The sequence below is a fragment of the Ranitomeya imitator genome, chromosome 2 (assembly GCF_032444005.1).
Source record: "Ranitomeya imitator isolate aRanImi1 chromosome 2, aRanImi1.pri, whole genome shotgun sequence".
In the NCBI taxonomy this organism is placed as follows: Eukaryota; Metazoa; Chordata; class Amphibia; order Anura; family Dendrobatidae; genus Ranitomeya; species Ranitomeya imitator.
In genome coordinates, this window is record NC_091283.1 from 610,938,650 (window position 1) to 611,082,828 (window position 144,179).

The 144,179-nt window shown below is 42.8% G+C and overlaps 1 protein-coding gene across 2 annotated transcripts; it reads left to right on the plus strand.

The window, feature by feature from the left end:
- The first annotated feature begins 44,371 nt into the window (after positions 1 to 44,371).
- Positions 44,372 to 110,175, plus strand: MMD (monocyte to macrophage differentiation associated). Of its 2 annotated transcripts, none has more exons than XM_069752455.1 (7): positions 44,372 to 44,548; positions 75,569 to 75,650; positions 97,103 to 97,263; positions 98,122 to 98,196; positions 99,725 to 99,826; positions 103,074 to 103,143; positions 105,900 to 110,175. In XM_069752455.1, the coding sequence occupies exons 1-7, from the start codon at positions 44,526 to 44,528 to the stop codon at positions 106,101 to 106,103; spliced, it is 717 nt and encodes a 238-aa protein (XP_069608556.1). In that variant the 5' UTR covers positions 44,372 to 44,525; the 3' UTR covers positions 106,104 to 110,175. The 2 variants fall into 2 exon arrangements, with proteins under 2 accessions (XP_069608556.1, XP_069608557.1); XM_069752456.1 differs by lacking the exon at positions 44,372 to 44,548 and adding an exon at positions 57,188 to 57,322 and having other exon boundaries at positions 105,900 to 107,290.
- The last annotated feature ends 34,004 nt before the right edge of the window (positions 110,176 to 144,179 follow it).

Genomic DNA, 144,179 nt, shown 5'->3' on the forward strand with positions numbered 1-144,179 from the left:
TGCTGTATACCAGAGGCTTCCCCTGACTTCCCCTGACGAAGGCACGCCGCCGAAACGCGCGTAGGGGCTGTGGCACCATCTCCTGGACATCAGCAAGAACTATCATCTCCGTGTGAGTATACTGGCATATACTACCCTTATAATTATGGACATTATTGAGTAGGAGCCTTTAGATGTGCCATTTTGGCCGATAGGTTACTCTAAGGATTGCTCTTTAAAATTACTATATGGATGTGTGCCAGGGGTACGAACACATTGTTATGTGGACTATCAGGTACTAGTAATGCTGTTTGTCCAGGAGGGGTGCCGCATATATTTACTTGGCTCATATTTCGAGCACTTTGTTGGCTACCAGACTTTTTTAACTTTTTATGCTTTTCTATGGTCTTCAGTATATATTCTGTTTATATTTATTTCAAATAAAGAATTTGTTCTTAATACGCATTTCCTCTATATGGTTTTCTTTGTATATCTAGCGTAGAACATGTGCAAACTATGTTAATTATCTGGACGCAATACAATACATATTTAGCGTCTGTTTGATTTGGGGGTATGTGTAAGGCTCTTTGTATACCAGAGGCTGCTGTGTACCACAGACTGCTATGTACCAGATACTGCTGTGTACCAGATACTGCTATATACCACAGACTGCTATGTACCAGATACTGCTGTGTACCACAGACTGCTATGTACCAGAGACTGTTGTATACCAGAGGCTGCTGTCTACCACAGACTGCTATGTACCAGATACTGCTATGTACCAGATACTGCTGTGTACCACAGACTGCTATGTACCAGATACTGCTGTGTACCACAGACTGCTATGTACCAGAGACTGTTGTATACCAGAGGCTGCTGTCTACCACAGACTGCTATGTACCAGATACTGCTATGTACCAGATACTGCTGTGTACCACAGACTGCTATGTACCAGATACTGCTGTGTACCAGATACTGCTATATACCACAGACTGCTATGTACCAGATACTGCTGTGTACCACAGACTGCTATGTACCAGAGACTGCTATGTACCAGAGACTGCTGTATACCACAGACTGCTATGTACCAGATACTGCTGTGTACCACAGACTGCTATGTACCAGAGACTGCTGTATACCAGATACTGCTGTGTACCAGATACTGCTGTATACCACAGACTGCTATGTACCAGATACTGCTGTGTACCACAGACTGCTATGTACCAGATACTGCTGTGTACCACAGACTGCTATGTACCAGATACTGCTATGTACCAGATACTGCTGTGTACCAGATACTGCTGTATACCACAGACTGCTATGTACCAGATACTGCTGTGTACCAGATACTGCTGTGTACCAGAGACAAAGACTGCTATGTACCAGAGACTGCTGTATACCACAGACTGCTATGTACCAGAGACTGCTGTGTACCAGAGACAGAGACTGCTATGCACCAGAGACTCTAAGGGTACGTGTCCACGTTCACAATTGCATCAGGATTTGGTCAGGATTTTATGCAGGTAAAATCCTGACCAAATCTGCACCTGAGGTCACTGGCAGGTCACCTGCGCTGTCCTTGTGTTGTTTCAGCAATGTAAGGACATGCTGCATTCTGAAAAGACGCGCCGCATGTGCGTTTTCGCGGGTAAGTCAGATGCGTCTTTTAATGCATAGTGGAGACCGGATTTCATGAAATCCCTTCCACTGCGCTGTAACATCTGGACGCTGCATTTTTGACACTGCGGCTTAACGCAGCGTCAAAAACGCAGCGTTTCCTGAACGTGGAAACATACCCTAACTTGTCAGATGTGTACACTGGCCATAACACACATCCTGCATTTCTACCAGGTGCTGGCTCTCATGTGTAAATGGTTTCTTTCAGCATGGCCGCCTTCTTTCCTAGTAGTCAGCAAAACAGGGTACTTAAAATGGTATGCAATATTCACCCCCTCGCCCGTTGCAAAAATACCCATGTCTATAGAGGCGATGCTGGCAATGAATCTTGTGCTGCCATACAGATCTTGAAAAGTAATCCTGGAGGTCTTCTGTGGTACTGCAGTAGCAGAAATAAAAGGATAATGGAGGTCATAGAGGTTGGCACCTCCCCTCCCCCACATATCACTGATAAATAATGGAGATTCTAATGGAAGTTGGGTGGAAAATATTTTGGCATGGGAGGGGGGGGTGGCTTTTGAAAGTTCTCACTGGAGTTACGCCACTGGGTAATGTCCAACGTAAAAAAGTTGTTAACATATAAAACTCAAGACTCGGGGTCCTGACATGCTGATGGCAAAGGTTCACTTGTAGTAGCCATATGATGAGCTGTTATTTTCAGGAAAAGTCAATGATATATTTTGACTTCCCTTGAACCAGCAGTCCATTGAAATCTGCATTTCACATTGACTTGAATAGATTTGTTTGAATGGGATTCGGCGGCTTATATCTTATATATATAGTGTGACCCCACGCTAAATCAAAACATCAGAAATCCTCAGAGAAGTTGTGTTAGCTGAAGACAGTCTAATAGTAAGTCAATAAGGTCACCTTCGCCTAACTATGTATAACCGAGGAGAGCAAAGCTAGACTGAGCTCTTCCGCCCCCTTGTATCAGAGACCCTGACCCCTAATAATTAAAATTCTGATACATCACTGTTACATTTCAAAAGTTTTCTGAAGTGACCGTTTCCCCTCAACTGATTTCATATAAACTTTAAAGAACACCCGCCAAGTAACTACAGAGTGCATTTATCCATTTTCCCATTAATTTCAAGCTGATACAATAAGGTATAGATTCACATGCAAGCAGCTATATAGGAAGTATACTTGAGATTGCTTAATATTCCATAGTAATAATATTGTATATTTGTATAAGTGTCAGTGCAGCCTCTTTACGTTTTCGTGGTTTAAGAGAAGTAAGATTATTCTTAACTTTTTTTTTTTTTTCGTAACGGAATTTTATTGCAGAAAACCTATTTCGTAAGCACATGCTTTCCTCCTTTCCCGGTAGTTGTGAAATTGCAACTGGCAAGACTCCAGAGAAAGCTGTGCAGGGTGTGTGACTGCTGCTTTCTCCTCCAAAGACATATTATATCCATTACATTAAAAATTAATCAAATTATGATGTTTGTAAAAGACTGAGTATTCAAATTCCACCCAAGCTAGCTGGCTAAAACTAATTGCATGGTATTCTGCATCAATGTATTCTGCTTGAGTGTACCTGTCAAAGGGCATAGTTGACCGCTATTATGGGGTCACATACCTCACAACCTGGAATTTCACTTTTTGGGGGTTTGCATCAGTTCATGTAATGAACATAAGTACAACTGTGAACATTTGTTTTTTTTTTAGGGTTTTTTTGTGAAGCAAACAACAAATAGGACAAAATAACTGAAAACTTCAGTGTGCATAACTATTCATTCCCCTAAATTTAGTCTTTGTAGAGCCTCTTTTTGTAGCAGTAAAAGCTGGACGTCGCTTTGGATAAGTCTCTATGAGCTTTCCACATCTTGCCATTGACCATTCCTCAAGGTAAAACTGCTCCAGCTCCTTCAAATTAGATGGTTTCTTCTGGTGAACAGCAATCTTCATGTCTGACCACAGATTCTCAATTGGAATAAGGCCTGGGCTTTGACAAAGCCACTACAAAACATTTACATGTTTCCCCTTAAACCACTTGAGTGTTGCTTTAGCAGTATGCTTTGGGTTATTGTCTCTTTGGAAGGTGAACATCCGTGGCTGACATTTTCTGTGGGTGGCCCTATCTTGGCAGATTTGTTGTGGTACCTTGTTTTTTTTCATTTGATGATGATTTGATGGTGCTCCGGCGCATCATCAGAGTTTGAGGATTTTTTTTATAACCCAAACCTGACTTGTACTTTTCAACAACTTTGTCATTGACTTGTTTGGAGACTTCATTGGTCTTCATTGTGTTGTTTGGCTATTGGTAACTTTTGCTTTATGGTTTTGCACCTCTGTGGCCTTTCAGTAAAGGTGTGTAAACAGACCATGTAACATTTACATTGCACACAGGTGGAATTCCTTTCACTAAGCATGTGACTTATGAAGGTAATTGCTTGTACCCTAAATTTTTAGGGGCTTCATTGCAAAAGGGATGAATACATAAAGACATGACAAATTTTAGTTGTTCGATGCCATAATTGTAATTTCTGTCTATATTTTTTGCACGTAGACTATTTACCGCTGATGCATCACACACAAATCGGATTACAAAAATAGTTAAATGCAGGTTGTAATGTAGCAAAATAGGCTAAAAGCCAAGGGGGTGAATACTTTTGCTAGCCACTGTAGGTGGATTTTCTAAGTCATAGCTCATGGTCAGCAGTATAAGGAGATGGATTTATTGCCCACGTTCCCACTTGACAAACAAGTGTAATGTTGCATTGTGCAATGTGAATTTGTGACATGCGTGGGTGTTGCACTATGGTAGGAAGAGTTATAGTTAGTAGTTGGGACTAGCCCAGAGTGGGAGTTGTTAAGGAGTAGGAACAAAGACAGTTTCCTGTCAGAACGGGAGCTAGGGCCCAGAGTGCATAGAAAGCAGATCTAAGGTATGATCTGAGCAGTGCAGTATGACATGAGTGTCCCTAACGTGAGAGGAGATCATGACAGAAGATAGCGAGATCCCAGTAGAAAGAAGGGGAGAAGTGACCAAAAAATGGAGTGCTCGACTGGAGATGGGTCCAGAGCAAGGATGCCTCGCAGTACGGTCCAAAGTTTATAACTCCAAGAGGTAACGTGCCAAGACAGGACAGAGTACATGAGATGAAGAGAGTGCTCTGGGTGAGATTCCCATAATGTGAGGGACAAAAGATAAGTACAGTCCGTACTGGCAATATAATTATGTTGAAAGGACAAGGAGAAGCGGAAAAGTGGGTTGAGTAAAGGACTCTTGCTAGCTGGCCTGTGGTACTGAGCTGAGTTGTGGTGAAGTAGTGAGGAACAGTGAAGATAGAGGAAGGAATTAAAACTGTGTGTGGAAAATGCCACGTATTGTGAAGGAAACATTCGTCAGGATGTGTACCCACTATATATTGTATGTACAGTGGGGAAAAAAAGTATTTAGTCAGCCACCAATAGTGCAAGTTCTCCCACTTAAAAAGATGAGAAGCCTGTAATTGACATCATAGGTAGACCACAACTATGAGAGTCAAAATGAGAAAACAAATCCAGAAAATCACCTTGTCTGATTTGGCAAGATTTATTTAGCAAATTATGGTGGAAAATAAGTATTTGGTCATTAACGAAAGTTCATCTCAATATTTTGTTACATATCCTTTGTTGGCAATGACAGAGGTCAAACGTTTTCTGTAAGTCTTCACAAGTTGGCACACACTGTTGGTGGTATGTTGACCCATTCCTCCATGCAGATCTCCTCTAGAGCAGTGATGTTTTGGGCCTGGCGCTGGGCATCACAGACTTTCAACTCCCTCCAAAGGTTTTCTATGGGGTTGAGATCTGGAGACTGGCTAGGCCATTCCAGGACCTTCATAAGCTTCTTACGAAGCCACTCCTTTGTTGCCCTGGTGGTGTGATTGGGATCATTATCATACTGACTAAATACTTTTTTTCCCACTGTAATTCCAGCCAAGTTATTGTTTATTAAAAGGTTTATTTTTGACTGGTGATCTCCCTTATTGAACTAAAAAACTTATTGTCCTGGCCAACCAAAGTCATGAGAAGTAGTAATTGGTTGCTGGAATCCAGACAGGAGTTTCCAGAGATGATGATTAGAAATCTATCTGGAGATGAGTGAAATGAATGATGAGAAAAACTCCTGAGAAACATGTTGTAACTGGGAGCTATGTTTCCTAAATACTTGGCACACATGGGTACCTTAGTCAGCTTTAAAAGGCCTTGGGTTATGACATCCAAGATGCTTACTGATTACTGCAGGAACCCAGCATCAACTTGCACAGAGTAAGTTGGCCATAGGAGAAGGTAACAAAGCCTGGACTGGAGCCGAGACCGGAAAGTAAAACCAGCTTGCCATCATGTCTAAGAACAGCCTAATGATACAAAGGATTCCTAAGATATAGCTTTCTCTATAGTACACAAAGTCATTATTTTTTCAAATGATTAGAAACATTAAATGCAAATTGACATTTACAATTTTCCCATTTTAATCAACAGAACCCATAAATAGATAAAATATATAAAAGAATTTACAACTCTCAACATGCCCTATATGCTTTTGGCTGAGGAATAGTAGAACCTGCTTAGCAGGAAGAAACTCAGAGGACTTGTTAAAAGTTCTATTCTGTCATTTCTAAGAATGTTAACATGCATTTTTTAACAGCTCTAATAAAAAGTTTGCATATCACTTTCTTTGATTTCTGCTCTGTGTTTCTGCTCACCTGACAATATTACATGTTAACTATTCAAGTGAGGCAACATACGATGGCATATACGGCCTGGAACCATAGTGTGTAACGCCATACAGTCATTATGCACATGTTAATGCTCTTTACATAGAGTACAAAAAGCAAGACTAATTGGGGTAAACTGCATATATGTTTAGACTCTTGGAACATTCAGCGCTAGAGATAGGCGGACCACTTGATGTTTACGTCTGGCCGAACAGGTACATAAAGTTTGGGTATGGGTACCAGAACAGTACCCAGACCCGAGTCCAGACCCCATACACTTGAATGGGTGGCCTGAACAACCAGTATTTGCCACACTGTCATGTGCATGACAGATCGGCAAACACCGCTTATGCTCGGCAGTAAATTCATCACCGCCAGTCAGAGATAAACGGTTCCCAAGTTGTCAAATGACAGCGTGAACCTGCAGCTAAGATCGGAGGTATAAATTTTACCTACGGTCATTGGTGCCGGATGATGGGACTACTGCTCCCATCAGCCGACGCCTGCTGCCGCTAATAAAAGTGAGATTTAAAAAAAAAAAAAATGCATGGGTTTCCCTGTATTTTTGATAACTAGCCAGGCAAAATTCACAGTTGGAGGCTGCATCCCTCAGGTGTCAGCTTCAGCATAGCTGGGTGTCAAGAATGGAGGGGTCCCCATGCCATATTTTTTAATTATTTAACTAATTTAAAAAAATGGTTTGGGGTTCCCATCATTTTTGACAACCAGCCAAGCTAAAGCAGTCAGCTGGGGGCTGGTATTCTCAGGCTGGTAAGGGGCCATGGATATTGCTCCCACCAGCCTAAAAATATAGCAGCCCGCAGTCACCCAGAAAAGGCACATCTATTAGATGCATTAAATCTCAGCTGTAGTGGTGGCAAATGAGGTTCATATTTCTGGGGTTGATGTCACCTGTGTATTGTCTGCTGACATCCAGCCAATGGATTACTAATGGAGAAGCGTCTAAAAGACACCTATCCATTACTATTTCTATAGTTATATGGTAAATAAACACACAGCAAGTATAAAGTATTTTATTTGATATAAAACAAAACACACTTTTACTTTTTTATTTAAAAATAACAAACACAGCTATATTCACCTAACGCCTATTCCACCAAAGCCCTCGTCTTCTATAATAAAAAAAAAAAAAAATAAACAATATCCCTCACCTGTTTGTCGTTTTGTCCCATGCCGTAGTCCATGTTTGGGGGATGAATAGTTTTCAATCTGGATGGTTCCAAGATGCGACCATCCAGGCTGAGAATCACTGGTGAATGAGCTGCTGCGAGTGCAGCCTCAGTGGGCCGCGATGACATAATAGAGGTTACCTCAGGTCAGTGAGGCTGCGTTCCCAGCCAGGCTGAACTGCGGTGACCTCGGTGAAATCTCCGCTAGCACCGTTTATCACCACAGTTCACAGGGAGAATTTCACTGCAGTGAATTTGAACATATATACTGTATATATGTTTATGATTTTACATATATATATATATACAGTGGGCCATGTATATGGATATACCTAAATAAAATGTGAATCGTTGGTGATATCAACTTCCTGTTTGTGGCACATTAGTATATGGGAGGGGGAAAACTTTTCAAGATTGGTGGTGACCATGACAGCCATTTTGAAGTTGGCCATTTTGGATCCAACTTTATTTTTTCCAATGGGAAGAGGGTCATGTGACACATCAAACTTATTGAGAATTTCACAAGAAAAACAATGGTGTGCTTGTTCTTAACATAACGTTATTCTTTCATGAGTTATTTGCAAGTTTCTCTTTGTTTACAGCCATTGACATGTCGCAGAGCTTAACACGTGAGGAGCGGATGGAAATTGTGTTGATGTCTGGTGAACGCTGTACCGGGTCATTGCAGCAGGTTTCAATACAAGACACCCTACGCAAGAAAACTGTCACCATTCCCATGTTATTTAGGTGTATCCATATGCATGGCCCACCCTGTATATATATATATATATATATATATATATATATATATATATATATATAGGTAATTTATTCTATAAACTTCTGACAACATGTCTCCGAATTTCCAAGCAATAAGTTTTGTATTTTTTTCTGAAAAGGAGAAATGGTCAAAATTAAAAAACAGTGCTTTGAGACCTCAAATATTGCAACTAAAACAAGTTCATAATCGTTCATAATCATTTAGAAACAACAATACTAATGTTTTAACTCAGGAAGAGTTCAGAAATCAATATTGTGTGAAATAACCATGATTTTTCATCACAGCTTTCTTGCGTCTTGGCATGCTTTCCATCAGTCTTTCGCACTGCTTCTAAAAATGTAAGCAGTTCTTCTTTGTTTGATGGCTTGTGACCATCCATCATCCTCTTGATTACATTCCAGAGGTTTTCAATGGGGTTCAGGTCTGGAGATTATGCTGCCCATGACAGGGTTTTGATGTGGTGGTCTCTTAATTTTTGCCAGAGCTGTGTATCTACTGTATATATTTCCAAATGTTCTGCCTCTTCCTGGATCTGATTTTATAAATACCTTCTTTTTCCTTAAAAAATAATGCTTGAAGCCGATAATCTCTATTGAACCTTGATCAGTGAATCCTCAGCAAATCAGTTTTTAGGAAGTTGCCTCTTCAAGTATATGGTATAATTTCTACCTTAGTCTAATTACATTGTGCAGCCACATAGCACATAATTTATGAGACATAGTCTGTTATGATGAATTTCGGGAAATTACATATACTTTTTTTTCTAAAAACCATGTACTGCATAATCGATCGCTACATGAATTCATACAGAATATTTATGCATAGCTAATGAAGTAACTTATTGGGAAATTTCAACTTAAATCTTATATATTATTTGGGTTCCAATGATTTATAAATTATTGAATCATGAATAAATTGTGTGTATTAATCATGTTTGATATGACGACATGCTTTGCAGGAACACACTTCATTATTTTTGCTACCGCTTTTTCTTTTCACATTGTTTAAATATTTAATAAAGACTTTAGCCCGGATTCAAACTTTGCATTGTTTTAATGCAGTATTAATTGTCGTTTTTGGCGCCACATTTTTCAAAACTGATTCATGAATTTGGGGCAAAGTCCAGTTCAAGTCTTTCTTGAACTTCTTTTGTGACTTTTTGGCGGCACGCTGCACAAAGTGGTGCAAATATTCCACCAAAATACTGGTGTATTAAAAAATAGACCAAGGGGGGTTTGGAGCGGAGTTGACTTTTTAAAAAGTTGCAATTGATTAATTAGACAAAAAAAATTGTGAAATCGCTAAACTCCTACCACGAAGCGGAAACAAAAATGAGCACATATAAAATAGACTTTAAAAAATGCACAAATAGAATCATGAATTGAGTGCAAATTTAAAAAAAGTGGAAAACAGAAAACTAGATGAAAATAGCTACAAAGGCATTATGAAATGGGGCCTGTGACTTTTCCTATTTGTGCTTTTTCTCAAATATTTAGAATTTTATGTTTGTTCTATAATTGTAGATGTACAGTATATAATACTTAAATGTAAAGAAAACCAAATTATGTCAATATATGTTTATTAGGAGCACACATAAAAGTTTTTTAGATATGTTTTTTCTCCCTGGCTAGCGGTAAAACTGGAATATGCAAAGGTATTCAAATCAATGGCAGTCATAAACCATCCGAATGTAAGCTAAAGGGCATCTATTTTGCATTTGTGTACTCTTGGAAAGCGGTATGAGTATTAGTGCTTTCATTTATGTACTATTTATTGACATAAGGATATTTGCCATAGAGGCTAAATGTGGTGTGATGAAAGCTAACAGATTACAAACAAATGCTGCATGCTGGAAAAAAAAAATTGCATGCATAACAACAATAATTTATTTCTGCAATTTATGTGTTAGTAACACGGACAGGAGAAAGATATCATAGACTGGAAACAGTTCCCATAGTAACTGAGACTGGGTTCATGTCGAAGGCTTTAAATATTTGCAGTTACCATAACAACCAGAAATGAAAATAACTATACAGCACCAGAACGTTGTGCTTAAATCTATCAAGAAAAATGTACATTCAAACAGCTAGTCAATACCAAGATGGCTTTCTGTTTTACTAAAGTGGCAGTGTACTCAGCAACACAATATTTTGGTGAATTGCAACATTTTAACATATGCATTTAAAGATGGATTTAAATTATTATCGACACATTTTTTATTTCTGCCCAGCTGCTACACTGATGCCTCAACCCTGTGCCAGTCATTGCACTGGTTGCCCATCCGTTTCAGAGGCTTTACATTTGTCACTGTAGCCACAGTTCTGCACCACTATACATCTCCTCCCTCATCTTAGTCTACCTTCATCCTGCAAATAATCTAAGATTAACATCTTCCACAATCCAAACCTCCCACTCGTGTTCAGAAGATTTTTCTCATGCCACACCAACTTTTATGGAATGCGCTACACCAAGCAATCCACATAATTCCCAGTATTCACTGCTTTAAGTGTGCTCTAAAAGCACATATCTTTAATTGCATTATCACTAGTGATGAGCGAACATGCTCGCCACTACTCCGTACTCGCCCAAGTATCACTATGCTCGGTGTACTTGGCGAGCACCGAGTATTTCCGAGATTATTCGGCAGGAGCTCGGGCGTCATCACGAGTATAAGAGACCTGGCGCCACCCTGCTCGCCTCATTCTGCTCCAGACTTAGGGAGAGCTGCTGCTGAAATAGGATCAGAATCGTCCTTTTAATAGTTAGTGTAGATCTGCAACTGTTCACTCCACAACTCCTGAGAAACCAACGGTCCATTTTAGGGCTAATCCAGGGGTCCAGAGATTGCAGCCCTAGGTAGGCAGGGGAGTCTATGTGCACATATCCACATCAGTGCAAGGCCTGCAGGCACTGTATGTGAGTACGTAGCTCTCACTGCATACCTCTAAAAGCTACATTACTGTCTGCTGCTGCTGATGTAATATATACAGTATCACAGAAAAAATCAATGTAAGTGCCCAAAAAGAAATATAATTCACTGACTAAAGCACTAAATAAACGAATAAATCCAATACACAATAAAACGTAATATTTACTAATAATAAAGATAAAAACGACAACACTCACGACCTAAAAAAGTCTAATGTTTGGCTGAGAAAAGATACAGGGTGCACTCAGTCCCTAATACGTTGGCTGTCTGTGTCTTACCTTGCTGCGGAGGTTGGCACCCTATATATCCTGCGCAATGGCGCCCCCGCTCAACGTAGGCTAGCCCTGACTCACCCTGGACAACCCTCAAGTGTGGAATAAGATAGACAAACAGCAGACCATACAAAACGACAAACAAATAGAATTGACCAATGTGCTATGCAATTAGAGCACATGAAAATAATGTGCAAGTGTGCTATAATAAATCAGCAGTAACGCACACTCAGTACATAATTGCACATATCCCCATATGGCCTATAGCCCTCCTGCGGGATTTCCTCTGTACCTAGATACGCTCTGCCTGCTTGCTGGAGTTGGCACCCTAAAAATCCTGCGCGATTGGCGCCCCCGCTCCCGTCGTCTGGCCCTAATACGTCCTAACACTGCCAGATGGCAAAAACCGAAAAAATACAAAAAGCAGACCGAGCGTACAGTCACAAATAAGAATTAACCATAGCACCTAATCAAAGATGTGTACATAAAAAAGACACAATAAATGTGTAAATCCCCAATCTCATAGATAGAAAAAATAAATATGTTCATCTCAGTATGTTCATCTCGACGCCTTTCTCCAAGGTCCGTTCATCAGGAGACATACTAGAAAAATATCACTTATCTGAATGAAGGGTAAGAAGATAAATCACTTGGAAGAAGTGTGCGATACAGTAGTGGGGAACAATGTCCATCCCAGACCACAGGTTCAAATCAGCCTGATTTGGCACAGACAGCCAACGTATTAGGGACTGAGTGCACCCTGTATCTTTTTTCAGCCAAACATTAGACTTTTTTAGGTCGTGAGTGTTGTAGTTTTTATCTTTATTATTAGTAAATGTTACATTTTATTGTGTATTGGATTTATTCGTTTATTTAGTGATGTAATATATACCTAGCTGCAGTTTTCTGTGGCATTTTTTTTCTTCACCTTATACCTCCTCCTTTTATTCTAAAGCAATCCATAACCCCCTTATTTCAACATTTATTTGCTTGGTCACACTGCATACTACAGCCAGGTTATTGTAATCGAAGAATGTGCAAATCTACAATTTTTTTTGTCCCAGGCACCAGAAGGGGGGGCACCAACAATTATTTTTTGTGTGTCATAGCCAACTTGTTGACAAAATTTAGTTGTGCCCAAAAAAATCAAGGCCACATTTAGATCAGTCTGTTATCTGAGGCTGACGGCTGGTGTATCTGTGGTAGAAAAATTGTAGCTTCGCAGGCATAAGTTTAATAGTTCTGTCTGCTAGCCTTGTTATACTTATTTTTAATTTTTTGCCAAATTTCACATACAAGAGAAAAAAAAATTACACAGTCTGTTATCTGTGGCTGTGGCCTGGTGTATCTGTGGTGGAAAAATCATAGTCTCGCAGGCATACGTAGCATAGTTCTGTCTGCTAGCCTTGTTCTTTTTTTTTTTTAAATTCACCAAAAAACAAAAAAAATGTATACAGTCTGTTATGTCAGGCTGAGGCCTAGTGTATCAGTGGTGGAAAAATCGTAGCTTCGCAGGCATAAGTTGCATAGTTCTGTCTGCTAGCCTTGTTCCACTCTTTTTTTTTTTTTAAATTCTCCAAACCCCCCCAAAAAATTATACAGTCTGTTATGTCAGGCTGCGGCCTGGTGTATCTGGGGTGGAAAAATCGTAGTTTCGTAGGCATACATAGCATAGTCCTTTGTGCTAGCCTTGTTCTACTCTTTTTTTTTTTTTTAATTCTCCAAAAACCAAAAAAAGTATACAGTCTGCTATGTCAGGCTGCGGCTTGGTGCATCTCTGGTGGAAAAATCGTAGTTTCGCAGGCATAGATAGCATAGTTCTTTGTGCTAGTGTGGCACCCCTAGGGGTATTTGCCACAAAAATAGTTACTGACAATAAATACAAATACTAAGATAGCAAAACTGCACTACCACCTCCGGCCAGAAGGGGGAGCTCCAGAGACTTCCCTTGATCCATTCTGGTCTGAGAGAAGAAATGGCAGTTGGGCTAAGGAGCTGATAGTGAGAGGTCATACAGCTGAATTTCTAACAGCCCTATGACGGTTTCCAGGCCCAAATCACTGGCCTGAGGAGAAGAGGGACAGAGAAAAGGGACATTGTGAGAACCGGGTAGCATTAATCACTACCCAGAACAGGCGCAAAGACGGATACCGGATCCGTGGCTGTATTCATTATATATAATACAGCAACCGGAAAAACGTGAGGTGATATCAGCTTCACTAGGGCTGGACGCAGCAACAGACACAGAGTTCAGCGGTACTCCCGGAGGGGGTAAGCCGATAAAAGGACTCGGGTTGCCCGTCGAACCAGGACCCGGAGGGGACAGATTGGGCCGGCAGCCAGTTCACATACAGCAGCAGGGCCACACAGAAATTGCGCACAATAAGAGGCGAAGACCCCGGCAGGGTCAAAGTAACTCAGAGTTCCCATACAGACTCCGGTGACAGGACTGGTTGTAAATCCCTTTATGTTGAAGTAAACTGGTTAAACGTTTCAGTGCCTCAGTCTTTCATTTGGACAATAGCCATCTATCCAGGATCGGGATCGTCACCGCTGGGAGAACCTGCTGCTGATCAAGTAAGTGCCTGTCCCCTCACGATACCCCTTACACTGTGCATTGCCTGAGGCCACAGCACCGGGTCAAGCCACCCGTGACATCCCCCTCAAGAGACAGACCCCATTGGTCCGGTGCTGGGTATCCCGGTCTCTTGGGCGTCACAATAGCATTGTTCCACTCTTTTAAAAAAAAAAAAATTCACTAAAAAACAAAAAAAAATCATAGTCTGTTATGCAAGGCTATGGCCTGGTGTATCTGTGGAGGAAAAATCGTACATTCACAGGCATAAGTTGCATAGTTTTGACTGCTAGCCTGGTTGTACTCATTTTTTTATTTTTTGCCAAATTTCACATACAACAGAAACAAAAATTATACAGTGTGTTATCTGTGACTGCGGCCTGGTGAATCTATGGTGGAAAAATCGTAGCTTTGAAGGCTTACTGATCAGATATAATTTTGCTCCAAATAAATACATTTGTGTAGAGCTTTTAAAATAGTTCAGTAGTCCATTCAAAATGGGGAAGGGGCAAGGGACGGGGAAGTGGACGTGATGCTGATGGTGCATGCAGAGGATGAGGCCGTAGACAAGCTGAAAGTGGGCCACAAAAAAAGACCCACATCTTCTCGCTCGACTTTCCTGTCCCAGTTTCTAGGGGATCGCACACCACTATTGAAGCCAGAGCAGTGTGAAACTGATGTTGGTTAGATAGCGGATAATGCTTCCAATCACTTAGCCACCACCACCATGTCTTCCACACAGTCAAGTCTGAGCAGCCATGAGTGTGGACTGCATATTCCTCACCCAGATCCTCCTTCCTCCCACCATGCCGAGTGACCTGAGACAACTGATCCCACACTTGGACACTCCGAAGAGCTGTTCAGTTTTCCCTTTCAAGATTCCAGACTCTCAACCGGTCAACTTGAAGTGGGGCCAGATGAGATCGCATGTAGTGATGCCCAAAGCTTTGACCAGCCACAGTCACACAAAGGCGATGGTAGGAAAGTGTCACAAGTGGTGGACGATGATGAGACACAATTGCCAGAAAGTCAGGAGGAGGAGCAGTGTGTGGATAAGTAAGACGAGGAGGTGGATGACATAGTGACCTTGCCAACCTGGCAAGAGGGCATGCAGAGCAAGGACAGCAGCACACATGGGGAAGGAGGCATATCACCCCAACAGGCAGGAAGAAGTAGTGTGGTGGCCATAGACAGAAGACATGCATCCGTTCCCCATAACACCAACATGAGGAAGGTTGCCATTCCAACTGTTAGATCTTCCTGAGTCTGGTTATTATTTAAAGACTCTGCCGATAACCCCAAACAGGACATTTGCAGCACCTGCCATGCCCGCATCAGCAGGGGTAGCAAAACTACCAGCCTGACCACCACCAACATGATCAAGCACAGGGCTGCAAAGCACCCAACTTTGTGGGCTGACCCCAGGCTCCAGGAACACTCTGCAGGTGACACTACTGCTTCTTCCACTATTTTGCTTAGTAGCCAATCCCCAGTCCACCGTGCATGTGAAGATGCTTCTAGCTCTGCACCTGTTGTTGCCCACAGTCAAGCAGCACCATCATCAAGCAGTCCATGTCATTGTCCCAGCACAGTTTGGGGATCAAACAGGGGAATGTATGCAGACACAGTATGAGTAGCGATGTGAAAAACCTATGTGGACAGAGTACGGGGAGTGAGGGTGTTGGGATGTGTGCATGCGTAGCATGGGGGGACAGTGTAAGGGCACAGCCAAGAGGGGACAGTATACCAAGGAGGGGGAGTGTGATGAGAGAGAGTACAGTATAAATACTAGGCCCTATAGGGCGAGAGGACAGTGTGAAAATGGGGCCGGCATGGAAAGGGGAGGTCCGTGTAAAGAGCATGTACCATAAGAGGGATAGTGCGGGGGTCATATTTTATGCAGACAATATAGTGAGTGGCAATTTTTAATTCAGGAGCATTATAATGACCCTTGTATCTTTAAGGGCATCATGTGGAGATTGTCTGCAAAAGAACGGAGAAGATGGAAGTCTGCAGAGACGGCTGTGGATGAGAAAACTCATCATGAGGTCTGGACAAGATGAAGAAAAGGAGATCGGCTCGAGAGACGACGTCATCTATAAGGTAACTGGATGTAAATGTTATTTGTGATACTGACTAACTCTGATGTTTTTATTTATGTTAGGAGCATTAAAGGGGATGTCCAGGTTTGTAATGAGTCTGCAGTCGTTCTTCGTGACTGCAGACTTCTGAGTTCTCACAGTGCGCACTGCATGCTGTCAATTCTCTGGTGCTGGTGATTTGCGTACATGCGATCACGTGCCAACTAGACATGTGTGGCCTCGCTCAATGAAAATGAACTCAGCGAGGTCAGGCATGTCTAGTCGGAATGTGGTCAGAAGTATACAAATCCCATGACTGTCCACCAGTCAGGGAGAATCCTAAAAGTGTGCAGTGCATTAGTTGTGAGAATTCAGTAGCTGCGATGTCAGGATTCAGCGCTGCAGGTTCCAGTAGTCGTCACATGGACACCTCACTCATATGCGATTTTCATACTTGTGGTCCTGTGACAACGAGCTTCTCTTCTGCTTCTCTCAGTTTCAGTTCTTCACTGAACATTGAGAGCATTAGGGTGGGGAGCTCGTGGGTACATGACCAAGTGTGCAAATCGCATATGTCTTTGGTGGTGGGGGGGGGCGCCAAAATGAATTCTTGCCCCGGGTGCCAGAAACCCTAGGTACGCCTCTGGCACTGAAATACTAGCATCGCTAAATAACAAGCATTCGGTTTCTTTAGTTAAGTAAATCCGAAAAGCAAACACTTCCTGTAACTTGTTTACCGTATTCCTATGTAAAACCAAGGTTATAATTAGACTGCAACAAAGCAAGCTGCAATTTCCTCCTCTCCAGGATGTTATTTCATGTGTGTACTGTACTTTCCTTCTGGTCTGAAGCCAGTTAGCTACAAAATTAGCTTGCCATGTACAAGTTTGCATTAATTTCTTATCTTAAAGGGTTTGTTCAGTTTTTTCACACAAGTCTGCAGTCACTATATGTGACTTCAGACTTGCGAAACCTCATATTGCGTGCAGCGTGCTCTGTGAAGATTTTACGGTGCCGCAAGTATGCGATACCCATATTTCCGGTCACATTTCTACTAGACATGAGCGGCCTCGTTCAATTCAAGTGAATTGAATGCGACAACATATTTGTGGTCACATGACCGTTCGGTCTCGCTGTAGGCAGTGGACAATTGATTTGAGGATTCACAAGTCACAATTCACAAGTCTGGAGTCCCCTGGAGTGACTGCAGATTATATTGATAAACCTGAGCAACCCCTTTTAGGAGCAATACTCCTAAAATATTGATACTTTACATTATCATTTACATCTAGAAATAATTGCTAAGGCACCCAATGGCCTCTTAATTCATCTGTCATCTTGCAGGTAACCCATCACTCAATTCATGCTGCACAAACCATGGGCAACATGAATCAGAGCTTGACTGGGAAGTGTTTTTATTTCCCTGGAACAATCCTGCATTTCAGAGAATTCATAGAAAATCACACCGGAAGAGTTGAGATGGGCTGCAGCTTGTGCCTGCCTTGCACAATCTAATTCCAGCTGTCTTCAGCACAAGCTAGACATCAGTGGTGGTCTTCTTGGCAACCAGCTATAAACACAAAAAAAAAGTGTTAATATCTCAAGAACGACTGCAAAATTTAACAAGCAACAAATTACAAAAGGTGCTTTGTTTTACAAGCACTATCCTATAATACCTATCTCTGGATATGGGAATAATGTGCATGTCTTTGACACAGACATTAGCACAAACATAGAAGATCTCCCCAGGGTTGACAATCATGCAGACATTTCAGAACAATAGGGCACTTTTACCCACTGTATGTAAAGAATATTTCAAGCTGCACTTATTTTTTTGAGAAGTTTGTACAGATTATTATGACTCTGAGTAATTTTAATGTTCATCATGAACGTAGATATTGTCTGTCTATTGGTATTAACATAGTAATTAATAGTAATGGGTGTAGACATCTATCACTTAAAATTTTGATGCTTTATTACGGCTTTTCAGTGTGTCCATGAAAAATGTCGGTGACTTTTTGGTTAAGCTGTCCAGATGAAAAAATGAAAAAAAATCAAGTTGGCAAACCTGGATCTCTCTGGCAGATATAAAAGACTTGGCATCAACTTTGTTTTATGCAGCAGCTCAGTAAAAAAGGCTTATTTATCAAGGCTTCATTATAGATTCCAAGGGCACAGGGATGTGGACATTGCTTGGTTTGCAAATGTTCTCAAATACTTTTCCATTCTTTTTCAGCTATTGCTTAAAAATGCCTAATGGGGACGTAAAAAGCCTTGGCTCTAATATTATGGTTCTATATACTGATTTATTAACCAGTAAGAGATGGTGGTGTATTTAAGTATACAACAACACGAGAATATAGTTGATCATACACATCAGCTGTCGATAAAACAATTTTTCATCAGACTGCTATCTCTCCTGATGCCTACATTTTCAGCTGTCAAAAGAATACGACTCTCGTGAATGGGCGCACAAGTAGGAGCCCAATCCGTAGCAATATATGTAGGAAGAACTTGGCACTCAAATATAGAATTTCAAGGTGAGAGTTGCAATCCACAGTGAGAACATAACATTTCGGTCTGTGCATAGACCTTCAGATGCACTGTACATAAAACCAATAGAATATAGGAAACTTCATAAACAAATTGATGTGCACAAAAAAATGACATACATACAATCAAAAACTAAAAATATTGATAAGATAATGTTAAAAAATAATAAATAGTAAATAAATGCATACAATCTGAATTCAGTGATAATAGTGAGATATAATTATAAGGATATACATTTTTAATGTTAAAACTATTAAAGTTACCACTGTTTGGAATATCATTATTATTATCCCCCTGAGGGAAAAATAGGCAAACCTAGAGTGAAAATTATACTATAGAAAATAGGGCCAGTGTGACGCTGAACCACTGCTCACGGATAAGCTGTGAGTTGTAATAGTCAAGGAGTCCGAGGTCAAAAGCCAGGAGGGTATGTCAGAAACAGAGGGAAGAGACAAAGGCATAGTCAGTGTTGCGATTCACACCGTGACCATCACCCCTACGTCACGGATCGGGGTGACTTTAGGCCAACAGACGGCTATCACATGTGCAGGGGGGCTTATCTTAGTTATCCCTCGACTGCTACACTGTGATGAAAACACACACAAGGCTATTGACCTCTTAGTTTACAGCAGGGGCTTATTTTAGTTATCCCACTGCTCTTCAATATACCACGAACTGCAGGGATATATGTATATCCCGCTTTACAGTTCCACTTGAAAACTTGCAGCTCTCCGGCGCCCCCTTACCCTCAGATCAGATTAGGTACTACACCTAGGGTAATTAGTCGCCAGAAAGGCTACCTGCTATGTACTGGCTATTGGGCACGCTGCAGCGAGGCGATATAACTACTCCCACTCAGGCAGGAACAATAATTATCAATGCCGCCGTTGCTACAACGACTCCCAAAGGCACAGAACAAGGTATGCTGCCACCAGCTTTGATTAAATGGGTCCGAAGCTAACCCAAAACAGTAGCGTAATTCCCTTCAGAAAACTTAGGGTACGTTTTAGAGCAGGAAGAATGAAAACTAGTAATTTGAATATTTTACTCCGAAAGATTAGGCAGTGTTTTATCAAAATATTACAAGGATGTTACAAAAGAGACAATTGGAAATATGTACAAGTAATTATAAAATAAGAGGGGTTAAATGAGAAATTACCACTTACATATGTTCAGGTCATTTCAGGCAAAACCAGGCTAGTGGGCGGAGTTCCCAAATATCCCAATGCATCAGGGCTGGCAGTAAGAGCTTCTCAGAGACTCACTGCTGGGTGCCTGGCAGAAAACTTATAAACTGCAGCCCTGTGACATCACTAACAGGGCTGGTTTCCCCAGCCCCTCCCCTCTCCTCAGACTTACCAAATTTAACACAAATTTGTTTAATGCTCGTATCTCCACTCCAGAACATGTCAGAATCCCAGCACACCCCTCATTCTTCTTATTTTACAATTGGCTTTCTATTGGTACCAAGTTCGGGCTTGTTGGGACACACAGTTCCGGAGAAATCCGTACTTTTTTACCTGTTGTCATTGGAGGCTTGCGCTTACAGTGGCTGATAGATCCGCCGATGGAGATTCGCAAAATGGACTTATTATTTTCCCAGCCTAAATCATTGGCCCAATATCTCACTATAACAGGACAAAGAACTGCATGTATTGAGAGGGATATCAGAGCAGTTTTAGCTGGTACAATTGTCTATTGCAACTACAGCGGTCATATAAATTCTTTAGGTGGGAGGGAATAAGTAAGCTGCCCAGAATCAGGAATTTGCAGCTAGAAGCAATAAAAACCTCTTCTACACACAGAAGAAACACACAGAGAAGGGGGTTTTTAGCCCGCAGCATGGCTGCTCACAGGCAAAGCAACAAAATCATATTACATTTCATACAATATCGTCGCAGTCAGGTAATGGTCTGAGGTCAAAAAAGCAGGAGGCTGGCAGATCAAAGCAAAAGTATCAGACAAATGGATGGTCAGAATGAGGTCCAAGGTCAGGAAGTGATAGGTCAATAAGTATGGCACTAGGCAAAGGGAAAGCAACCACACAGAGCTGCCGCTACAACTGGCAGCTATCTGGGATTGACACCTCAGTTAAAATAGCTGAGTATTTAAGGGAACAGGGAGCCTCTGGCGAGAGCTCAGCATCTCCCAATCACAGATTGGATTGTCAAGCTGTCATTAAAAACACAGACAACTAAGCACCGACCTCCACCTGACTGGACAACTGAACTGCCCATCATTGCACTGACAGCTCAGCATGCCCCTGCACAAGACTTGAAGATTCAGCTGTCAAAGACTGTGTCCGAAGACACACTGTAGAGTAGAATCGTTACATCCCCCTATACGTTACATTGCTGGTTGATTTCACCAATTTCAGCAGGTTTAACTGACTTTTATTTTATGAGTATGGGGGCCTTAAAGCTGGCCATACACATTAAATGGCTGTTGGACTTGGACAAATTATGCATAATGTTGTGAATTCTGTGGCCAAGCTCCCTTCTGTGGTCGTGAGTGGTACTTCGGCTGGTTCTGTCTATGAGCTTCCTTTGGTGGATGAGAGTGGTACTGCGGCTTCTGAGTTTCCTTCCTCTGGTGTTGTGTTTAAGTTGTTAGGTGCTGCTCTATTTAACTCCACCTAGTGCTTTGATCCTGGCCTCCAGTCAATGTTCTAGTATTGGTCTTGCTTCCTCCTGGATCGTTCCTGTGGCCTGTCTGCTCTGCATAAGCTAAGTTTTGCTTGTGTTGTTTTTTGTTTGCTATTTTTTCTGTCCAGCTTGCTATATTGGTTTTTCTTGCTTGCTGGTAGCTCTGGGACGCAGAGGGAGCACCTCCGTACCGTTAGTCGGTGCGGAGGGTCTTTTTGCCCCCTCTACGTGGTTGTTTGTAGGGTTTTGTGTTGACCGCAAAGCAATCTTTCCTATCCTCGGTCTGTTCAGTAAGTCGGGCCTCACTTTCCTAAATCTATTTCATCTCTGCGTTTGTATTTTCATCTCAACTCACAGTCATTATATGTGGGGGGCTGCCTTTTCCTTTGGGGTATTTCTCTGAGGCAAGGTAGGCTTATTTTTCCATCTTTAGGGCTAGCTAGTTTCTCAGGCTTTGCTCGAGGCGCATAGGACTGGTCAGGAGCGCTCCACGGCTACCTTTAGTGTGGTTGGATAGGATTAGGGATTGCGGTCAGCAGAGTTCCCACGTCTCAGAGCTCGTCCTATGTTTTTTGGTAATTGTCAGGTCACTTTGTGTGCTCTGAACTTCAAGGTCTATTGTGGTTCTGAATTACCTGTTCATAACAGCATAAGTCAATCGTTCAGATGACAACCATCTCAGCTTATTCTCTGATACACAGTAGCATTTATCAGTCAGCAGCTCATCTATGGGAAAAGAATGTGATCTCAGTCCTATGTGGCACTGTCTACCTGCCTGTTGTATGAAGCATTATTTTGGCACCATTAAGATCATTTAGGAAATGGAGAATTGGACTTAAAGGGAACCTGTCAGCCCCAAAATCAAAGGTGAGCTAAGCCCACTGGCATCAGGGGCTGATCTACAGCATTCTGTAATGCTGTAGATAAGCCCCCGATGTAACCTGAAAGAAGAGAAAGAGAAGCTAGATTACACTCCCCTGAGTGAGTGGTCCGATCCGATGGGCGTCGCGGTCCGGTCTGGGGCCTCCCATCTTCTTTGGGCCCCTCTGATCTTTCCCGGCGTCTGCGCACTGCAGTACTTTGCTCTGCCCTCAACAGGGCAGACAAAGTACACCTGCGCCTGAGCTGCAGCGTGAAGACAAGAAGAGGACGTCATCGTTAGAAGATGGGAGGCCCCGGACCGCGACACCAATCGGACCGAACCTTCCCTCTCTGCCGGCAGCACTTTGCAACTTATCGCCAACATGTCCCAAGGTAACGGTACACCATTTTTGTTATACACATTGCATGCATAATTGCGTTGCCTGGACTATGTTACGCATTCCCTGCCTCTTTATTATGTACAGGGTGTGACTATGGGGGTTCACTCATTTCAATATTCTGTGCACATTTAGGAGTGTTACCCTAGTATAATCAGTTAGTACTTGTTGGCATGCTGACAGAGTAGGGTGCTCGGATTTTTTCATGTCATCTTTAGCATTGTTCTTTGCCATCTTTATATGCTATCTTTTAGCTGTTGTCTCTTCCCTTACACCTTTTGTCTATATATTGTGATTATTTATAGCATGTTTTTGTATATTTAACACTTTAATAAACTACTTTTTGCATATTATCCTTATACCTCTATTTTTCCAGCACAGACTTTTGGTCAATGACCATTTCTAGTATGATCTTTTGGATCTAGGTACCACTTCATTTGTCTGGTGCATTCAATGTTGTTTTAGGTTTAGCTGGTAAGCTACCTCCCTGCAGGACCCGCATGCAGCCCCGTGGCCATTTTGGATCTGGGCCTGCAGGGAGGAGGAGGTAAGAGACCCTCGCAGCAACGCGATCACATCGTGTTGCTCTGAGGGTCTCAGGGAAGCACGCAGGAAGCCCCCTCCCTGCGCGATGCTTCCCTATACCGCCGGAACACTGCGATAATGTTTGATCACAGTGTGCCGGGGGTTAATGTGCTGGGGGCGATCCGTGACCCCTCCTGGCACATAGTGCCGGATGTCAGCTGCGATAGTCAGCTGACACCCGGCCGCAATCGGCCAAGCTCCCACCGTGAGCGCGGCTGATCGCTCTGGACATACTATTCCGTCCTTGGGAAGTCGGGCCCACCCCACATGGACGGAATAGTACGTCCAATGGTAGAAAGGGGTTAATAACAGAGTACACTGTCTCATTAAAGGGAACCTGTCACCCCCAAAATGGAAGTTGAGCTAAGCCCACCGGCATCAGGGGTTTATCGACAGCATTCTGGAATGCTGTAGACAAGCCCCCGATGTATCCTGAAAGATGAGAAAAAGAGGTTATATTATACTCACCCAGGGGCGGTCCCGCTGCGGTCTGGTATGAGGGGTGTCGCAGTCCGGTCCAAGGCCTTCCATCTTCTTAAGATGACGTCCTCTTCTTGTCTTCATGCTGCGGCTCCAGCGCAGGTGCACTTTTCTGCCCTGTTGAGGAAAGGTCAGAGATGTCCGGCGCATGCACACTGCAGTACTTTGCTCTGCCCTCAACAGGGCAAAGTACACCTGTGCCGGAGCTACAGCCTGAAGACAAGAAGAGGACGTTATCCTATGAAGATGGGAGGCCCCGGACCGGACCGCAACGCCCATCGGATCGGACCGCCCAGGTGAGTATAATCTAACCTCTTTTTCTCATCTTTCAGGTTACTTCGGGGGCTTATCTACAGCATTCGAGAATCCTGTAGATAAGCCCCTGATGCCGATGGGCTTAACTCACCTTCGATTTCGGGGGTCACAGGTTCCCTTTAAGGATAAGGAACTCCGCATGCACAGCTACTGTAAGCCAGGCTCAATATGCCTACGTGACTCCATCATATGGCTGTATAAACACGGCATCACAAGTAAAGCGCAACAGATCACTGTTAACTCTGAAAACCACCTAGTGGTAGTAGTTGGCGAGAGCACAATTTTGAGAGGGGACACTAGCGCTTTATAAATGAAAGTAGTAAAATGTAGTTTTTACAATACACATGAAATTTAACTCATTTGGATCTGATTGTTGAGTTTTACTTTTAAAGATGTGTATAGTTTTCTTGTAGTCCTATGTAGATACTACATGGCTGTATTGCCAATTGGAATGAAAAACTCCACCAGCTTCACAGTGTATTTCCCTTTGACATCAATTTTTTATATCAAGCTCACTGAACAGGGACAATAGCCTTTGTCCAGTGAATGAATGCAGTATGTTACCCTGATGGATTTCGGCGAATCGCATCCATTCAGTCACTCCTGGCTGCTTCATTGCCTTAGTGTCATATTTCTTTTTCAAGACCTCAAATAAATGCATGTAAGATATAGGACAAATAGATATTTTAAACTGGGGTTCCATACAATTATAATTACAATATATAATAATGACAATATGAAAAATAAATAAGTAAAAATATGTCAGAATTATTTAGTCAAAATACAGAAACATTTTTTCCAAAAATAAATTAATAAACAATATTCTAATTATTTGTAGAAATGTTTTATGAAGTGCTGGAATGTCTACTGTCACATAACCGCAGCCGCATTGGTCCACACCCATCTCTATTTGCAGATTACATGTGTATGTAGATTAACATATTGCTCACGTTCCCCTTTGAAGAAACAAGTATAACGTTAGGTGTTGTAATGTGAATTGTGATGTGCGTTTAAGATTTTAGTAATGTTGATTACGTGAATTGCTTGACAGTAGGGATAGCAAGAGTTAATGTTTGTGAATAGCATAGAGTGCGAGGGTCTAAGATGAAGGGAAAGTGACTGTTTCCTGGCTAGTGATAGGCAGTCCGGCTCTTTTTGGTGATCCGGCTCTCATGGTTCTGCTCACCAGCGTCTGTGACCAGTGGTGGACTTCCTGACACCACAGTTCGTCACAGTGGACGGATCTCGCACTGAGAACAGGCAGCGGCTACTACAGCATATTGAAGCTATGATCATGGTGACAGACCTGGCACCTGCCAGTTAAAGGGACTCTGTCACCTGAATTTGGCGGGACTGGTTTTGGGTCATATGGGCGGAGTTTTCAGGTGTTTGATTCACCCTTTCCTAACCCGCCGGCTGCATGCTGGCTGCAATATTGGATTGAAGTTCATTCTCTGTCCTCCATAGTACACGCCTGCGCAAAGCAATCTTGCCTTGCGCAGGCGTGTACTACGGAGGACAGAGAATGAACTTCAATCCAATATTGCAGCCAGCATGCAGCTAGCGGGTAAGGAAAGGGTGAATCAAACACCCGAAAACTCCGCCCATATGACCCAAAACCAGTCCCGCCAAATTCAGGTGACAGGTTCCCTTTAAGCAGATGTAAATGCTTAATGAATATTCACTGCTTCCCTCTCCCATCTCTTGATGCCGAGAGATGGGCGGGAGAAGCAGTGAATATTCATGTTATCCTCTTATTTCATAGGCCAGTGGACCAAGCATCGAGACCCGGGTCTTAGGTAGACCCGATGACGCGATGCAGCCAGCCAGTCGCATTAATGCTAGTAGCCCACAAAGCGTCTGCATTACTGTGCATGGCAGGCAATCCCTGCATATTGATTGGCTGTCTAACAGATGCGAAACATACAGGGCTAAGTAATGAGTGTGGTGAGAAGCCTAATGCCCGATAGAGTAACGAGCAGTTCCGAGTACGCTTGCTCATCACTAGACTGGTCACCAGTTTTTTTGGCAATAAGTGCACTGCTTACAAGCTGTTTGCTATGCAGCTTGCAGAAGCATCTCTGAAGCTGCTTGGATCACTGGATGCAGTTAGTTTCAGTGTACCTGATCTCCTCTGATGCTGCAAAGGTAAAGCTGCCTCTGCTTGCCACATGGGAGAGTGTACAGTTTGGGCCAGAGGCTCAACCATGCCACTAGCTCGAAAGTCTACAAGAGCACACCACCTCCTGGCAAATAGGAATCTGGAAGGCAAGGCTAAAGTGCTCTCCTGAAGTTTAACCTTGACAACAACCTTTTAAAAGAACACTGGCTACACTACTTAGAAGTGACGGAATGAAAAAGCCATCACTACCTGCGACCAAATTCCTGAGAATGCAGGTCATCAAAAACGCTCCGGTGACTGCAAAAGAACTTCAGGAAGATTTGATTACAGAATACAATTAGATTTCAATTTGCAGCTTGGGCGTCCTTGGACCTTCCAACAGGAAACTTATCCCAAGCATACCTCTCTAAGTCCACCAGGACAGAAGATCTGGAAGATTGTAGAGAAATTCAAATCTTGATGTGATATGAAGAAGGCAGCTGCAGAATATTAGTGATCTTCAGACCATTGCCCTGGAGGAATAGGCTAAGATTCCCCAGGAACACTGCTAAAACCTGGTGTCTGGCTGTGTATTACATTTTCAGCAGGTCATAACAGCCAAACGTTCTCGACTAAGTGCTAAAGATGCTTGTCATGAATAATTTTGAGACTGCAAAAGACAGTAAAAAGTTGCATTTTGTGTAGAATTTGGAGAAACCCTTTGTTATGCTAATTGTGATAATAGACCTAATTTGGGTTTAAATATATATTTTTAATGCAACAGTATCTCTTTAAAAAAGCAGTGCTGGAATCTATTTTTTGAGGTCTTTGCTGTGGACTTGCCTTCTCAGCCCCATTGATGTCAAATAGTATTTCCCATCTATTAAGTCATATTAGAAAGCTGACAATAATTCACTGTACAATTTTGGTCAGCAGGAAAGAGCAGCTCAGATGCCAATCAACATATCATAAACCTCCCTCCAGACTCTCATTACATAATTGTTCCATGGGGACTCTTTGTGAATGTCTGCAATAGTGAGGATGTTAAAGTCAGTGCTGATTCAACCGGTCAGAAACCCTTATAGTGCTTTATCTACTGTAAATGTTAAGTTAATACTGCATGTAAACTGCAGTCTCCCAATAATGCTCAGTATACATAAATCAGCCGAATTCGGGTTCCACTGCTGTTATATATGCAGTAACGGATTAGTAGGACAAATTCTGGTGGACTGGCAGGGGGTAATGATCTCAGTGACATAGAATGCAACCACGATGGGTCTAATGCTAGCAGTTATTTCAGCTGGATATGTACATTCAGGTGAAATGAACTGCGGTGTATAGACCCACCAGGTCCCTACGCTGTAATCCATGCTGCAGGCCAATCAGAGGCCGGCAGATGACATTGGCGTGCAAGTCAATGGTGGCACATGGCAGTTACATCTTGCATGTATGCTGAAGTCGGCTAAAGAGAGATATTATATCAGGAAGGGATCCAGGATAGAGAGATTATAACAGGATAGGGGACATTATACCTGGAAGGGGCTCGGTTGGGGGACATTATCACAGGAAGGGGCCAGGATGACGGACATTATTACTGAAAGGAGCTAAGATGGAGGATATAACTACAGGAGATAGGCACAGGATGGAAGGCATTATTACAGGAAAGGGGCACAGGATCTGGACATTGTTACATGAGAGGGGGAACACGTATGTTTTCACAGGATCTGGAATGCTACAAGGGCCCATAAATCTGATGAGCATGCAGGTGGGGGCCCAGGTCCATGTTTTACACTCTAGTTACGCCACTGTGGACTGGGGTAATTCAATGTACAGAACTACTACTGATTTCAACCCTATCTTAGCATCATGTTCATTAATATTACTCAGCCCGTTTTACCCTCTTCTGTTGTGCAATAGCAGGAAACCATACCTGTTTTTATGTGACTAAAGTGGGGTCAAATAGAAAAATACTGTAATTTAAGAGTTTACTGTGCCTCATGGAGACTTCTTGTACTTCTCAGGTTGCAGTTTGTTTGGTTTTTACATTACATCCGGGCACTAGGTTGCAAAACAATGTGTTGTGTCTGTGGTTGTGTAGGCCATATTTAGCTCTTGTTCTCTCTTAGGGCTGTAATTATTACTGTTCTACAACAATTGACATCCCCCATGGGTAACACATATGTAGCATTACCGCTGCTGGTTTGTTATCAGTAACGGCAAACACACCGCCGCACTTATAACAAACACACAAGTCATGACTACTACTTTCACGCTTTAGAAAAACATAACCCGGGCAGTAAGTTCACCATGAACAAGTGTAGAACTAGGTGATAAGTCATCATAACTGTATTATGTTAGACTCAGTAATACTGATAACATGTTTAGCTAAGGATAAGAACATATTTTGCACAAACGTATTCTGGTTAATTTTCTGATAAATGGACTTTATCTAAATGTGCTTGAGACATAATTTAATATTTGAAGTACAAATTGTGGGACGTTTTTAGAGACTTGTCTATAGGTATAGCACAGGACTTAGGCTGTACATGGGGATAGCACAAGTCTAAAGCAGTCCACAGGGATAGTACAGGACTGAAGCTGTCTATGAGGATAACACAGAACTAAAGCTGTACACAGAGATCATACAGGACTCACGATGTCCATGGGCATAGAGTAGGACTATAGCTGTACACACGGATCACACAGAACGTAAGTTGTCCATGGAGATAGCAAAGGACTCAAGCTCAAGACTAAAGCTGTCTAGAGGGATAGCACAGGAATGAAGCTGTCCACTGTGATAGCACAGAACTCAAGCTCCCCATGGGATTGTGTAGGACTCAAGCTATGAACTTATAGCACAAGACTAAAGCAGTTCACGAGGATAGCACAAGACTCAACCTGCCCATGGGGATAGCACAAGACTGAAGCAGTTCACAGGGATAGAACAGAACTCAAGCTGTCCATGGGGATAGCACAGGACTTATGGTAAGCTGTCCATGAAGATAGCACAGGACTTATGGTAAGCTGTCCATGGGGATAGCACAGGGCTCAAGCTATCCATGGGAATAGCACAGGACTTATGGTAAGCTGTCCATGGGGATAGCACAAGGCTCAAGTTGTCCATGGTGATAGCATAGCGTTCAAGCTGCCCATGGGATAGCACAAGACTGAAGCAGTTCATAGGGATAGCACAGAACTCACGCTTTTCGCGGGGGTAGCACAGGGCTCAAGCTATCCATGGGGATAGCACAGGACTTATGGTTAGCTGTCCATGGGGATAGCACAGGGCTCAAGCTATCCATGGTGATAGCACAGGACTTATGGTAAGCTGTCCATGGGGATAGCACAGGGCCCAAGCTATCCATGGGGATAGCACAGGACTTATGGTAAGCTATCCATGGGGATAGCACAGGGCCCAAGCTATCCATGGGGATAGCACAGGACTTATGGTAAGCCGTCCATGGGGATAGCATAGGGCTCAAGTTGTCCATGGTGATAGCATAGCGTTCAAGCTGCCCATGGGATAGCACAAGACTGAAGCAGTTCACAGGGATAGCACAGAACTCACGCTTTTCACGGGGGGTAACACAGGACTCAAGCTGTCCACAGATATAACACAGGACTTAAGTTATACATGGGAAAAGCACAGGATTGAAGCTGTCCACAGGGGTAGCACAGGCTCAAAATATTAGCCCTATAAGACCCCGAAAACTCCAAAACATTGACAGAATTTTTGTTTTTTTTAACCCTCAGTAAAAAAATGTAAACTAAAGTTCTACATTCTATGTACCATAAAATATAGTTTGAAATATGATACAGGTAATGGAAGCAACCTGTAAAGTTGGATAAATGACAAGCCACAGTAGAAAACGAAATGTGGATATATTGTGAACGCGATTCAGAGTCAGGGAGTGATCAAAACCCTATCCCAATATGTGGGAGGTGTAATATTAATAATATTAGCTAATACCTCCACTGAGAAGTGTAGTATAGTTCTTCTGATTCGCTATGTCGCTTACCTCATAAAGGGCATTGCAGAAGCATAGGTATCCATGGTTATGACCACTCATATAGTGACAGTTTGTTAGTTAGACAGTGCTTAGTGGTCGTAACAATGGATACCTAAGCTACTGCAATGCCCTACACGAGGTAAGTGACATAGCGAATCTGAAGAACTATACTACATTTCTAATTGGAGGTATTTGCTAATTTTATTATTTTTATTATTACACCTTCTGTATATTGGGATAGGATCTTGGAGATGGGAATATACCTGTAAGCTAAGCATCTGCGTCATCTGAAAAAAAATGTCTACTAACTACCAACAGCTATTTACACTGAATTGTCACGTTTCACGCCGATAGCAACCAGTTTGCCACAATAAAATATTCTGGGTAATTTTTTGCTTCATTTTTCCATCACATATGTATAAATATTTTAGCAGTAGCACATGAGCCCTAGGAACTTTTAGTTGGTTAGTCAAGTGGCGGGTGAGCATTACCAGGTCGTCAGGTTTGTATGTATTACGACTGCTGTAAGTATACAGAATGAAGAAATACCAATTAGGTAACGAATAATATATGAAATTTAATAAAAATATACTGTAAAATATGTATAAAAACCAAGGGGAAAGGTGCATTTACATCCAAAAAGGCAGGAAGTGAAGCTCCTTATCTTCGAGTCTGTGAAACAAATCAAGAAAAATATAATGCTTAAAGGAAACCTGTCACCAGTTTTTTTGCCTATCAACTAAAAATATCATCTAATAGACACGGTACCAAGATATATTTCTTTCCTGTATCTAATAGAGTGTGAGCTATACATTCCCCAACTACTTGTGAAACCCTCCGACTCCCCATGAATAAGGACCTTTTATATTGCTCCCGCACTGTATGAAAATATCCTTGGTCCGGTCCGATGGGCATTGGTTCTGGCCCCTCTCCCCACCCCAAATCGGCGTGCTGTACGCATTCCATTCTGTGAATAGAGTGGTTCGCGTACAGGTCCCGCGTGTGCGCCTTCAAATTGCCTTCGGCGCGTGCGCAGTATGCTTTGCCCAACTGCGGGCAAAGCCGAAAAGCATTAGTGCGCATGCTCCGGAAGTACTATGTCCCTGAAGTCTTTCGCTGTATTCCGGGACATAGTTTACCGGTGCATGCATACTAATGCTTTTCGGCTTTGCCCGCAGTTGGGCAAAGCATACTGCGCACGCGCAGAAGGCAATTTGAAGGCACGCGCGCAGGACCTGTATGCGAACTACGCTATTCACAGAACGGAATGCGTACAGCACGCCGATTTGGGGTGGGGAGAGGGGCCAGAGCCAAACGCCCATCGGACCAGACCGAGGATATTTCCATACAGCGTGGGAGCAATATAAAAGGTTCTTATGGGGGATTCATGGGGAGTCGGGGGGTTTCACAAGTAGTTGGGGAATGTGTAGCTCACACTATATTAGATGATATTTTTAGATGATAGGCAAAAAAACTGGTGACAGGTTCCCTTTAAAGGGTACCTGTTGTAAAGATTTTATACCTCAAACTAAAGGCATTTATGTACAGTGTTGAAATCTTATGCAAATGAGTTGCAAGTGGTTCCGGGTGGAACATTGCACTTGCAGCTCTCCTGCCCTCCCTCCTTATTTTCTGCCTGTCCCCTGATGCTTGCCTCCTGTATTTGACAGTTTCGGGGAGGCAAGTCACAAAAAGAAGAGTGACCTATCAGACACAGCATGTAGGTGGTGGCGGAGACTAAGGAGGGAGAGCAGGAGAACTGCAAGTTCAACATCCCACACAGAAGTACTTGTGGCTCATTAGCATACGGTTTCAACACTAGATTTCTCATAGACAAAACAGATTTAGACAATTAAAATATTGTAAGAAAGCAGGATTTAAGGTCCTGGAGGGCAGATGTGTCACCGAGGTGGTTGGCCTTTGTAGTGTAAAATGTGTACCAGTAACACTAGGTTACTGAGGGAGTTTTGAGTTGATTGGATTTTGGATTCAGGATTTAGGAGCAACCAAAAGAGTCTGGATGGAAGGAGGAAAAAAAGACTGTTCCCATAATCCAGTCCAGGGCTTATAAATGCCCAATAACAGCTCCAAATTAGCTCAGCAGAGTGGAGTTGCAGTTGTGCTGGAGCTGAACAAAGGTGTTTGTTTGGTGAACACATTTGATATTAGTTGGGTTAATTCTGCATGGAATACTGAGATTGGTGAGGCTGCTACGTCTACCGTACTTTGTTTCATTGTGCCTGAAGAAAAGACTAGTTATGTTATTCATTTCTACTGAAGGAAGGCTGTTTTCCTTTTAGAGCTGTAAAGTTTATGATGGACAATAAACCTTATGCTGTTTTGATATAACAACCCTGTGTCTGTGGGTATCCAAGCTGCTACCCGAGAGCTGAAACCCTACAGTACAAATTAAATCAGTCTCAAAGTGCCTCTACATACATATTATTAATTTAAGAAATAGAATCCTCATGATAGATTCTCTTTAATATCTAACAAAAATTTACAATAAATGGAGCTGAAATGAAAAGACATTGCTTAGTAACATTATCAATGGATTCATTAGATCCATAGATTTAAAGGCAACCTGCTTACTTCTGAAACTAGGATTATTGTTGTATAGGTCATAGAGCAACAATAAAAATTATATATGTTTTGTAGGAGTGCATTGAAACGCCCACAATGCCCCTCCAGGCTATTTGCATGTAACTTGTTGGTCGATCAGCGACTGCTAATGACTGCATTTCTTTCAGTTCCATTGGACGTCTATCGAGTTTTAAACAACTATAGCCACAATCCATGTAAAAAAGGCTAATATCACATTACACAATATTAGTAACAACCCCTACGATAGAAAAATGCAAGTCCAAGAAACAAAGGAGAATCATGTATAATAAATATATAAAAACTAAAAAAAATGTATATGTATAATATGATAGCACAGGCAAGCACACAAAATAAAAGGAATAAGGGGCACCTACTAAGTATATATCATGATCTGGCTTTTAAAGGTTAACAAAATATGGCTAAAATGGCTCAGTGGTTAACACTGCAGCCTTGCAGCACTGAGGTCCAGGGTGCAAATCCCACCAAGGACAACATCTAAAAGGAGTTTGTATGTTCTCCCCGTGTTTGTGTGGGTTTCCTCCGGGTTCTCCGGTTTCCGCCCACACTCCACAGACATATAGATAGGGAAATTAGATTGTGAGCCCCATTGGGGACAGGGATGATAATGTCTGTAAAGTGCTGTCAATTACTATGTAAGTAAGTAAAATAAATTAATAAATATAATTATGTACATACACAGTTGCACACCCTAGCAAGGTGAGGTGTAAGTAGCTAGGTCTAGTCCAGGTATGCCATTCAAAAAGGGGAGCCAGAAGTACACGTGTGCACATACACCCATATACATGCACACCCAAATCGAAATGTAAAGCAAGGAGCAGAGAACCAGCCACAAAGTCCAAGTATGGCTATTCAGAAGAGGGGGAGAATCAAATATATGAAACAGAAAATATCCAGACAGATTTAAATATTATATATGTACCATATATAGCTGTTTTCCTAACGTTCTGTACCTCCTGACAAATCCGCAGAGGCAGTGAGACACGTGTCAAGGTGTAAGCAGCTGGGCGGCAGTTTCTAGATCATGGCCACATACACACAGCTGTTTTCCTAAAGTTTCTGTACCTCCTGACGAATCCGCAGAGGTGGTGAAACGCGTCTTGAGGTGTAAGCAGCTGGGCGGCAGTCTCTAGATCATGGCCACAGGTACACAGCTGTTTTTCTAACATTCTGTACCTCCTGACGAATCCGCAGAGGCGGTGAAACATGTGTCGAGGTGTAAGCAGCTGGGCGGCAGTCTCTAGATCATGGCCACATACACACAGCTGTTTTCCTAAAGTTTCTGTACCTCCTGACGAATCCGCAGAGGTGGTGAAACGTGTCTTGAGGTGTAAGCAGCTGGGCGGCAGTCTCTAGATCATGGCCACAGGTACACAGCTGTTTTTCTAACATTCTGTACCTCCTGACGAATCCGCAGAGGCGGTGAAACATGTGTCGAGGTATAAGCAGCTGGGCGGCAGTCTCTAGATCATGGCCACAGGTACAAAGCTGTTTTCCTAACGTTCTGTACCTCCTGACGAATCCGCAGAGGAGGTGAAACATGCGTCGAGGTGTAAGCAGCTGGGCGGCAGTCTCTAGATCAGTGTTCCTCAACTCCAGTCCTCAAGAGCCACCAACAGGTCATATTTTTCAGGATTTCCAGGTACAATGCTGTTTTCCTAACGCTATTCATCTAATATGCTGTGCAATACTTGTGCTCAGTGACACATAGAGAGCATAAGTGCTTGTTGTGATGATCACACTATCAATGCACAGAGGGTCACTAATATCTTTCTCATACTCTGCAAGCTAACTTGCTCTACTGCCTTCATGCCTAGTGACTCATGTAAAGCATAACTGTTTATTATCTCACATACCATAGGTGAAATTTTGGGACAGCTGCAGCAACTGATTCTTTATTATATTTATCTACTATATAATTGTCTAAGGGTCACTTCCGTCTTTCTGTCTATCTGTCTTTCTGTCTGTAACGGAAATCCCAAGTCGCTGATTGGTCGCGGCAAAACAGCCACGACCAATCAGCGACGGGCACAGTCCGGCGGCAAAATGGCCGCTCCTTACTCCCCGCAGTCAGTGCTCACACAGGGTTAATGGCAGCATTAACGGACCACGTTATGCCGCGGTGTAACGCACTCTGTTAACACTGCTATTAACCCTGTGTGACCAACTTTTTACTATTGATGCTGCCTATGCAGCATCAATAGTAAAAAGATCTACTGTTAAAAATAATAAAAAAAATAAAAAATAGTTATATACTCACCGCCCGTCGGCCCCTCGGATCCAGAACAGGCCTTTCCCGCTCCTTGCGACGCTCCAGTGACCGCTCCATGCATTGAGATCTCGCGAGATGATGATGTAGCGGTCTTGTGAGACCGCTACGTCATCATCTCGCGAGACCGCAATGCACTTTTGAGACCAAAGCGCGTGAGGAGCATCGGTAAACGCTTCGCCTGGATCCGGGGGCCAACGGAAGGTGAGTATATAACTATTTTTATTTTAATTATTTTTTTTAACAGGGATATGATGCCCACATTGCTATATACTACGTGGCCTGTGCAATATACTACGTGGGCTGTGCAATATACTACATGGGCGGTGCAATATACTGCGTGGACTGTGCAATATACTGCGTGGGCTGTGGAATATACTGCGTGGGCTGTGCAATATACTACGTGGGCTGTGCAATATACTACGTGGGCTGTGCAATATACTACATGGGCTGTGCAATATACTGCGTGGGCTGTGCAATATACTACGTGGGCTGTGCAATATACTACGTGGGCTGTGCAATATACTACGTGGGCTGTGCAATATACTACATGGGCTGTGCAATGTACTACGTGGGCTGTGCAATGTAGTACGTGGGCTGTGCAATGTACTACGTGGGCTGTGCAATATGCTACGTGGGCTGTGCAATATACTACATGGCTGTGCTATATACTACGTGGCCTGTGCTATACACTACGTGACCTGTTATACACTAGGTGGCCTGTGTTATACACTACGTGTCCTGTGTTATACACTATGTGGGCTGTGTTATACACTATGTGGGCTGTGTTATATACTGCATGCGTAGGCTGTTATATACTACGTGAGCTGTGTTATACGCTCCGTGGGCTGTGCTATATATTCCGTGGGCTGTGCTATATACTCCATGGGCTGTGCTATAAACTATGTGGCTGTGCTATATACTCCATGGGCTGTACTATATACTCCGTGGGCTGTGCTATATACTACGTGGCTGTGCTATATACTACATGGCTCTGGTATATACTACGTGGCTGTGCAATATACTACGTGGCTGTGCAATATACTACGTGGCTGTGCTATATACTACATGGCCGGCCGCGAACAATCAGCGACAGGCGCAGGATTTTAACCACGCTTCGCTAATTGGTCGCGGCCGGCCGAATCCTGTGTATTCAAAGTATTATTCTAAAATCTTCATAAATAAACTACATACATATTCTAGAATACCCGATGCGTTAGAATCGGGCTACCATCTAGTATTGAATAAGGCCCTAGATATTTATTGATTTCTGTCTGCCATATAGTTTTTAGTTTTAAGTTATCACTGTCTGTCCCTCCCTTTTTTCAGATTATTGTTATGTATCAATTGCAATTTGTTGATATTATGCTATTTAACTTTAAATAAGACTTATTACTTTATATTGTCTTATTTGACCACAGCTCCCTTTTGCTGTGTTTTGGATACAATTCTATGATTGGAAGGGATCATCATATTATTTCTGAGGATCTTTTGTTAGATTTGTAGTGGTGTATCTTGACGATATTTTGATCTACTCGTCTGATTTTAAGTCTCATCATGTACATGTCAGGCAGGTGTTACAGGTTCTACAAAATAATAAACTGTATGTCAAGTTGGAGAAGTGTATATTCGCCGTGCAAGAGGTTCAGTTCTTGGGATTCCTAGTGTCAACCACAGGTTCCCGCATGGATCCTGATAAGGCTCCAGTGGTTCTGGAATGGGACTTCCCAGAAAAACGCATTACAACGCTTTTGGGGTTCACAAACTATTATTGAAAAAGTATCTGAAACTTCTTGTCTATTGTCAAACCTCTCACTGACATGACTAGGAAAGGTACGGACTTCTCGAGGTGGTCTGACTGCGCTCGGGAGGCATTTTCTTCTTTGAAGAGGTGTTTTTCTACTCTCCTGGCACTCCCCCAACTTGATGCTTCTCAACCATTTACTGTCAAAGTTGATGCTTTTGAGGTGGGATGGGGACTGTACTGTCTGTCTCAGGATTTGTCAACCATGTGCCTCCTCATCCAAAAAGTTGTCATCAGCTAAAAGAAACTATGATGTACGCAATAGGGGACTTTTTCCTATTAAGTTGGCATTTAGGGAGTGGCGTCATTTTCTGGAGGGAGCAGTTCACCCAGTCACAGTCATCATTGATCACAAAAACTTAATGTACTTTGAATCTGCTAAACGTCTTAACCCCAGGCAAGCTAGAAGGTCTTTGTTTTTCAGCAGGTTTAATTTTGCGACCACTTACCGTCCTGGGATTAAGAGCATCAAAGCTTTGTCACTGAGTTTCCCTCGGGGAGGGAGTACTGATGATGCTGTCCCTATTTTACAAGAGAGGGTGGTTGTCTTTGCAGTGTGTTCTGAACTTGAGGGTGAGGTACTGAAGGCTCTGGGGGGACACCCCTACTGGTCCTTCAGCTAAATTGTTTATACCTGTGCATCTGCATCTTAAAATTTTATATGCACATCATATCTTGGCTCTGGGTGGTTAACCATGTAGTAAAGTAACATTGGACCTCCTTTCTCATCATTTTTTGGGGGCCAAGGTTTCGTAAGGATGTAGTTGACTTTGTGTCCTCAGAGCAGCAAAAAAGGAAACCAAAGGAAATGCTAGTGGGAGCAAAGAGTAAAAATTTGTAAAAATACAAGATTACATCAATAAGCGTTAACAATTCAGTGCAGCCACCACCTGCATAGGACCATGTGAGACGCATCACGGACAATCAAAAAAATACCAAGAGGACAAAAGAAAAACAAACCGACCTAAAGTCCAACATAGAAGATTAACACATTATTGAATAATATTAACAAAATTATAAACAATAATGGGAGCCAAAAAGACAATGTATGCAATGACAATTATGACTATAAGGCCGCACATCTGTTTTAAGACTGAATACATATAGATTAAATAAAATGTGATTCATAATCTATGTGCAACTAGTGAAAATGAACGGAAAAATAAAAAATATAAAAAAAAAAGATGTGGAATGTGTGAACAAAGTGTATATTACATAGGTAGTGCAGAAAAATTTTTTGTGCACCATAAAGGACTTTGTTTGTCAATGTGATAAAAACAAGAGAAAATCTCAACAAACCCAAAACAATGTTGCTAGGCAAAGGAGATAGAATGAAGTGCCAATACAGAAGAAAAGCAAATCTATACAAAGGAATGGGGACTCTGTTTCAATAAGTATGGTATATAAATTAATGATCACAATGATCTAAAAAGTGCTTACAGGAGTAGTGCAGTCCCTCTCACACTCTGATGGCGTGCCAACCCAACGGGCGTTTCGGCTTGTTGCCTTCGTCCCAATACCCCGCATACTTGTCCGTCTAGGGCTCTTTTACCATTAACCATTCCTGACAGTCCATGGACTCATTTATCTATGAATTTAATTCTGGAACTTCCTTCATCCTCTGGTAAAAAGATGATCTTAGTTGTGGTGGATAGGTTTAGTAAAATGGTGCACTTTATTGCTTTACCTGCTTTCCCTAATTCCAAGATACTGACTCAGGTATTTGTCGCTGAGATTGTGAATCTTCACGGGGTTCCCTCTGATGTGGTGTCAGATCGGGGGACCCAGTTTGTATCTAAATTTTGGAGGGCGTTTTGTTCCCGCTTAGGGATTCACCTTTCCTTTTCCTCGGCGTTCCATCCTCAAACTAAAGGACAGACTGAATGCCTAAACCAAAGTTTGTAGACATACCTCAGATGTTTCGTGTCAGATAACCAGGACAATTGGTCTTCTTTTTTTACCACAGGCTGAGTTTGCTTTAAACAATCGTCATAGCCAGTTCACTGGTAAGTCCCCATTTTTGTCACATATGGCTTCCATGCACAATTCTGGACCTTCAGTAAAGTTGAGTCATTGGGGGCTCCTGGGGAGGAACAATTTTCTTCTTCACTCTCATCTGTGTGGAAAGGGGTCCAGAATAATTTAATAATAATGGGGAACAAATATAAATGTATGGCTAATAAGAAACGATTTTCAGGTCCGGACCTGCGAGTGAATGAGTTAGTATGGTTGTCCACCAAAAATATTAAAGGGAACCTGTCACCCCAAAAAACGAAGGTGAGCTAAGCCCACCGGCATCAGGGGCATATCTACAGCATTCTGTAATGCTGTAGATAAGTCCCCGATGTATCCTAAAAGATGAGAAAAAGGTTATATTATACTCACCCATGGGCAGTCCCGCTGCGGGCCGGGTCTGATTGACGTCGCGGTCCAGGGCCTCCCATCTTCATACGATGACGTCCTCTTCTTGTCTGCCTGCCACGGCTCCGGTGCAGGCGTACTTTGTCTACCCTGTTGAGGGCAAAGTACTGCAGTGCGCAGGCGCCAGGAAAGGTCAGAGAGGCCCAGCGCCTGGCACTGCAGTACTTTTCTCTGCCCTCAACAGGGCAGACAAAGTACGCCTGCACCGGAGCCGTGGCAGGAAGACAAGAGAACATCATCGTAAGAAGATGGGAGGCCTTGAACCGGACCGCAGCGGGACCGCCCCTGGGTGAGTATAATATAACCTGTTTTTCTCATCTTTCAGGATACATTGGGGGCTTATCTACAGCATTACAGAATGCTGTAGATAAGCCCCTGATGCTGGTGGCCACAGCTCATCTTCGATTTTTGGGGTGGCAGGTTCCCTTTAAACTGAAAGTTTCTTCTTGGAGATTAGTTCCTAGGTTTATTGGTCCTTATAAGGTGGTCGCCGTAATCAACACTGTAGCTTTTTGTCTCAAACTCCCTCCAACACTCAAGGTTCATAATATTTGTCACAGATCTTTGCTCAAAAAATGTGTTGCCTCTGTGGAACCGTTAATTTTACCACCGCCGTCAGTTATTATGGTAATTTAGAATTTCAGGTAGTGAAAATCGTTGATTCCCGTATGGTCTGGAGGAGAGGATGTGGGTGCTGGCATCTGTGGCTAATGCCGGTAGGTTGATAGGGTCCTTTCATTTGGCCTATCCGGATAAACCCGGCCTCGTGGCTTCTGTGGCCCCTCGTAGAAGGGGGGGTTACTGTTACAAGTGGGTCATGTCCCGATCTGGGGTTACAAAATCACTATGTATTGAGAATCACAGATCTTCCATTTAGCATGGGTGTTTGTGTTTCATATTAAATGGATTTTCTTTCCTTTGGCGCTGAAGAGGTTAACGACCCTTCCTATGCTGATTAGAATCTAGCAGCCCAATCTCACAGTTGTTCCTGACCTAGTAATTTCCTCCCACTATAAAATCAGGCCAGACCTTCTCTTCCTCCCCAGTGAAAGTTTTACTTCAAGATCCTTGGAGTCGCTGAGCTTAGATGGAGAGCGTTGTTGCTGACGGAGATTGTTGCACTCTGTTTTGGGGTGTATGCTTTCCCCATTGTCCTATTCCCATTTGGTTTGTCTTATGAGTTAATACACTAGCATTTCTGTCCCAGGCCATCTGGGGAGGGGGAGGGGACAGCTTAGGGGATAACAGGAGAACAGTAATGAACAGGCTGGTGGCCCAAACCTTCTTACCTTTAGAGGTACCCAGGTACGGACTGGGGCTGAAATTCAGCCCTGGCATTTGAAATCACACAGGCCCATGTTGTCTCCGTCCCCAAGCACTAGATGGGATAAATTACTAATATTACCATGGATGGAGGAAATTAAACTTTACTACAGGACCAATATTTCTAATGATACCTGTGGCCTGCTGGGGTAAGTGAGGGAGTCAGCAACTTCGTGCTCCATCACAACTCTTAACAGTAAAGGTACCTTCACACATAACGATATTGTTAACGATATCGTTGCTATTTGTGACGTAGCAACGATATCATTAATGAAATCGTTATGTGTGACAGCGACCAACGATCAGGCCCCTGCTGGGAGATCGTTGGTCGCTGAATAAAGTCCAGAACTTTATTTCGTCGCTGGACTCCTGCTGACATCGCTGGATCGGCGTGTGTGACACCGATCCAGCGATGTCTTCACTGGTAACCAGGGTAAACATCGGGTAACTAAGCGCAGGGCCGCGCTTAGTAACCCGATGTTTACCCTGGTTACCATGCTAAAAGTAAAAAAAAACAAACAGTACATACTTACCTACAGCTGTCTGTCCTCCAGCGCTGCGCTCTGCACTCCTCCTGTACTGGCTGTGAGCCGGAAAGCAGAGCGGTGACGTCACCGCTCTGCTTTCCGGCTCCCAGACAGTACAGGAGGAGAGCAGAGAAGCAGAGCGCAGCGCTGGAGGACAGACAGCTGTAGGTAAGTATGTACTGTTTGGTTTTTTTTACTTTTAGCATGGTAACCAGGGTAAACATCGGGTTACTAAGCGCGGCCCTGCGCTTAGTTACCCGATGTTTACCCTGGTTACCGGCATCGTTGGTCGCTGGAGAGCGGTCTGTGTGACAGCTCTCCAGCGACCAAACAGCGACGCTGCAGCGATTCGGATCGTTGTCGGTATCGCTGCAGCGTCGCTAAATGTGAAGGGGCCTTAAGGGTGTCTTGAGAACACTGATTCTGTTAACAACATTGCAGACAAGGCGGCCCACGACCAGACAGGACCTTCTGGCATTTGCCAGAATTGCCAGATGGCCAGTCCGGTCCTGGAGGTACCTTTGGAAGCAGGGACAGTTAAGGTCTCAGTACAAGGGACAGTACATGGCCCCTTTCCCTTTTTATGTACAGTCACAGCATGACAATAGATAGGTAGATAGATAGATAGATAGATAGATAGATAGATAGATAGATAGATAGATAGATAGATAGATAGATAGATATGGGATAGATAGATAGATAGATATGACCAAGCTAGGCTCAAATAATCGAAAATAAAGAACCAAATATAACTAAATTACAACAAGCCGGTTCCTAAATATCGTTAAAATTTAACTTTTAATTCTAGTCCATTAAAATAAGGTGCAAACATATAGTGCTAACAAAAGTGCAGAGTGCATACATACTGAACATAGAGACACATATAAAAACCTATGAGAATATATAACCGCACCATGAACCACTGTTAGATACCTCAGATATGCATCAGTGTTGTTCAACAGAAACAGGCTAGAGACTATGAATCCGTATATCTCTAGATCTCACGTCTCTATGCCACGACTGTAATCAACCGGCAGGATAGAACCTCAGTAGGCTATATCTCTAGTCACTTAACAGCCTCTAGGTAACTGCTGCTGCAGTAACAACTTATCCATACCAAGCGGTATATATCTCTTATTCTAGCTCAAGAAGGTGCCGTGATCATAGATGTCATACAACTACCCTCTATATAAATAACATTTTCAGGGCTAAGACAAATATCTAGTCACGTGCACAAAGTAAACCATGATACTCATCAATCCTCTGCTGATCAGTCTTCTGTTGGAGATCTGATGCGGTGATGTGTATCAGTAGCCCATCGTGTCGGTCATTCCACTTTCGACCGTGCTATTCTCCCTGGGCCCATTATCTTGTACCGTGTTTCCCAACGCGTTTCATATGGAATAATCATCAGGGGATTGTATCACCAATACAGATGTTGCGTGAGCATAACGCTATGGCGGTCCGTTTCCCGCCCCTTTTTATATGTAGCTACCCAGCTTCTCTTCCTTAAACATTTCCGGACGCTAGGTACCTCACTTCCGGTGTCACCGGATATATTGCACCCTGGAATACACAGGAACGCCAAGTCCGTTCCGGATACCACACCGTCGGCGCACATCGCCGTAGCGTCATATCCGGTGCGTATCTGAGTATTCTGTCCTCTGAAATACAGAGGAACATTCACTCCGTTCCGGATACTCCGACGTCGGCACCCCGTGCCGTTACGTCATATCCGGTGGGCGGACAGGGTAGAGCATGGCATCGGTGCCCAGACAGGTCCTCTCTATGTATTCCACCCACCATATATAGGGTAGAGCATGGGACCGGTGCCCAGACAGGTCCTCTCTGTGTACCTCCCATCATATACAGGGTAGAGCATGGCACTGTTGCCCAGACAGGTCCTCTCGGTATACCACGCACCATATACAGGGCAGAGCATGGCACCGGTGCTCCGACAGGTCCTTTCTGTACACCACCCACCGTATACAGGGCAGAGCATGGCACTGGTGCCCCGACAGTTCTTCTCTATGCCACCCACCGTATACAGGGTAGAGCATGGCACCGGTGTGCACAGGTGTCTTTTTATACTGATAACAAGTTTAAACAGGTGCCATTACTACAGGTAATGAGTGGAGGAAAGAGGAGACTCTTAAAGAAGAAGTTACAGGTCTGTGAGAGCCAGAAATCTTGATTGTTTGTTTCTGACCAAATACTTATTTTCCACCATAATATGCAAAAAAAATGATTAAAAAACAGACAATGTGATTTTCTGGATTTTTTTTTCTCAGTTTGTCTCCCATAGTTGAGGTCTACCTATGATGTAAATTACAGACGCCTCTCATCTTTTTAAGTGGTGGAACTTGCACTATTGCTGACTGACTAAATACTTTTTTGCCCCACTGTAGATATGGGATAGATAGATAGATAGATAATAGATAGATAGATAGATATTAGATAGATAATAGATAGATAGATAGATACATAGATAGATAGATAGATAGATAGATATGGGATAGATAGATAGATAGATAGATAGATAGATAGATAGATAGATAGATAGACGATAGGTAAACTTCTAGCTGAAGCTCTGCCCTCCTGTATGACCCCAGCTGTTGGTGTTGAGCTGCGGTTTCTCTCTATCCTGGTGCTGCTGTCGCTCAGTCAGTAGGATAATGACGCGCATTACCGCCAGCGCCCGTACATTCCGCACCATGTTGATGCGTTTTTCAGCCCCCTGCTGGCTTTCTGTAATAACGCGGAGGATTCTCTATAGGAAACATCAGGTGTTTGTGTTCGCACCAAAGCCGGTATAGACACCAAGCGCGTGGGGGAGAAGAAGCCTCCAACAGGAGAAGCCCCCTGTGTCCGCCCCTGCGCCCTCACATACAGCCAGGTGGAGCGGCCACAGACGGCCCCGCGCATCACCGGCCGCATCACTGGCTGCGATGCTTCGTGGCGTCAGATGTCAGCAATGTCTGGGGCACACGTCCACCCCTGACAGAAGCTTTTATCATAGGCTCTATCATAAATACAATGTAAATGTAAGGAATAAACCACTGAGCGCCCGCACATGGGGGAGCCACCGTCACTGTCCTGTCTTTATTATTTCTCGCTTGTCTCAGAAGCGATGAACCGGTTAAACTGGAAAGGGGCGGGGTGAGGCAGCTGTCAATCACACAGCCGGCGATCATCGGGTGTGTGTGCCAATGATTGGTGTGTGAGATGGGTGACGTCACTGTGAGGGGCGGAGGGCTGTGCGGTGGACTGAGCAGGGGGCGGGGCGAGCGCCCGGCTGACTGGAGAGTGGGGCGCTCGGCGGTGCCAGTGTCCGGGCTCTGCCTGCCGCCTGGCCGATGTGGGCTCCATCTCTCCGGCTACCACTGCCTGTCAGCTGCCCCGGAGTGGCTCAGAAATGGTGGCTAAGGACTTCAAACGGTGAGTGATGGATAGAGGGGCTCAGCGGAGGGGCTTCCCCGGCTGTGGATGGGAGGAGGGGGCTGTATACTCCACTGGTAGCATGCTGCCTCCCCTCCATGGCCGCCCCCAGCCAGCACAGTGTGCAGCACAGCCCTGTTCATTCATTCACAGGCTGCACAGATGAAGCCCACCCTGCCACCATGGCTGTGCCCCCCACTCATTGCCTTATGGGGAGATGTGCTGCTCCTGCCCTGTCCAGGAGGGTGATTCCCAGAGGGGTCCTCTCTATGTATACCACCCACCATATACAGGGTAGAGCATGGCACGGTGCCCAGACAGGTCCTCTCTATGTATACCACCCACCATATACAGGGTAGAGCATGGCACGGTGCCCAGACAGGTCCTCTCTATGTATTCCACCCACCATATACAGGGTAGAGCATGGCACGGTGCCCAGACAGGTCCTCTCTATGTATTCCACCCACCATATACAGGGTAGAGCATGGCACGGTGCCCAGACAGGTCCTCTCTATGTATACCACCCACCATATACAGGGTAGAGCATGGCACGGTGCCCAGACAGGTCCTCTCTATGTATTCCACCCACCATATACAGGGTAGAGCATGGCACGGTGCCCAGACAGGTCCTCTCTATGTATACCACCCACCGTATACAGGGTAGAGCATGGCATCAGAGCCCAGACAGGTCCTCTCTATGTATACCACCCACCATATACAGGGTAGAGCATGGCACCGGTGGCCAGACAGGTCCTCTCTATGTATACCACCCACCGTATACAGGGTAGAGCATGGCATCAGAGCCCAGACAGGTCCTCTCTATGTATACCACCCACCATATACAGGGTAGAGCATGGCACCGGTGGCCAGACAGGTCCTCTCTATGTATACCACCCACCGTATACAGGGTAGAGCATGGCATCAGAGCCCAGACAGGTCCTCTCTATGTATACCACCCACCATATACAGGGTAGACCATGGCACCGGTGCCCAGACAGGTCCTCTCTATGTATACCACCCACCGTATACAGGGTAGAGCATGGCATCGGTGCCCAGACAGGTCCTCTCTATGTATACCACCCACCGTATACAGGGTAGAGCATGGCATCAGAGCCCAAACAGGTCCTCTCTACACCACCCACCATATACAGGGTAGAGCATGGCATCGGTGCCCAGACAGGTCCTCTCTATGTATACCACCCACCGTATACAGGGTAGAGCATGGCACTGGTGCCCAGACAGGTCCTCTCTATGTATACCACCCACCGTATACAGGGTAGAGCATGGCACTGGTGCCCAGACAGGTCCTCTCTATGTATACCACCCACCGTATACAGGGTAGTGCATGGCATCGGTGCCCAGACAGGTCCTCTCTGTATACCACCCACCGTATAGTGGGTAGAGCATGGCATCGGTGCCCAGACAGGTCCTCTCTATGTATAACACCCACCATATACAGGGTAGAGCATGGCATCGGTGCCCAGACAGGTCCTCTCTATGTATACCACCCACCATATACAGGGTAGAGCATGGCACGGTGCCCAGACAGGTCCTCTCTATGTATTCCACCCACCATATACAGGGTAGAGCATGGCACGGTGCCCAGACAGGTCCTCTCTATGTATACCACCCACCATATACAGGGTAGAGCATGGCACGGTGCCCAGACAGGTCCTCTCTATGTATTCCACCCACCATATACAGGGTAGAGCATGGCACGGTGCCCAGACAGGTCCTCTCTATGTATACCACCCACCGTATACAGGGTAGAGCATGGCACCGGTGCCCCGACAGGTCCTCTCTATGTATACCACCCACCGTATACAGGGTAGAGCATGGCATCAGAGCCCAGACAGGTCCTCTCTATGTATACCACCCACCATATACAGGGTAGAGCATGGCACCGGTGGCCAGACAGGTCCTCTCTATGTATACCACCCACCGTATACAGGGTAGAGCATGGCATCAGAGCCCAGACAGGTCCTCTCTATGTATACCACCCACCATATACAGGGTAGACCATGGCACCGGTGCCCAGACAGGTCCTCTCTATGTATACCACCCACCGTATACAGGGTAGAGCATGGCATCGGTGCCCAGACAGGTCCTCTCTATGTATACCACCCACCGTATACAGGGTAGAGCATGGCATCAGAGCCCAAACAGGTCCTCTCTACACCACCCACCATATACAGGGTAGAGCATGGCATCGGTGCCCAGACAGGTCCTCTCTATGTATACCACCCACCGTATACAGGGTGGAGCATGGCACTGGTGCCCAGACAGGTCCTCTCTATGTATACCACCCACCGTATACAGGGTAGTGCATGGCATCGGTGCCCAGACAGGTCCTCTCTGTATACCACCCACCGTATAGTGGGTAGAGCATGGCATCGGTGCCCAGACAGGTCCTCTCTATGTATAACACCCACCATATACAGGGTAGAGCATGGCATCGGTGCCCAGACAGGTCCTCTCTATGTATACCACCCACCATATACAGGGTAGAGCATGGCACGGTGCCCAGACAGGTCCTCTCTATGTATTCCACCCACCATATACAGGGTAGAGCATGGCACGGTGCCCAGACAGGTCCTCTCTATGTATACCACCCACCATATACAGGGTAGAGCATGGCACGGTGCCCAGACAGGTCCTCTCTATGTATTCCACCCACCATATACAGGGTAGAGCATGGCACGGTGCCCAGACAGGTCCTCTCTATGTATACCACCCACCGTATACAGGGTAGAGCATGGCATCAGAGCCCAGACAGGTCCTCTCTATGTATACCACCCACCATATACAGGGTAGAGCATGGCACCGGTGGCCAGACAGGTCCTCTCTATGTATACCACCCACCGTATACAGGGTAGAGCATGGCATCAGAGCCCAGACAGGTCCTCTCTATGTATACCACCCACCATATACAGGGTAGAGCATGGCACCGGTGGCCAGACAGGTCCTCTCTATGTATACCACCCACCGTATACAGGGTAGAGCATGGCATCAGAGCCCAGACAGGTCCTCTCTATGTATACCACCCACCATATACAGGGTAGAGCATGGCACCGGTGCCCAGACAGGTCCTCTCTATGTATACCACCCACCGTATACAGGGTAGAGCATGGCATCGGTGCCCAGACAGGTCCTCTCTATGTATACCACCCACCGTATACAGGGTAGAGCATGGCATCAGAGCCCAAACAGGTCCTCTCTACACCACCCACCATATACAGGGTAGAGCATGGCATCGGTGCCCAGACAGGTCCTCTCTATGTATACCACCCACCGTATACAGGGTGGAGCATGGCACTGGTGCCCAGACAGGTCCTCTCTATGTATACCACCCACCGTATACAGGGTAGTGCATGGCATCGGTGCCCAGACAGGTCCTCTCTGTATACCACCCACCGTATAGAGGGTAGAGCATGGCATCGGTGCCCAGACAGGTCCTCTCTATGTATAACACCCACCATATACAGGGTAGAGCATGGCATCGGTGCCCAGACAGGTCCTCTCTATGTATACCACCCACCGTAAACAGGGTAGAGCATGGCACCGGTGCCCAGACAGGTCCTCTCTATGTATAACACCCACCATATACAGGGTAGAGCATGGCATCGGTGCCCAGACAGGTCCTCTCTATGTATACCACCCACCGTAAACAGGGTAGAGCATGGCACCGGTGCCCAGACAGGTCCTCTCTATGTATAACACCCACCATATACAGGGTAGAGCATGGCATCGGTGCCCAGACAGGTCCTCTCTATGTATTCCACCCACCATATATAGGGTAGAGCATGGGACCGGTGCCCAGACAGGTCCTCTCTGTGTACCTCCCATCATATACAGGGTAGAGCATGGCACTGTTGCCCAGACAGGTCCTCTCGGTATACCACGCACCATATACAGGGCAGAGCATGGCACCGGTGCTCCGACAGGTCCTTTCTGTACACCACCCACCGTATACAGGGCAGAGCATGGCACTGGTGCCCCGACAGTTCTTCTCTATGCCACCCACCGTATACAGGGTAGAGCATGGCACCGGTGCCCAGACAGGTCCTCTCTATGTATACCACCCACCATATACAGGGTAGAGCATGGCACCGGTGCCCAGACAGGTCCTCTCTATGTATACCACCCATCATATACAGGGTAGAGCGTGGCACTGGTGCCCTCTATGTATATCACCCATCTTATACACGGTAGAGGATGACACTAGTTCCCTGACAGGTCCGCTCTGTGTACCACCCATCATATACAGGGTAGAGCATGGCATTGGTGCCGCAAATGGTTCCATTCTTTGCATTACACTCATATAGAGGGTAGAGCATGGCACTGTTGCCCAGACAGGTCCTCTCTGTATACCACGCACCATATACAGGGTAGAGCATGGCACTGTTGCCCAGACAGGTCCTCTCTGTATACCACGCACCATATACAGGGCAGAGCATGGCACCGGTGCCCCGACAGGTCCTTTCTGTATACCACCCACCGTATACAGGGCAGAGCATGGCACCGTGCCCCGACAGGTCCTTTCTGTACACCACCCACCGTATACAGGGCAGAGCATGGCACTGGTGCCCCGACAGTTCTTCTCTATGCCACCCACCGTATACAGGGTAGAGCATGGCACCGGTGCCCAGACAGGTCCTCTCTATGTATACCACCCACCATATACAGGGTAGAGCATGGCACCGGTGCCCAGACAGGTCCTCTCTATGTATACCACCCATCATATACAGGGTAGAGCGTGGCACTGGTGCCCTCTATGTATATCACCCATCTTATACACGGTAGAGGATGGCACTAGTTCCCTGACAGGTCCGCTCTGTGTACCACCCATCATATACAGGGTAGAGCATGGCATTGGTGCCGCAAATGGTTCCATTCTTTGCATTACACTCCTCTTATAGAGGGTAGAACATGGCACTGGTGCTCACACTGGTTCTCTCCTGTATACAGCTTATCATACAGAATAGAGCATGGCACTGGTGTCAAACTGATCCTCTTGCCATGTATACCACCCATTTTATACAGTCTAGTCCGCTCAGCTCCACCCACTTCTGCATGCGGCCTGGTACCTATCTTTACAGTAGGTACGCAGGTCGTGCGGATGCCTCCGCATGCGTCGTTTTGACGATGCGGCGACCCGCGTAAAATGCAGTTGGTTGCAATTTCTTTTTTTCTCTGCAGTGTAAAAACGACTCATGCGGTGGCATCCGCATACATCCGCACGACCTGCCCACCTAATGTTAAAGATAGGTACTCAGGCCACATGCAGTAGTGGGCAGAGATGCGGGCGGGGCATCACAGAGGAAGTCCGCAGCTCAGCAAAACGCTAGTGTGAAACGAGCCTTAAAACATTAGTATTGTTATTTCTAAATGATTATGAACTTGTTTTCTTTGCATTATTTGAGGTCTGCATGCACTGTTCTTTTTTTTTTTTTTATATATATAAAATATTTTTTGCCAGAGCTGTATGTGATCAAAGGACGAGTGTGTTTTCCTGGGCAATGATATATATTGCCTCTGATCATGTCATCGTATGCAGAATAGACCATGACCCTGGGGCCCAGACCACGTTTCCTTATGTACAGTTTAACCGGCAAGTGGTCTTATGGAGGAGAGTGTCAATCCGGCCCAAGGACTTAATGAATCTAAATATCAGACATCCTGATTTGTACTGGTGAGGGGCAAATAACCCATACCTTGACTCTTAAATGGAGTGTCTGGTTTGGGTTTCACCCGAAGTCATGTGGCAAGTCTCCTTGACTTTTAGGATTGCTACTTCTATTAGGTGGCACTAGAGTTCTAGTCCTCTCTGTAGAGGGTATTTGCATATACATTACATACAGTCATGGTCAAAAATTTTGAGACTGGCAATGTTTTGGTTTTCACAAAGTTTGCCACTTGAGTGTTATTTTTTTGATCTTTTAATCAGATGTTTCTCTAATTGGTGCTTTTGGTTTATCACAATTTTTGTGTTTTTGTTTGTCCATCTGCTTTTTGAGGATCAACCTCAGGTTCTCAATGGGATATAGACTTGGGGTTTTTCCTGACTTGAACCGAAAATTGATTTTTTTTTTTTCACTGAAACACTTTTGTCTTTAAAAACTTTACTCCAGTCCTTTGCAGCCAAATCGCTGTCCTTCAAAACTATTTTCTCAAGTGATGCCACCATAGGAACATCTGACAAAAAGATCTAAAAACACTAAAGCAGCAAATTTTGTGAAGACCAAAGTTTGTGTCAAGACTTCAGAGAAAAATGACAGCGCCACAATGGATGGGAAAAAATAGAGACTCACATTCTGCCTTCTGTAGCGACGTTTCGGTCAACAGGGGCGCTGTCATTTTTCTCTTAAGTCTTGGTACGTTGTCTGGGATGGGCTCCCTGGCTCTGGACGTGCGCCCCTGTGTCCGCTGAGACCTTAAGGAAAAAAAAGGGTGCGGTTTTGACTTTTTTCTGTCTTGACTCTCAAAGTTTGTGTCAGTCTCACAACTTTTGTTCACTACTAAACTGTCATTTAAATTCAACAAAGTAATCTGATCTAGCATAGTTCTGTGTCATTCCAGAAAGGATTCGGCTTACAGCATGGCACTATATCTAGACTGGTCTCCTGTCCATGTACAACACTCATCAGTTACAGAATGTATAGCACTCATCATGTATACAGTAGAGCATGGCACTGGTGCCCAGACTAGACCTCTCTCCATGTAGAACACACATCATGTATACAGTAGAACATGGCACTAGTGCCCAGACTAGACCTCTCTCCATGTAGAACACACATCATGTATACAGTAGAACATGGCACTAGTGCCCAGACTAGATTGTGTATACAGTAGAGCATGGCACTAGTGCCCAGACTAGACCTCTCTCCATGTAGAACACACATCATGTATACAGTAGAACATGGCACTAATGCCCAGACTAGACGCCTCTCCATGTGGAACACACATAATGTATCCAGTAGAGCATGGCACTGGTGCCCAGACTTCCCGTTCTCCATGTATACCAGTTATCATCGTATACGGTGTAGGTCATGGCACTAGTGCTCGGACTAGACCCCTCTCCGTGTAGAACACACATCGTGTATACAGTAGAGCATGGCACTATTGCCCAGACTAGATTCCTCTCCGTGTAGAACACACATCATGTATACACTAGAGCATGGCTCTAGTGCCCTGACTAGACCTCTCTCCATGTGGAACACACATCGTGTATACAGTAGAGCATGGCTCTAGTGCCCTGACTAGACCCCTCTCCGTGTAGAACACACATCGTGTATACAGTAGAGCATGGCACTAGTGCCCAAACTAGACCTCTCCATGTGGAACACACATCGTGTATACAGTAGAACATGGCACTAGTGCCCAGACTAGACCTCTCTCCATGTGGAACACACATCGTGTATACAGTAGAACATAGCACTAGTGCCCAGACTAGACCCCTCTCCATGTGGAACACACATCGTGTATACAGTAGAGCATGGCACTAGTGCCCAGACTAGACCTCTCTCCATGTGGAACACACATCGTGTATACAGTAGAGCATGGCACTAGTGCCCTGACTACTCCCTTCTCCATGTGGAACACACATCGTGTATACAGTAGAGCATGGCATTAGTGCCCAGACTAGACCTCTCTCCATGTGGAACACACATCGTGTATACAGTAGAACATGGCACTAATGCCCAGACTAGACCTCTCTCCATGTAGAACACACATAGTGTATACAGTAGAACATGGCACTAGTGCCCAGACTAGACCCCTCTCCATGTGGAACACACATCGTGTATACAGTAGAGCATGGCACTAGTGCCCAGACTAGACCCCTCTCCATGTGGAACACACATCGTGTATACAGTAGAACCTAGCACTAGTGCCCAGACTAGACCTCTCTCCATGTGGAACACACATCGTGTATACAGTAGAGCATGGCACTAGTGCCCAGACTAGACCTCTCTCCATGTGGAACACACATCGTATATACAGTAGAACATGGCACTAGTGCCCAGACTAGACCTCTCTCCATGTAGAACACACATAGTGTATACAGTAGAACATGGCACTAGTGCCCAGACTAGACCTCTCTCCATGTGGAACACACATCGTGTATACAGTAGAGCATGGCACTAGTGCCCTGACTACTCCCTTCTCCATGTGGAACACACATCGTGTATACAGTAGAGCATGGCACTAGTGCCCAGACTAGACCTCTCTCCATGTGGAACACACATCGTGTATACAGTAGAACATGGCACTAGTGCCCAGACTAGACCTCTCTCCATGTAGAACACACATAGTGTATACAGTAGAACATGGCACTAGTGCCCAGACTAGACCTCTCTCCATGTGGAACACACATCGTGTATACAGTAGAGCATGGCACTAGTGCCCTGACTACTCTCTTCTCCATGTGGAACACACATCGTGTATACAGTAGAGCATGGCACTAGTGCCCAGACTAGACCTCTCTCCATGTGGAACACACATCGTGTATACAGTAGAGCATGGCACTAGTGCCCAGACTAGACCCCTCTCCATGTGGAACACACATCGTGTATACAGTAGAACATGGCACTAGTGCCCAGACTAGACCTCTCTCTATGTGGAACACACATCGTGTATACAGTAGAACATGGCACTAGTGCCCCGACTACTCCCCTCTCCATGTGGAACACACATCGTGTATACAGTAGAACATGGCACTAGTGCCCAGACTAGACCCCTCTCCATGTGGAACACACATCGTGTATACAGTAGAACATGGCACTAGTGCCCAGACTAGACCCCTCTCCATGTGGAACACACATCGTGTATACAGTAGAGCATGGCACTAGTGCCCAGACTAGACCCCTCTCCATGTGGAACACACATCGTGTATACAGTAGAACATGGCACTAGTGCCCAGACTAGACCTCTGTCCATGTGGAACACACATCGTGTATACAGTAGAACATGGCACTAGTGCCCTGACTACTCCCCTCTCCATGTGGAACACACATCGTGTATACAGTAGAACATGGCACTAGTGCCCAGACTAGACCCCTCTCCATGTGGAACACCCATCATGTATACAGTAGAGCATGGCACTAGTGCCCAGACTAGACCTCTCTCCGTGTAGAACACACATCGTGTATACAGTAGAGCATGGCACTAGTGCCCAGACTAGACCTCTCTCTGTGTAGAACACACATTGTGTATGCAGTAGAGCATGACACTAGTGCCCAGACTTCCCTTTCTCCGTGTGGAACACACATCGTGTATACAGTAGAGCATGGCACTAGTGCCCAGACTAGACCTCTCTCCGTGTAGAACACACATCGTGTATACACTAGAGCATGACACTAGTGCCCAGACTAGACCTCTCTCTGTGTAGAACACACATTGTGTATACAGTAGAGCATGGCACTAGTGCCCAGACTAGACCTCTCTCTGTGTAGAACACACATTGTGTATACAGTAGAGCATGACACTAGTGCCCAGACTTCCCTTTCTCCGTGTGGAACACACATCGTGTATACAGTAGAGCATGGCACTAGTGCCCAGACTAGACCTCTCTCCGTGTAGAACACACATCGTGTATACACTAGAGCATGGCACTAGTGCCCAGACTAGACCTCTCTCCGTGTAGAACACACATCGTGTATACACTAGAGCATGGCACTAGTGCCCAGACTAGACCTCTCTCTGTGTAGAACACACATCGTGTATACAGTAGAGCATGGCACTAGTGCCCAGACTAGACCTCTCTCCGTGTAGAACACACATCGTGTATACACTAGAGCATGGCACTAGTGCCCAGACTAGACCTCTCTCTGTGTAGAACACACATCGTGTATACACTAGAGCATGACACTAGTGCCCAGACTAGACCTCTCTCTGTGTAGAACACACATTGTGTATACAGTAGAGCATGACACTAGTGCCCAGACTAGACCTCTCTCTGTGTAGAACACACATCGTGTATACACTAGAGCATGACACTAGTGCCCAGACTAGACCTCTCTCTGTGTAGAACACACATTGTGTATACAGTAGAGCATGACACTAGTGCCCAGACTAGACCTCTCTCTGTGTAGAACACACATTGTGTATACAGTAGAGCATGACACTAGTGCCCAGACTAGACCTCTCTCTGTGTAGAACACACATCGTGTATACAGTAGAGCATGGCACTAGTGCCCAGACTAGACCTCTCTCCGTGTAGAACACACATCGTGTATACACTAGAGCATGGCACTAGTGCCCAGACTAGACCTCTCTCTGTGTAGAACACACATTGTGTATACACTAGAGCATGACACTAGTGCCCAGACTAGACCTCTCTCTGTGTAGAACACACATTGTGTATACAGTAGAGCATGGCACTAGTGCCCAGACTTCCCTTTCTCCATGTATACCAGTTATCCTATTATATGGTGTAGGTCATAGCACTGGTGCCCAAACTTCCCGTTCTCCATGTATACCAGTTATCATCTCATACTGTGTAATGGCACTAGTGCCCAGATTGGTCCTCGCATCATTAATATTATTTAGTAACATATACAGAAAAATTGCACTGTTGGCCAAACGGGTCCTTACATCATGTCTACAATTTATCCGTGGCACTGGTGCCCAGACTAGTCTTCTCTCCACGTACAACACCTCATCATATACAGTACAGGTTCATAGCACAGGTGCTCGGCCTGGTCCTCTCTACATGTACAACACATCATCATATACATAGCTCAGGCTGGTCCTCTCACCTTAAACGCCATATAATATGATCATATATATAGAACATGCCGCAGCTCAGTCAATGTGGCATTGGCGCTCCAGGCAGTGACCGAGTCAGCGGTGGAGACACAGTGCTGGACCTGGGAGGGCAAGCAAAGAACAGATTGATAAATTGGCCTTACTCTGAATTATGGCGGGGGACAATAGTTTCCTGTAAATGTGAAAAGCCTTTATAAATCAAGTATTAGTGATTTCTTAGGGTATAGCTCACGCTACCAATGCCTAGCCTGGTTCTATAATAATGTCTCCAACACTACATCCTGTACCGGTCCACAAGTGTTCCCATCATGTCTCCTATGTATTATATCCATAAATGTATCAGTCCGTCATTGTTAGTTTGTTTACTGTATGTGATATCTGTAACTTGTATGTAACCCCTTCTCATGTACAGCACCATGGAATCAATGGTGCTATATAAATAAATAATAATAATAAATGTCCTATCGTTGTGTCCCTATTACATATAGTCTGTGTATACTGTGCGTGTATATATTAATGTACAGATGCACAAATTCGCTTTGTGTATATATATATTCTGTGTATAAATATTAACACTTCGGTTAATGAATACCGTACATGAATTCCCAAACTGCTGTATACGTTAAAAACATAAGGTACTTGGTTAACATTTTTTGATCAAGAAATGAAAAATCCATCCAGCCACTTCAAGGTGTACCTTCATTTTGGATGGTCACCAACTCTAATAACACGGCGCTCCATGCACCCAGTTCTCATGTGAAAAGTGGAAGAGGTGGGATCCAGGTTTTTATCTTTATTAAAACTTTTCCAGGAAAGAAGGCTGGATCAGGGTGCTGAGTCTCGGTGGGGGTCAACCCCTTCCCCCAAAGAATATTACAAAAAAATTAAAAAAGGGCTTCTACACCTTTTAGTATAAAATGAATGTTCAAGTGAGTTAAGTGGCTAGAATGAAGAGCTAATCCTGGATCCCATCTCTTCCCTAGTTCACATGACCTCTGTTGGGGCACACTGAGAGGCGAGTCATTAGGGACCATCCATTATGAAGGTACACCTTGACGTGGTTGGATGGCTTAATTTCTTAATCCAAAAACGTAAACTAAGTACCTTACATTTTTGATGTGTACATCCATTGTGGAGTTCATAATCGCAATGTACTAACACTTAGTGTAGGCATTATTCTAGCCTTGTCTCCTATTTACAGTGATTGCTGTATATATCCATATAGCTACTGTATATATGTGTAAAATTCCTGTACATAAGCTACTGACTCACAGGTTGAGATCTTCTCACACTATATACCCTGTAGGTCATCACTTTGGTGCTTAGCCTGGACCTCTTCTCGTCCGTACATACAGTGACTAATCCCATTAGAGGTAGGGTCTCATAAACTGTATATATAGTATAGCTCATTCCTCTTATAACCAGGCTAGCCATTTTATTAAAGGAACCCATAACATTTCTGTGTATCTATTTACTGATCATATTTAGGCACTTTAACCCATAAACGTTTTCATGACTTTGCAATATTTCATCTTCCTTATTTTTTTTCTATGGATTTTGGATTGTTTCATTAGAGCCTTACGTAGTGCATGTGTTTGATTAGATTTGTTGATTAGAAGACTAGATTGGGAATTCTGACAAGCACCCTGACATAGGGTCAGTAGCTCATTGACTTAGTGCCTAGGAAATCTTGTAGGGTGGCTATAGCAAAAATCCAAGTTGGCATCCCTTGTTTCAGGCTGGTGGGCAGAGCTGAATACCAACATGAGAATAGACGGATTACTTCATTGTGAGGAGGAGGGTAGAGGTGCTGGTGTTCTCATCGATTGGCTTCTCTATTGACAAGGCAGCTCCATCAGTGGCAGGTTGGGTCCAGACCTCCTCATTGGTGCACTAGCCTCTATGGAGAGGAGACTTGGATTGAGATCTTTAAGCCTTTGAATGATTGATTCTTTTGACTTCAGGATTGTCTCTGGCCATTCATCTCATCATGTTCACCGTAGGAAGGTAGCTTCATTTATTTAGCACTTGTGAATATTTTTTGGTCCTGGTTAGAAGGATAGACTCTTATATTTATATTTATTTATATATACTTTATAATATATTTATATATTTTATTATATATTTGTTTAGATGTGTATTTATATTTTTGTGTGTATTTTGTGAGTCTGTCTTGTTTATTTTAACCTCTTTCTGATATGAAACCTGTAGATTGTTCTTTGGTGTAAAGCTTTTCCTTAACTCTCTTAAGAATGGCAAATATTAGTATTGCATAATCTCAATTTTCTTTTTTAATAATTACTGCATTCAACTTTGATTCAAAAGGTGGAAATGATCTTTAAGTATTCTGTAGTGTGATACAATGTTAGTCAGCCTGAAGAGATTAGTTAAAAATGTATCATTGTGTCGAAGATTCAAGAGCACATTGTCTATATTCATTTTTAATAATTTTATTATAGTTTTTTGTCTTTTTTTAGTTAGCACAGATTTACTGTTGAGTATTATAGGTAGATTGCATGAAAGTAGCTTAGGCAGCGATAAAATGCAGCACGTGTGTCACAGTGTCTCGGAAAGTAAACCTGGTGCGTTCTCTTTGACTATCTCGTCTCTACACTTTCTAGTATTGTGCAAAAAGTCTAATCAATGAGGCGCATGGCGGCACTATACGCAGAATTCTGGTGCATTTTGGTCCGGAAATCTGCCCTTGTGTTCGGTCACCTTGATACAGATGCCTGTTATCTGTTAGGTGCCTGTGGAATGAGACTGTCGGTTGGCTAACCAAAGTTCACTTGCTATCTTGTTGCTGTCCATCAGTGACCTCTAGAACATTATTGATAACATATATCTGCCTCCTTGCAGAACCCTCTAATGAAGTTTTCTGTTCCCTGCCTTCTCTTATTATGGTCTACAATGACATTGACAGTAGGCAGATGGTTCATTTTCTAATGTTCAGCATTTTTCATCTGCTCCTTCAGAACATTCTGGCAGTTTTAAACACTGGTTGAGATCCCACCATCCATCTGCTGTAGGATGACTTATTAAGGACCATGCGATGAGTAATAGGTTTCTACACAAATCAAGAGATGTCATTTATGTGCAGATCTGTGGAGAATAAACAAGTGTTTTTTACGTGTATATTCCATAGTCTAGAGCACTGATCTCAAACATGTAACACTCCAACTCTACATGTGATAATGCCATCAATCAAAAAACAAAATCTAGATATTCTTGTACATCCTCAAACCTGGCCAGTTTCACCAAGTTTGAAGAATGACTTTATTGCTTTGCCTCCTGCCTTTTGTTACCCCCATAAATCTTAGATGTACTTCATTAGCTTTTAGGTGATGTCTCTGGTTTCCATTCTAAGGGTACTTTCACACTGGCGTTTTTTTCACTACGTCACAATGCGTCGTTTATGGCAAAAAAAGGCATCCTGCAAAGTTGTTTGCTGGATGCGTTTTTGCCCCATAGATTAACATTAGCGACGCGTTGCGATGCTTTGCCACACGTCGCAACCGTCGTGCGACGGTTGCGCCGTGTTGTGGCGGACCGCCGGGAGCAAAAAACGTTACATGTAACGTTTTTTGCTCCTGACGGACCGCTTTTTCCGACTGCGCATGCGCGGCTGGAACTCCGCCCTCACCTCCCCGCACCTTACAATGGGGCAGCGGATGCGCCGGAGAAATGCATCCTCTTCACCCGTTGTGCTGTGCGTCAAACGCTAGCGTCGGAATCTCTGCCCGACGCATTGCGACGGGGAGATTCCGACGCTAGTGTGAAAGTAGCCTAATAGTTCTTTTTTTTCTATTTCCTAAGAAACCGTATTTTAACAGCTATGTTTCGGTTTAGACCCATAGCATTGTGAGTTGTCTAGTCACACTGAAAGGATTTATTTAATGTCTGATGCACTAGTGGAGTTGGATTTTTTTCCTATATCCCCAACGTGCCTACATTGACCAAGTTGTCTCAGAAAAAACCCTTGTCTATATGCCCTTTTAGGACTTGAACAACCACCTTGGCTTCCCATGTGCCAGACTGGTCAGCTTTTTTGGAAACACTTGCATTACATTGACAGTAGAGGTAAGAAAAATAATTTGCTTGACCCGGGTCAAGTCGTCATTGTTAGTTCGTGGCCTCTCGACCGGAAGTCTCCAAACCTCCTACTAACAGGCATCTCTGGCTATTGTTCTAATTACTAGGTCTGATGCAACATCATCTTCTCGGCAAGACATTACCCCAGGTCTACCAATTTGGAGAGGTGATGGGGATGATGGCAGATAAGAGGAGGATAGCCATAGACTACTAGCTATCTGGCTTGACCAGGATCTTGTCAATCAATTTGCTCAACTCTAATAGACAACCATTCATTTTAATGATTGTCTTGAAATACTCTATCCCTACCTAGGAGCCAGCACTTCTCTGGTGACAACAGCTGATCATCGAGGGCGAGGAAAGCTGGACCCCTATTAATTAGTATTAGGACATAACTGCTTTAAGAACTTTTTAGAGACAGTCTTGGTGGCCCACCAAGTCTTGATGAGGCTAAAAATTCTATTTTCTCAGTATCTTTTAGAATCTCATGGATGCTTAACTTTCAATGATAGTAATAAGGATTCCGTTTTGTTTTATTAATTTTTACCAGTTACACTCCCCCCAAAAAAGATAACCTGATCAAAAACAGGAGCTAACACAGGTGTGAGCAGATCTGCACTGAAAAATGGGTAATATACTTCGAAATACATGGTGAATTCAGATGGGGTGCACGTTCTATACAGAATGTAAATGTTCCACTCCTTATACTTCTATTAATGGTCTTTGAAGGTCTCCCTTGCAGATATTGTGGTAAATGGAGGTGATCGTCTGAGATCGACCTGAGTTTTGTATTCTACACTGTAGTTTATCGAGTTTGATAGAGGAATCTGTTACCGTCACCACTTCTGTATTTCTCACCCACTCCTGGTTTTGGCTTACAAATACTGAGGTAAAATACTGACCAAATACTGAATGTTTGAATGTGACTTTATGGTTTGACCGCAAAGGGTGAGTAGGCTTAGTTTTGGCTGCGTGGCCAGCCACATCATGCGGTGTTGCCTAAATCCTCGGCATATACTCGAGTCAATAAGTTTCCCGGTTTTTGAGGTAAAATTAGGTACCTTGGCTTATACTTGGGTCGGCTTATACTCGAGTATATACGGTATGAAGATGAGGAAAATAACATTTCTTGTAGATATTCTCCACCCCGGGGTGCTCTGTAGAGGGACTAAACCAGTTACTAGATTGTGTGCCTCTACCGAAAAATAAGACATTCTCACATTATCTGAACATCACTCAGCTTGCAGTCCTCCAAGGGCTGTTTTGCTCTAGTAAATGTACATGTTTGGCTTTCTACGGAATATCTGATGAAGTGCCAAGTGATGACTAGCTGGACTAAGCAATCTCCCAATTAGCTTGCCTTGCGTCTGATCCGGGTTGAATACTTGAAGATTAATGAGACTTGTTGGCAGATGCCCGGCGCTGCTGATTAGAGAGCAATAGCTCGCATCTGTACCTGGAATATTCTTAACCCCTTCATGACCCTGCCTATTTTGACCCTAAAGACCTTGCCATTTTTTGCAATTCTGACCAGTGTCCCTTTATGAGGTAATAACTCAGGAACGCTTCAATGGATCCTAGCGGTTCTGAGATTGTTTTTTCGTGACATATTGGGCTTCATGTTACTGGTAAATTTAGGTCAATAAATTCTGTGTTTATTTGTGATAAAAACGGAAATTTGGCGAAAATTTTTAAAATTTCACAATTTTCACATTTTGAATTTTTATTCTGTTAAACCAGAGAGGTATGTGACACAAAATAGTTAATAAATAACATTTCCCACACGTCTACTTTACATCAGCACAATTTTGGAAACAAAATTTTTTTTTGCTAGGAAGTTATAAGGGTTAAAATTTGACCAGCGATTTCTCATTTTTACAACGAAATTTACAAAACCATTTTTTTTAGGGACCACCTCACATTTGAAGTCAGTTTGAGGGGTCTATATGGCTGAAAATACCCAAAAGTGACACCATTCTAAAAACTGCACCCATCAAGGTGCACAAAACCACATTCAAGAAGTTTATTAACCCTTCAGGTGCTTCACAGCAGCAGAAGCAACATGGAAGGAAAAAATGAACATTTAACTTTTTAGTCACAAAAATGATTTTTCAGCAACAATTTTTGTATTTTCCCAATGGTAAAAGGAGAAACTGAACAACGAAAGTTGTTTTCCAATTTGTCCTGAGTACGCTGATACCTCATATGTGGGGGTAAACCACTGTTTGGGCGCAAGGCAGGGCTTGGAAGGGAAGGAGCGCCATTTGACTTTTTGAATGAAAAATTGGCTGCACTCTTTAGCGGACACCATGTCAAGTTTGGAGAGCCCCCGTGTGCCTAAAAATTGGAGCTCCCCCACAAGTGACCCCATTTTGGAAACTAGACGCCCCAAGGAACTTATCTAGATGCATAGTGAGCCCTTTAAACCCCCAGGTGCTTCACAAATTGATCTGTAAAAATGAAAAAGTACTATTTTTTCCCACAAAAAATTCTTTTAGCCTCAATTTTTTCATTTTCACATGGACAACAGGATAAAATGGATCCTAAAATTTGTTGAGCAATTTCTCCCGAGTACGCCGATACCTCATATGTGGGGGTAAACCACTGTTTGGGCACACGGCATGGCTCGGAAGGGAAGGCACGCCTTTTGACTTTTTGAATGGAAAATTAGCTCCAATTGTTAGCGGACACCATGTCGCATTTGGAGAGCCCCTGTGTGCCTATGCAATGGAGCTCCCCCACAAGTGACCCCATTTTGGAAACTAGACCCCCCAAGGAACTTATCTAGATGCATACTGAGCACTTTATACCCCCAGGTGCTTCACAGAAGTTTATAATGCAGGGCCATGAAAATAAAAAATAATTTTTCTTTTCTCAAAAATGATTTTTTAGCCTGGAATTTCCTATTTTGGCAATGGTAATAGGAGAAATTGGACCACAAATGTTGTTGTCCAGTTTGTCCTGAGTACGCAGATACCCCATATGTGGGGGTAAACCACTGTTTGGGCACACGGCAGGGCTCAGAAGGGAAGGCACGCCATTTGGCTTTTTAAATGGAAAATTAGCTCCAATCATTAGCGGACACCATGTCGCGTTTGGAGAGCCCCTGTGTGCCTAAACATTGGAGATCCCCCACAAATGACTGCATTTTGGAAACTAGACCCCCAAAGGAACTAATCTAGATGTGTGGTGAGCACTTTGAACCCTCAAGTGCTTCACAGACGTTTATAACGCAGAGCCATGAAAAAAAAAAAAAATCTTTTCTCAAAAATGATTTTTTAGCCCGCAATTTTTTATTTTCCCATGGGTAACAGGAGAAATTTGACCCCAAAAGTTGTTGTCCAGTTTCTCCTGAGTACGCTGATACCCAATTTGTGGGGGTAAACCACTGTTTAGGCACATGCTGGGGCTCGGAAGTGAAGTAGTGACGTTTTAAAATTCAGACTTTGATGGAATGGTCTGCGGGCGTCACGTTGCGTTTGCAGAGCCCCTGGTGTGCCTAAACAGTAGAAACCCCCCACAAGTGACCCCATTTTGGAAACTAGACCCCCAAAGGAACTTATCTAGATATGTGGTGAGCACTTTCAACCCCCAAGTGCTTTACAGAAGTTTATAATGCAGAGCCGTGAAAATAATAAATACGTTTTCTTTCCTCAAAAATAATTTTTTAGCCCAGAATTTTTTATTTTCCCAAGGGTTACAGGAGAAATTGGACCCCAAAAGTTGTTGTCCAGTTTCTCCTGAGTACGCTGATACCCCATGTGTGGGGGTAAACCACTGTTTGTGCACACGTCGGGGCTCAGAAGGGAAGTAGTGACTTTTGAAATGCAGACTTTGATGGAATGGTCTGCGGACGTCATGTTGCGTTTGCAGAGCCCCTGGTGTGCCTAAACAGTAGAAAGTGACCCCATTTTGGAAACTAGACCCCCCAAGGAACTTATCTAGATATGTGGTGAGCACTTTGAACCCCCAAGTGCTTCACAGACGTTTACAACGCAGAGCCGTGAAAATAAAAAATCATTTTTCTTTCCTCAAAAATGTTTTAGCAAGCAATTTTTTATTTTCTCAAGGGTAACAGGAGAAATTGGACCCCAGTAATTGTTGAGCAGTTTGTCCTGAGTATGCTGGTACCCCATATGTGGGGGTAAACCACTGTTTGGGCACACGTCGGGGCTCGGAAGTGAGGGAGCACCATTTGACTTTTTGAATACAAGATTGGCTGGAATCAATGGTGGCGCCATGTTGCGTTTGGAGACCCCCTGATGTGCCTAAACAGTGGAAACCCCTCAATTATAACTCCAACACACCCCTAAACCTTATCCCAACTGTAGCCGTAACCCTAATCACAACCTTAACCCCAACACACCCGTAACCCCAACACACCCCTAACCCTAACCACAACCCTAATTCCAACCCAACCCTAACCCTAAGGCTATGTGCCCACGTTGCGGATTCGTATGAGATTTTTCAGCACCATTTTTGAAAAATCCGCGGGTAAAAGGCACTGCGTTTTACCTGCGGATTTACCGCGGATTTCCAGTGTTTTTTGTGCGGATTTCACCTGCGGATTCCTTTTGAGGAACAGGTGTAAAACGCTGCGGAATCCGCACAAAGAATTGACATGCTGCGGAAAATACAACGCAGCGTTCCCGCGTGGTATTTTCCGCACCATGGGCACAGCGGATTTGGCTTTCCATATGTTTACATGGTACTGTAAACCTGATGGAACACTGCTGTGAATCCGTTTTGGAAGATGACGGCGGCCAGGAAAGAAGGACGGACCCCGGGAGGCCAGGTAAGTATAAGGGGGGGGGAGATCAGGGCACGGGGGGGCGTCGGAGCACGGGGGGTGGATCGGAGCATGGGGGGGTGGATCGGAACACGGGGGGGTGGATTGGAGCACGGAGTGGGGGATCGCTGTGCGGGCGGGTGGATCGGAGCACGGGGGGGGGGGGATCGCAGTGCGGGGGGGGATCAGAGTACGGGGGGGGGTTGATTGGAGCATGTGGGGTGTGATTGGAGCACGGGGGGAGCGGACAGGAGGACGGGGGAGCGGAGCACAGGACGGAGGGGAGCTGACCACAGATCGGGGGGCTGGGGGGGCGATCGGTGGGGTGGGTGCACATTAGTGTTTCCAGCCATGGCCGATGATATTGCAGCATCGGCCATGGCTGGATTGTAATATTTCACCATTTTTTTAGGTGAAATATTACAAATCGCTCTGATTGGCAGTTTCACTTTCAACAGCCAATCAGAGCGATCGTAGCCACGGGGGGGGGGTGAAGCCACCCCCCCTGGGCTAAACTACCACTCCCCCTGTCCCTGCAGATCGGGTGAAATGGGAGTTAACCCTTTCACCCGATCTGCAGGGACGCGATCTTTCCATGACGCATATGCTGCGTCATGGGTCGGAATGGCACCGACTTTCATGACGCAGCGTATGCGTCAAATGTCGGGAAGGGGTTAAGGAGGGATTAGTAAAATGGAATACTTCTGCATGAGACACCTGAGACAACCTCCCCCTCCAAACACAAATACCCCAGTGCAGCTGGATCAACCCCTTTATTAATTTGGACCATTAATTATTACGTTTCTCTATGTGATATCTAGAGAAGAATAAGCAATCTTTTCCTTTGTGCGTTATCCTGCTTTCTGCTAATCATTGCAGGAGCTGTGTGTTATGGCATCTGTCAGACTTAGGCTACTTTCACACTTCCGTCTTCTGACGGCCGTCACAATGCGTCGTTTTGGAGAAAAAACGCATCCTGCAAAGTTGCCTGCAAGATGCGTTTTTTTCTCCATAGACTTGCATTAGCGACGCATTGCGACGTATGACCACACGTCACGTCCGTCGTGTGACCGATACGTCGAGTTTTGGCAGACCGTCGGCACAAAAAAACGTTCCAAGTAACTTTTTTGTGCGTCGCGTCCGCCATTTTTGACCGCGCATGCGTGGCCGAAACTCCGCCACCTCCTCCCCGGACTGCAGAATGGGCAGCGGATGCGTTGAAAAACTGCATCCGCTGCCCACGTCGTGCACAAATTTCACAACGTCCGTCAGTACGTCGCGCCGACGCATTGCGACGGGCCCGTACCGACGGAAGTTTGAAAGTAGCCTTAGATGTGCTCATGTTTTTGTTGTCTGGAAGGTGAAACTGCTATGCTTTTCAAGGGGAAGATGCTTAAGGAAATGGCTCCATTTTTTTTCCCCCCCTGAAATGTGTATTTTTGCATATTTTGGTTATTTCCTGATAGCTTTTTTACTGTTGGGTGGGATTGTTTTTTTTTTTAGTAGTTTTCCAGCATTTTGTATTTTTTTATTTTTTTTTTGTAACTGGCGTTTTATGTATTTTTTTTTTCTTCTTCAAAGGGGAATCTGTCACCATGTTTTTACTATGTAATCTGAAAACAGCATGATGTAGGGGCAGAGACCCCGTTTCCAGAGATGTGTCATTTGCCGGTTTGTATTCTGTCATTTTAATACAATCACTGTTTTCTTTGCTGCAGACCTCGCAGCGCACAAATGCTGAGCTCTGTAAAACCCCGCCCACAGGTCTGATTGGCAGCTCTGTACACTGCATATGCAAATCAGTGGTGGGGCGGGGTTGGACTAGGAGGCATGAGACAACTAGTCCTCTAGTGATAATCTCCAGCTGATAAAACGCTTATTTTATTGAGACAGCAACACAGAGTCAAGTAAGTGACCCATCACTGGAATTTGACTCTCCACCCCCCCACTATGCTGCTCTCAGATTATGTAGCAACAATCTGCTGACAGACAATGAAGAAATTAACGGTTTTTCAAGCAACAGAGTACAGAGCGTCTTCAGAGCTGAAAACACCTGAAGAATGGTCTGCTCATTTCTTGGCATCTTCTGAAGCGCAGGAATCACATGTGACCAGCAAGTAGTTTTACATGTGTTCGTTCTTTTGAGCTTTTAGTTAGCGCTTATGTCTTGTGCACAGCAATGGCATCTCAGTTGGAAGCCGGGTATATGTGTTAGAGAAGCAGTTTCTTGTGTCTGGAGAGCTATTAGCTGACGTCTCCAGGGCTCGTGGCAACCTCAAGTAACCTTTAGCACACTTGGATCACTGAGACCTGACACAGGATTCAGCTCTTGTAAGAGAACTTCTGTATTCCTCTGTGATTTGCATGATCTGAAGTACATGACTTTTCCCCTTTATAAGAGACTTATGATTTTTATGTAAGGCTTCATCTTCTCATTGGCTTCGTACTGTTCTAACCTAGCATCTTACCTTGTTTATCTTTCTGTTTGAGGAAGACCAATATACTCTTGATACCAGAAAGCTATCAAGAAGCTGCTGTTGATGGATCTTCTTTTATTTCTCTTCTCTATTTGGACTGTTTGTCTGAACGGTTTATTCAAACAATATATTTTTAGAACTGTTGAAATGACGTGTCCCTGAGTAATGTGACCGCAGATTAGGGAGTCCAGCAGACTTATTGTTCGAAAATCTCCTGCTCTCTTTTGTTTTCTTTCTTGCTTTTGATGCCTTTTGCTGACTGACAGATTCTCGACAAGTGATTTTAAATGAGTGCTTTGCACAGGCTTTTCTTTTCTTTCTAGAAGGGTTTACTGGTGCTCAACTGTCGAGACTACTAGATAGAACTTGTAGAACCAGTGTTCTCCAACTTTGGTCCTCAAGAGCCGCCAACAGGTCGTGTTTTCAGGATTTCTGTAGTATTGCCCAGGTGATAATTCCATCACAAGCACAGGCAGTAATGCCATCACCTGGGTAATACTAAGAAAATCCTGAAAACATGACCTGTTGGTGGGGTCTTGAGGACCAAAGTTGGGGAACACTGCTGTAGAAGGACCATCAGTATTCAGTTTTCCTACAGTACCACAGCAGAAGGATGAGACCCTTCGAAATCCGTAGGTTGTCCAAGAGAGTGCTTTTTAAAAAAAACAAAACAAAACTGGTAAACCCGATCTAAAGAGGTTTTCACATTATTATAAATGGTTAAAATTGCACATTACTTGTAAAAGAACAAGCCACTCTATCTACTTGCTTAAATTGAGGGATTTTTAATTGTATTCTTTTCTGCCCATTGTCTAGGTTATTGGCCACCATTACAGTCTGTCAGAGGTGGTCTCTTTACCAGGCAAGGGGCGGCTCTTTTCAATAGAGCTTGTAAGTACTTCTCTGAAGCTGGCCAGGTCTTCATTGTCACAGTGCTCCTGAAATTCTGCTTGAAGCATTGGACAATGCACGTTTCAGGCCAGCACCACAACCAATGTGCTGGAGCAATAATTTAAGAGCGCACTGCTCCCCGCAGTTAGGAAGCAGAGAGGCTGGGGAGCAGTGCGCTCTTGAAGATTGATGGTTTGAATAACCCTTTAAGTTGTTTTATGTGGATTCACATAATAATTTGGGATTTCGTTCAGGTTAATTAATGCCAAGTTCAGACTCAAATTAGCTGCTCATTGTCACAGAAAAAAACAAAGGCCTATTACAGTGCTGCCGAATAAATAGGTTTTTACAATAAACTCCCTTATATGTTGTAAGTGGCTTGCAATGGAAAAGGAAAAGTCCAGTGCAAGGTCCACATGTCTGACCAGTACCGTAAACCGGTTGATAGACCCCTAGAAGCTGAACTATGAGTTACTTTGTGATGTATTTGTCTGTCCATGTCTCCTCTTAATTGTATAGTGCTGTGGAATATGATGGCGCTATAGAAATAAAATGATCTACTATATAATTGTCTAAGGGTCACTTCCGTCTTTCTGTCTGTCACGGATATTCATTGGTCGCGGCCTCTGTCTATCATGGAAATCGAAGTCGCTGATTGGTCGTGGCAAAACGCCCACGACCATTGCCACGACCAATCAGCGACGGCCATAGTCTGGCAGCAAAATTGCCGCTGCTTTACTGCCCTGCAGTCAGCGCTGAGTGATCACACAGGGTTAATGCTAGTGTTAACGGACCGCGGTGTAACGCACTCCATTAACGCTGCTATTAACCCTGTGTGACCAAAATTTTACTATTGATGCTGCGTATGCCGAGGATGCTATGCGAGAAGGACCTTCCATGACGTCACGGTCATGTGACCGCGACGTCATCACAGGTCCTACGCTCATACCAACCCTGGAACCGGAAGCTGCCGCGTGCACTGCACACAGGGCCCAGGACTTCAAGGGGCCTTCGGAAGGTAAGTATATGATTTATTTTTTATTTTAAGTCTTTTTTAACCACTCATATAGTGCCCACATTGCTATATACTACGTGGGCTGTGTATACTACGTGGGTGTGTATACTACGTGGGCTGTGTTACATACTGCGTGGGCTCTGTTATATACTACATCTCTGCTATATACTATGTAGCTGGGCAATATACAACGTGACTGTGCAATATACTACGTGCTCTGTGTTATATACTACGTAGCTGTGCAATATACTATGTGGCTGTGTCGGTTCTGTTATATACTACGTCGACTGTGCAATATACTACGTGGCTCTGTTATATACTACGTGGCTGTGCAGTATACTACGTATAGCTATGCAATATACTACGTGGCTCTTCAATATTCTACGTCGCTGACCAATATACTACATAGCTGTGCAATACACTATGTGACTGTGTTATATACTACTTTAGGTATAGTCATCCCACTTATGCAAGCATACGTCAAATAGGAACATTTTATGCCGCAGGGATGTAACCCACACACACGCACGCAGGGCTTATGGAGTAGCAAGGAAGATAATTATATAGCAAGTTACTTGGCTGGGCGAAAAACAAGCTAAGCTAAAGCAGTGTTTAAAGATAAATAGGATTACACCAAATATTCCCTATTGTTCCTCAGTGAGGGATTACTCCCACTCATGCATTAGTTTCTACTGGTGTGGCTCCATTTTTCCTTTTTTTTTTTCCTTTTTAGGCAGCTTGTCACCTGTTTGGGGGGTCAGTCAAGCTTTCCCAAATCTAGCAGTTTTTTATTTTTGATTTTTTTTTTGTAAATGTGATCTCCAAAGTCCTCTTTGTAGAATTTCCACAATTGTTTTCTATCAAATCGAGCTGTGGCCACTGAATTGTTTTCTATGTCCACAATAATCCTTCTAGAATTCAGTAGTAAAGTGTGGACCATGCCTGAAAAGGTTGGGGACAAGGAATATCTCCAGGTGGACGTGACGTTGGGCTAGTGTAAAAGAATAATGAGCAACAAGCCATGAAAACGTGCTGAAGCCCTTTCAGCAGGACACAGACTGCTAGGCTTAGAGGGACCGATGGCCCAACGATGTCAAATTACGGTTTGCTACATCGTTAATAGTATTTTTAGTCCACCAAGTAGTATTGCTCCTCTATTATTCCTCCTTGACATTTACTAATAAAATGACAAGTGAATCCTTGTCAGCGGGTAATGTTCCCACAGATATGGCTGCCGGGACAATATACCTTCTGTAAAATGCAAAGTCTACACACATGGTCCGTCTACTTTTCCAAGCTTTATGAGCTTTTTTGCAGCCTACTTGTCATTCAGAACCAGTACTTTGAATGGGGAAGTAAAGCTGCAGGGTGTGCCGATTTGTAAATCCGTTCATAGCATCTCGAATTTGCCTTTCCAGAAAACAAGGTAAAGTCCAGTTAGCTGCCATGCTTTTGCATTCACATCATTTGGATGTGAACCTTGTTACCTGTTGAACAATGGGAATACTGTGGATGTACTATGTGTAGAGATGGGCGTGCACCTGGATGTTCGGCTTCAGAGGAACAGTTCCAAAAAGTTTGGGTACCAGAACAGTACCTGGACCCCATTCACTTGAATGGGGGCCTGAACATCCAGTGTTTGCCGCACTGTCATGTGCATGACGGCATGGCAAACGCCTCTTCTGATTGGCGGTGAAACCATCCCCACCGGTCTGTACACCTCGACAGAAATGTTACTCCAGTTGGGGACTGAATATCATTTTTTGGCGTGAGTTACCACACTAAAGTTTTCATGAATTGGGTGGGCGCTGATACGCCGCCATCCCACCCATGTTCTGCCACTTTGACAAAGTTGGCCTGGACTGGCGTGAAAATTTCAAAAGTCGCTAAATTTTTGCACAACTTTTCAAAAGCGTTTTACTCAGCTGTATCGGCCCCTATCATTTCTGTATAGGGACTAGTTTTCTCCAAATGTATTATTGGTAAAAGCTTTTCCTGTACATCACACAAGCACTAATAAACTTGAAAAAAAGAATAGCGATTAGGATAATAAGGAATGTTCTTCACATACGGTAGTTGTTTTTTGGCAAAATGGCTCCAATTCAATGAAGGTAAAAGATTGCGCCCTTAAAAGGTGCTCAGTACATCTCCTATCCATAGGATAACAATAGGTAATGGAACATTTTTGGGCTTGTGTCCTCATGCCTTTATATCATCGCCCACACTGTGTGGAATGGAAGAAACCCTTATACAACAGCAGACGGCGTCTTCAGGACTAGTAATTGTCTAGACCAGTTTTTCGTGCATCCCTCCAGTCTGAGTGATCTGTCTGCACCTGCCTTCCTGTGCAGCACTCCTTCAATTGTAGGTAATGTAGCCCTCAGGCTGTGCCATGACTTATGCAAATAGTTCTTATCCAAAAGACACATACAGCTAAATATACACGTGCGAGCACTGCTGGTTCATATGATCACCAAAAAAAGCTGTATTATTTGCCATTAGACCGAGTAATTTTTGTGCAACTGCTAAAAACACAATGGTCCAAAAATTATTTTGCCCAGCAGTCAAAACCTTGAAATTTCTTTCCTTTTTCTTTTTAAATGTTAGTCAGTGCATCCCCCTGACCGATATCGTTTTCAAGCACTAGAAAGAAACATGTCTATAAGGCTACCTTCCTGTGATTTTCTGCACCACTTAGGTTACTTGTGTTTTTCATTGAGTTGTTGTTTTGTTTTTTTAAATTTATGCATTATCGTGTTTTATTTTTTTTCTGCTGTGGTTTTTGTCTCTCTTTGGTATGTTTTTTTTTTAACCACTTTTTGAAAATGTCCTACTTCTTGGCATTGACAAAATTTTATTCATACAGTCATGTGTGGATTACTTGTGCTTTTCCGCTACAAATGCATATGCAGTTTTTCCTCTTGATTTTTCTTTTCTCATTTAAGTCTATGGAGAAAATCCGCAAATTAAACCCATGTTTTTTTTGTAGGAGAAATTGACATGCTGCGTATTTGAAAAAAAAAACGCACCTCGGGTCCGTTACCGTAGATCTTATATACTTTTGCAATTGAATTTAATTGAAAACGTTAAATTGTTTAGCTTCACGGTATACAGCTCGTTGCAGAATTAAAGAGGTTTCCTATTTATAAGTTTTAAAGCTTATTGGCCTGTTCTTGTTTAAAAAAATATTTATTGATGCCGAATCTCCGATGCTACTTCTGCTGATCTTATATTGCACATGTGACCGCTGCGGCCAATCACATGTGACCGCTTATGCCATCTACAGCGGCAGAGCAGCTAGACACAGTCATTGGCTGCTGAAGTCACATGACTGGGAGGAGTGGGTGGTGCATTGACCAATTTAACGCGATCTTTGCGGTTTTCAATTTTTATTTATTTTTTTACTCTATTTTCCAAACAGGTTAAAAAGTTGTATATTTTGATTGATAGATCAGACTTTTATAGATGCGGTGCTACAAAAAGTCTCTCTCACGTTATCTATATACTACATACTACAGTCCCACAATCTTCCATCTTTATTCACACTTCTGTATTTCGCCAATATTTTGCATCCGTGTTTGAATACCAAAACCAGATGTGGAACTTTTAGAGGAAAACTATGATTGAATGATTGTCATCTGTTCTGTGTTTTGGAGTCAACTCTGGTTTTGGAATACAAATATTGATGAGATCCAAAAAATACTGATGAGTGCGTAAAGCCTTACAAAGTATAGTCCATATAACAATATGCTTTCAGAGATTGTCAGTGTCGTTTAAGGGGTTAACAGCAGAGATACGATCTAGCTCCGGTCACTGCTGTGAGAGGCAGATGCTGGCTGTGTAACATATCCGGTATCTGCCTTGTATAGAGCAGGCTCAGCTTGTGAGAGCCCATGCCAGCCCCATGACATAATGGTACTTCATTAAGTATGAAGGAGACTGCTCCTATGCAAGTGGTTAATTGGGCCGATTTGCAGTTTATAACCTTCTGGTAAACTTGGTGACAACACCTGTGAGTGATTTAATGGACAGCCATATTAATTATTAGGTCTCGTTCAGACGTCAGAGAGTCAGACGTGTCCTTTCCAGCTTTTTCTGGTTACAACACATACCCAGTGTAGTCATTGACAAATCAGTGTGTCCAAAAAAATGGATAATGCAGAATGCGGCACTTCTGGACATTAGCGGCTCAAATAGGAACCTAACTCGTAATGATGTAGCTATGAAAAATTAGCACTTGGCCTCTCCACTCTCCATCCCTCACCGTGATGGACACCGCAGATAGTCCACAGCGCTACCTTCAACCAAGCATTTTTCTCCTGGTCAATCTGTGAACTGCTGAAGGGCCTGTTATTGTACCGAAACGTTTTCTCATTCTGGATGGCATTTATCAGAATAAAATTACGGTACTTCTTTTCACTACAATTCCGTGTCCAGTTTTCATATCTCCCCAAAATATCGAGACGTGTCTGTAAAGAATCAGATTTACCAATATTAGTCTATGGTTCGTGAAAATCACGGGCAGCACACAGATGTCATCCATATGCTGTCCGTAATTAACAACGTCATGGATAGGAGAAGCTTTGTCATTTAGTTCTTTATATATATACTAGATGGCAGCCCGATTCTAAAGAATCGGGAGTCTAGAATCCATATATACTTTATTTATTCAAATGTAAGAATAATACAATTAATAAATAATAGTAAGAAAGAACAAAAAATGGCTGCACTCACCAGCTCTTGACAATTCTTGTTATTTAAGGTACAGTTCCACAGGATCCATGAACATGCTTATGAGGGGAGGGATGAAAGACATCAGACGACAACTTTGCGTGTTGTGGGCAGTGTCAGGTAGTAGGAAAATAGCCAGTTAATAATAGGCAATAGTTCTTTGCAGGAATGCAGATATTAATAAATAGGCAGTTTATATTGCAGAGAAATTGCTGGGCAATAATGGACAATGTCCTTATGTGGCAAATAATAGAGCAATATACCCAATGTGGCAAAGAAGAGGTTAATAAACGGCAGTCTCTCAGTATAACAGTCAGTGAATAATAGGCAGTATATGGAGAAAACACCAAACAAAAGTTCAAAATTGGTGTGAAAATGTCACTGAACCACTTCACAACTAAATATATATAGTTTTGGTAAATGGTATTATCATTTTTTTGACGAAATTCGGCAGGAGCTTGAAGAGCAACGTCACTGGGCCCGCCTCCACGCAGTAGAAACTTGCTGTGAGGTAAAAATTCAAAAATCACACCAAAATGGCGGGCGGCGTGTGTCACAGTACGGCACGTTTCTGATTGGTCGCTCGCATCAGGCGGCAACCAATCAGACACTGGACACTGTTGACGTCACTTATCTCCGGACATTAGCTCCGGACATTAGCTCCGGACAGGAAGTTGGCACAAATTGCAGGAAGTAGTATTCTAGGCAATTATATATTAGATCACTGATGAAACACTGATGGTAAAAACTGACACTGGCCAAGCACTGCCGGCGCTCGGATCCAGAACACTGCCGGCGTTCGGATCCAGAACACTGCCGACGCTCTGATCCAGAACACTGCCGACGCTCTGATCCAGAACACTGCCGACGCTCGGATCCAGAACACTGCCGCCGCTCGGATCCAGAACACTGCCGCCGCTCGGGATCCGAACACTGCCGCCGCTCGGGATCCGAACACTGCCGCCGCTCGGGATCCGAACACTGCCGCCGCTCGGGATCCGAACACTGCCGCCGCTCGGGATCCGAACACTGCCGCCGCTCGGGATCCGAACACTGCCGCCGCTCGGACCCAGAACACTGCCGGCGCTCGGACCGGTTTTTGCTTGCGGATGTCTGAACAAGGCTTTACACAACGCTAAGACCACACTGAATCTAATTTCAGCAGCCTTTTGTTTTTTTAGATCAGGGTGTTTTTTTTTCTTTTTCTTTTTGCTTTTCTGTCACTAATGTGTATATATAAGGAAGATGATATTTCTTCCCAGTGCCTCCTAAATTTATTTTCAGTGCCTCTGGAATTTCGTAGGTTACCAGCAGACACTGGCGGCGCACATAGTCTCCGAGGGTCTGCGCATCTGTTTACTTGCTGCCGGCTCGGATAATGGATCCTGGAAAATAACATCTTGGATAATGGATTGTGCTGCCTAAATTTAGAAGAGGACATTATGCCTCGTACTAAATGTTATGGTGTGCTTCAGCACTGAAAGGACCAAAATTACAGTCATTGCCTATGTAGCTATACGTTGTCATAGCAACAAGTAAAAATGGATTTATTTATTTTTTTCAGCATCATAATTCCCGTGGTAGCAATGTGTCAAAACTTTATATTTCTAAAAAGTGAGATGTATATATGTCATCCATATGGTGCCTGTGACTGTCGCTGGATAAAAAGCAGGTATTTTGGATTATACTTGGAATGTGAAGGGCCACCAGGAGCAAGCCTAAAATAAAGTATCAACTCAAAAATGACTAAGATCACTTTGATTTATGTTGATTTTTGCCCAAAAATATAAGCGATATTAGCACGTCATGTGGCGCTGAGATTGATGCCATCACTTTCTGTCCTATAAGAGTAATGCAGTATTAGCCCTCTGTGCCTGTACTGCTACATACTTAGGCAGTTAACTGGTTCATGCAGCTTTACATGAACACCTGAGCCTTACACTATGGCCGGTCCGAATAACTAAAGCAATTGTTACCATCCACCTCTCGTGTCTCCCCTTTTCCTCATAGTTTGTAAGCTTGCGAGCAGGGCCTTCACTCCTCCTGGTATCTGTATTGAACTATATTTCTGTTATGCTGTAATGTCTATTGTCTGTACAATTCCCGTCTATAATTTGTAAAGCGCTGCGGAATATGTTGGCGCTATATAAATAAAAATTATTATTATTATTATTATAATGTAATTGATTTGAAGAGAAAACGCAACTACTCCTGATTCCTGCAGCCTTGATTGTAATGACTTCCTCCTTTCTCCCCAGGTTCATGAACCACAGAGCCCCGGCAAACAGCCGCTATAAGCCGACCTGCTACGAACATGCTGCCAACTGCTACACACATGCAGTAAGTGGACATTGTCATTAAATCTATGGGAATCTTGTAGTAAATGTAGAGTTGGACAATGTACATCACTATCACTTCCTAATCTGTCCCATGATATATCTTAGAAAAGCATATTTCCACCTAAAAATATTAATAAATTGCTTTGATGTATCTTCTGGATCTGCACTGCTAATTCTCCAGCTCCTTAACTTGGTGGATCTTCAACCAAGCTAAACGTTCTACTGCCTCCATCCATTATCCATATGACCATCCTGGTTGTTTGTACCTAGTTTAAGGCCCAAGCTAGAAAGAACCTGGTGTCAGGGCTGCCACTAGGAATTTCAGGTCCCCATATTGGCAAAATTATCGTGCCCTCTTGAGACTCCACCCCAGCTCCGCCTCTACCCCGCAAACCTTCCACAGTCCCACCTACCACTCTTGGGGGGGGGGGGAAAAACTCCACTTCTGCACACGTCCTCACCAATCGTACATTAACCGTTCCTATCACACACCATGTTACACACACAGCCATCAGCTTTTGTTTTGACCAAAAAAATTTTTAAGCGACATAGTAGATTCTTCTAGCGGGACTCTATTCTACTCTACCCTATTAAACATTCCCATATCCTGCCTGTGCGCATGTAGGCCGGTCCCTGTCTTGTCTGGCGCTGCTGACGGTGTCGCTGTGAGCTGAGTGCTCTCCGGGTTCCGGATCCTTGCTGACGTTAACACGTGGGCGGGGCTTCGGACTCGGACCGCCCCTCTCTGACGCCCTCGGTGACGCCGACGCTCAGGGATGCCGACGCTTCATGCGCTGTTCCTAAGCAGCGTACTAGGGTCTATTCTGATTGGCCGACTGGCCTTTTTAACACAGCCCCTCATGTGTGGAAGCCACTCCCCCGGAAAAAGGCTTTAGCGCCGAAATGCGCGTTGGGGACAGTGGACCGCACGGGGCTCTAGACATCAGCAGGTAATATTATGACTCTTTGATCGGGTTCTTTACTCCTCTTACTACTTTCAGATGTGGTATACAGCCCTTCTGATTCCTGGTCGCTCTAAGGTGTGCATTTGTACTTTGGATCCTATGCTAATGCTGGTTACTGGCACACTTTGGAGTTACTTTAATTAACCTTGTATACTTATGCACACCTGCTGGTGCCTGGCCTCCCTGTGTGTTTCCACCCTTGCTTTGGCTAAAACCCCTGTCACATCCCATGTACTTTAATATATTTATTTCAATAAAGTTGTATATTTTTATAGACTGATTCGTGGTGGTGCATGTTTTCTGTTGGAGCTTGTCTATTCTGGCACTGAATCTTTTTCTGATTCCTTCCACATTGAATGTGTTATATGTGGATTCTGGCCTTGTATGTATAGGCTCTCCTATTAAACATTTGTTAGCATACCCAGTACTCTTTTTATTTATTTATTTTTTTAAGGTATATTTTTATTTATTTTTTAAATGACCAGTAATACCTCATACAAGGGACAAATATCACCACACCATGGCCGGACCACATATTACTACCACATTGTGACTGAATGCTACATTACTGATCATTTAATAATTGAAGCAGAATACTAATATTACCATAAGTGCTATTATACACTGGGGCTGTGTACATAGTATACAGTGTATAGCGACTCTATACACAGGAGCTCTCTATATAGTCTCAGTGTACAGTAGTAAAGGGATCACTGGTGACATTATACACATGGAGCTCTGTATATAGTGTCAGTGTACATGTAGTAAAGGGATCACTGGTGATATTATACACAGGAGCTCTGTATATAGTGTCAGTGTGCAGGTAATACAGTGACCACTAGTAACATTATACACAGGAGCTCTGTATATAGTGTCAGTGTACAGTAATACACTCCCTGACAGAAGTATACAGTAATACACTCCCTGACAGAAGTTATGTCGCTAATCCATGTTATGTAAATAAACGCTTATAACCTGATGTTAAATTCATCCATTGGTTTTATAAATAATTCTTTTCAAAACTGAAACCCTCCAAAATGTGGTTTAAGTTAAGAAAATAAATTGGCATCAATGCAGAAATATTGATCAGTTAGTGGACACAGAATGGTCAGTTTTTGGCAAGACAAAAGTTTTGTTGCCTGGTCATATAATGCACCCAATCCTAGTTTACATCCTCATGTGTGCTCAGTAAATGACCGCTTAATTTGTGTGTGTGTGTGTGTGTGTGTATATAAAAAGAAACCCAGCACCCCAGACCTTCACTTGAACTGCAACTTGAGCTCTGACAACATACCAAAAATCCACCCTGCGTCCAAAGCCTGGATTATCAAGAGGCTGAAGACCAGATCCACTGCAGAGGTGGCTGGCGCCTTTAATGTGTCTCAGTGTCAAGTACAAAGAATTAAAAAAAGATTAGAAGAGACTGGAGATGTGTTTGACAAGCCCAGGTCCGGCAGACCTCGCAAGACAACTGCTCAGGAGGAACGTTTGTTGGTTAGAAAATCCAAAGCAAGTCCCTCTTCCACTACAGCAGAGATTCAACAGGCCTGGTCACCTCAGGTCCCTGTGTCAACTAGAACAGTTTGTAGGATTCTGTCTCGAAATGGCCTTCATGGTCGAATCAGTGCCCAGCAGCCAGCACTAACTAAAAGGCAAATAAAAAGCCGTGTGGCATTTGCAAAGTCCCACAGCCTGCTAAACAGATGGATGCTGGAAAAGTGGCAGAAGGTAGATTTCTCTGATGAATCTTCAGTAGAATTACACCACAGCCGACGCAAATACTGCAGGAGACCTACTGGAGCCCGTATGGATCCAATATGGGGGTGTGCGAAACATTTGCAAGGTGGAAGGCAATATCAATAGCCTTAAATATCAAAAAGTATGAGCTACCTCTTATATTCCAAATCATAAAAGGGGTCAAATTCTGCAGCAGGGTGGTGCCCCATCTCATACATCCATCTCTACAACAAATTTCCTCCAGGCAAAAAAGATCAAGGTGCTCAAGGACTGGTCAGCCCAGTCACCAGACATGAACATCATTGAGCATGTTTGGGTAGGATGAAAGAGGAAGCTTCGAAGACAAAACCAAAGAATCTAGATGAACTCTGGGAGGCATGTAAGACTGTATTCTTTGCTATTCCTGATGACTTCATTAATAAATTGTATGAATCATTGTTGAACCGCATGGATGCAGTCTTTCAAGCTCATGGAAGTCACACAGATTATTAAATATGACTATAATACCACCACAACGTCATTCACCAATGTTATGCAACATATATTTGTATTTTAAGTTAATTATTTGTTTGAATATCATATTACTTTCTCTTGGCGACAACTTTTGTCTTGCCAAAAACTGACCATTCTGTGTCCATTAACTGATCAATATTTCTGCATTGATGCCAATTTATTTTCTTAACCCAAACCATATTTCGGAAGGTTTCAGCTTACAAAAGAATAATTTATACAACCAATGGATGAATTTAACATCAGGTTATAAGCTTTTATTTACATAACATGGCTAAGCGACATAACTTCTGTCAGGGAGTGTACCTGAGCCTGAGACATTATGCACAGGATCTCTGTGTGTATAGTGTCAGTGTACAGGTAGTAAAGGGATCACCAGTGACATTATAAACAGGAGCTCTATATAGTATAAGTATACAAGTAACATTGACTTACCAGTGACATCTCTAGTCGAAGATATTCATTCTTGCTTTGCTTCTTCATCCAGTGCATACCGCCATCACTTCTTCGTCAGGACTCATCTCTGCAGAAAATAAGTTATCTAGAGCACATTCCCCAATTTTCCCCAACTTATACACTATGCCAGATGAAGAAAAAAGCGCCCCACAAAAGTAACAGGACCTCCACACCCCCCACTTAAAACTTTAACCTCATAAATAAAATACATCACAGCAGTCATAATATCCCTTAATTAGCCCCTACAGTAATAATATCCTACATCCTGCCACCTTCCTGTAATAACATCCCCTATCCTGGCCAGCATGTGTCTCATTCCTGGCCAGCATGTGTATTCATTCCCCCCCCCCTTCCCCATATATCTCAATCCTGCCCCCTCACGTGTCTCCATCCTGCCCTCCCATATTGTGGATTTCACTACAAAAACAAAAAAAGTTTCTCCTTACCTGTCTGCGGTCCAACTGTGTCCTCTTCCTCAACTTTTTGAGGTGCGGAGATGCCGGCTCATGACTGTGATGTCATGCGCCAGCGGCGTGTGCTCCAATGTCAGGTGCTGCCTCTAAATAGCTGGCGGCTCCTATTGCAGTGCAGGAAGCAGGTCTTGCATGGCAGTAGGTTTCAACTGAATGTGCATCCTCTGTTGCTGAACAGTCGAATCCTATCCCTTGGGCCCTGTGGGAAGGGGGCCTGGACCAAGCACCCCTCCTCTCTGGGCCCCATATACCAGTAAGGAGATGGTGGCCTTGCCTATTTTACCACAGCTTTTGGTTGCTCTATCTCACCATATTGATCATCTTTTCTACCAGAGGTCACACTGCACTTCATTGTGGTGATATAGACAGTTAGGGCTTATTCACACATCAGTATTTTGCATCAGTGTTTGTATGTCAAAACCAGGAGTGGAACAATCAGAGTAAAACTATACTTGAAAGCTTGACACCTGTTCTGTGTTTTGGAGTCACTCCTGGTTTTGGCATGCAAATACTGATCAGAAATACTGATGTGTGAATAAGGCCTTACCAGTGGCGCCGCTACCATTAGGCGAGTTGAGCTCTTTGGCTCAGGCGGCACTGCCGTCCCTGAAGAGAGGGGGCAGCAGAATCTGTCGGTGTAGTAACTGGATTTGCGTCAGAGATGCAGGTTCAGTTACTACGCTATTGAGTCTGCTCCGTCCTGGATCTCCTCATCCAGCCCTCCCCAACTCACGTGACATCATCACAGGTCCAGACGCTGAAGTCGCTCTTCTCCGTGCATCTCCTCGGGTTGCTCATGGATGGCTTCTCTGTGCACCCAGGACCTGTGATGAGGTCACAGGAGGGGGAGGAGTCAGCGGTCACATGATCAGGGTCCTCGTGTATGCAGGACTCTGCTATGGTGATTATCATGGTGCTGGATGAGGGGAAGTTGATGTGTGGGGTCAGGAGGGGTTTGTAGGGTGGATGTAGCAGAGCCAAGTGTGTACAAGGTATACGGAGCGGAGCCATGGAGGCACTTCAGGGAATGCTTCAGATCCATCACCGTGTCATCCTCCGACAGTGCGGACAGCGGGATCGCCTTGGAATCGGGGATGCCGGCCATGTGAGCGGATCATGATATGTCCTGCAGCGGAATGCCCAGGTGGGCATTACAATGGGAGCCGGGCCGCTATAGTGTCTTTATAGAATCTTTCTTTCTCTCTCTGCTCTTTCTTTCCATCTCTAATCTTTTTTTCTTTCTCTTTCTGTTCTTTCTCTCTCTGTTCTTTCTTTCTCTCTGTGTTCTTTATTTCCCTCTCTATTCTTTTTTTCTCTCTCCTTTTTCTCTGTTCTTTCTTTCTCTCTCTGTTCTTTTTTTCTCTCTCCTTTTTCTCTGTTCTTTCTTTCCCCTCTTTCTTTCTCTCTCTGTTCTTTCCCCTCTTTCTCTCTCTTTCTGTTCTTTCCCCTCTTTCTCTCTCTGTTCTTTCCCCTCTTTCTTTCTCTTTCTGTTCTTTCTTTCATTCCCCTCTCTTTCCCCTCTTTCTTTCTTTTTCTCTCTCTGTTCTTTCTTTTCTTTTCTTTCTTTCTTTCTTTCTTTCTTTCTTTCTTTCTTTCTTTCTTTCTTTCTTTCTTTCTTTCTCTTGGTTTTCTTTGCCTTCTTTCTTTTTCTTTCTCTTTCTTTCTTTTTCTCTGTTCTTTCTTTCCCCTCTTTCTCTCTCCTTTCTTTCTCTCTCTTTTCTTTCTCTATCCTTTCTTTCTCTATCCTTTCTTTCTCTATCCTTTCTTTCTTTCTTTCTTTCTCTCTCTGTTCTTTCTTTCTCTCTCTGTTCTTTCTTTTTCTTTCTTTCTCTCTCTGTTCTTTCTTTCTTTCTCTCTCTGTTCTTTCTTTCTTTCTTTCTTTCTCTCTGTTCTTTCTTTCTTTCTTTCTCTCTGTTCTTTCTTTCTTTCTTTCTCTCTCTGTTCTTTCTTTCTTTCTTTCTTTCTCTCTCTGTTCTTTCTTTCTTTCTTTCTCTCTCTGTTCTTTCTTTCTTTCTTTCTTTCTCTCTCTGTTCTTTCTTTCTTTCTTTCTTTCTTTCTCTCTCTGTTCTTTCTTTCTTTCTTTATTTCTCTCTCTGTTCTTTCTTTCCTTCTTTCTTTCTTTCTTTCTTTCTTTCTTTCTTTCTTTCGTTCTTTCTTTCTTTCGTTCTTTCTCTCTTTCTTTCTCTCTCTGTTCTTTCTTTCTTTCTCTCTGTTCTTTCTTTCTTTCTCTCTGTTCTTTCTTTCTTTCTTTCTTTCTCTGTTCTTTCTTTCTCTGTTCTCTTTCTTTCTTTCTTTATTTCTCTCTCTGTTCTTTCCTTCTTTCTTTCTTTCTCTCTCTGTTCTTTCCTTCTTTCTTTCTTTCTTTCTTTCTCTCTCTGTTCTTTCTTTCTTTCTTTCTTTCTTTCTTTCTCTCTCTGTTCTTTCTTTCTTTCTTTCTTTCTCTGTTCTTTCTTTCCTTCTTTCTTTCTTTCTTTCTTTCTTTCTTTCTTTCTCTCTCTGTTCTTTCTTTCTTTCTTTCTTTCTTTCTCTGTTCTTTCTTTCTCTGTTCTTTCTTTCTCTGTTCTCTTTCTTTCTTTCTTTCTCTCTCTGTTCTTTCTTTCTCTCTCTGTTCTTTCTTTCTTTCTTTCTCTCTCTGTTCTTTCTTTCTTTCTTTCTTTCTTTCTTTCTTTCTTTCTTTCTCTCTGTTCTTTCTTTCTCTCTGTTCTTTCTTTCTCTCTCTGTTCTTTCTTTCTTTCTTTCTTTCTTTCTCTGTTCTTTCTTTCTCTGTTCTCTTTCTTTCTTTCTTTATTTCTCTCTCTGTTCTTTCCTTCTTTCTTTCTCTCTCTGTTCTTTCCTTCTTTCTTTCTTTCTTTCTTTCTTTCTTTCTCTCTTTCTTTCTTTCTTTCTCTCTCTGTTCTTTCTTTCTTTCTTTCTTTCTCTGTTCTTTCTTTCCTTCTTTCTTTCTTTCTTTCTTTCTTTCTTTCTCTCTCTGTTCTTTCTTTCTTTCTTTCTCTGTTCTTTCTTTCTCTGTTCTTTCTTTCTCTGTTCTCTTTCTTTCTTTCTTTCTCTCTCTGTTCTTTCTTTCTCTCTCTGTTCTTTCTTTCTTTCTTTCTTTCTCTCTCTGTTCTTTCTTTATTTCTTTCTTTCTTTCTCTCTGTTCTTTCTTTCTCTCTGTTCTTTCTTTCTTTCTTTCTCTCTCTGTTCTTTCTTTCTTTCTCTTTCTTTCTCTCTCTGTTCTTTCTTTCTCTGTTCTTTCTTTCCTTCTTTCTTTCTTTCTTTCTCTCTCTGTTCTTTCTTTCTTTCTCTCTCTGTTCTTTCTTTCTCTGTTCTTTCTTTCCTTCTTTCTTTCTTTCTTTCTTTCTCTCTCTGTTCTTTCTTTCTTTCTTTCTCTCCGTTCTTTCTTTCTTTCTTTCTTTCTTTCTCTCTCTGTTCTTTCTTTCTCTGTTCTTTCTTTCTTTCTCTGTTCTTTCTTTCCTTCTTTCTTTCTTTCTTTCTTTCTTTCTTTCTCTCTCTGTTCTTTCTTTCTCTGTTCTTTCTTTCCTTCTTTCTTTCTTTCTTTCTTTCTTTCTTTCTTTCTTTCTTTCTCTCTCTGTTCTTTCTTTCTTTCTTTCTTTCTCTCTCTGTTCTTTCTTTCTTTCTCTCTCTGTTCTTTCTTTCTTTCTTTCTTTCTCTGTTCTTTCTTTCTCTGTTCTCTTTCTTTCTTTCTTTCTTTCTTTCTCTCTCTGTTCTTTCTTTCTTTCTTTCTCTCCGTTCTTTCTTTCTTTCTTTCTTTCTTTCTTTCTCTGTTCTTTCTTTCTCTGTTCTTTCTTTCTTTCTTTCTCTGTTCTTTCTTTCCTTCTTTCTTTCTTTCTTTCTTTCTTTCTTTCTTTCTCTCTCTGTTCTTTCTTTCTCTGTTCTTTCTTTCCTTCTTTCTTTCTTTCTTTCTTTCTTTCTTTCTTTCTTTCTCTCTCTGTTCTTTCTTTCTTTCTTTCTCTCTGTTCTTTCTTTCTTTCTCTCTCTGTTCTTTCTTTCTTTCTTTCTTTCTCTGTTCTTTCTTTCTCTGTTCTCTTTCTTTCTTTCTTTCTTTCTTTCTCTCTCTGTTCTTTCTTTCTTTCTCCCTCTGTTCTTTCTTTCTTTCTCTCTCTTTTCTTTCTTTCTTTCTTTCTCTGTTCTTTCTTTCCTTCTTTCTTTCTCTCTCTTTTCTTTCTTTCTTTCTTTCTCTCTCTTTTCTTTCTTTCTTTCTTTCTTTCTTTCTCTCTGTTCTTTCTTTCTTTCTTTCTCTCTCTGTTCTTTCTTTCTTTCTTTCTCTCTCTGTTCTTTCTTTCTTTCTTTCTCTCTCTGTTCTTTCTTTCTTTCTTTCTCTCTCTGTTCTTTCTTTCTCTGTTCTTTCTTTCCTTCTTTCTTTCTTTCTTTCTTTCTCTCTCTGTTCTTTCTTTCTCTGTTCTTTCTTTCTTTCTTTCTCTGTTCTTTCTTTCTTTCTTTATTTCTCTCTCTGTTCTTTCTTTCCTTCTTTCTTTCTTTCTTTATTTCTCTCTCTGTTCTTTCTTTCCTTCTTTCTTTCTTTCTTTCTTTCTTTCTTTCTTTCTTTCTTTCTTTCTTTCTTTCTTTCGTTCTTTCTTTCTTTCGTTCTTTCTCTCTTTCTTTCTTTCTTTCTCTCTCTCTGTTCTTTCTTTCTTTCTTTCTTTCTCTCTCTCCTTTCTTTCTTTCTTTCTTTCTTTCTTTCTTTCTTTCTCTGTTCTTTCTTTCTCTGTTCTCTTTCTTTCTTTCTTTATTTCTCTCTCTGTTCTTTCCTTCTTTCTTTCTTTCTCTCTCTGTTCTTTCCTTCTTTCTTTCTTTCTCTCTCTGTTCTTTCTTTCTTTCTTTCTTTCTCTCTCTGTTCTTTCTTTCTTTCTTTCTTTCTCTGTTCTTTCTTTCCTTCTTTCTTTCTTTCTTTCTTTCTTTCTCTCTCTGTTCTTTCTTTCTTTCTGTTCTTTCTTTCTCTGTTCTTTCTTTCTCTGTTCTTTCTTTCTCTGTTCTCTTTCTTTCTTTCTTTCTCTCTCTGTTCTTTCTTTCTCTCTCTGTTCTTTCTTTCTTTCTTTCTCTCTCTGTTCTTTCTTTCTTTCTTTCTTTCTCTCTCTGTTCTTTCTTTCTTTCTTTCTCTCTCTGTTCTTTCTTTCTTTCTTTCTCTGTTCTTTCTTTCTCTGTTCTTTCTTTCTTTCTTTATTTCTCTCTGTTCTTTCCTTCTTTCTTTCTTTCTCTCTCTGTTCTTTCTTTCTTTCTTTCTTTCTTTCTTTCTTTCTTTCTTTCTCTCTCTGTTCTTTCTTTCTTTCTTTCTCTCTCTGTTCTTTCTTTCTTTCTTTCTTTCTTTCTCTCTCTGTTCTTTCTTTCTTTCTTTCTTTCTTTCTCTGTTCTTTCTTTCCTTCTTTCTTTCTTTCTTTCTTTCTCTCTCTGTTCTTTCTTTCTTTCTCTGTTCTTTCTTTCTCTGTTCTTTCTTTCTCTGTTCTCTTTCTTTCTTTCTTTCTTTCTCTCTCTGTTCTTTCTTTCTCTCTCTTTTCTTTCTTTCTTTCTTTCTTTCTTTCTCTCTGTTCTTTCTTTCTTTCTTTCTTTCTCTCTGTTCTTTCTTTCTTTCTTTCTCTCTCTGTTCTTTCTTTCTTTCTTTCTTTCTCTCTCTGTTCTTTCTTTCTTTCTTTCTTTCTTTCTCTCTCTGTTCTTTCTTTCTTTCTTTCTCTCTCTGTTCTTTCTTTCTTTCTTTCTTTCTTTCTCTCTGTTCTTTCTTTCTCTGTTCTTTCTTTCCTTCTTTCTTTCTTTCTTTCTCTCTCTGTTCTTTCTTTCTTTCTTTCTCTGTTCTTTCTTTCTTTCTTTATTTCTCTCTCTGTTCTTTCTTTCCTTCTTTCTTTCTTTCTTTATTTCTCTCTCTGTTCTTTCTTTCCTTCTTTCTTTCTTTCTTTCTTTCGCTCTTTCTTTCTCTCTCTGTTCTTTCTTTCTTTCTTTCTCTCTGTTCTTTCTTTCTTTCTCTCTCTCTGTTCTTTCTTTCTTTCTTTCTTTCTCTCTGTTCTTTCTTTCTTTCTTTCTCTCTGTTCTTTCTTTCTTTCTCTCTCTGTTCTTTCTTTCTTTCTTTCTTTCTTTCTTTCTTTCTCTGTTCTTTCTTTCTCTGTTCTCTTTCTTTCTTTCTTTCTTTCTTTATTTCTCTCTCTGTTCTTTCCTTCTTTCTTTCTTTCTTTCTCTCTCTGTTCTTTCCTTCTTTCTTTCTTTCTTTCTCTCTCTGTTCTTTCTTTCTTTCTTTCTTTCTCTCTCTGTTCTTTCTTTCTTTCTTTCTTTCTTTCTCTGTTCTTTCTTTCCTTCTTTCTTTCTTTCTTTCTTTCTTTCTCTCTCTGTTATTTCTTTCTTTCTTTCTCTGTTCTTTCTTTCTCTGTTCTTTCTTTCTCTGTTCTCTTTCTTTCTTTCTCTCTCTGTTCTTTCTTTCTCTCTCTGTTCTTTCTTTCTTTCTTTCTTTCTTTCTTTCTCTCTCTGTTCTTTCTTTCTCTCTCTGTTCTTTCTTTCTTTCTTTCTCTCTCTGTTCTTTCTTTCTTTCTTTCTCTCTCTGTTCTTTCTTTCTTTCTTTCTCTCTCTGTTCTTTCTTTCTTTCTTTCTCTGTTCTTTCTTTCTCTGTTCTCTTTCTTTCTTTCTTTCTTTCTCTGTTCTCTTTCTTTCTTTCTTTCTTTCTCTCTCTGTTCTTTCTTTCTTTCTTTCTCTCTCTGTTCTTTCTTTCTTTCTTTCTCTCTCTGTTCTTTCTTTCTTTCTCTCTCTGTTCTTTCTTTCTTTCTTTCTTTCCTTCTTTCTTTCTTTCTCTCTCTTTTCTTTCTTTCTTTCTTTCTCTCTCTTTTCTTTCTTTCTTTCTTTCTCTCTCTGTTCTTTCTTTCTTTCTTTCTTTCTTTCTTTCTCTGTTCTTTCTTTCTTTCTTTCTTTCTCTCTCTGTTCTTTCTTTCTTTCTCTCTCTGTTCTTTCTTTCTTTCTCTCTCTGTTCTTTCTTTCTTTCTCTCTCTGTTCTTTCTTTCTTTCTCTCTCTGTTCTTTCTTTCTTTCTTTCTTTCTCTCTCTGTTCTTTCTTTCTTTCTCTCTCTGTTCTCTTTCTTTCTCTCTGTTCTTTCTTTCTTTCTCTCTCTGTTCTTTCTTTCTTTCTCTCTCTGTTCTTTCTTTCTTTCTTTCTTTCTCTCTCTGTTCTTTCTTTCTTTCTTTCTCTCTCTGTTCTTTCTTTCTTTCTTTCTCTCCGTTCTTTCTTTCTTTCTTTCTTTCTTTCTTTCTTTCTCTCTCTGTTCTTTCTTTCTTTCTTTCTCTCTCTTTTCTTTCGTTCGTTCGTTCGTTCTTTCTTTCTTTCTTTCTTTCTTTCTCTCTCTGTTCTTTCTTTCTTTCTTTCTCTCTCTGTTCTTTCCTTCTTTCTTTCTTTCCTTCTTTCTTTCTTTCTTTCTTTCTCTCTCTGTTCTTTCTTTCGTTCTTTCTTTCGTTCTTTCTTTCGTTCTTTCTTTCGTTCTTTCTTTCTCTCTCTGTTCTTTCTTTCTTTCTTTCTTTCTTTCTTTCTTTCTTTCTTTCTTTCTTTCTTTCTTTCTCTCTGTTCTTTCTTTCTTTCTTTCTTTCTTTCTCTCTCTGTTCTTTCTTTCTTTCTTTCTTTCTTTCTTTCTCTCTGTTCTTTCTTTCTTTCTTTCTCTGTTCTTTCTTTCCTTCTTTCTTTCTCTCTCTGTTCTTTCTTTCTTTCTTTCTCTCTCTGTTCTTTCTTTCTTTCTTTCTCTGTTCTTTCTTTCCTTCTTTCTTTCTTTCTTTCTCTCTCTGTTCTTTCTCTCTCTGTTCTTTCTTTCCTTCTTTCTTTCTTTCTTTCTTTCTCTCTCTGTTCTTTCTTTCTTTCTTTCTCTCTCTGTTCTTTCTTTCTTTCTTTCTCTCTCTGTTCTTTCTTTCTTTATTTCTCTCTCTGTTCTTTCTTTCCTTCTTTCTTTCCTTCTTTCTTTCTTTCGTTCTTTCTTTCTTTCGTTCTTTCTTTCTTTCTCTGTTCTTTCTTTCCTTCTTTCTTTCCTTCTTTCTTTCCTTCTTTCTTTCCTTCTTTCTTTCCTTCTTTCTTTCGTTCTTTCGTTCTTTCTTTCGTTCTTTCTTTCTTTCTTTCTCTCTCTGTTCTTTCTTTCTCTCTCTGTTCTTTCTTTCTCTCTCTGTTCTTTCTTTCTTTCTCTGTTCTTTCTTTCTTTCTTTCTTTCTCTGTTCTTTCTTTCTTTCTTTCTCTCTCTGTTCTTTCCTTCTTTCTTTCTCTCTCTCTCTGTTCTTTCCTTCTTTCTTTCTTTCTCTCTCTGTTCTTTCTTTCTTTCTCTCTTTCTTTCTTTCTTTCTTTCTTTCTTTCTTTCTTTCTTTCTTTCTTTCTTTCTTTCTTGCTTTTTCTTTCTTGCTTTCCTTCTCTGTTCTTCCTTTCCCTATAACCAAGAACAGAAAAAGGGGGCGGGGGTGTTAAAAAGGTACTACTGGCCTCTGATTTCTTAACTGAAAATATCTCTAAATACTGTAAAAGGCTGCAAGTTCTGCCTTTCCCAACATTTTATATTCTGTTGTTGTGCTTCATCCAGATTAAAAACAGGGTCATAAATCTTTAGTGTGGTCACACCACAGCCAACAGGAACATTTAGTAATTGCATTGAGCATTTCAAGTCCTCGCTATTATTGCTAAAAGTTTCCTTCTCCCTGTAAATAATTGAACAAGACTTGCACGCATCATTTAGTTCATATCTTGAAAGCGTTCAATTAGCGGACAAACTCATTTGCTGCCCATATACAGCATTTCGGTATGCTAAAGGAAAATTCCAGAGTTACGTGGATGACTCCCCCCCCCCCCCCCCCCCTCTTCCTTGTTAGACCTCTGTAATGATAGGATGGAGAAAACAAGGGAAATAAAGAGAAGAATCCGTAGCATAATGTAGGCCCATTTACTGTAGCAATACCAATTTACGGTTACAAATTGCACCAGCCTACAGGAGCGCTTGGTATAAAATGTTCTGCACCTACAACCTGTATATGATGTACAGTGGAATATTTCATCCTAAAATCAGAACTTTACCCAATGATGTTTCCTATATGCTTGCTCCTATAACATATTGAAGCCCTGGTCGCAAAGTTGTACAACCAGTTATGTAGGGCAAGGAAAGTTGTGCGACAACCTAGTTCAGAGGTTCCCAACCTTTCTCACCTTGAAAGTCACATTCAGCTCTGAGAGAGGGTTGCGAGCCTCATACTATTCCTGCCCCCTCACAGTAGTGACACCCAGAGCCCCCATTACCGGTGTAATGACAGCCAAAGCTGTTCCACTGAAATCTCCAGGGTTTCCTATCTTACCACCATCCATTCAGATCTGCTCTCCTGTGCAGGACTACTCAAAAAAGTTGCCATCTAGAGATCTACTCTTAATAGCTGTTTGCTACACCTGGTGCTAAGCTGGCAGACAGCCGCGAGTTGCACATCACGGGCCCGCAAGCCACATGTGGCTCTAGAGCCGCAGGTCATGGATTCCTGACCTGTGACTCTGGAGCCACAGGTTGGGGATCTCTGACCTACTTGATTCGATTCTCTCAAGCAACAATCTCTTCCAAGTGAAAAGATGTCCTCTAAGCTTCTTGTCAGTGGCTACTTAGCCAATGATTGCGACTAGCTGTAGAGTGATCTTTTACTAGAGAAACTGGATTGTAAACAACAAGAGGACCTGTCAATTGCTGAAAAAAAATCAGTAAAATACATTGTAAAAATCCCAGAGCTCCCCTGATTCTACGCTCTTTACCATTTTGCCCTGTGTTGCCCCATTGCAGAGAGATTCCTATATTTCTCTTCTGGAGGGCATCATGTGAAATCTCTGCATATAATGCAACAGGGTGTTTCTTCACAGTCCTCTCTGGGAGCCTATGCTTTCACACCTCCCTGCCAGACACGGTCAATCACAGCTCAGCAGCATCTGAGACTGCTGGATTATTAGATAAGCTGCTGAGCTGTGATTGGCAGTGTCTGGGAGAGAGGGATGAAAGCACGCTGAAGAAATGAGGTGTTGCATTACAAGCAGAGATTTCACATGATGCACTCCAGAAGAGACAAATATGCGTATCTCTACAATGGAGCGACACAAAGCAAAATGGTAAAGTGTTGCGAACCAGGGGAGCTTCTGGATTTTTACAGAGCCCTTATCTCAGTTTTTTTTTATCAAGTGACAGGTCATCTTGATCAGTTAAGAAACTGCATCATCATTGATCTTTGCTTGTAAAAATAGACTTTCTAATGAGCCCCGTACACTGCTCCATGCTTTTTGAGCATATCATGAAAAATGACTATGCTGCGAAGTGTGGACTGTTGTGAATTCTGCTTTTGGGCTCCCTCCGGTGGTTGTAGGTGGTAATGCAGTTGTCTCTGGGCTGCAGTCCTGGACAGGTGTATCTACTGATTGCAGTTCTGACTGGAGTATTTAGGTTTGCAGGACTCATTAGTCCTTGCCAGTTGTCAATGTTTCTTGGGAAGGATTTGATCTCTGTCTGGCTTCTCCTGCTTAGCTGCCAATTCAGCAAAGATAAGTGTCTGTTTCTTTTTCTATGGCACACAAGCTGTGTGCTTGTTTTTGATTGTATTCCTGCTCTGAGTTTAGTAGTCTCTGGAGTTGCAGATATACGTTCCACGTCTTTAGTTAGATGGAGGAATTTTTGTATAATCTGCTGTGGATATTTTTGGAAGGGTTTTAATACTGACCGCACAGAACTCTGTCCTATCCATTCCTATTTTAGCTAGAGCGGCCTCTTGTGCTAAATCCTGTTTTCTGACTGTGTGTGTCTTTCCTCTCCTACTCACAGCCAATATTTGTGGGGGGCTGCCTATCCTTTGGGGTTCTGCTCTGAGGCAAGATGGTATTCCTATTTCCATCTTTAGGGGTATTTAGTCCTCCGGCTGTGACGAGGTGTCTAGGGCTTGTTAGGTACACCCCACGGCTACTTCTAGTTGCGATGTTAAGATCAGGATTTGCGGTCAGTATAGTTACCACCTACTCCAGTGAAAGTTTTCATGCTGCTCCAAGGTCACCGGATCATAACAGTGGACTAACTGAAGAAGAAAGAATCCATCAGGTATTGTAATTTCCCATGAGAAATAGAAATAAGAAGGATTAACTGACCGCTGAAGTAACATCTGCCTTCATGAAGCCAGAATGACTCATCCATTGATTGAATGAAGAGGTGTTCTGCTCATCCTCTCTGTCGCTTATCAGGCTTTGGAAAGTCACAGTCATACATTGTAATCCTAACTAGAATGCTTCAGATGACGTCAACCTGTGGCCCCTCATCCCCCAATCAAATAAACGTGGTTCTAGATCGGAATCCTGCTGTAATGATGGGAAAATTGTATCAAATGGCCAATCCGTGAACCACGAGTAGATACTACGTTTTCCCTTTTCCAGATTACTTTTGGGAATGTTCATCTTTGCATCATTTTTTACTTCTAAAATACATGAAAATGAAAAAGTAAAGCAATGCTAAATGTTTTCTAATGGAAGAAAAGCCATAATTATTAACTATTGTAAGGTGGGTTTTTGTCATTTTAGATGTTTTGGGACAGTAGAATAATCGGATAGGCTAGTTAACTGTAAAGTGAAGCTGCATCTAGTAGAGACGGTTCGCAGGGTAAATGCAGGGAGCTTATATTTCCCTGCAGGTTATTATTGGAAAGATTTGGCAGAGAAAAGAATAATCTGTAATTAAAAAAATATATATATAGGAAATTACTTTTTATGAAATTCATTAGCTAAAGTACTTGCACAGTTGAAGGTTTATCTGTAGTCTTGAGCCTTTGCCAACGCTACAGGCGGAGAACTAAATCCTATAGATTTGACTAAGCTGAGAATTAAATCGCCATGTTTGACCATTGCAAAAAAAAAAAAAATGCTGCGCATCAGAAGAAATATAATTTGCAAGCATCAGCCGTTACCGATGCAAACAGATGAAAGATCAGCTCTTATCTGATGTGACAGCCAGAGGTTCATGAAGAGGACTGTGTGCAGTAGACAGAGCCAGACAGAAAGAGAGAGGATAACCCATTAATTTGCTGTACCCACCCAGCAAATGGCCATCATTTGCTTCTGTCAGTAAGTTAGACCAAACATGACAACTGAGGTGTTAGCTGTTGGGGTAGGTACACACTTATACTGTGCGCTACGCTGAGCACACTGTCGGAAAAGGATGAATACTGCCAGGCCGGAGGCCAGAGACTGTACACTATCTTCATAATAGACAGCAGCAGTACTAGAAGAGTTACCAATTTATGAGATTTTGCAGAAACCCCGTTGCTATCACCAGTAAGCAAGCAATTTGCCATTATTTCCCAATGATAATTAATGACACAGTGGAGAACCGCTGGGAGTTTTAGAAGAGGCTTTGTAAACAGCCGTGACTTTGGACAAACACAACTTTGGACCTGAGCCCAAGAAGAGATTACTCAAACCTAAAATGATTACACAATGTTCCTCCAGCTGGGAACTTAAGTGATCAGTGGTAATCAAAGAGGGAACTTGTCAGCTGGTGTTCAGTTTCCTACAGTGCCCCTGCAGGAGAAGTAAGGTATTACATGAGTTCAGTTCCTTGTTTGTGCAATCTCCCGATGATCTGGGTACTTCAGAGAGAAGTACATTATCTTTGTTGCTGTTCTTTACTCTTGTTTTGTTCATTGAGATCCAAAATGAGTAACACCAATAATGTATTTGCTAACAGATATTCGAAACCAGTCAACCACTCAATTCATCAAGCAGTTTTCTAGCATAAAACTGCAAATTTTTTGTGCAACTTGAAATTGAATAAAAACTGCAACTTTTGGGGGTTTTACACCAGTATTGGCCGGCTCCACCAACTGGCAGGGCTTATCCATGATGGGGCTTTCCCAAGTGTGGCAGAGAAACTAGTCATTATTTACACCATAAAAGTGATGTACTTTACGACGGAAATGTGCTTCAGTCTCCTTCTGGAATAACATTTCTTGCTGTGCTGCACACCAAAGATTCGCCAAATTTATTAAGGGGGTTGTTCCACAAAGTACATTTTAATCAATGGAATAATATAAAGTTCCACAATTGTATGTGTTGAAAAAAGTGTCCTTTTCTGTGATAATTTTATAAATATGTCCCTTCTATGTACACTGTAATGGCTGTGTCTGACCATTCAGAGCTGCTCAAGTTTATAGTTTGCACATATCACATCTCCTGGCCTGGGGGGGGAGGAGCGTATGTCATTTATGATAAGTGAGTATACAGACGTGCTCAGAGCGGCTAAGTTCTGCTGTAACACGTTTCCCTGCCCGAGGTAACACATTTTTCTGCCTGCGGCAACACATGATTAAAGGTACCGTCACATTAAGCGACGCTGCAGCAATCTAGACAATGATCCTGATCGCTGCAGCGTCGCTGTGTGGTCGCTGGAGAGCTGTCACACAGACAGCTCTCCAGCGACCAACTATGCGAAGTCCCCTGGTGACCAGGGTAAACATCGGGTTACTAAGTGCAGGGCCGCGCTTAGTAACCCGATGTTTACCCTGGTTACCAGCGTAAACGTAAAAAAAACCAAACAGTACACACTTACATTCCGGTGTCTGTCCTCTCCGGCGCTCTGCTTCTCTGCACTAAGCGCCGGCCGGAAAGCAGAGCACAGCGGTGACGTCACCGCTGTGCTTTCCTGCCGCTGCGCTTACACAGTGCAGAGAAGCAGAGCGCCGGAGAGGACAGACATCGTAATGTAAGTATGTACTGTTTTTGTTTTTACGTTTATGCTGGTAACCAGGGTAAACATCGGGTTACTAAGCGCGGCCCTGCGCTTAGTAACCCGATGTTTACCCTGGTTACCAGTGAAGACATCGCTGAATCGGCGTCACACGACGAAATAATGTTCTGGACTTTCTGTGCCGACCAACGATGGCACAGCAGGATCCTGATCGCTGCTACCTGTCAAACTCTGCAACGTCACGGATCGCTAGCGATATCGTTCAATGTGAAGGTCTCCAGCCGTCTGAGCTCATCATAAATCAGTCAGTGAGGTAGGAGATCTTATATGTCACTGACTTGACCTATGATGTGCTCACAGGACTGGTGACGCTGCAGAAACACTCAACTCTGTGATAAAACAAGGTAAATATGTTACCTCAGAAAGCGGCAGCTCTGAGGCCCTGCTGTTTTGTCTGTACACGCACTTATAAGTAACTTATGTATCCCCCTGGCCAGGAGCTGTGGTATGTGATTACCATGAACTAGAGCAGCTCTACATGGTCATACACAGCCATTACACATACAAAGCAGGGGTACATTTGTAAGATTTTTTTTTTTTTTAAACTCCTCCAATTGTGGAACATATTTTTTTTCCAAGATGTATTAATCATAATGTACTTAGTGGGGAAAACCCTTTTTTAGAAACACATGCCTCTTAATGAATATTGTTCATTTTACTCCAACACACTGTTTATCCAGACTGCTGTGGAATAAAACCATATGTGAGTCATGTAAACAATAACTCTGATTTTACCTAATGGACTGTAAACTGCGGATGAGTAACTTAATTTCTTCATTTATCAAATGGGTTGGGCAATGGGTTTATTTGCATCCAGGCGGATCAGTGTACACTTAAAAGAACCCGTCAGCCCTTTTGACATGTTAGTAAATACTTTTGCATTTCCCCAAATTTTTTAAATTCTCGCTTCAGTCTCCAAACTTTGTAATGTGCTGCTCCTCTGTTAATTTCTCTCGGAGATGTGTATAACAGATTGGCAATTAAACATTCTCCTTAAACACTCTAAGGCTGTGTTCACACGTTGCGGTTTTTTCGCGGTTTTTCCGCGTTTTTTCCCGATAAAAACGCTATAAAACCGCAAAAAAAACGCATACAATAAGCATCCCATCATTTAGAATGAATTCCGGATGTTTTGTGCACATGATGTGTTTTTTTCCGCAAAAAAAAACGCATACCGCACATAATCCGGACATGCTCTATCTTTTTGCGTTTTTTTTGCGGATTTCCCACTCCAAAATGCATTGGGAAGTGTCCGGAAAAAACCTCGGCAAAAACGCGTCAAAACCGCGGCAAAAACGCATGCGGTTTTCTTGCGGATTTCATGCAGAAAATGTCCAGAATTCTCAGGAATTTTCTGCATGAATTCCTGAACGTGTGCACATAGCCTGACACTGTCCACACCAAACATCTTATGAAGGATACATCCCACTGACAAAGAGAACCCCCAGTTGTCGTCATATTCATACATTTCCAGTAGATGTGACAGAGGGCAGGAACAAGCCAGAGTTGTGAGCATTATTTCACAAGAAATATGAGTATTTACTAACACGGAAATGTCAAGAGAAGTGAGTGGGTGCTTATTTGGTTGCCCATGAAAACAGTGTATTGTTCACCTGCAGGGCCGTATTTGGTGTTCATGCTGCCCTAGTTGTCCATGTCTTTGTGTTGTCCATGTCTTTGTGTTGTCCATGTGTGCAGCTGACAGCACACTGACCTTATAATAATCTGTTGTCAAATTAAATGTTTACTACATCTACATTATTACATGATCAGAACCACCATTAGTACATGCATGCATCACAAGAACCACCATCAGTACATGAATACACCACTAGAATCATGTTTCTCAGTGCATGAATACATAACCCCCACACTCTGTGGAGGCCATCTACCATAACAATCTACTTCTATAAAATATTGTCTCCACACCGTCCCTCGTTACATGCTATGACTGCCATACTACTTCCCTTATGAGTTTTAACCACAGCATCGTCCTCCCTTATGAATTTTAACAGCCACATTGTCTTTTTATGAATTATTTCCAGTGCACAACCGCCCTTATGAATTATACCCACCACGTCGGCCTCTTTTATCAATTGTGGCCTCTACATTGTCTTCGCTTCATGCAGTCCTCTGTTAGTCCCTCTTCACACTATGCCCCCTCGTAATGTCCCTCCACACTGCCCCTTTACATACTGTGCATCCTTTTTACACTATCCCCTCAGACTCGCTGGCAGTTCTCCATACTGTGCCCCCTTTTTAAACTGTGGCCCCCCTCACTGCCCCTTCCTGTACAGTGCCATCACTCTGTGCTGAGCACTACCTCCCCCCTCTATAGTAAAATTGGTAAATGGTAAATTTATCGTAAAATGTTATGCGATAACTAGAAACGGGATAATGGGCAACACCAAAAATTATATTTGGAAAAGTAGAAGGAATAGATCAAAATCTATGAATATGATGTATCCGATATGTTTTCATACCCCAGAAATTAATAATTAAAACCTATAATGTAAGATTCATGTGTGCAGGACCCACGAGGGATAGGGGTATGCATTTTGCATTGTACAGTATGTCGCAGGTCCTCAAATCTCTGACTTTTGTAATCAGCAATAACTGACATACCAAATCTACTGGGGTGAGCCGCATCTGACAATCGTCTTATCTAGCTGGACAGGGTACATTGCTGATTGTTTGTATTGCTGAGCAAACATTTTCCTTTGCCACTTTCCTAGAAGTCACTTCTGTTCCGGCATTGTTTGTACTGAGAATCAAGGGTAAAGTGACCTGATAAATATTTTGATAATGCTATCAGGTTAATATAAGTCTTTGACATTCCCGTAGAGGAATTATGATAAATAGGAATATACATGGGGAGGGAGGTATGTTAAAGGGAATCTGTCAGCGGTTTATCGGAGAGCAGCATAATATTAGGCAATAGAGCCTGATTACAGCTTTGTGTCACTTACTAAGCTGCGTGATGTAGTTTCTATACAATTAGTCTTTTATCGACTGGAGATTATCATCACAGGACTATGTCACACTAGTCAGGCTAACCTGTGTAGCCACGCCCCCACCACTGATTGGCTGTTGGCTGACAATGCACTGTGTGCCAATCAGGGGAGTGGGCGGGGTTAAACACAGAACAGAAGACTTGGCTGTGCTACCGCAGGGAAAAAAAAACAGGGATTTTATCAAAACGGCACCAGGCGGTCCAGTAAGTATTATATCACAGGAATCAAGATCCCTTGCCCTATATTATGCTGCTCTCCGTTTACATAGCAAAAAACCTGCCGACAGGAAAAATGTTTTCCTTTCCCAGAAATCCTCCAACTCTTTCCCATTAATGGTGTCTGGCAGCTCAGTCGCTTCACTGCCGTAGATCAATGTTGCTTTAAGCAAGAAGGACGCTTGCTATCATTAAGCTTTATTTCCAGAAAAGCTGGAAATCTGTGGGAAGTCTAATGATTGTTATAATGACTTTTCTAACCTTTTACAGTTTTAGTAAAGTACATCTGCACAATGAACGTCTGGCGATAAAAGCCTTATGCCTCGTCCTTTTACAAATGTCTCTCTTTTGCAGTTCCTCATCGTCCCGTCTATTGTGGGAAGTGCTTTATTACACCGCATGTCAGATGATCGCTGGGAAAAGATAACCGCATGGATTTATGGAATGGGCCTGTGTGCCCTTTTTATAGTGTCCACTGTGTTTCACATAGTCACCTGGAAGAAAAGTCATCTTAGGTATGTAGCTCTCTGTGTCGAGCCCATTGTCGCCCTAAAGGATAAAGGGAGCCTGTCAGACACCATTTATGTAACCTTTTATAAGAAAGGCAGGTTGATGCCTTTATGACCCTAAATCGATGCTCCAGCAATGATAAATCACATTGTTGTTTGTGGAGGTGCACTTACAGCTCCTCAGCCTCAGGGATGCGAGTCTGAGGAGCTGTAAGTGCATCGTGACACCCCAGTGCACATCCAGACACGTAGAAATGGGATTTCTCTCTACTGGAACATCACTTTCGGGTAATAGAGATCAACTAGGTTCTCTTCTAAAGGTCTAGACAGATGTAAGAATGTTTTACCTTTGACTTGGACCTTGATACAACTTTCTGGGCCATTTTGTGTGGCATCAGTCAAGCTCCTTGACGTTGGGTTAGAAGCCGTCTAGCTGAATGTCGCTGACGTGCTGTAATTAGTGCTTTAATCACTGCTTGGTTATATGTTACATGAGTCATGAAGGCATTGATTAGGTCACGGAACAGGCCCAGTTCTTGCATTTGTTTTTCTGACCTACTTCTATTGTTTGTCCTCGGTTCATCACTTCTTCCAGACTCTAGATCTGTAGTGTCCTCTCCATTAATGATGCATAGCATACGGCCGGTCGTTCTTCTACCGCTCTAGTAAGCTGGCATACCATTATGGAGCTCACCACGCTTTTTTTTAATCTTTCCCATTTGACTTTGTGAAGGAGCTCCCTGGAGCGTCGTCACCGAGCAGAAGAACAATTGGCCACTTTCCCCAATGTATTGCATTATTTATGTGACAGCAGATCATTTCCACAACCCTCCAGATAAGCTTGCTTTCTTTTCTTCCTCCCAGAACTGTAGAGCACTGTTTCCACATGTGTGACAGAATGGTCATCTACTTTTTCATTGCGGCATCCTATGCACCATGGTGGGTATTGAAATTCCAATTAGCGGGTGTTAATGCCAAGTATGTCGCCTGCATGCCGTATTCGGTAATATTATCCTTAGCGTATTAATCCCTTTAAAATGTTAATGATTTTTCCTAACCACTTTTGTAAGCACAATGCTTTTGCACGCTACCGTGGTGAAAACACCTTTTACAGTGTTTTAAAGGTACTGCACTATGGAGTACAAAAAAGCCTAAAATGAAATATTACAAGTAATAATCTATTCCCACAGTCTATGTTCCCACAATGAGTATTTGGTGAGATTTTGATGTTGCAGATTTTCTGCTCCTATTAGGTATATGAGGTGTTTTGTGGTTTTATCGCTTTTTTTGACAATTTGTCTCTTTTTATATGCCATGTGTCAAATCTGCTCTGTTTTTGATGATCCAGTCATTTTTAGTGCATTTCCGCAGCAGATTTTATTAGAAACGCATATGTATTTATGATTTCCCATGGATTTTCCACAGCTAATACAGTTCTCTTGGATAAATCTGCACAAAAGAACACAAAAAGAGAAAAAAAAATAGCCAAAAAAAAGCACAGTAGGCATGAGATTTCGATACATCCCATCCACTTTGGTGGAACTGTAAGAAATACAAAAATCAAATGTACAATGTCAAAAACTCATCGTGGGAACTAAACTTCTTATGGTTTTGTCAGTGATCAATAGTTTTCTATATATATATATATATATATATATATATATATATATATATATATATATATATATATATATATATATATATATATATATATATATATATATATATACAAGAAATAGCTAACAATCAGTAAGTAGGACCGCCCACTGGACTCTTCCTCATAACCCCCAAAGTGAGTGTTAACATTTCTCGGAGCGAAGGGGCAACACTCAGCGGTTTCTGCACATTAGTCACATTCTTGTGGTCTAGTAAGCTTTCTCCGTATAACTGTATTTTCAGAGATATATAACAATCCGTAAGTAGGACCGCCCACTGGACTCCTAATCCTAGAATGAGTTGAAGTTAAAATTCTAGGAGTTAAAGGGCAATTCTCAGCCATGGCCGCTACACATTGAATGGAGCTGCGCTGTACAACTCTGTTGACCGTGAACATCCAGCCACTGGAGCTTATAACTGATCATGAGGGTGCTGGGTGTATTCCCTAAAACATCAGTTCACTGACTACACTCATAGGGATTAATATCCATGTTCCTCTAGTTTAGTATCTTGGGATAGTATTTCCCATAAGGTGATCCAAAATCTTCTATGCATTAATGTCACGAAGCGCCACAGATGACACAGCGGCCGGCACGTGGCTCTAGATGTTACTCATCCTATATAAATGGCTCTCTACATTTCATGGTGACTCATCATCATAACTTCTTCTTGTAGACAGTAGTATCTGCATAATTGAAGGAATATTTCCATAGTGACTTTATGGGCTTTTGTTTTTAGTAACCTATAATTATTTGGTCATTGGCGGAAGTCTACTGAATTCTAACACATTAATGTTTCCTCATGTATTAAGGTTGAATCTACGTGAGCTTGGACCCCTGGCCTCTCACATGAGGTGGTTTATATGGTTGATGGCTGTAGGTGGAACTATTTATGTGTTTTTATACCATGAAAGGTAAGCTGTACCTTTTCTTCTGTTCTTTGTTTTATGTATTTTGTCTCCACCAGTCTGTGTTCTTTTATGTCAATAGTATTCAACAGTTGAAGGGATTGTCCGTGATTTTTTTTTCTTCCTAAAAACGAAAAGTCAGGTAGTTGTTAACAGAGTCAACTACCTGACTTTTGTACCCGGTGCTGCCGATTCAGCTGCTTCACATCAACAGAGCAGCTCTTCTTCTTCCAGGCTGCTCTGTCGCCGTGGTGTGGCTGCTAGTGTCATGCTGATTGACAGCCGGCTTCTTGCAGTTGGCAATCAGCATGACTTCGGCAGTCACGCCCCGGCAGCATTCCTGAAGAAATGCTGCTGCTCTGTCGACGTGATGTCAGTGGGAGCCGCTAAATTGCTGGCAGGAGCAGTCTGTGACCTCTCTATGCTGGCAGAGCTAGGTGCCGGACACAGCAAGCAGGTAGTTGCCAACTATGTGCCTGTTAGTGCTTAGACACATAGTTAATCCATGACCCCCACTTTATCACCATTGAGGCTCTGACCAAGGGCAAAATTTGCATGGAGTTTGCAAAACGTTATAGGGGAAGTTTTTTTTTCTATTATATAAAGTATTTTACATTTATTTTAGCTTTGTAATGGCATCCTAGGAAACACACTAAAGCCTAAATCACTGGTAGGTTTTTAAAATTGACTTTTTCACCTAATGTATGCATTATGTCACCCATTAAAGAGGTATTCTCATCTCCAAGATGCTATCCCAGTAAGTAGTAGGTGTTGTAAGAATAATATTACCAGATATCTCCAATTAGAATGTAGTACAGTACTTCAGATTCGCTATGTTGCTTTCCTCATGGGCAGACATTGCAGGACCTTGGGTATCCATGGTTGCGACCACTAGCAACTAGCTTTCACTTTCTCAGTGGCCATAACCATGAATGTCTAAGGTCCTGCAATGCCTGCACGTGAGGAAAGAGACATGGCGAATCTGAACAACTATACTACATTCCTAATTGGGGGTATTTGCTCATTATTATTATTATTATTATTACACCTACTACATATTAGTATTGAAAGATAGGAGACAAAAAAAGCGCAAATAGGGTCTTATCACCAGGATTGTTTCTGATCAATTGTGAGAGAACTGCTCACCTGGTAGTACACAGTACAAGCGTGTAGTTTGTCAGCTGCTGCAGATCCACAGGTCGGCGCTGCGACCTCTCAGAACCGTTATAATAGATGAAATGTGGATTACATCCGCGCTGCTGCGACAAATAATAGATCCAGATATACTTGTAAGATGTTCGGGTGGTTTATTCAACGCGTTTCGAAGCTCATGGCTTCTTCTTCAGGAAGTTTCCACACAGAGTTATCTCTGTGTGGAAACTTCCTGAAGAAGAAGCCATGAGCTTCGAAACGCGTTGAATAAACCACCCGAACATCTTACAAGTATATCTGGATCTATTATTTGTCGCAGCAGCGCGGATGTAATCCACATTTCATCTATTATAACCTACTGCATATTGGAATAAGATCTTTGAGACAACCAAAAGGTTTGAAAAAGGATTCGAGACAGAAGCCAAAACGCGTCACTCATTTGATGTATTAAACAATCCATGGAATAAAGTCCAGAATTAATTGAAGCTTGCTTTAGTGCCGGTCGTCTTATTTGTTTGGCTAAAGCAGTGGGACAAGGAAAGGGGAGAGTAAGAACATGCTTCATGGGAATGTCCTCTGATCTCAGAGCTGGAATTTACCCAAAGAGTAGGTCTCCCAAATATAGACTCATCTACAAATTAGGTGCACCATGACGGAGGTTGCATATAACCTTTAAGTACACGTGGTTCCTAATTACCGTATTGACCCGAGTATAAACCAACCCCTCTAATTTTGCCACAAAAAAACTGGGAAAATGATAATACAATGACTTAATGACTCGAGTATAAGCCTAGGGTGGAAAATGCAGCAGCTACCGGTAAATTTCAAATATAAAAATAGATACCAATAAAAGTAAAATTAATTGAGACATCAGTAGGTTAAGTGTTTTTGAATATCCATATTGAATCAGGAGCCCCATTTAATGCTCCATACAGTTCATGATGGGCCCCATAAGATACTCCATACAAAATACACCCCATATAATGCTCCGTACAGTTCACGATGGCCCCATAAGATGCTCCATACAGTTCATGATGGCCCCATAAGATGCTCCATACAAAATACGCCCCATATAATGCTCCGTACAGTTCATGATGGCCCCATATAATGCTCCGTACAGTTCATGATGGCCCCATAAGATGCTCCATACAAAATACGCCCCATATAATGCTCCATACAGTTCATGATGGCCCCATAAGATGCTCCATACAAAATACGCCCCATATAATGCTCCATAAAGTTTGATGGGCCCCATAAGATGCTCCATATTAAAATATGCCCCATATAATGCCGCATAAAGGTTAATAAGGGCTCCATAAGATGCTCCATAGACACATTTGCCCCATATAATGCTGCACAAATGTTGATTAGGCCCCATAAGATGCTCCATAGAGATCTTTGCCCCATATAGTGCTGCACAAAAGTTGAATATGGCCCCATAAGATGCTCCATAAAGATATTTGCCGCATATAATGCTGCATACACGTTGATTATGGCCCCAACTAACTAACCACGTCATTGCGCCCTCTGAACTGAGCATTTTAGCAGAGAATGCGGAAGACGGAGCGGCGCCCGGCGGTGGAATGCGGACAGGTGAATATCGTGCAATGCTGATCACCCTCCCTATTATACTCGCCTGCTCCGGGCGCGGTCCCTGGCAGCTTGCCTGATGGTCTTGTCCAGGTCCTGACAGCTTCTTCCAGCGTTGAGCGGTCATCATTACCGCTCATTACAGTAATGAGTATGCGGCTCCACCCCTATGGGAGTGGAGTCGGGTCCATATTCATTACTGTAATGAGCGGTACCATGTGACCGCTCAACGCTGGAAGAAGCTGTCAGCGCCCGGAGAACCAGGGACTTGCAGGGACCGCGCCGGGAGCAGGTGAGTATGTGACAGCTGCCGCTCCCCCTGCCGATCCCCCCAGGGACAATGACTCTAGTATAAGCCGAGAGGGGCACTTTCAGCCTAAAAAAATGGGCTTGTGTATATACGGTAGGTTTGGCCCTGTTGCTGTTAATTTGTGTGTGAATGCTCTCTCATGATTTGGCATTTTATTTTTTTTTACATTTGAGCCATTAAGAATGTATTTCATTCTTCTAGGTATAAGATTGTTGAATTGCTCTTCTACCTAGCTATGGGATTTTCTCCAGCTTTAGTAGTGACATCAATGGTAAGAATGTCTATGTTCATGTGAAATCCTGTTTTCGTTCATAAAAATAAGAATATTTTAGACAAGTGATTATAGAAATGAAATATGAGCTATACGGTAGTGTATCTAAAAAGGAAAAAAAAAACCTCCCACATCCAGTGAACCATTATCTTTGTGATGCAGATTAGGGATTATTTTTTTTATTTATTCTTTTTTTTATAGTTAAAACGACGCTCTACCTGACATGAAAGAATTCACAATGAATGCATAATTAGGATGTCCTCCTTTTTAGTAATTTCTGCTACTATACCGGATTCCCTATGTAAAATGCCTGCCAACTTCTTCTAAATGCTTTGTAAGTCGGAGCCAGTCCTTCTACTCTGGACTGGTCCAACTAAGAGCAAGTGGGGAGTGTCTCAGGCTAGGTTATGCACGCTGCTCTTTGGTAAGTATGAGACTGCTCCCCCTTTAGATGGACTAGTCCAGAGCAGGGGGAGTGACTCAGACTTAAAAGGACAGTGTACATAGTGGAAGCCGGTAGCCATTTTACATACGTGAAAAGATAGGGAATTAATGGACTAGTGGCAGAAAAGAATAAAAAGATGGCATCAGGTGTTTTCACTATCTACCATGTTTTTAGTGTGATTATTTTTAATTGTGATGTGGAAAATCACTTTAAGGAGCAAAAGTTGCCCATTGTATTTAAATGGGACCTGTCATGTGAAAAAAATGCTATAAACCTGCAGATTGGGTTAATCTGCTGGTTAATAGCGTAGTGAACCAGTGAGTCACGCGCACTTTGAGGAAGGGACTTCATTCCTCCAGGCCGTGTTTGGTGTTCAGTCACGGGTTCAGTCACTGCTCTGTGCATAGAGAGCCCCGGCGTCTCTGACTGACAGCAGGCTGGAATGCTGATCTTGCTTTCAGTCACTGCGGGGGAGGGGGTGTCGAGGTGCAGTTACAGCCTCCGCTTTTTATACACAGAGCGGAACTGCCACCGCCACCCCTGTGACTGAAATACCGTTTTGTCACGCGACCAGTTCCATTTTCCCTTTCATTGATGTTTTATGGTGGACTCACACACCACAAATATAGCTGTGTAATAGGGCCAATATTGGTGAATATTTTTAGGAACAAAAGAAACATGAACATAAATTTTCAATCATTGACTTGCATTTGTTTTTTGTTGTCTTTTATTAATATTGCACATCTTTAAGCCCTTTCTCCCCGAAAATTTGGCAAGAAAAGTTAGAAACCCATAGGAGAAAGCATTAAAAACACTGCTGCACACATGAGGGAAATGAAGTAAGGGGGAAGGGGGAAGAGCACACGGCTTCCACTCCTACATCCTCAGGTTTATATGTCTCAATCCGCGAATCATCCTCACAGCATTATTGGAAAAAAACACTGCTGCACGAGTCACATATTTGCCATTCCAGGGCACGGAGGTCGTAATACATATTATCCATGGAATGAATGCATTCTTTCTTATTTTACACGAGTTGAACGTCGTGCGAAATAAAACGTAACCGATTCTACTTAACGCTTCAGTCTTGGATTTGGATGACCCACAGGAAGGTCTACATTTCTGTAACATCTAAAGTCTAGATGTTAAAGATGTCTAAAGTAGAAATAAACGTAAAAAAAATACATCTCCAGGTATTAGATAAACTATTGTGATCTTTTAGGCTTCATTAAGACATCCATGTTTCACGTACGTGTTATATCCATATTTTTCACCGATTTTAGATTATATATAAAACAAGAGGGGATCATAGGGAGAGAAATGGGAAGCGCAGACTTCTGAGTGTAGAAGTTAGTTTCCAAAGGTGTATACTCAGTGTGAATCCACTCACCTTTTTTGGTGTCTTGATATACTGCGTATAGATCTAATTCATGGATCACTCCATTATCCTTTCCGTTCAGTTTGCTGCAGAGATCTGGGAACTGATGAGCGCACTGAACAGTGCTTTCATAGGCGATAACACTTTGTAAATATTTCTCCCAGCAATATGCGCTCCTGAAGGATGATGATGGAACTGGATATTCTGATTCAAAGATGATTTTTATTTCAAACTAAAATATAACCGGTTTCGACTTCTTGGAGCCTTCCTCAGGTATAATGTCAGTGAATACAGATTTTCCCATTGCTGAGATAGAAGATGGAAATTTGTACCCCAAAAATGTGATATTCTATGGAGAACTGATGGCAAAATCTGTCTCTGCCTCCAGCAGCTCCTAGAAGTTGAGGACCAACTATCACCCCTATCTCAGGAATGGGAAAATCTGTCCTTACCGAATACGGATTTTACCACTAAATGTTGAGTAAAAGACCAATCTGGGAAGAGAAAGAAGCATATTTCTTTGATAAGATATATTACAGAATTGTTTATTTTTAGGTGTTCTATTAATTTATGAAATCCAAATTAAAATAACACTTTAAGCTGGCCATATACATGAAATGGCTGTTGGCCCGACAACGATTTTCCATGACTCCACCCATGCACTTGTGTTCGGCTCTGCCAAGCATTTGTGGGGTGGAGGACATATTAGGATCTGGTGATAAAAATTCCAACTGCCCTATCCTTCTCTCCACCAACGCTATCGGGGAAGGAGGATGTACACATCAAATTGTTGGCTGGTCCTGCTGAAATCTGCAGGTCCAGTTGACTTTTTGCTAATGTGCGTTGGGGCCTTTTAGCGTTCATTTGGTAGTGTTGGTTTTTTGATCGTTATTTTGGTCATGATCATTGATAACCCTTGTTCTCACTTTACAGAACAACACAGACGGCCTACAAGAACTTGCCTGGGGAGGGCTGATCTACTGCATGGGCGTGGTGTTCTTCAAGAGCGATGGAATCATCCCTTTTGCACATGCCATTTGGCATCTCTTTGTGGCACTTGCAGCCGCTGTGCATTATTACGCCATTTGGAAGTACCTTTACAAAAGCCCGTCTTCAGATCTGATCCGACATGTATGACACAATGAGGAAGATTAAAACAATAACACTATCAGTATTACTTGACTTGGCAAAGAATGTATGACAAGGCGAAGGAGGTATTGTATTCGGCAGAACATGCACTGAAGTATTCGGTTCTCTGCAACTTACTGTGAACAAGATTTGAATCTTAATAGCAGTTAATAATGAGGTCCATTCCTCGCCAATGTTTTGGCTGGCGTGGTCCAAAGCTTTCCTGCTCGTCCCAGCCGCAGAAATGCTCATCAGCCAGCTCTTAGGGCCGGTAAAGCCAGGTCCTGCAAATGGCTTCTCTAATGTTTACAACGCGGGAAATTCTTTTTCTATCAACGGTTTGATGACACTTTCTTAAACACAGATGTATTTCTTTACAAGTCGAATTCAAGCATTTCAAGTTTTAAAATGCCAACAAATGAGGGTATTTTCATTCCTCGGTTTCTACAAGCACTTACAAAAATATAAACTCAATCTATACATTCCAAAAGCGAGAGCTGCATCTGCTTGGTAAAGAAGGAAAGCTGGCTTGATTTCACTCACATATCACTGCCATTTCCACCTTCTGTTACATCCGTGTTAACTAGAGGGGGTCGGCAATGTGTCAAAGGGACAAAACCTGCAAAACTTGTTTTAGTATTGAAGAAATGCATTTTTTTTATTTTAACTTCGGTGGTTCTTAAATAAGTGTCAACAAGCCAAGACATAATGTAAATTTAGAATAATATATTGAGGGTAGGGTTCATCACAAAATGACCTTTTGTTGGAATCAGGTTTTTGTGTTACATATATTATAAAAAAATATATATATATTTCTAAAAAAATCAAATAAAATTAGTAATCTTGCAATTTTTACACTGGCCACTGAGCCTTTCTTAGACTCCTACTTTCTGTTCTTTCAGGAAGAGTTTGAGTTTTCGTATCATATTAATTACAATGGGTGTTAATAGAAGATCCACAAATCACAAAAGGCGATGTCGCAACTCCCCTTGTTCCTTCTCCTTTCACAATGACCTATGCACTGGCTCGTTGAACACTTCAATACAAAAAATAGGGTTGGGGTCTGACCATTGTGTCTATGTACATATGTTGTTTCCTTAAACAAAAGGAAGCATACTCTGTAAAAGCCCCAATGGCCAGTGTGAAAATTGCAAGCTTGCTGTATTTTTTTTTTTTTAATACAGAGTGTGATACATAAAAAAAAATTCTAAGATTTTCAAAAACATACATTTAACACAAAAAAATTGATTTAATCAAGAGGTCATCACTAATGATTGGCTCTTTTAACAGCCCCAATATCCAGTCTGCAGATGGTCTTGAAGCCCTACCATAGCTGGGCTTTGCTTTATACTTTACCATAGACTTTCCTTTTGAGTATTTGAAGACACTGGCTAAAGTAGGGTCTTGTTGATGTCCCCTGCCAGACACTTTTCTAGGTATGCCCCTGAGACACTGCTCTGGCGTCTTTGTGTGCCACCGCACAGCAGATAAAGTTTAGGACTTTTTGCTGAAATTTGAAGCTCTAACATAGAATATCCCTTGCTGAAATGCAGACAAGTCTATGACTATAATTTGCCTTTTCAAGAATCGGGCTATCCATTTTCTGTATTCTAATAACCACTGGGCTGAACAGTATTAAGAAAAATGAGGCAAGTGAGATCGAAATAATAACATGTGAGACACATAGTATTTAATATGTATTTTTGTGGTGCTGGTGTGGTGTACATGAGTATTGTAATGACCAACTTGTTGCTATAATGTCTGTAGCATCGGGCACTTAACCCGGAGGTTCTTAGACTATGGGGCAACCGCCGACACCCTTAATATAGGATATTTACCCATGAACCTTCTGTTATGTATGAGCAGATATGCCTGACACTTATATTGTACAATTACCAATATCAGATTATAATTTTATAAATAAAAGTTACCGCCTATAAAAATTGTTCATGTAGATTAATGGAGCATTCGGGCAAAATTATTACCCTGTGTTATATCCAGGGCAATGTCTGGCACAGGAATTCGATGCACACGTCCGAGAGAGGATTCGTGTGCCATGTACCACCTTGTCATGCCCTGTACTAGAACTAGCAGTGTATAAGTTTACCCCAAATGTTCTTACTGAATAATGTTCTTGAGATCCAATCTTTATATTTCAGTACTCTTAACCATTAGAATTTGCACCATCTTTAGCTTTATTTTTCAAATGTCTTATATTAAGATAAATATTTCATTAATCTTTTTGAGTTCTACTTTTCACATGGTTGTACTAAAGACATGCTGCCTTTTCTGAAATATATTCCCCTTTGTATTACCTTTTTAATTTTTTTTTTTCGTGTTCTTACCTTTGTATGTCCATAATGGGAAAAAATAAGGATTTGATACACTGCCGATTTTGCAAGTTTTCCCATCTACAAAGAATGGAGAGGTCTGTAATTTATCGTAAGTTCACTTCAACTTTGAGACAAAATCTAAAAATAAAAACCAGAAAATGATATTGTATGATTTCTACATCATTAATTAGCATATTATTGCTTGAAATAAGTATTCTCTACAATAGAAAAACAGAACTTAATATTTGATACAGAAACCTTTGTTTGCAATTACAGAGGTCAGACGTTTCCTGTAGTTCTAGACCAAGTTTGCACACACTGCAGCAGGGATTTTGGCACACACCTCCATACAGATCTTCTTCAGATATTTCATGGTCCGGGGCTGTCTTTGGGCAACATTGAGTGTTTACTCCCTCCAAAGATTTTCTGTTGGGATCAGATCTGAAGACTGGCTAAGCCACTCCAGGACCTTGAAATGGTTGTTACGGAGCCACTCCTTAGTTGCCTTGGCTATGTGTTTCCAGTCAATGTCATGCAAGAACACCCAGCCACGACCCATCTTCAATGCTCTTGCTGAGGGAAAGAGGTTGTTGGGCAAAATCTGATGATACATGACCCCATCCATCCTCCCTTCAATACAGTGCAGTTGTCCTGTTCCCTTCGCAGAAAAGCATCCTCAAAGTATGATGTTTCCCTCCCCACTCTTCACGGTTGAGACAGTGTTCTTGGGGTTGTACTCATCCTTCTTCCTCCAAATACGGCAAGTGGAGTTCATGCAAAAAAGTTCTATTTTGGTCTCATCTGACCACATGACCTTCTCCCATGCCTCCTCTGAATCATCTAGATGGTTATTGGTGAACTTCAAACGGGCTTGGACATGTGCTGGCGTGAGCAGTGGGACCTTGCATTCTCTGCAGGATTTTAATCTGTGATAGCGTACTGTGTTACTAACGGTAATGTTTAAGATTGTGGTTCCAGGTCATTTAAGGTCATTGACCAGGTCCTCCCATGTAATTCTGGGTGGCTTTTTGACATTTCTCAGTATCATCCTTTCCCCACGAGGCGAGATTTTGCATGGAGCCAAGCTGCTTGTCTGTTGTCCTGTTGCCCATCTTAGCCTTGTGCAGGTCTACAATTTTGTCCCTTGTCTCCCTAGACAGCTCTTAGGTCTTAGTCTTGGTGGGTAGGTAGGAAACTGATTGTGTGAACAGGTGTATCAAGTTAAAACAGGTGCAATAAATGCAGGTAAGGAATGCAGATGGCTTTTTAAAGAAAAACTAACTGGTCTGTGAGACACAGAATTCTTTCTGGTTGGTAGGTTATCAAATACTTATTTCATTAAATAAAATGCACATTAATTATGTAAAAATCATAGAATGTGATTTTCTGTTTTTTTATTTTTAGATTGTGTCTCTCACAGTTGAAGTGTACCTACCATAAAAATTACAGACCTCTCTATTCTTTGTAGGTGGGAAAACTTGCAAAATCGGCAGTGTATCAAATAATTATTTTCCCCAGTGTACAGTCTTAAATCAATGTGCTTTTCTTGTCTGTAGCCTTGTTTTTTTTTTTTTTAGATCTGATAATGTTGTCAACTGTTTTTCTGTCATGTGCACCCACAGGTGGAGTTTAGCTACATCGATTATCTGAGCTGGTGGTGGCATTATTCTGAAAAGTCAAAGAAATCAGCCTATTAGTGGATCTCCGTAACTCATATTTATTTCAGTGGGCGGACACCTCCCCCTAGTAAAAAAAAAAAAAAAAAAAATACAGGCACTAGGGTCATTTTTTGTGAGTCTCCAGCAATGTGATCACCTTTCCAGTTAGAATGTTTTGAACTGCCCTTAAGGAAGACCCTATAAAGTGGGACATTCAGTAAAGACTAGAGAAAAAAAGTATAAATCCATTTTAAAAAATGTAAATAGGCGGTGTGACAACTTAGCTCCCAGAAGTGTAGAAGTTCAACTATATTGCCCCCCCAGAAACCAGCAGTACTTACCAATACCTACTCACATTACCAATATATGGCAGGATGTATGAGGTGGAGGTAGCCCAGGTACAAAATACTAATGAATAACCACTAACACAATGGTGAGTGGTTAGTTTTAACGATGCAAATGGATAAGGCTTGTATAAGGCCAAGTTCACATTGCGTTAACAGCAGCCCTTTCAACACATGCGTTAACGGGCTGCTGTTAACGCAAATGCCGGTATGTGATCGCACTAGCGCAGATAGAGCTAGCAGATGCTCTATCTGCGCTAGCGATAATGGACCCGGAAAAGCTGCAGCCCATGTCCTAGGGTCCGTCACTCAATGACGGCACATAGCTAGCACACGCCCATTGTAGGCGTGTGCTAGTGATGAATCCGACATAAGAATTAATGGCGGCATTAACGGACTGCGTTGCACCGCGTTATGCCGCGGTGTAACGTAGTCCGTCTAACGGACGCCAGCAACGCAGTGTGAACCCGGCCTAAGGAGCTAGTGACCAGATGTACGTACAGGGCACCATGCTGGCCTACAGCCTATTGGTAACATAGAAGTCCCTAATGTCCTACAGATTGACTTACAATGAGGAGTACTGACTAACACATTGTCATTGCTTGACATATCCTTGAGCACACCTTCCATATATCTTATTTATTTGTGAGTTTGTTATATTTGTTTCTCTTTTAATTCTATTAAAAAGATGCTCTTATATAACCAACTGGAGCAAAAAAATAATGGGCCTGTCCTTTTATATAGGCAACATTCTTAACAGTATTCCTTTAATTGCCAAAATTCTACACAGTTCAAATGGCTTAGTAGTGAGGATTTTGTAAGTATTTGCTTAAATATGAACTGTAGGCATTGATAACTACGAGAAGCGACTTCTTATTCCTCCTCCTCCTCTTAAAGATGTATAAATTAGAACTATAGGCCCATGTAGGAGCATTACTGTCTCATAATGTGTTACCATATCACTAAAGCTGGGGTCACACTAGACCGTAATACGGACAAGTAAAATGCGATAAAAAATTGCATAGCACTCGGCTCAATGTTAATCAATGGGGCAGCTCCTATTATCCGTTGTTTTCTCGATCGTATTCAGGATCCGAGTGAAATCACAGCATGCTGCGATTGTCAGCGTATCTCGGCCGAGAATCGCCAATGAAAGTCTATGGGGCTGAGATAAAATCTGATTACACACGGACCATCATGGACCATCAGTGTGACTTGTGAGAAATACGCAACGGTGTTCTATAGAAAAGCCGGCAATTCAGCGCAGTGTACAGTAAAATCACACTGACATGTTTGAATAGAACAAATAAAATTAATGTCTACACACAGTAAATGTGTGTGTATATATATATATATATATATATATATATATATATATATATATATATATATATATATATATATATATATATATATATATATATATATATATATATATACACACACATATATATATATATATATATATATATATATATATATATATATATATATATATATATTTATATTTCATACGGCGCTAGATAGCAGAAAAGCCGGTAATTCAATTGCCGGCTTTTGCCATCTCCTTCCCAAACCCAACAGGATATGAGACATGGTTTACATACAGTAAACCATTTCATATCCCTTATTTTTTTACATATCCCTCACTAGTAATGTTAGAAGTGTCTGTGTGCAAAATTTGGGGGCTCTAGCTGTTAAATTAAAGGGTTAAATCGCGGGAAAAAACTGGCATGGGCTCCTGCGCAATTTTCTCCGCCAGAGTGGTAAATCCAATGACTGAGGGCAGATATTAATAGCCTGGAGAGAGTCCATGGTTATAGGACCCCCCTGGCTAAAAACATCTGCCCCCAGCCACTCCAGAAAAGGCACATCTGTAAGATGCGCCTATTCTGGCACTTGGCCACTCTTTTCCCTCTCCCGAGTAGCAGTGGGATATGGGGTAATAAAGGGTTAATGTCACCTTGCTATTGTAAGGTGACATTAAGCCAGGTTAATAATGGAGAGGTGTCAATAAGACACCTATCCATTATTAATTCTATAGTAATAAAGGGTTAATAATAAACACACATAAGGAAAAAATTATTTTAATGAAATAGACCCAGGGTGTTGTAATAGTTTATTAAATGCTCAATCCAATTGAAGAACCTTGTCACCTGAAACAAAGTTAAAATAAAAAAACAACAATATCCCATACCTTTCGTCGTTCAGTCATATCCCACGCTGTAAATCCATCAGAAGGGGTTAAATAATTTTACAAGCAGGAGCCTGCTAATGCAGCCGCCCCTGCCTGTAAAATCTGGGGAATGAATGGGAAGCAGGGGAACGTAGCTACCTAGACTTGCGGTGCTGCGCCCCCTGCTGGTATAAACTTATATGAACTCGAGCGTGAGAAAAGATTCTGAAAAGTTCCCACGCTCGAGTTCATCTGAGGTTATACCAGCAGGTATATGTCCAAGTCCTGTAAAAGTTCTATTTATCGTCTACAGGTGGCCATACAAAGTATGAGGTATAGCGTTTTAGTCTGCTAAATTGATCAATCAAGATTATTTTGTACTCCGTTGCAACTGACTTGTTAAATTAGAAGTTACTACGCAAAATTGAAAATCTAGGGCCTGTACAACCTCCTAGACCAGTAGTCTCTCATCTGCAGCACTTGTTTTTAAAGTGTCCCAAAATTTTTTTAACAAAATGTCAAAAAGGATTTAGAAAAAAATAACTATAAAGTTTAAAGGACTACTTTTTTTTTGTATTGCCCATTTGTTGGCAATTAGTAATGTATGTTCAGTGTGTGAATTAAAATACTTAACGATCGCTCTCTTCTGCTGTTTCCAACACGGCTCCAGTTTCCCCCGCATCATATGACTGCAGCTCTCACTCATCACCTCACTCTGTGGACTGTTAGGTCCTTTCTTAGTAAGAGCCTTGTTCTAAGTCTTATAGACTTAAATTGAGAAACTGACTTCTAGTCCGCACAAAAAAGACTGTGTGAGCCGGCCGGTCTCAATTGAAGTCATGTGATGCAGGAGAGGAACAGCAAGCGCTGCAAATGGCAGAAGACAGCAATGGGTAAGTATTTCAATTCACTCTTTACTTACATTACTATTTGGTAACAGAGGATACAATAAAATACAAACAAACAAACACTGGAATGGTTCTTTAATGCAGAGTTGAGATGACCAGACTAAAAAGAAAGTTCCTGCTTTGTAGAGTCAGTAGTCCTAGAGCCACACCAGTTGGAGAGACTCCTTAGGCTTAATTCAGATGTCTGTGAAATACCGTCTGTGTACGGATCATCATATATGGACTTGCCGCAGGTATCCCGACCAAAACTCTGCACCCTCATATATGCCTATATGCTGTTGAGTTCAGGTCAGGAGACCCGTGGTCACTCCGTATAACACAGACCATGCGTTTTACGGATGTCTGAATTCAGACTAAATTTCGAAACGCCTGTCTGTCTACAGAAACTTTTTGTACTATTTACAGTTTTAGTTAGTTGTTAACTTTCTTGGTTTTCGTTTTTGGTTTCCACCCTCAAATCTGTTTCAGCCCCTATGAAACCTCATGCAATGGACACATGGTATTAACCACTGTAACACATAGCTGCTCACTGTGTTTGACTATTGTAGCAATTATCGTCCTATTTTTCTCTTTTTGAAGCATTACTAGAAATGTTTGAAGTTGAATATTTTTCTGTACATTTTTTTTTATCTGTCTTCTTGATACATTTGAGCGTACAAATAATAAAACTTAATTATCTTGATAAAATATCATTGTTGAGTTTTTAATTAAAACATGTTAAGAATTTAATTTATAAATTTATCCTGCAGCTAAAAATGAAACAAGTTCAATATAGTGTATAAACTGAGCCAATTCGATTTTGTGGTCATGATGGATCTCTCTAAAACACGTTAGAAATAAAGACGCATTCCACACTTATCGCTTTCTTCTTACATAAATGGCTTTATTAAATATTGCACAAAGGTACATTCCAGTAACGATACTGAGAAGCTTTCACATATTTGCTGTGTTGCTCACAAGGGAGCATGTCCTCCTAGATGCAGAGACATTAGATAGCGATTGGAGGGACTGTCTACTTCACACTAAAAATGAACATCAAAATTCATACAATATATTTTACCAGGGGTGTTTGAGCTTTGGTTCCTATGACCGCCATATTCTACAAGGGCTTCTAGAACATGTAACACACAAAGATTTGGGACAATAAAATGCGTTGTGCATAGTTTTCATTTCATTTGCTACATTTTAAGTTTATTTGGGATAATAAAAGGATTGGGGTTTTTTTTGTTTTTTTAAGTTGTAGCTATTTTTTTTATTTCTTAAGGTCAACTGAGATCACTCCTTGACACTTTGACAGCCTAGTCTACATGCACAGTCTACGGTGCAGGCTGTCAATCAAAGTAATCCCTACTGTGCTCACTGTATAGTGAGAGGTGGCGTATTCACCCCTGCACCCTCCAGTGACTCTGAGGGAAAGGTTACAGGGATGATAAAACTAATTTTCTCCAGTCACCTTCTACGACTGCCAGTTTGGAGTTTGTCTTCCCCGTCCTAATAGGGGACAGGAAATCCCTTCACTGGCTCCCCATTGCCCAGAGACTCCACTACAAAACCCTAACCATGACGTACAAAGCCATCCACAACCTGTCTCCTCCATACATCTGTGACCTCGTCTCCCGATACTTACCTACCCGCAACCTCCGATCCTTACAAGATCTCCTACTCTACTCCCCTCTTATCTCCTCTTCCCACAATCGTATACAAGATTTCTCTCGCGTATCACCCCTACTCTGGAACCCTCTACCACAACACATCAGACTCTCGCCTACCATCGAAACCTTCAAAAAGAACCTGAAGACCCACCTCTTCAGACAAGCCTACAACCTGCAGCTACCACCGGTCGACCAAACCGCTGCATGACCATCTCTACCCTCACCTACTGTATTCTCACCCATCCCTTGTAGATTGTGAGCCCTCGCGGGCAGGGTCCTCATTCCTCCTGTACCAGTTATGACTTGTATTGTTTAAGATTATTGTACTTGTTTTCATTATGTATACCCCTCCTCACATGTAAAGCGCCATGGAATAAATGGCGCTATAACAATAAATAATAATAATAATAATAATTAAATACCCCTCACCTTCCTGCAACCACCAGTGTTTTCCTGTCCCCTATGGGGTATGAAGAGGATCTCTGAAGGTGCTGCAGTGGCCAGCGATCGGAGCACTCCACATACCTCTAGAAGCCGGGCAGCTGAGGTCGGGGACTTCGGCTCTCCTCCTCCAGTGCTGCTCCTGTCTCCTCTCGGGACCTTCCCGCCCCTCCCACGCTCCCTCCAGGGGTAAAGCGGGGCAGTGACGTGCGCACTGGGGGCCTCTTGCAGCTCCCTGGTTTCCTCCTTTCCCGGAGCGTGTGCTGGCCAGGTGGTGCGCCCCCCCACTTCCGGGGGTGCATTCCACGCTGTGGTTCATGTCACTTCCGGTGGGGCGCGGGTCACTTCCAGTCCCTTCCCTGATGCGTTCCACGGTGGAGCGCGCGCCGGCTGGCGTTTTCTCCCCCGGGCCAAAGCAGCAAAACCAGGGGCGTTCCATGGTGGTTTCCCCCCTATTGGGCCAGATTTCGGAGAGGAGGAGCATGGATGACGCTGGACCCCTCGATCCTTTAAAGAGCTGGGTGGGGAGTCACCAGGTAAGACATTCTGTCTGATGCTGACTGTGGACTGACAGACATGGACGGTGACAAGCCCCCTTTCTCTGCATCTGCAGAGCTCAGCGTACCCCCTCCTACTGTATGTAGCATCAAGCAATAGAAAGACAGCGCTCCATCCAGGTGTAAAGTCCAAACAAATGAGTTTATTGAGCCATCAAACAGCAACGTTTCGACCCAGAGGGTCTTTGTCTTTAAACAAGAGGTCCAAACCTCCATGGCTACCTTCTCCCAGATCCCGGTGCCTCAACCACCTCCTAAAAAGAGGAAAAGTGTTATGATAGGCAATTCAGGAACACAATGTACATAGCGATCAGAGCACACACAGTGATCTGACAACAACCCAAAATAACAGAACGAGCTCTGAGACGTGGGAACTCTGTAGACCGCAATTCCTAATCCTCTCCAAACACAACTAGAGGCAGCTGTGGATTGCGCCTAACGCTCCCTATGCAACTCGGCACAGCCTGAGAAACTAACTAGCCTGAAGATAGAAAAATAAGCCTACCTTGCCTCAGAGAAATACCCCAAAGGAAAAGGCAGCCCCCCACATATAATGACTGTGAGTAAGATGAAAAGACAAACGTAGGGATGAAATAGATTCAGCAAAGTGAGGCCCGATATTCTAGACAGAACGAGGATAGGAAAGATAACTTTGCGGTCTACACAAAACCCTAAAGAAAACCACGCAAAGGGGGCAAAAAGACCCTCCCTACCGAACTAACGGCACGGAGGTACACCCTTTGCGTCCCAGAGCTTCCAGCAAAACAAATAGACAAGCTGGACAGAAAAAATAGCAACAAATAGCAAAGAAGCACTTAGCTATGCAGAGCAGCAGGCCACAGGAATGATCCAGAGAAACACAAGTCCAACACTGGAACATTGACAGGAAGCATGAATCAAAGCATTAGGTGAAGTTAAGTAGAGAAGCAGCTAACGACCTCACCAGATCACCTGAGGGAGGAAACTCAGAAGCTGCAGTACCACTTTCCTCCACAAACGGAAGCTCCCAGAGAAAATCAGCCGAAGTACCACTTGTGACAACAGGAGTGAACTCTGCCACAGAATTCACAACAGAAAAGGGCTCCAGTGGAGTCTAACTCAGACTCTGGAGAAATTCAATCCTTCGGGCTCGGGGGACGTTCCACCCCCACCCCTAAATCAGAGAACAGTAAGGGTCAGGATTTCTTGCAGAAATTTTCCTGACAAAAATCGGACATTTCTGCCAGAAATCCACATGCGTTTTTGACGCGTTTTTGGTGCGTTTTTTCCCAAATGCATAGAATAGCGGGAAAAATGCAGAAAATCCGCTAAATTAATGAACATGCTGCTTTTTTTACCGCGATGCGTTTTTTTCGCAGAAAAAAAACGCATCATGTGGACAAAAATTGCAGAATGCATTCTAAATGATAGGATGCATATGTCTGCAGTTTCTAATGCGGTTTTATCGCAAGTGGACTAAGAACACTTTGTGTTCGAAACGCGTTCAGCTGTACCATGGTTGTCCTTCCATTTTTTGGATATTGTTGATTTTTGACATGCAGTGTTTCTTCTCGTTTTAAAAATTATTTGGAATAAAGAATTTTCGATTTTATACATTTTCCTGAGCTGGATTCTTTTCCTACTTTCACCGTTCCCAGAGAGCTTTGGCAGAAGCTCTTGCCGTGCTCGGATTGATTAAAACTCATGGAGATCATTCAAGAAGGGTGAGCTGAAATTTTGTGTGTGTTTTTCAGGCATAAAGTATGCTGGCCTAAAGGAAATAGCAGCAAGGATTTTTTTTTCTGGGCAGAGAAAAACCTACTATCAGTCACGGCGGTACATCGGAGAGGGTTAGACAATACCCAGGCAGATTTCCTCAGCCGGAAAGACATACATCCAGGGGAGTGGTGTATAGACCAGATAGTGTTCTTGTCCCTAACCTCAAGATGGGGGACCCCAGAGGTGGACCTATTTGCCAGCAGACAAAATGCGGAAGCGGAGATATTCTTTTCCCTCCACCACAGAGACGGAGCACAGGGAATAGATGCTTTCTCACAACTGTGAGATTTCAACCTCACATATGCCTTTCCACCCATACCCATGCTGGAAAAGACGTTACAAAAAATCTGGCCCCTCTGTGGCCCGGGAGGAGCTGGCACGGTGCCCTGCTGGACATGGCCCCGGAAGGCCCCTGGCTTCTACCTCAAAAAGGCGACCTCCTTCACCAAGGTCCTCTACTACATCCGGACCTACACAAACTGAACCTGGCAGCATGGTTACTGAGGCTGAAATTCTGAAAGCCAAAGGGCTCTCAGATAAAGTAATCCAAACTCTCCAAAAAAGCAGAAAGCCAATAACCAATGCCATCTATGCCAAAGTTTGGAAAAGGTTTTCATCCTGGTGCTCCCCAAAACCCCTGATCCCCTCCTCCCCAATATAGCACAGGTCTTAGACTTTTTACAGAAAGGTCTAGAAATGGGCCTTACCCCTAGCACACTAAAAGTGTAAGTATCAGCCCTTGGCACCTTTTTTGATCTGGACTTGGCCAGCCACCGCTGGATCAAACGCTTTATGGCGTCAGCAGCCAGGATTCGGACCAAACTTCGTAGTCAGGTGCCTCCTTGTGATCTTAATATCCTGCTTAACAGCCTGACCCAAGATCCATTTGAGCCTTTAGAAACTGACCATAAAAAACTTGACCCTTAAATCCATCTTCTTCGTCGCAATCACTACTGCTAAATGTATAGGAGAGTTACAAGCCCTGTTGATACAGGAACCTTATCTGATGCTCACTACAGATAGTATTATTCTAAAGGTACCGTCACACTGATCGATATCGCTAGCGATCCGTGACGTTGCAGCGTCCTGGCTAGCGATATCGTTCAGTTTGACAGGCAGCAGCGATCTGGATCCTGCTGTGAGATCGCTGGTTGGAGCAGAAAGTCCAGCACTTTATTTCGTCGCTGAACCTCCCGCAGACATCGCTGAATCGGCGTGTGTGACGCCGATTCAGCGATGTCTTCACTGGTAACCAGGGTAAACATCGGGTTACTAAGCGCAGGGCCGCGCTTAGTAACCCGATGTTTACCCTGGTTACCAGCGTAAACGTAAAAAAAAAAAACACTACATACTTACGTTCCGGTGTCTGTCCCTCGGCGTTCTGCTTTCCTGCACTGGCTGTGAGCGCCGGCCAGCCGTAAAGCACAGCGGTGACGTCACCGCTCTGCTTTACGGCTGGCCGGCGCTGACAGTGCAGGAAAGCACAGCGCCGGAGGACAGCCTCCGGAATGTAAGTATGTAGTGTTTTTTTTTTTTTACGTTTACGCTGGTAGCCAGGGTAAACATCGGGTTATTAAGCGCGGCCCTGCGCTTAGTAACCCGATGTCTACCCTGGTTACCAGGGGACCGGCATCGTTGGTCGCTGGAGAGCTGTCTGTGTGACAGCTCTCCAGCGACCACACAGCGACGCAGCGATCGGGATCGTTGTCTAGATCGCTGCAGCGTCGCTTAATGTGACGGTACCTTAAGATTAGAGCTTTCTTTTCTACCTAAAGTGGTCTCAAGCTTCCATTGGGATCAAGATATTGTGCTGCCCTCATTCTGCCCAAACCCTTCCAGCCCTAAGGAGCAGACCTTCCACACCCTCGACGTTCGCAGGCTGGTTCTATTTTACCTACAACAGACTGAAGCCTGGCAAATTGATCAGAATCTATTCATCCAGTTCTCAGGACGGAATACAGGCAAGAAGGCAGCAAAGAACATGATCGGGAATTGGATGCAGGCAGTCTATTTGCCTGGCCTACTCATCACAGAAGCTGGATCCACCTGCTTCACTGAAGGCACACTCCACCCGTGCGATGGCAACGTCATGGGCAGAGAGGGGGAATGCTTCAATAGAGCAGATATGCAGAGCTGCCACCTGGTCGTCTATCCACAAGTTCACCAGACATTACAGGCTAAATTTCAATAGGGCGGGGAAGACAACCTCCGATGTGGCTGTCGTGGAAAGTTCCTAGAAACCGAATTACCGGTAAGACTAATTCTATTTTCTCCCTATAGCTGCTGAATCCAGTAGGCTATACAGGATTTAAACACTACTTACCTGCAGATTACCCCTATATAGCATTTCTGGACATGCCAGGTTCCCTCTAACCCCTTCACGACCTATGACGTATAGGTACATCATAGGTCGTGGCATGTTCCAGCGTTGAACCTGCATCTTTCCAGGAATCTTTTTGATCAGCTGGCATGTGCCACTAGCAATCTGGGCATTTAACACTAGTGCGCCGGAAGCATGTCATAAGATCCGCCCATCGGCCCCATGTTACATGATCGCGGGGCGCTGATGGGTTGGCATGACAGCCTGAGATCTACAGAAGTCCCCTATGCTCATCATTGCAGATCTACAGGCCTGCTTTCATAGGAGATGATTGGCTGATTGCAGCTTTAAGTCTCCTAAAGGAACTATTAAAACAAGTTCAAACAAAAAAAGTTTTAAAAAATATTAAATTTAAAAAACTATAAGTTCAAATCACACCCATTTTGCCCTTTCAAAAAAATACACATATTTTGTATCGTTGAGATCATAAATGTCCGATCTATCAATATATAAACTAAATGGTAAACGGCGTTACGAGAAAACAAATAGAAATGCTAGAATTATGTTTTGTTTTTTTGGTCGACACAATATTGCAATAAAATGCAATAGCAGGCGATCAAAACATTGTATGTACCCCAGAATGGTAGCAATGAAAATCTCACCTCAGTGCAAAAACCAGGCCCTCACATGGCCATATTGCCGAAAAAGTAAAGTTTATGGCTCTGGGTAGAGGGGGAGCAAAAAACTGACAATTGCAAGGTCGTGACGGGGTTAATCAAAGAGGATGTATAATCCTGATATTAAGTTGTCCATAAATCGATAACATATACAGTATATTTAACCCTGATGTTCTGTTCGGGTCATAGTGACCCAAACAGACTTTTTGCGGCCCTGTAGATTTTTTTCTGTAAGTCTCTAAAACTTGAGACTCCTTGACTTTTCCTCATTTGGGGGGACCTACCTATGAGTATTTTTTTTTTTTTCGTTTACTTTTTGCTACACGCAAAAAGTTACACTTGTTGTGTTCGGGTCATAGTGACCCGACATCGTTTTTTTACAGCTGTGAGGCCATATTTTCAGTGAAATAAAGGAGTTATAACCTCAGTTGGGTCTTTTTATTGCATCTACTATTGTATATCAATTGATTTATTTCCTAAATTATTTCAATGGGGTCGTACACGCGCTCTACTGGGGGTATGCATTGAGATCTGCGCACCATAAAATGGCTTTATATTGATTATTTTTGGTGCGCAGTCTATTCTAAAATGTAGAGTGCATCCGGTGAGATCACTAGGTGTGCACTACACGTGTATATTATGCGCAGAACGGACTGCTCAGAAAGCGCTGTCTAAGACGTTTTTTTTTTTAAAGTAAGTCTGTCTTCCTGGCTTATCTGCTTGTTTTCAGAAGGGTTCTTATCTTCTCTGCTCTTATCAGTACACATATGCTAGCCCAGACATGTTACCTTTCAGTTTCTTTGGAGAGCAGCTGTGTACATACCTCTGTTCCAGGATATCTCTGTTCCAGGCAGTATCTTTGTTTTCTACAGGTATGTTGCTTGTTATGCTTTTACTAATCAATTCTATTGATAGATTGTATATTGTAAAGGAATACTTTTATTTTATTTTATTACATGTAATTAGTGTTATTACTGTGTGATACACTGCTCTACACTTAGTATGATAGATTGCTGGTTATTGAGCACTGGTATGCTTTGATGTAGTATAGAAGCTCTTATTGTTTTTGAAGCTGTTTTTTTTCTCAGACTTTATTATTGTTTACTTACAAAGGTTTTTTTTTTATTACAAAATATGTGTAGTTTTCTATTTTCGTTTTGCTCATTGATCTGTTTTTTTCAGAATAAAAACAAAAAAAAAAGATTTCTAGTTCATTTCTTTTTTTTTACTACCAAACATGTTCACAAACAGTCTTGTAAGCAAAAAGTATAAAAAAATGGAGTTAGAGTGTCTAAAATCAAGGTTTAATAAGCCGGGTCATAGTGACCCGGAACACTACAAGTGTATAGTAAATGCGAAAAAAACAGCAGGGTTAAGAAAACATTATTAAACGATAAAATAGCCATTTTTACATGCATTTAACAAGAAAAAAAGCGAAAGACTCAGCACACTATGGCAATAAAATGCAATAACAGGCGATCAAAACATTGTATCTGCAACAAAATGGTATCAATAAAAATGTCAGCTCAGCACGCAAAAATTAAGCCGTCACCCAGCCCCAGATCATGAAAAATGGAGATGCTACGAGTATCGGAAAAAATTTTTTCTTACAAACTTTGTATTTTTTTTTAACCACTTAGATGAGAAAGAACCTAGACATATTTGTTATCTACAAACTTTTAATGACCTGGAGAATTATAATAGCCGGTCAGTTTTAGCATTTAGTGAACATGGTTAAAAAAAAAAAATCATAAACACAATTGTGGAATTGCACTTTTTTTTTGCAAGAGGAGCAAAAAAAATAAAACAAAACAGAAAATCACAAGGTTGTGAAGGGGTTAATCAAATTGGCTGTGTAATCCTGATATAAAGCTGTCCATAAAATGCTCATTTACGAAGTCAGGAAAACATTATTAACTGATAATATAGCCAGCCTGTAAGCTCTGCTTATTAGATTTTTCAGACTATATAATTAAATCTGGAGATGAATCCATTTTAGAATTCTGTACTACTACAGCTATCCGCTATGTTACTCTACGATATGTTACACACTTTGCTTTATTTTTCTGAGTTAAATTATTAGATTATCCAATTAAAAGTAACCTTCCAGGTCCCCCATGCCCTCCAACCAAGCAGCATTCACTTATTTAGGAGTACATTCCCTGCCTAACCAGCCCTGTATAGCATTTTTCTGAACAAATGAGGTTTAAATTGCCCCTGTTTTCTTTTCTAAGGATTGCTTTGACTAGTCGATGGAGTGTTAGTTGCCCCATACTAGTCAGCCCTCTTTCCATGTTATCACGCCCCTGTGGGCGTGATGACATAAATTGCAGTAGCGGCATCATCTCCAGCCCCTGCAAATCTCTCACACGTGTGCTACACATAGCTCTTGGTCATGCACAGTGCCCGCTTCTGAAGCCAGAAAGCGTACACCTGGCTTCAGAGACACCGTGATGCTGTCTGAATTAACGTCGCGCATGCTCCAAATTTGCATGAGCGGCGATAACTCGCACACTGAGCATACAAGTATAAAATCAACAAAACTTGGAATTAATTTTTGTTTTGTTTTTTATAGAGCCAAGATACTTGGATTTTTTTTTTTTCGTTTTTCAGTAATTTATAGGGTAAACTTAATGGTGTCATTCAAAATTATAACTCCTGCAAAAAAATAAATAAATAACCAGCCCTCATCTATATGTCTACGGCAAAATCGAAAAGTTTTGGCACGTGATAGAAGAGGAGGAAATAACGAAAGTGCAAAAAATGAGAAATGGCTCGGGTTTATCTAATAGAAAGAAATGAACGGAATTTCTGTTATTTAGTAAGGCAATATTCCTGTAATGTGTCGTACTGCAGAACACCGTACTTGTTGAAGGATCTAGCTCAGATTATGGCTGTTCCTTCTGAGCTGACCTCCAGTGATAAGCATTGATCTTCCCTTAGTAGTGATGTCAAGCAATGCTTTAAAAAGACACTCAATAGTCTGAGTCACGTCAACCTAATCCGCAAGATTAACTTTACACAAACCTTCATTTTTAATGTGTTGGATATAAATGAATAAATGTCAGAACAGGAAAATCTGTTATTGATAAAACTAACAAAATCATATTTCACATACTAATTGGCAAAGAATAATAAAAATTCAGTAGATAACAACATTTCTAGAAAAATTTGTAGATTTATTCGCGTACATGGATATGGAATGATAGCTATTTTACTGTTTTTTAACTATACTATAAATGCTCCTTCCAGCTACTTTTCTGTTCTGTAATCAGTCCATAGTATTGTGAATATATATATATATATATATATATATATACACATATATACACACACATACAGGACAGACCAAAAGTTTGGACACATTCTCATTTAAAGATTTTTCTGTATTATCATGACTATGAAAATTGTACATTCACACTTAAGGCATCAAAACTATGAATTAACACATGTGGAATTAAATACTTCACAAAAAAGTATGAAACAATTGAAATTATGTCTTATATTCTAGGTTCTTCAAAGTAGCCACCTTTTGCTTTGATGACTGCTTTGCAGACTCTTGGCATTCTCTTGATGAGCTTCAAGAGGTAGTCACAGGGAATGGTCTTCTAACAATCTTGAAGGAATTCCCAGAGATGCTTAGCACTTGTTGGCCCTTTTGCCTTCACTCTGCGGTCCAGCTCACCCCAAACCATCCCGATTGGGTTCAGGTCTGGTGACTGTGGAGGCCAGGTCATCTGGCGTAGCACCCCACCATTCTCCTTCTTGGTCAAATAGCCCTTACACAGCCTGGAGGTGTGTTTGGGGTCATTGTCCTGTTGAAAAATAAATGATGGTCCAACTAAACGCAAACCGGATGGAATAGCATACCGCTGCAAGATGCTGTGGTAGCCATGCTGATTCAGTATGCCTTCAATTTTGAATAAATCCCCAACAGTGTTACCAGCAAAGCACCCCAACACCATCATACCTCCTCCATGCTTCATGGTGGGAACCAAACATGTAGAGTCCATCCATTCACCTTTTCTGCGTCGCACAAAGACACGGTGGTTGTAACCAAAGATCTCAAATTTGGACTCATCAGACCAAAGCACAGATTTCAACTGGTCTAATGTCCATTCCTTGTGTTCTTTAGCCCAGACAAGTCTCTTCTGCTTGTTGCCTGTCCTTAGCAGTGGTTTCCTAGCAGCTATTTTACCAAGAAGGCCTGCTGCACAAAGTCTCCTCTTAACAGTTGTTGTAGAGATGTGTCTGCTGCTAGAAATTTGCTGTGTGGCATAGACCTGGTCTCTGAGCTCCTGTTAACCTGCGATTTCTGAGGCTGGTGACTCGGATAAACTTAACCTCAGAAGCAGAGGTGACTCTTGGTCTTCCTTTCCCGGGGCGGTCCTCACGTGAGCCAGTTTCTTTGTAGCACTTGATGGTTTTTGCAACTGCACTTGGGGACACTTTAAAAGTTTTCAAAATTTTTCGGACTGACTGACATTCATTTCTTAAAGTAATGATGGCCACTCATTTTTCTTTACTTAGATGCTCTTTTCTTGCCATAATACAAATTCTAACAGTCTATTCAGTAGGACTATCAGCTGTGTATCCACCAAACTTCTGCACAACACAACTGATGGTCCCAACTCCATTTATAAGGCAAGAATTCCCACTTATTAAACCTGACAGGGCACACCTGTGAAGTGAAAACCATTTCCGGTGATTACCTCTTGAAGCTCATCAAGAGAATCCCAACAGAATGCAAAGCAGTCATCAAATATATATAACATTATTTATGTAGCACCATTAATTCCATGGTGCTGTACATGAGAAAGGGGTTACATACAGAGTTATAGATATCGTTAACAGTAAACAAATTTACAATGACAGATTGATACAGAGGGGAAAGAACCCTGTCCTTGCGGACTTACATTCAGATTTTAATTAGCAGAACAATATGGGCATCACAAATGGAAAATAAACAATATACATTTTTTCTAAAATTTGGAAATCGGGAAACTTCAATATCACCACGATGGGAGCTTTTTTGAAATCTATTCTAAATCCTTAGCCACTCTTCTGGGAAGGCGTTCTACAGTACAAGCTTCTGTGGCAATTTTTACCCACTCATGCAGCAGACCATTTGTGAGGGCACACACTAATGTTTGAAAAGAGGTACTGGCTTACAATTTCTGTTTTAGTTCATCTCAATAGTGTTCCATGGGTCTTGTGTTGAGGGCACTGTGCGACCAAGCAGGTTCCTCAACACCAAACTCAACCAACGACGTATTTATGAACCTTGCATTAAGCACAGTCATGCTGGAACAAAAAAGAAGGGTCTTCTCCAAACGGTTCAAACCAAGTTGCATGCAATTGTAGAAAACTATTTTGTATGCTAAAGCGATAAGATTTCTCTTCACTGGACCTGAGGGGCCAAGGACAATCTTTGAAAAAGCATTAGCATTATCGCACTGCCAGCAAACTAAGGCTACTTTCACACTTGCATTGTGTTACGTACGTCGCAATGCTTCGTTTTGGGGAAAAACGCATCCTGCAAAGTTGCCCGAAGGATGCGTTTTTTTCTCCATAGACTTGCATTAGCGACGCATTGCGACACGTCGCATCCGTCATGAGACCGATACGTCGTGTTTTGGCGGACAGTCGGCACAAAAAAAGTTACATGTAACTTTTTGTGTGCGTCGCGTTTGCCATTTTTGACCGCGCAGGTGTGGCCAAAACTCCGCCCCCTCCTCCCCGGACATAACAATGGGGCAGCGGATGTATTGAAAAAGTGCATCCGCTGCCCTGTTGTTCATTTATTTCACAACTTAGGGTCCTCACCCCTCTGTACCAGTCTGTCATTGTTAGTTTTGTTTACTGTAAGTGATATTTGTATTTTGATGTACCCCTTCTCATGTACAGCACCATGGAATTAATGGTGCTATATAAATAAATAAATAATAATAATAAGAAGAATATATGGAGGGCTATATAAGGGCCATTATACTATATGGAGGATAATGTGGGAGTCTTTATACTAATTGGAAGGCTATGTGGGTGACTATTATACTGTTTGGAGGACTATTTATGGGAGCCATTAAACTGTTTGGAGGGCTATTTGTGGAACCATTATACTGTTTGTAGGGTTATATGTGGGCCATTATACTGTTTGGAGGGCTGTATTGGGGTGGTATTGAATTGTTCGAAGGGCTAGTGGGGACAATTATACTATATGTGCTGTTTGGAGGGCTAGTGGAGACCATAATACATTGTGGAGGTTTGTGTTTGGGTCATTATACTGTGTAAAGGGCTGTGTGGAGGGCCATCATATTGTGTTGAAGGCTGTGTTGGGGTCACAATTGGGCCAGGGGTTGGGGGGACAGTAGGGTCATCAGACTGTGTATGTTGAGGTAATAATAATAATAATCTTTTTTATATAGCGCTAACATATTCCGCAGCGCTTTACAGTTTGCACACACTATCATCGCTGTCCCCGACGGGCTCACAATCTAAATTCTTGAGGTACTCTTGAGGAATTCACTGTGGGGGTATCATACTGTGTTTGGGGGCACTTTTGTTGTCATAATACTTTATGGGGCAATGAAAAGGGAATCTAAGGGCTTGAATAGGAGGAAAATTACTTTATAAGGGTTGAAAAGTTGTGATCTGCTCTTCTGTTACCCCGCTGAATATTATTTTTTTTCTCCAATAGGACTTCTGCTATGTGGCCTCATGATTTTTATGTATGCCCCTTGCACCTGCCTTTCGTTTACAGGCAGTAAATTTGGCTTTGGCCTCGTAGTGGATATTGATAGGAGTTTTCATCTTGAGACAAACTCTTTAAGATTCCCAATAGCATATTTTTTTTAATCCAAGTTATTTAAAGAAGTTCTATCAACACACATGACATCTTTTAGGCTGTGGTTACACAGTAACTTATTCTGTGACACATCTTGTGTGAAGATCGATGTTTGCTGCTGCTACTTCACAGTGCAGTACAGGTGAATGGGGTCGCATTTCAACCCCAAGGTTAATAGCAAGCTGCAACTTGTTTGACAATTTTTTTTAATTCCTAATACTAACTAATATATATATATATTCGTGCAACTGCATTAATACACTTACCAAATGCCATCTTCCCTGACTTCCACCACTGCTCTGGTCCTCTTCTAAGTCCCGTAACGTAAATTCTGACTTGTCGAATCACAAATGAGTTTCTGTTGACTGGCAGTCACTTTCACAATGTTAGTCTATGCAGTCTCTATGTAAATCTCCACAGGCTTCCATTAAGAGAGAGATAGCACCCCACACAATGGTCCCTGTGTGAGCTGGCAAAGAAGAGGAATGGGTATGTGACCTAGAAGAGGACCTGAGTGGTGCTGGAAATTGGGGAAACTTGTCTATATTAGTATGCATGGTATGGCACCCACACTACATTTTATACATAGATAGACATGATTAAAGGGAAGGTGCCACCAGTTTTTCTTGTAGTTTTTTTTGTGTGAAATTAAGCTTAAACTAGTAATTACAGTGTTTTAATGCTATATTTGCACTGTTTGCAAACATTTCTATATGAAAAATATTATATATATTTTTTTTACAAATGTATATAATTTCCACTAGGGGGAGCATTTTCTGTTGTAGACCTCCAGCAGCTATAGTAAAACTTCATATGTCTCTCTCACCTATATTACATGATTCTCTCACCCTCCTCCACAATACCTGGCCATTCTCTGCCGACCCGCAGCTCCTTCTTATCTTATCCAAGGGATTAATCACCGCTCCTGTTGAGCAGCTGACAGCTCCTGCTACCATAATGCTAATAGTACACTGTTCCTCCTTAATGTCTTTACAGTCTCTGATGCTCTGCCCCAGTTTTTCTCCTGCATTTTACTCCTGTCAATCTAGGATCTGTTCTGCTGGAAGCAGTACTGCTTAACTTAGCAGATCCGAGGGCTCCATGAATATGGCATCAGAACACTCCCACTACTGTGAAATGTACAGCCCACAGAGGCGTGCCCAGTTCACAGCAGTGACAGTTCTATTACAATAGATGGGGTCAGAGTACGTCTGTTATCTCCTATGACCATGAGGTGCCGTATTATGACACTGAAGGTGTGATGCTGCTACTGTGAAAGCAAGATGTCAGCCTCCAGTGCCTTTAAACTCCTATAACACACAAAATATGTTTCAAATGCAATCGCAACTTGGTTATAACAGCATGTTATGCTACATTGCATTGATTTATTAATGATCTACAAACGTGGCACCTTCCATTTAATGAACAGTAACACTTGGGAGTGCTTCTTTAAGTAATCTAGTTGTTAATAACAGATTGTATGGAAAACATTAGTGGGACAACACAGCATTTTATGTTAATTAACCAGACATCTATTTTCAGCATGCCAGGAGGAATTTATCTATCTATCTATCTATCTATCTATCTATCTATCTATCTATCTATCTATCTATCTATCTATCTATCTTGACTTTTGTATTTGTGTTTGTTCTTTGGTTGGTCAAGAAAACACAGACTTTTGTTCTTACAAGCCTGTAATATTGACTGTTAAGTTGACATTTGTGGTAACATACACTGTTTAAAAAAATAAGGGAAACACTTAAACAACAGAATATAACTCCAAGTAAATATAACTTCTGTGAAATCAAACTGTCCACTTAGGAAGCAACACTGTTTAACAATCAATTTCACATGCTGTTGTGAAAATGAAATAGACAACAGATGGAACTTTCTGGCTGATGTTTTGGTCACTTTTGAATGTTGGTTGTGCTTTCACACTCGTGGTAGCATGAGACGGACTCTACAACCCACACAAGTTTCTCAGGTAGTGCAGCTCATCCAGGATGGCACATCAATGTGAGCTGTGGCAAGAAGGTTTGCTGTGTCTGTCAGCATAGTGTCCAGAGGCTGGAGGCGCCACCAGGAGACGTGGAGGGGACGATAGGAGGGCAACAACCCAGCAGCAATACTGCTACCTCAGCCTGTCCAAGGAGTAACAGGAGGAGCAATACCAGAGCCCTGCAAAATGACCTCCAGCAGACCACAAATGTGCATGTGTCTGCACAAACGGTTAGAAACCGACTCCACGAGGATAGCTTGAGTGCCCAACGTCCACAGATGGGGGTTGTGTTCACAGCCCAACGCCGTGCAGGACGCTTGGCCACAGTACACCAGGATTGGCAAATTCGCCACAGGTGCACTGTGCTCTTCACAGGTGAAAGCAGGTTCACATTGACCACATGTGACAGAGTCTGGAGATGCCATGGAGAGCGATATGCCTGCAACATCCCTCAGCATGATCAGTTTGGCAGTGGGTAAGTAATGGTGTGGGGTGGCATTTCTTTGGATGGCCACACAGCCCTCCATGTGCTCGCCAGAGGTAGCCTGACTGCCATTAGGTGCCGAGATGAGATCATCAGACCCCTTGTGAGACCATATGCTTGTGCGGTTGGCCCTGGGTTCATCCTAATGCAGGACAATTCCAGATCTCATGTGGCTGGAGTGTGTCAGCAGTTCCTGCAAGACGAAGGCATTGAAGCTATGGACTGGCCCGCCCATTCCCCAGACCTGAATCCAATTGAACACATCTGGGACATCATGTCTCGCACCATACACCAATGTCACGTTGCACCACAGACTGTGCAGGAGTTGGTGGATGCTTTAGTCCAGGCCTGGGAAGAGATCCCTCAGGAGACCATCCGCCGCCTCATCAGGAGCATGTCCAGGCATTGTAGGGAGGTCATACAGGCACGTGGAGGCCACACACTACTGAGCATCATTTCCTTGTCTTGAGGCATTTCCACTGAAGTTGGATCAGCCTGTAACTTAATTTTCCACTTTGATTTTGAGCATTATTCCAACTCCAGACCTCCGTGGGATATTAGTTATTTACATTGATCATTCTTAGGCTTTATTTTTCTCAACACATTCCACTATGAAATGAACAAAAATTTACAACTGGAATATTTAATTCAGTGATATCTAGGATGTGGGATTTTAGTGTTCCCTTTATTTTTTTGAGCAGTGTGTTATGCTGTCATACTGTATGTCAGAAACGCAGGGCTATTCAACATTGATGTTTGCTGATATGTTAATTGTACATTGTCCAGGCCAGCTAGTTTGTTGACTTGCAAACAGAGGAGTGAAAACTATTGAAATTGATTAAATAGTCAAATAATGTGAGTTAAACTCCTCACATCATCTTCTTGACCTCTGGATGCTGTTTGAAGGACAACAGTTAACTATAAAAAGAGGATATGTGCCTCTGTAACAACATCCAGACAGCCAAGAGATCCAGAGATCAAAAGAACCAGAAACTGTCCACTTCCTAAGGTTGTTGTGCAGCCTCTCTGTGCATGCCACAGATGAGGTAGTCGGCCCTGGAAGCTCTGAATTTACAGCTGCTCTTATCCTGGTGAGTCAGCGGAAAGGTGAGACTCTGTATTGTACCCCATCTTGGGTATTTTGCTGGGACAATTCTACATGATATTTGCCTGTTTTGTGGTTCAAGTAAAGTATTGCCACACTGTTTTACCCTCACTTTATGTTGTCTGAGTAGTGTTCTGCCCACAGGCAGGGCCGGCAATAGGTGCAGGCAGACTAGGCAGCTGCTGAGGTCCCTCACTCCTCCAGGGGCCCCCAGCCAGTGGCATGCCTCTAATAATGGCATACCATGCAGCCGCTGTGGGGCCCATGACCGCCCCCTGCATCGCATATTCAACTTATCAGCATCTTTGATAGATGCCAGTGCAGTTGAAAGCAGTGATGGAGAAGAGAGCTTAAGATGACTCTCTCTCCCATCATTCCCCCTTTGCTTGTGACTCATTGGGCGCACAGCAGTGGAGCCGATAAAACCGGAGCAGAGCATGAATCCGCATGGGGAAGGAGGAGGAGAGGTAAGAGGCTTCTTCTTCACACAGGTATTTCATCCATCATCCGTTTGTGTGCTCTATCTGACATGTGTGAATGGAACCATATCTAGCAAGCTTTTTTAATGGTATTTCATCCATCATCTGTTTGTGTGCTCTGTCTGACAAGTGTGAACAGAACCATATCTAGCAAGCTTTTTTGATGATATTTCATCCATCACTCCTGTGGTGCTTTCTTTTCCCTCTTTTTGGTTTCTGCTTTAAAGTGTTCAAAGCTATTTTTTTTCTTTCCCCGCTGTTTTATGGCCTTGTTCAGCATTGTTTGTTTACCCTGCATTGTAATGCCTGCTCTGGCCTTATACTAATTGCTTAATTGCTGATTGTGGCCATTTGTTGCCTGTTGCTAGCGGTCATTTCATATCATATATATTTAGTCTGGTTGTGATAGCACGCGTGCAGGGTGATGTGTGCAACAGATATTAAGTGCTTGGCAGTTAGACAATGGCAGTTGGGCAGGAGACAGGTAAGGTGCATAAGTTTTACAAACAATCATGCTTCTTGGTCAGTCATACTACATTATGCATTCATCATATCAATCTGCTTATTTGTTTTTACTTCTGCCTTCTCACAACTCGCCCGCCCTTAAACACATTCTGTGCACTCTCTCCATATCCACCCCTCCCTTCTCCCCTCTCCCATGTATAATTCTATAACTCTGAGGCTCTACAGACATTTCTTACCCACTCCAAACCATCCAATACCTCCATGCAGCACTCAAAACGCTCATACAAATCATCCCACCACCTGCTCTTTCTGTTTTTTTCCTTTTACTAGTTGCAGGCGACATCTCCCCAAACCCTGGGCCTCCCTCCAACAGCATACATTACTCTCCTCCAGCTACATATAGAAATCCTGCTAATCTTATTAACATTCAATGCATGCCTTCTCCTATCGCTTTCCACTGTGCTCTCTGTTATGCACGGTCTGTGTGTAACAAACTAACTTACAGCCATGATTTCTTCCTCTCTAATTCCCTTAACCTTCTGGCTATTACAGAAACCTGGATCCAGCATTCAGACACCACCGCCGCTGCCGCTCTCTCATTTGGTGGGCTGAAATTTTCACATACCGCCAGAGCTGAGAACAGACAGGGTGGAGGTGTTTGTTTGCTCCTTTCATCACAATGTGCTTTCCAGGTCATCTCCCCGGTTCCCTCACTTACATTTCCTTCCTTCGAAGTCCACGCCTTCAGACTCTAAGCCCTTCTCCCACCAGTTTCTAGACCACTTTGCCACCTGGCTTACTCCCTATCCTGCGACATCCCCGCCCTCATCATGGGAGACTTTAACATCCCCATCAATGATCCCCTCTCCCAATCTGCCTCTCATCTTCTTTCTCTAACTTCTTCATTCGGCCTCTCACAGTTTACTAATTCTCCTACACATGAGGACGGGAATACTCTGGGCCTGGTTTTCTCCCATCCTGGCTTGCTGCACGACTTTACTAACTCCCCTCTCCCGCTCTCGGACCACAACCTTCTTTCCTTCTCTGTCAAGAATTCTCTCCTCACCAGGGACACCCCCACTTACCACACTTATCGGAATACACGTACTATTAATACCCAGCAGCTTATGGACTATCTCCACACATATTTAGCCCCCATCTCCTCCCTCTCCTGTTCAGACTTAGCATTGTCACACTTCAATAATACACTGAAGAATTCCCTAGATGAAGCAGCACTTTCTACACGCAGAAAGACCCGACACAGACAACGGCAGCCCTGACACACTATGCAAACACGCTTTCTTCAGTGTTGCTCAAGGTGTGCAGAGCGGCAGTGGAGAAAATCTCTCTTTGCAGAAGACTTCATCCACTATAAGTTCATGCTCAAAACCTATAACTCTGCCCTTCATCTGGCCAAGCAATCCTACTTCACCACACTCAACACCTCACTATCCAACAACCCAAAAAGACTTTTTGAAACCCTAAACTCCCTCCTGAAACCTAAAGTACATGCCCCCATCACCAACCTCAGCGGTGAGGATCTGGCCACTTATTTCCTAGAAAAAATCAACCACATCCATCAGGATATCTCAGCCCAATCTCCTCAGTGCCTGGATCCCCTGCCCTGCCGCACCACCTCAAGCTCACTAGACATCTTTGAGCCTGTTTCAGAAGAAGTTTCTAAGCTCCTCGCTTCTGCTCGGCCTACAACCTGCAACAGTGACCCCATTCCTTCACATCTCCTGCAGTCTCTCTCACCAGTGTGTTATGATCAGGTAATTCAGTACCACAATGGACATAGAAGTCAGAGCACATACAGTGACCTGACAATAACCCAATAACCTAGAACGAGCTCTGAGAAGTGGGAACTCTGCTGACCGCAATCCCTAATCCTCTCCAACCACACTAGAGGCAGCCGTGGATTGCGCCTAACGCTCCCTATGCAACTCGGCACAGCCTGAGAAACTAGCTAGCCTGAAGATAGAAAATAAGCCTACCTTGCCTCAGAGAAATACCCCAAAGGAAAAGGCAGCCCCCACATATAATGACTGTGAGTTAAGATGAAAAGACAAACGTAGAGATGAAATAGATTTAGAAAAGTGAGGCCCGACTTTCTGAACAGAGCGAGGATAGGAAAGGTAACTTTGCGGTCAACACAAAACCCTACAAACAACCACGCAAAGGGGGCAAAAAGTCCCTCCGTACCGAACTAACGGCACGGAGGTACACCCTCTGCGTCCCAGAGCTTCCAGCAAGCAAGAAAAAACAAATAAGCAAGCTGGACAGAAAAAAACAGCAAACAAAATAACAAAAGCGGAACTTAGCTATGCAGAGCAGCAGGCCACAGGAACGATCCAGGAGGAAGCAAGTCCAATACTAGAACATTGACTGGAGGCCAGGATCAAAGCCCTAGGTGGAGTTAAATAGAGCAGCACCTAACGACTTCACCACATCACCTGAGGAAGGAAACTCAGAAGCCGCAGTACCACTCTCCTCCACCAACGGAAGCTCATAGAGAGAATCAGCCGAAGTACCACTTGTGACCACAGGAGGGAGCTCTGCCACAGAATTCACAACACCAGTGGTCACCACTCACCTGACTAAAATATTTAACCTCTCTCTTTCTTCAGGTATCTTTCCCTCCTCATTTAAACATGCCATCATAACCTCTTAATACTTAAAAAGCCATCCCTGGACCAGAACTGCACTGCTAACTACAGACCTGTCTCTAACCTTTCCTTCATCTCTAAACTCCTGGAACGCTTGGTCCACTTCCATCTAATCCGCTATCTCTTGGATAACTCTCTTCTCCACCCCTTACAATCTGGTTTCCGCTCTTTACACTCCACTGAAACTGCCCTCGCTAAAGTCTCTAATGACCTAATAACAGCTAAAGCTCCAAAGGTCATTGTTCCCTGCTGGTTCTCATGGATCTCTCCGCAGCATTTGACACTGTGGATCACCAGCTCCTCCTCTCTATGCTCCGCTCTATAGGCCTCAAGGACACAGCCCTCTCCTGGTTCTCCTCCTACCTCTCTGACCGCTCCTTCACTGTATCTTATGCCGGCTCCTCTCCTCGTCCCCTCACTATCGGGGTTCCGCAGGGCTCAGTCCTAGGCCCCCTCCTTTCCTCTCTATACACTGCCCCTATTGGACAAGCAATCAGCAGATTTGGGTTCCAGTATCAGCTCTATGCTGATGACACCCAATTATACACTTCTTTCCACGACATCACCCCTACCCTAATTCAAAATACCAAGGATTGTCTGTCTGCTGTCTCTAACATCATGTCCTCCCTCTATCTGAAACTAAATCTCTCCAAAACTGAACTACTTGTGTTTCTCCCTTCTACTAACCTCACTCTACCCAACTTCGAAATTACCCTGGAGGGTTCAACCATAACTCCCAAGCAGCATGCCCGCTGTCTTGGAGTCACATTTGACACCGAACTTTCTTTTACTCCCTATATCCGATCACTCACTCGCTTTTGTCAGCTGCATCCTAAAAACATCTCCAGAATCCAACCTTTTCTCACCTTTGAAACTGCTGAGACTCTTACTGTCGCTCTTATTCATTCCCGTCTGGACTACTGCAACTCTCTTCTGATCGGTCTCCCTCTTACCAAACTTTCTCCTCTCCAATCCATCTTGAATGCGGCAGCCAGGGTCATATTTCTGTCCAGCCACTTTACCGATGCATCCATCTTGTGCCAGTCATTACACTGGCTACCCATTCGCTACAGGGTCCAGTATAAACTCCTCTTTCTCACCCACAAAGCTCTCCACAGTTCTCCACCGCCATATATCTTCTCTCTCATCACTGTCTATCGCCCTGCACGTGCCCTCTGCTCTACAAATGACCTAAGACTAACATCCCCCGTAATCCGATCTTCGCACCTCTGTCTCCAAGACTTTTCTCGTGCTGCGCCAGCTCTCTGGAATGCACTTCCCCAGATGATCAGACTGATACCTAGCCCCGACCTATTCAAGCGCGCTTTAAAAACACATCTCTTCAAACAAGCCTACCACATCAACTACTCAGTAAACTAACTTTGCCCTGTTCCCTCCTTCCAAATATTATTCTGAATCTGCACCCTACTATTCATCTGTCTCCACACCCTCCATGCACATGATAACTGCACTTGATGCTTGACTATTGCACTTAAACACACGGGCTGATGACCGGATCATGCAGCTTCATATGAAAATCCCTATTTATTATAATTGCCAGACCTGAAATAACAAGCACTTTTCACCTATTGTGTCCCCCCATTTCCTTGTAGATTGTAAGCTTGCGAGCAGGGACCTCACTCCTAATGCCACTGTTTAAATTGTCTTAACTGGTACCGAATTTATTGTCTGTATATGTCCCCACTTAATTGTAAAGTGCTGCGGAATATGTTGGCGCTATATAAATAAAAATTATTATTATTATTATTTTTATTATTAAGTAGTGTGTGTCTCTGTGTGTGTCATTATACTGTCTGTGTGGGGAGGTGAGGGGTAGAGAGTGTGTGTCATTGTTATTATCAGGCTGGATTATACTCTGAAGGGGCTGTGTTATACTCTATTAGGGAACTACATTATACTGTGCGTGGGGGAGGGCTGCAGTATACTGTGTGTGTGGCTGATTTATACTCTCTGAGGGGGCTGTAGTATACTCTATAGGGGGACTGCAATATACTCTATCAAGGACCATGGTCAGTGCATTATAAAATATGTACTATATGGGACCTGCATTATACTGTATCGAGGACTATCTGTCCCAGACTCCCCATCATTCCTCAGCCGGTGTAAAGAAACTCGGGAACAAGCAAACACGCTCATTTATCGGCTTGAACTCAGCACATGTAAATACTACCAAAATGCTTCTGTATGATGGTGCGGTATGTTAGCATTTGGGGTCCCACTTTAAACTTTTGCCCAGGGCCCCACTTTGTCTAAAACCGGCCCTGCCCACAGGAAAAGAGAGCAGGCATTCGGTGGGTTGATCCCTGGTCCATGCGGTTTAGGCTAGCGGACTAAAGGCTACGTTCACATTAGCGTCATGCGACGCTGCGTCGTCGACGCACAACAACGCATGCATCATGCGCCCCTATCTTTATCATTGGGGACGCATGCGTTGCGTTGTCGTGCGTTTTTGTAAAAACGCACGACGCATGCGTCGTTTCACCGCACCTGGGTGGCGTCGGAGACGCTACATGTTGCATTTTTGTAGCGTCTAAAAAACGCACGCGTTGCACTTGCGTCGCTCGTGCGTCGTCATTGCGTTACAATCTCCCATTGAAACCAATTGACAACGCACGAGACGCAAGTGCGTGCGTGCGTTGTGCGACGCATGCGTCGTTAAATAAAATTAAACAAAAAAGTGTCTAGACAGTGTCTAGACAGTGAAAACCAGTGATAAAAACATCCCCCATATATAAAGAAAATGTTTGGATTGTTTGTCACTTCTGCTGCAGCATCTACAGGCAACACACCAGACCAGACTTCTTCATCTGCTGTCCAGAGATGTAAGTATAGAATGATTCTGTGCATTTTCTACATGTTTTATTTTTAAATTGTTTTTGCAAGTTGTGTATTATATTCTGCACTGTGGTTGTGTAAAGACATTGTTGTATTTTTAGTCTGGTTGTGATGTATGGCGTTGTATAGGATGGCGTTTCATTGTCTGCGGCCTTGATTATTGTTCTTTCCAGGATAGATTTTTCTTTTCCATTTATTGGTTTGGTGGTGTTTTTTGTATTCAGTTGTGATGTATTTTTCTTGCGTTATATGAATTTAATTGTCTCCTGCCCTGTCGGTTTTATTGTAAAGTATGGTAGTATAGAATGATTCTGCGCCCTTTTATTAAATGTAATAATTTTTATTGCAAGTTGTGTATTATGTTCTGCACTGTGGTTGTGTAAAGACATTGTTGTATGTTTCTGGTTGTGATGTATGGCGTTGTATGGCCTTTTATTGTCTTCGGCCCTGTCGGTTTTATTGTAAAGTATGGTGGTGTATCCAGGATTGCCGTTTCTGTCCTTAATTTTTGGGGGTTGTTAATTTTTTCCTTTAAAAAATCTATTGTGTTTTTTGGGTTGCTCCGTGCATACTGTTGTTCCAATTTTTTTTTTTTTTTTTCAATATAAATGTTTGCTTTTTTAATCAGTTTGGTATTTAAGGTCTTTATAATGTTTGTTTGTTTTTTTTTAAATTTTTTTTTAATTGTCACGTATGGCGGTATGGTTTTGCTTTTATTTTGACTTTTTGCAATCAATGTAGTAAACATTTTTTTAAACAAAACTCTCTGTTTGGATTACCACATAGGGTCTGTTGTGTATTTGTTTTGTTATCTTTAGGCTTTTGTTTACTTTTAGGCTTTTGTGTTGTCTCTGCCATTGTTTTTTTTTAATCAATGTGGCAGTGTTGTTTGCTCAGCGTTAGTTCAGTTGGCATTAGTGCAATGTTCTTTGTGGTTGAAATGTAAATGTTTTTTTTTTTTATATTTTACTATGTTCCGCTGTATTGTGCATAGGATAAATTTTATTTTGTTCTTTATTTCAGAATTGCATTAGTAATGGCCAGCGAGTCAAGCCCCACCCCACCGCTGAGGAGTCCGGTGAGTACATGATCTACTGTTGCTTACTATTCGCTGTCATTTGTAGATGGGTCACTCAACTTTTCTTAAACTATTTTTACAGACTTCTTCAAGTGAGGAGGAGAGCCAGGAGGAAGAGAGCCAGCAGGAGCAGAGACCACGGGACCAAGCTGTGGTGGCAGGACGGCGAGTAAGTTTTTATGTCAAACCTATTCCTTTTTTTTCTTTAACTTTTTTGTTTTTGGGGGCATGGGGGGTGGAGGGAGGGGGGGGGTGGAGGTGGTAGGTGGTGGTGGAGGAGGTAGGGAGAACAATTTTTATCTTGCAAACATTAATATTTTCCATTTATTCTAGGTTTCACAACGGGCCCATGATGACCCACTGGACGTAGACCTGATGGTGGCATCCATACAGGAACGAGGCCCGTTGTGGGACAGCCGTGACCCCCGGCACGCGGACCAGGGCGTGTTGCGCCATTTGTGGATTGAGGTGGCAAAATCGCTGTGGGATGGCTTCGACAGCGCTTCCCCCGCGGGCAAAGATAAATTTCGTAAGTATTTCCGAAATGCTGCTATGACCCATCATGCCAGGATACACAACCGTCTGTGATGTCTTCTATTGGGATTGCACACGGTTGCGTTATCAATTTCAATATTTTCTGTCAAACTAATTTTTTTTTTTTAAATTTATACACAGTTAAACAATTGAAGACCAGATGGCGCTCCATGAAGGACCGTTTCAAGAGGGGCCTGAAAAAGGAGGGACAGATCCGTAGTGGTGCTGCAGCTTCAAGGACCTCTATCTACAAATATAATCGTATTTTGCAGTTCCTGCGACCGGTCCTTGAAAGCAGAGAGTAAGTATAGTACCTATGCACACACCTAGTTTTGAAAACATGCATATTCACGTACTATATTCCAGCCACATAGTTTAGTGCCCAGCCATTTATTTTGGCAAGTACGAAGTATAGAAATGAAGAAAAAAATTCAAGCTCACCGAGGCGTGAAAAGTAAAAACTAAATACTTTTATTCACTTCAATCAGAAGCAGAGGATGAAACATCAGAACAATACAATAAAAACACTATCTACGCGTTTCAGGTGACAGGGAACACTTAATCAGACATCATGATTAAGGGTGCCCTATCACCTGAAACGCGTAGATAGTGTTTTTATTGTATTGTGCTGATGTTTCATCCTCTGTGTCTGATTGAAGTGAATAAAGTATTTAGTTTTTACTTTTCACGCCTCGTAGAGCTCGAATTTTTTCTTCATTTCTGGTCTTCTCACGCTTGACACAGCGTCTCCGTGCTCCGAGCCTTCTGGGATTACTACTATGGTGAGCTGGACTTCCTCTTTTTTTTTACTGAAGTACGAAGTATACAGAACACAGAAAGATAGTAGATTGGCCATGCCCGGGCAATATTTCATAGTGGAGTATTATATTGCCCATCCAGGTGTATCCCAGATTTTTTTCAAAAAAAGGAAAAATATAATAGACACGGCATACCTTCTACTCCAAGGCAGGTTATGTTCCCATGGTTGCTCAGCTCGCAGGACCTGTGATGACGTCTCGGTCACATGACCGTGACGTCATGGCAGTTCCGACGATAAGCATAATTGTCGGGCGTTACAAACGGCAAACATGGGTGACTATTTTGAAATAAATAAATGTATTCTATTTTTAATATTGATGCGGCATATGCAGTGTCAATATTAAAAATTAGTTAACATTAACGGCGGCAATGGATACCGCCGGTAAAGTTAATTAATGACAGGGGAGTATGCGGGCGACGGGCCTTCACTGCGGGGAGTAAGGAGTGGGCAGTTTAATCAGGCCTGTCACCCGCGCTGATTGGTCGCATCAGCCATGTCAGGCAGCTGGCTGGTTCAATCAGCAAACCGTTACGACTGACTGAACAAACCCTTAACAGTAATAGTGTGTGATGCAATGTTTAGTTTTACACAGGTGGTGACGAATGTGAAATGTTATATTGTGTATACTAATGGTTTCCTTATGTTTTCACAGAACACACAGCAGCACCCGCGAGTCTGTCCGACCCTCTGGAGCGGTCCTTTGTGAATCGCCATCTGAACCGTCGCAGCCATCCCACAGCGAGAGCATGTCTGCACCACCACAATCTGGCGAACCGGCAGCCGGTCCATCAGATGTTCCCCTGGCCGAGGCCTCTGTCGCTCCTTCCTTCGGGTCTTCCCGACAGCGTCAGCGGGCCTCGGACAGGGCGGTCCTGCCCGAATTTTTACATTTGAGCACCGTATTCCAGAATTGCTTCAAGTCGCTGGGTGATAGAATGGACACATCTCTGGCCAATATCGACCGGCGTCTTGAATCAATGGAATCGGAGCTCTCGAGGCCGGCCAAACATTTTTTTAGTGCCATTGAGAAGGGCATGGCGGAACATCTTACGCCGGAACTCCAGATTTCGGTGATGCAGGCCTGCAACAACGCATACGTCACTGCTCTGCAGCAGGCTCGGGTCATGCAGTCAGCGACTACAATGCCCGCAGTACCATCGCTGGCTACCATGGCTCCGACTCCTGCTGCAGAACACCACCACAGAGCTCCGCGTGCCGAGGGCCACCGCCGCCGCCACCGCCACCACAGAACAGAGCCCCAAACTTCTGCTCCTGCCAGGCCTTCAAGGGCACACAGACGGGAAGCCGACCCACACCCAGAGGGAGAGAGGAGGAAAATAAAGAAGAAGACCAGCACTACAACCTCGGCTATGGCTGCTCCCAAAACAAGCACACAAAGTATCCAGCCTGGGTCTACCCGGAGCACACCCAGTACCCAGCCTGGGTCTACACTGAGCACACCCAGTACTCAGCCTGGGTCTACACGGAGCACACCCAGTACTCAGCCTGGGTCTACACGGAGCAGGAATAGCCAGCCTAGGACACTGGTCGTCCCTCCTCCTCCCTCACCTCCTGCGTTGGCAGTCTCGCCACCGTCTACTGGCTGGATTGATGTCGGCATCCCGTCTAGTGTAATAGAGTATGCTGGTTCCTCCCCCTCGTCCTCCTCCTCGGTCTCCTCAACACACACCAAAAGTGGAGGATATCAATCCCCCTTAATCGCAGACATTGATACCCCATAACATAAACCCATTTTTTATTTTTGTGTCCCAAATAAATTTGTTAATGTGTTCAAAAATACTGAGTTTTTCTTTGTCTATAATAAAGTTTGCACCAAATCACACCGTGCGCCGTATAAACAAATTTTGTGTTTGTAACACCTGATGTGCAATGTCTGACACTATTTTATCAATATTTTTTTTTCATTTTTTAATAGGGCTGTCACTCATTGTACTATGAGATGTTACAAACACAAAGAGCATTGCTCAATATATCAATTTTAAAATGTGCCATCACACAACGATTTCATTAACGATATAGTTGGTTTTTGTCAGTTACCAACGTTATCTTTTCTGAAATCGTCCAACGATCAGGCCCCTGCTGAGAGATTGTAGGTCTCAGCGAATGATTAGGAATTTTTTTTGGTAACTGATCACACGCTGTCATTGTTGGATCGGCGTGTTTGACACCGATCCAGCGATGTCTTTGCTGTAAACAAGGGAATATTGTGTTACTAGCGCAGTGTTCAAAACAATCAAAAAAGTGAACAATAACCAAAAAAAACAAATTACGGTGTCAACCACGTCCCTCGCCGTCATCTTCCCGCAGTGACTGACACTGTCATTCCCGGCCGTAAAGCAGAGCACACCGTTGACTTAATAATAAACGCTGTGCTGTGCTTTAGGGCTGGCACAGTACGGAAAGCTGACGGCGATGGACGTGTCACACACCGGAATGTAAGGGTATTTTTTTTTTTTTTACATTTACAATGGTAAACAGGGAAAACATCGTGAGTGCGGCCATGCGCTTCATAACACAATGTTTACCCAGATTACACGGGGACTTGCTATTATTGGGTCGCTGGAGAGCTGTCTGTGTGACAGCTCTCCAGCAACTACGCGACGACTAACAACGATCACGGTCTGGTCGTATCACTGGTCGTGATCGTTGGCTAATCGTTTTATTACGGTACCTTAAGAATATTGGTCAGGTGAGGTGGTAGCCATGTTCACAGTGTCGCCACTATTTGACTCTGGACGTATTCTAGCATCCTGAGTCCAATAGTGTTAACTCTGTAGAGTTTTGCAAACATGATCGTCTCCCTCCTTGTCAGGCCAGGTTCCATATGCAAATAGTCTGCAAGATTAAAAATGGTTGACAAGGTGGGAGCCGATCATGTTATATGTCAAAACTAAGGAACACACGGCTGAAAATTTTTTTTGTTTTGTCACAGTCAATTTGGGTACTGGTGCTCACATAAATTTTGTGGGACACACATTAGTTTCTAGAACATTGGATTTTAAATTTTGTTTACTATGGAAAAACATATGGGAGATTTGTTTTGTTAAAACGGAAAGGCACAAGAACTTTATTTCAAAACACAACGCATTAGAAATTCAGGGGACATTAACAACATTTAAATAATAACATTACATAGGCTGGTAAAATGTCATGGACTCCACAGTGTTTACATGAGTGTTTTTATTGTATCATAATACCAAGAAGAATTAAACCATTTGATCTTGCCATGAAACACGCCCAACATCTGAAACAAAGTATGCAGCAAATCGGTCCCTAATATGAGCAATGTCCACAGCTGTCCGCAGAGGATGATCTTGATAATCAGGCAATGGATTTGGTATGGGTTCATCGAGTTCCACGTTGACTCTCTCTTTATCAATAATATAATTGTGGAGAACCACACAAGCCTTCACCACCTCATCCACTGTCTCAATTTTCAAATTTATAGCGGATCCTAAGATACGCCATTTGGAGACCAGGATGCCAAAGGCGCACTCCACAGTTCTTCTGGCCCTGGACAGTCTATAATTAAAAATACTTTTTGTGCGGTCCAACCCCCGACTGGAGTACGGTTTAAGTAGGTTGCCACTCATTAGAAAAGCCTCATCCCCAACCACAACAAATGGCATGGCCGGGCCTTCGGTATTGGGAAGAGGTCGTGGCTGGGGGAAATTAAAATTGTTCTCGTATAATCTTCGGCCCATGTCAGACTCCTTAAATGTCCGTGAATCATTTGCACGGCCAAACGCTCCAATGTCCACAGCGAGAAACCTACAGTCCGCACCTGCAATTGCCATGAGCACGGTGGAAAAGTATTTTTTAGAATTAAAAAACAGAGATCCACTTCTTGCAGGCTTTGTAATCCTAATGTGCTTCCCATCCACTGCTCCAATACAGTTAGGGAAAG

What these genes read in the sequence shown, in the direction of transcription:
- MMD (XM_069752455.1), top strand. Translation starts at nt 44,526, where the DNA reads ATGGTGGCTAAGGACTTCAAACG. An exon ending in GTGGCTAAGGACTTCAAACG is followed by an intron (nt 44,549 to 75,568) that starts GTGAGTGATGGA and finishes CTTTCTCCCCAG; the next exon opens with GTTCATGAACCACAGAGCCC. An exon ending in CCAACTGCTACACACATGCA is followed by an intron (nt 75,651 to 97,102) that starts GTAAGTGGACAT and finishes TCTCTTTTGCAG; the next exon opens with TTCCTCATCGTCCCGTCTAT.